General features: G+C 45.9%; 4 protein-coding genes, 2 long non-coding RNA genes and 3 pseudogenes across 9 annotated transcripts; 3 read left to right on the forward strand and 6 right to left on the reverse strand.

Moving 5' to 3' along the window:
* Positions 1-2625: 2625 nt before the first annotated feature.
* Positions 2626-7728, reverse strand: LOC114507478 (GTPase IMAP family member 7-like). Of its 2 annotated transcripts, none has more exons than XM_028525275.2 (2): positions 7616-7728; positions 2626-3808 (listed from the first exon to the last, which is right to left on the reverse strand). In XM_028525275.2, the coding sequence occupies exon 2, from the start codon at positions 3766-3768 to the stop codon at positions 3115-3117; it is 654 nt and encodes a 217-aa protein (XP_028381076.1). In that variant the 5' UTR covers positions 3769-3808; positions 7616-7728; the 3' UTR covers positions 2626-3114. The 2 variants fall into 2 exon arrangements, with proteins under 2 accessions (XP_028381076.1, XP_035866930.1); XM_036011037.1 differs by lacking the exon at positions 7616-7728 and adding an exon at positions 4829-4894.
* A 10341-nt stretch (positions 7729-18069) lies between these two features.
* On the forward strand, positions 18070-20213 carry LOC114507479 (annotated as a pseudogene).
* Positions 20214-30971: 10758 nt separating this feature from the next.
* Positions 30972-31660, reverse strand: LOC114507480 (annotated as a pseudogene).
* A 1288-nt stretch (positions 31661-32948) lies between these two features.
* Positions 32949-34038, reverse strand: GIMAP2 (GTPase, IMAP family member 2). The gene is given in 7 exon segments (XM_028525276.1): positions 32949-33122; positions 33124-33183; positions 33185-33345; positions 33348-33464; positions 33467-33622; positions 33625-33957; positions 33960-34038. Coding segments are annotated over 7 exon segments (1080 nt in total).
* A 14691-nt stretch (positions 34039-48729) lies between these two features.
* GIMAP6 (GTPase, IMAP family member 6) lies at positions 48730-53667 on the forward strand. Of its 3 annotated transcripts, none has more exons than XM_036011028.1 (3): positions 48730-48937; positions 50661-50762; positions 52998-53667. In XM_036011028.1, exons 1-3 carry the CDS (start codon positions 48767-48769, stop codon positions 53619-53621), a joined length of 897 nt encoding a protein of 298 aa, XP_035866921.1. In that variant the 5' UTR covers positions 48730-48766; the 3' UTR covers positions 53622-53667. The 3 variants fall into 3 exon arrangements, with proteins under 3 accessions (XP_035866921.1, XP_028381554.1, XP_035866920.1); XM_028525753.2 differs by having other exon boundaries at positions 50661-50745; positions 52999-53667; XM_036011027.1 differs by having other exon boundaries at positions 48733-48955.
* A 7033-nt stretch (positions 53668-60700) lies between these two features.
* Positions 60701-85947, reverse strand: LOC118497229. The gene is made up of 3 exons (XR_004899761.1): positions 85883-85947; positions 70729-70733; positions 60701-61454 (listed from the first exon to the last, which is right to left on the reverse strand). It is a non-coding gene; the product is annotated as an uncharacterized LOC118497229 (long non-coding RNA).
* On the reverse strand, positions 60703-67650 carry LOC114507482 (GTPase IMAP family member 4-like). The gene is made up of 3 exons (XM_028525277.2): positions 67574-67650; positions 65680-65751; positions 60703-62462 (listed from the first exon to the last, which is right to left on the reverse strand). Exons 2-3 carry the CDS (start codon positions 65735-65737, stop codon positions 61537-61539), a joined length of 984 nt encoding a protein of 327 aa, XP_028381078.1. The 5' UTR covers positions 65738-65751; positions 67574-67650; the 3' UTR covers positions 60703-61536.
* Positions 74441-85798, forward strand: LOC118497228. Its single transcript, XR_004899760.1, has 3 exons — positions 74441-74453; positions 83120-83125; positions 85576-85798. It is a non-coding gene; the product is annotated as an uncharacterized LOC118497228 (long non-coding RNA).
* A 140-nt stretch (positions 85948-86087) lies between the features above and the next one.
* Positions 86088-91989, reverse strand: LOC114507483 (annotated as a pseudogene).
* Positions 91990-118538: the final 26549 nt, after the last annotated feature.

Here is a 118538-nt window from a genome sequence, read left to right on the forward strand (position 1 = left end):
ACCCTCTCCAGGCCGAGTCCCTGAGGCAGCTCCTCGGTAGTGACAGTGTGAGCTGAACACACATTCTGAGGACAAGGACAGGCTGGCGTTTGGGGGGATGGGGAGCTGGGTCCAGCTCTCAGGTCAACTGGAGGTCACATCTTCCCCATGACCTCCCCAGAGTAACAGAACACAGTGGGTTCACCACTCCTAGTGTGGGAGCCAAAAGGACACCAGCCTTGGTGTAAGAAACAGGTCTCCTTTCACATGAGACAGTGGGGGATACAGGGGAATGTTTCCAAGCTCCGCCTCTCCCAGGGGAGGCTCCGCCTTCACCAACACCCACCGTCCTGGCAGTTCCCGGCTGAGCCCCTCTTTGTAGCTGGCTCACCCATCCGTCACGTCCCAGGTCATGTTCACCCCGTTTGCGCTCCTCTACTCAACACTGTGCAACAATTAAGCAGTTAGGAAGAAGTGCCCAGCCTGAGACCCTTGTCCCATCTGTAACCTGTGCTCCACCCCTGCTGACCCCCCTCACAAATTCACATGCCCCCCTTCTTATGCAGTGGGCCCCGAGAGGGCAGCAAGGGGCTTCACGAGCTCGGAGGTGGCTTTTTTGGTGGCTGCTCTCTCAGATGCCACAGCGACACTGTAGTCCCGTGAGAGAGAAAACACAGGCGAGGACAACAGGTCCCAAAATCAGGGACGTCATTTTACACCCAGAACCCCATGACTAGAACCACTGACTTAGCAAGTCCCCCAGGCAGGGCATTGGATCCCTCAGGGTGTTGACTTATATCCTCATGTGATTTAGTAAAGATGGTAAAGTAGCAGACTCATCAGGTATGAACACAACGTTTTCTGCTTGGACAATGACAGAGAGTTCAGCTCTCAGGAGGAATGTTTCTGGTGTCAGCACAAGAGGGGATGTTTTACAAATACAACAATAAAGATCAGGGTGTGTCTGAAAGAGAACCGACTGTGGGTATGGCTCAGATGGACCAATCGCTCTAATGAGGTACTTGGGGGAGAGTCAAGTACAGGGGTTTCCTACAGGTGGTGGGCACTGGGTATGCAAGTGACAAGGGACACTGCTGGTAACAGTGAGGAAATAACACCCTAACCCTAAGGGGGTGAAGGAGAGCTGGAATCCAGAAGGTCAGGTGGTAGAAGAGGTGTGACCTTTGTCTTACTCTTGCAGCAGGTCAGAGATGACCTTGCAGGGACAGAGGCATGATAGGAAATACCCCAGCCTCACTTTCCTATGCCGAAGAGGCCTCCTGCTCGGACTTCCCACTGGCAGGAGCCCAGCACGACTCAGAGAGCCAGGGACCTCACTGATGTGGACAGACAGGACAGGGGCCTCCAGGTCGGGGCCCCTCTCACTCAGCACTGTTCTTCCCACAAGTTCACATGCAGCGCAGTGTCTGCAGACCAGCTGTAAGCAGGACGCACTTGGCAGGAGCCCCCCCAGGTAAGTGCAGCCAGATGCAAAGAGGAAGCCGATGTGCCACTGACCAGTGAGCGCACATGAGCACTGGCTCCACCTCCATCTCAGACAGAGAGAGAACTTAGGATGTGAAATCCCCGTCTCCTTCATGGGCTGCAGATAAATAAATCTACCCTGTGAGAGCCACTTCTCATTTTTTTTATTATTTTACTTATTTATTTTTAGAGAGAGGGGAATGGAGGGAGGAAGAGGGGGAGAGAAACATCAGTGTGAGAGAAACACTTTGACCATGGCCTCTCATACACACCCTGACCAGGGACAGAACCCACAACCCAGTCCTGTGCCCTGACCAGGAGTCAAACTTGTGAGATGACGACCACCCAGCTGAGCCACGTGTGTGAGGGCCACCACGTCTCGTCCTTGAACAGAACACGCCAAATGGCACAATCCTGAGATCAGTAACAATGTGATCCATGTGGGTCCACCTCCTGGGGCACAGAGTTGGGTTGAGGGAGGCAGAGTGTGGATCTGCAAAGGCAAAGGAAAAGATTTGGCACAGAATCTATTTTAAAGTTACAGTCAGGGACATTTCATGTTAGGATGGTCCCTTAAAGAGAAAAGAGAGAAAAACACTATGAGGATTTTTAGCCCCTCCCAGACCTCCGTGGACCACAGAACCGTCTTGCTGGAGAGGCCTGCTCTTCACTGCCCGTGGGGTCGTTCACGTGGATGGAGAAAATGAGCACCACCAGACAGGGCTGACATGTGGCGTACACAGGCTTTTCATTTGATTTTCCTAAATTCAGTTTTTGAACTCTGCACAGTGTATTCTGGCCTGACTGTGCCCATTCAGTCACTCCATGCCTGCGTTGGCACTGTGGGGGTGGGGGAACGAGCTGGGAGGATGCTCTGGGGAGCTGTCGCTGCATAACAGACCAGCCCAAAGCTCAGTGGTTTGAAACAGCATCATTTATTTTTCTCATGAATCTACAGACTGGGCGGGACGTGGTGGGGATGGTCCAGCTTTGCTCTCTGCAGCTTCCCCTGAGGAGACTCTGCTGGCAGCTGGAGAGCCCACTGCCCTGTGGCCACACCTGCACAGTGGCACATGGTTCTACTGGCTGATGGAAGAGCAGGCAGGGGACAGGGCCAGGATTCCAGGCCTCTTCCTGGGGCCTCTCGATGGGCAACGTGGGCTTCCTCACAGCACGGGGGCCATGTTCTGAGGGCAGGTACCGCAGAGAGCAAGGCAGCACTGTCCCCATCTAACTTCAGAAGTCAGACCAGCCACTACTCATCAAAGCAGTCACAGAGTCCATGGAATTTTAAGGAGGGGGCAGAGTCCCCATCACTCAACAGAAGGAGCAACAGGTCAGAGTACAAGAAAAACAGGTGGGACAGAAGAAATCGCTAGAACCATCTTTGGAACATACTTTCTGCCATGCTGATGAATATTAGTCAATTTAGAAGAAAAAAATAAAATTTGCATGATTTCCACAACCTATGCCATACATTTGAAAGCACACTCCAAAGGTCATTAAAAACACCTGCAAATATGTTTCTTTTGGCTTCTGTGTCTGTGTTTTCAACTTATCATATTTTTCCTTTAGGGATTTTACTTATTCTCCATATGTTGTTTTCACATTTTTTGCTACACATAAGCTCTTCTACCAGTTTTTTCCTTTCTAAAGGATAACACAGTCTTCCTTTTCCTGAAGTTTCTCCTTGCAGATGGTATCAGAAAGGTAAGCCCCTCCGTTCTCCTGCACCATTGCCTCGATCAGCTCCACCAGCTCCTTCACTTGAGCTTCCTTCTCAGCCTCGTCTGCACTTCTGTTGTTGAAGGCACAGCAGCGTAACCCACACTCCTTGATGATGGCTTTTAGGTGGTTGTTTGCCCTCGCTATAAAGTAACTCAGCATCTGACCACGCAATTCCTCTTTGCGAGTGAACAAGACGATCATGTGCTCCGTGACGTGCTCCCCAAAGATGGTCTTGATCAAATCAACTGTATTCTCCTCCTCTGTGATGTGATCCAGCCGTACGACCAGAACTATGGCATGAGGCCTGGGGCTGTTGCAGCAGAGATACTTCCTGATTTCCTCACAGGTGGTCCTCAATGTCTCCTTGGTGTCAGAGAGCCCTGGGGTGTCCACAACAAGAAGCTTCCTCCCTTTCCAGGCCCTCTCTCCTTTCTGACATTTCTTGGTAGCAAACACGGCAGCAATTCTAGAATCAAATGCTATTTTCCCAAGGATGGTGTTTCCTGTCGCACTTTTCCCACATCCAGTTTTTCCCACCAGAACGATCCTCAGAGTGTTGTCCTGAAGGCCGGCCATGCTGGTTCAAGAGGCTCTGGGTGCAGGTTCCTGCAATACCCTGAGGAGGGGAAGGAGATGGGGAGGGGTCAACTTAGGCAAGTGAGAACCACTCCAACCCTCTCCTCCTTCCTGAAACTTTGTACTAGACAGTAATTCATACTGATCCCAGTGACAACAGAGAGATGGCACAGGTCAACTACTGGGGAAAAAACAACAGTTTCCCCACAGAAGAGCACCAGGTCCAGGCCCCTCCCAGGGGAGAGCACCTGCACCTCACAGCTCTGCTCTCTCAGTGCTCCCTGAGCTGTCCCTGATCACACACAAAGGAAGGGAAAGTTTCAGTCCTTTCTGCAAATAAAATATAATATCGATCCCAAAGGCTAACCAAGATTTCACCAATCAATAAAGCTACAGGTGTGTCTCATTTGGAAGCAGGCATGCAAAAATACTTACTAAACCATTAAACTTAAAGAAAAGTATACACCATGATTAACTGGGATTTATTTCAGAAATACTAGGATGGTTCATATGAAAAATTGGTTGTGACAACACCTCCCATTAATAGCTGGAGAAGAAAACGACCAAGACGCAGAAAAGACATTTGATCCAATTTCAGTTATGCTCCAGGTTTACATGGAAAATCGAACCCATGGAAATACTAGAAACAACATGGACAGGTTCTTTGTAACCTGGGGGTAGGGGAAATATTTCTAAGATTTGACACAGACTAAGAAAAAGGACTAATAAGTTTGATTGCATACAAATCTCACAGATAATGTGAGACAAGAAACACCAGAGACAAATGAAAGCAAAAATGTCAAACTAGGGAAAAAACAGTTTCCAACTTATATCAAAGGGGGTGAAATTCCCTGTTATACAAAGAACATTCAAATGCACAGAAACAAAAATTCAACAACTTGATGGAAAATGGATCAAAAGATGGAAATAAATATTCTGAGAAAAAGAAATTTAAATGTGCCTTGCATATATCCAAAGACATTAACGTACACTCATTATAAAGAAAAATAAATCAAAACACAAAAATAATATAACTAAATAAAATAATTTAAAATCACACCTCTATTTCCAAGGTGAGATGCTGTCTGTCCCCTCCAGGTCTGGCAGAACTGCAGGCTGTGCTGAGAGTCAGCCGGAGGGGGTGGGGGCTGCAGGTCCTCCCCTGCACGGCTGGGGAGCAGGGAAACACAGTCCAACCCCAAGGAGGAGAAGCCAGCAATACTGTGCAAAGTCCACATGCATCTTCCCTGTGATTATCAATCCCAAGTTTCAGCTTTCATCCACAAACTACACTGACAAAAGTGCAGAAGAATCATAATGAGGATCTTGATTGCATCATTATTTGTAACAGCACAGAACAGGAAGTTATCAAAAGGCCAGCAGTAGACGACGGGTTGAATAAACTAAGGTGTATTCACACTGAGAAGGACTAACCAGCTGTGCAAAGAACTGAGAAGTGTCTCTCTACCCAAGTGTGGAAAATGGTCTTCAGAGGCCATTTCCCACCAAAGGTCAGGGCTCTGAGGAGAAAGCACGGGTTCCAGGGCCGGGCAGGACACCTGTGTGGGGGGCCCACATGCCCTCGTCAGCCAGAGAGCCCGGGTGTGCTCACCACTCACTAGCATCTCATCACAGGGACTGGGGGCCACTGCAGCAGAATCCAGCTGGACCCAGATGGGACAATTTGAGCACCGATAATAATTCCAGTGAAATGACATGCATCAAATATGTTGAAATCCGTGGGGTCATAGCAATGCCTTCTTCAAAGTGGCCCATTGCTCCCTTGGGCATCTGCTGGAAAGCATCTCCCTGCTCTGCACATGGACACACAAAGGGGAAGAGTCAGACATTCATCTGTGTCTCTCACACACCTGCTCCTCGTGGAGATGAGAGAGAGCTTGAGGGGAGCTTTCTTTTCACAGGATTATTCCACCCAATACAAGAGGAAGGGGTGATAGCATTTGAGTGTCATCACTTGTGACCCTTAACGAGACTAAGGCAGCCATTAGTGTCGGTTAATGTCACAGACAGACTGACAACCAGACGTCATGGGCCTTCTGACAGGAGTTTACTGCTGCACCTGTGGAGTGTTCCCCCCAAAATCAGACCAACTAGAATCTGATCACGTTTCCCCTTAGGAGTAAATTCACATGGATGCTGGAACATGAGGAGCAGGTGAGCTGGCACCTTTGATGGAACTGACAGGACACACACTGCCCGACTCTACTGGACAAGACACCCCTTTCTTGCTCAGAGACATCTCCCAGAAAGCAACAGGGAAAGTGGAAACCGACATATTAATTTAAACTTAAGACACATCAAATAATTACAATTTATGGATTTTATTTGAATCCAACTCAAACACTTTTTTTAAATTATGAGACAATCAGGAAAATTCAATTGTAACTGGTATTTTTATTCTATTTGTTTTTTGAAGTCTGAGGATGACAGTATTTCTCAATGGTTTCAAATATTTACTGAAAAGCTGAAACAATGTCCAATATCCGCCTCAAAACCCATGGGGCGAGGGGGAGTAGCGAGTCTGTGGATGAAACCAGATCGGCATCACCTGGTGATTGGTGAAGCTTGCTCTAGGTCTGTGGAAGTTCCTGGTATTACTGCCTTTACCTTTGAATAACGTAAAATATTTCCACAGTAAAAAATTTACCCTGGGTGTAGCATAACCACTCCTGAATACTATATACCTAGCACCCTGATAAATTATTTCACATGATCTCATTTACTCCCCAAAACTGGCCTGCAAGGAAGCTCACTTTAGTATTCTAACCTCTTTTTCAGCCTCACCTGAGGATACATTTACTGATTTTAGAAAGGAAAGAAGGGAGCAAGAGAGAGGGAGACGTCGATATGAATGGGAAACATGGATGGATGAGTTGCCTCCTTTTGTACCCCAACCAGGGATGCGCCCTGACCGGGTATCAAACCCACAGACTTTGGGTGTGGGGGACAACACACCAAACAACTGAGCCACCTGGTCAGGGCTTCATTCTACCTTACACAATAAGGACATGATGTGGCTCAACTATGCTGAGACACTCGCCCAAGGTCACGGTGCTCTCAGGTGCTGGGCAGAGCAGGGGCCCAGTTGGAGTCTGTGTGACTGCAGCCTTCCCCCCACCATGGGCCACAGCGGCCTCTGCCCTGCTCCTTCTTGGGCTGCAGACTCTAAAACCCCACAGGTCAGAGCTCGATGGGGAGCAGGTGGGGACGGGTGCCCCCACTCTCCCAGAACTGAAAACTGTGGAGACGCTGGCTGTGGGTGGGAACAGGGGGTATCTCTGGGCTGCTTCTGCACAAGAGCCCTTCGTACCCGTCTTGCCCCTCCTCACCCCCACCCCCTCACCATACATGTCACACAGTGGGCCCCCCCTTTCCCTCTGCTGAGTGACTGACCCTGAGTCCCAGATTCCTCTGCTACCTTGGACCTAACTTACCCCTGCAGGGTCACCACACAGCCTGAGATGATGATCTTGGCAGTGAACAGAAGCACTTGGATGGCCTGGTCTCTACATGGCCATCAGCTTTGACCACCTGCCCTGGGGACACCAGTTTCCCATCAAGGGACGAGGAAGGCTCAGCAGTAGCATCAGTGTCTGCTGCACCAGCAAACACAGGAAGACACCCGTGTCGACACACGTGTCCTATCAGTATGAGACCCATGACATTGTGCCAATTACCCAGCTCCTCACTCCCCTCCCCACCCCCACCACTACCCTGTGACAGCACCCACCTGCACTGTGGGGCGGGCACCGTCCCTGCTCCCTCCTTGGACAACAGCCACCCCCTGCCCACGCCCTGGCCCCACTGCCCTCCCAGCCAGGCTCACCTTATGCTCAACCTGCTGACCAGTTCCCGGGTTTTCCCCGAGGAAGCTCTTTGAGCTGCTGCTTCTGCTTTAACTGTAAGGACACAGTGTTCACCCCTCCCACCCCCAGCCACTGAGCCAGGAAGCTGAGATTGGGTGGAGCCAGTGGAGGAACTGTTTGCCTTTAAAGAGGCAGAAACAGTGTCCCTTTAGTTGGTGGGGGTTTCAGTTTTCCCAAGTTCAGACCTTGGGCTCCATGTGACCGCTACCCCCTGAACATAGCTCCAAAGCTACGTTCAGTATTTGGGTGACAGTAGTGGATCCCAAAGGCCCTTATCAAATGACCCAAGCCTTGCCCAGAAAGCCAGGTGCAGCATCTGGTCATCGTCCTTGTGCAGTGGGCAGTGATGGCGGGCTGATTCTGGAAGAGGCAGTTGGGCAGGTGACTTGGGGTGCCCTGAAGAACTGCTAGTGATTGTCTGCTGTGGGCTTTGAGTCCAGGCTTTCAGGAGGGTCTCAGTTCCCCATTCAGGAATTACAGGACTCAGGTGAGGAGCAAAGGGTCTATACCACTGGAAGCCACGGGGAATAGAGGAAGGAGGGTTTGGGGAAAAGTCTCTGTGACCACACAGCCCCTCTGGGTTTTTTCATATGGTCCTTGCCAGCTTGAACGTGCCCAGGGTCTGACAGGTACAGATGATCCCAGGGAACAGACAGAATTCCCCTCCCAACCTTTCTGCCTCCCCCACCCCAGGCCAGAAGGAGGCACCTGTGTGAGATTCACCCAGCGGACAGATACCACAGGCTCTGGAACCAGTTTCTGGTGAGAGGCAGGCTGTCAAAGCTCTCATGGTGGACATGATGTTCCAGTCGTCTGTTGCATCACCATTAAAATATTGATTTATATTATATATTTTGGTTCATTAGATTGAGAAATTTGATCAGTCAATTCTTAAGCTTTTGGGTAGGTACTAAGAGGACCATTTGTGGCAGGAAGTAGGGGACAATAGGATGGCTGCCCATGGAAGAAAGCAGCAAGGTCTGGAAATGAGGGTGTTCATGACATGTCATTGGTCCTGAGCATTGGACCAATTTATTGGTGCTAAAGACTCGGGTCACCGTGAAGGGCCATGTAGCAGTTTCCTGATTCCAGTAGTGACACAGAGCAGGACCAGCTTTGGAATTCACAGGGTCTGGCTCACACACAGCAAATGCCATGCCTACTGTTTAAATATCACAAGATTTCAGGATGTCATTGACAGAGCCCTGACCCACGTGAGGGGCCCCTCTCAGCACAGGGCCCTGAGCAGCCTCACAGGTCACTCTCCAGGGGGCTGTTGCTAACCCTGCTACATGGGTGTGACTCGACAGCACAGTCAGGACCTCATCTCCTGCTCAAACTATCCCCCATGGCCCAGTCTCTGGTTACTCTCCACAGCCCTTGAATGAACCATATCCTGCCAGAAGCTGCCTTGCATGTTTTCCTGGTGAGCTCCTTGTTCTGCAGGAATGATGCTCAGGTGCACAGTTCAGTTCCCCAAAGGGAAGAGGGAAGAGGTTGAGAGAATCCACAGATGCCACAGAGATGGGATGCAGGTCTTGGATGGGAACAGCATCCAGGCCATGGGTTGTGGAGGAGCCCTTAGAACACTGCAATCCCACCATAACCCCGACACAGGGGGGATGGTGTCTAGGAGACTGTGACAGAAGCAGGGTCGTCTCACCTCCCTCCTGACTGTTCATGCAGCCAGGCTCCTCATCAGGAGGGGCTCCTGTCCACTTCCAGCTCTGCTGTGAGCCGCCTGTCCCATCTGCTCCTTGTCCCCACCTGCGACTCCTGAAGCTGCTCCTCCCACTCCCCAGATGCTGCTCCATCTACACCGTCAGAAGGAAGGACATGAATTTTGGAGAAAGCCACAGCTTCCTATTGCAAATTTCCCTTTATTCTTTTTTGTTTGTTTGTTTATTCTTCATATCATATGCACACACAAGAGAATGCATATGAATTTTCCAAGGGTTGGGGTCATGAAAAAACATCTCCTCATGTTTTATCAGGGTCCGCCTTGTGGAGGAGCTCAGGACATTTTCCGCTGCTGTTATCTAGATACATTCAAAGTTCAAACTTACTTCAGCATCGCATAAATAACAACAGGGGGTGAAAGGACCAGTCCCTCAGGCTGTCCTGACTCCTCCATGAATGAACAGTCAGCCTTGGTGTGTGGGTGCCCTGTTGCTGCATCATGAAGTACCGACAACCCAGAGGCCTAGGAGAACACAAATTTATTCTCTTACAGCCCTGGAGACCAGGACCCTCAAGTTAGTCTCACAGAGACAAAATGAAGGTGTCATCAGGGCTGGTCTCTCTGGAGGCTCCAGGGGACAATCCCTCTCACCTCTCCCCCTTCTAGAAGCTGCCAGAGTTCCTTGACTTCTGACCATGTCACTCCAGTCTGGGCTGCCATTACCACATGGCTTCTTCCTCCTTAGATCGTCCTGCCTCCTCCTCTCAGGGCCTTTGTGGTTCTGTGAGGGACCCACTCAGAGAGCCCAGGACAATCTCCCCATCGCCCCATCATGAATGATCCTCATCTGCAAAGACCCTTTAGCAATGAGGTGACATTCACAGGCTCTGGGGATCGGGCAGGGCTTTCACAGGGGTGGGTAAGTGAACCTCTCTGCAGCTCCCACTGCTGATGGGAAAATGAGGTACTTACTAGAGAGCACACTGACAGAGGTGGGAGGTCATGGGAGAGCTGGGTGGGGGGTTGGGTGGAGAGATTGAATAAAAAAGAAAGGAAAAACTCATGAACACAGACAACAGTGTGGTGATTACCCACGGGAGGGATGGGGGGGCGGTGGAGGAGAGCATAGGGAGTTAAAGATGGTGGGCAGACACCTGGCGTGGGTGGTGACTCCACAATACACAGTACAGGTGATGAGATGTGGAAGTATACACCTGATACCTGCATCATTGTGTTTCCCCAGGTCACCGCCAATAAAGTCAATAAAGGGGACGGGGATAATAATGAAATACATAAAATGGAGTATTTCCTTTATTGGGTTGGGGTTGGAACCAAGAAGTGGGTGCTGCTATAAAAACCTACGTGCCCTGTGGCAGTGGCTGTGGACTTGGTGATGGACAGGCTGGGGAGAACATGAAAGAACAAAGGAACAAAGGTGGAGGTGGCCTTGGAGCAACTGTGCTGGGCTTTTGAATGTTAAACACCAGATCTCAGATCAAAGTAAGGACCCTGTCATTGGACTGAGGAGGAAAGAGGGTGGTGTTCCAGAGTCAGGGAGAGTCAGGGAGTCATGTCTGCTCTGGGTGGAAGGAAGAGCTTGTAAGCGATGAACTAGATATTTGGCTGAGGGGTGTCCAAGCTCAGTGTGGGGCTGCAGCCTGGTTCCTCCTTGTGAAGCGCAAAAGGCAAGAGGTCCAGTCCTTGCAGCCTCCAGCCAAGCATCTCCAAGGACTTCCAGCTGCCCTGAGAAGCTGGGCACCAGCCAGGAAGGACCCTCTGAGGAGCCTTCAGAGTGAGTAGGGCTCAGCTGATCTTTTCGTGCTGCACTCCTAGGCCTGTGGGACCAGAAGTTTCTGCAGCTTTCAGGGACACAGCGTGTGGGAGTGTTTCACCCTCCCTCAGAATCTCATAGAACAATTTCCTCCTTTCCTCCCATCTCTCCTGCCTCCTCCTGTTCCTTCCTCAGCACAAAGGGACCCCTCTCTGTGTGAGTGCACAGTGACTAGAGAGTGTCCCTCCCAGTGGCACCCACACACCTGGACCAGTAGGACCTGGGGGCCTGGCAACCAAGAACTGCTGGCTTTCTCAGAAAGACCTTGAACTCTGCCTGTCCCTGTGCTCACTGCCCAAGCTTCTCCCACCACATCCTCTTTACTGTTTTCCTTTCTGATCTCAGGCCCCTTGCAGAGGAAGGTCACAGTTGTCCTCAGTTTATACAACATGAAAACAAAACCAAAACCTTTTGTTTTGAGAGACACAGAGGAAGTGAGTGGTTCTTGAACTCTTACATGGATGAGCCACCAGACAGGCTGCTGTGGGACAGAAGGAGGAGTTGGACAAAATCCCACAGACACGGACCACAGTGGGGTGCTCTCAGGGGGAAGGAAGGGAGTGGTAAAGGGTACAGGGGTCAAATGTGTGGTGACAGAAGGAGACTTGACTGTGAGTGGTGGGCACACAGTGCAATACACAGATGATGTGTCAGGGAATCATACACTTGCAATCTATATAAAGTTATTAGGCAATATCACTTCAGTAAATTTAATTTCATAAAAAGAATAAATCATTTTATCTAAAACATAGAGGAGGGCACTATCCCTTACAAAACAAGTCAACACAAGCTTTCATGCATTGAAACATGCAGGAGACACCAGCCTCACCTGACAGCACAGGATGACCAAAGTGTCTGATAATGTGTCCCCTTCCCTTAGCCCAGTGACACTGCTTTGTTCCCTGGGCTTCAGAGCCACCTGTCCTATGAGCACATCAGTGCAGGTGTCTGCCATTAACCCGTGAACTGCAGTCAGGAGGGGTAAGTGGCTCTGACCAGACACTCTCAGGACCACTCCCCTCTGAGCCCAGGTGTCTTTGCAGAAGGAAGACAGGAGGTGTCAGATCACTAAGTCCCATGCCTCCCAGGGAGTGACATCACATGACAATGTCTGGGCCCTGCCCCGTGAGGACAAGGGCCCAGATCCTCCCAGGGGTAGGAATCCTGAGCCCTGGCCCCACACCCTCACTTCTTCTCAGATGTCGGATGGTTGTAGTGATAAACCTGAGACAACAAACAGGGTCCTCCAAGGATCCCACATGGTGGGACCCATCTTGGGACTCTTGGGTCTCAGGGCTCTGGTGTGAGGGAGCAGTATTACTATGGGCCCCCTTCTCCCATGTTTTGAGTCCCCAAGGTCATCAGAGGGAGGAAGAGTCACAGACAGTGACAGGTGTCAGTCACTGTCCATTCACCACCTGGCACCAGCTGCCAACAAAGCAAGAAGCAGGGACACAGGTGAGCTTCCCCTGGTTCCTGCCACTCTAAGCCCGGGTTCAGGTCCCTTCCTCTCTCATCAGCCAAGGCTGGTCTGTACCCTCCTGCCAGAACTCACACGTCTGTGTGCACCTGGCCTGAATCTTCGCATCCTGTGATACGAGGGGCAGAGGGAGAGGCTGCTGAGAAGAGGCACCGGGGGAGAATTCAGAGGCAGCCCGATCCATCTGGTAGCATCATACACTAGCCCTCTTTCTGGGATTTTCAGTTTGGTTTGCACAATTTCTGACATTATCTGAGATTGTTTCTTTCGGTCCATTATGACATCTTTCATTGCTTTAGTCCAATACTACCATAAACAGATTTTACATTTCTAAATTTTTATTTACTGGTTTGAGAGAGCGGGTTAGAGAAATAAACATCCATTTGTTGCTCCACGTATCCAAGCATTCGCTGGGTGACTTGTGTGTGCCCGGCCATCGGGTCGAACCCTCAACCTTGGCATGTAAGGCTGAGGCTGTAAACAACTGAGCTACTTGGCCTGAGTGAAACCAATGTTCTAAAGTGCTTTATTACTAATGACAAATGCTATAAATACAACTGTAACAAGGAATAAAGGGACACTTTAAATGTATATTGCAGCATACACAGCAGAAAAAAGTTTTATTGTTTCTCATAATCCCTTCATTTCAGAGAAACGAGCTACAGGGTGGTTTCTCGTGAATTCACCTGCACAGAGGAAAGCGTCCGTCCTGCCTCAGCTGCAGCCCTTTCCTGTCTCACCTCCTCCCGATGCTGTTTGACTCGTCACTTCGAGTTGTGGTCACAGCACAGGCCAGAGAGGTCACAGCACAGGTGACAGAGCTCATGTCCTATACTTGTATTTGCTGTGGTGTGTTCACAGGGGTGAGAGGAGACAGGCTGGGCCAGGAAGAGCCCTCCCTGTGGACACCACACTGACCTGTGCTTGGGACCCACCAAGAGCCTCCCAGGCTGCAGCTGCCTGAGGATGGGGTGTGAGAGTTTTCCCGGGGGGTCTCCCACCCACACCGGGTTCTCATGCGGAGCAGGCAGGACCCTGGGCATGACCCCAAGCACATGGACTCTGACGGGAGCCTGAAAGCATGCCCTCTGCCCACGTTGGTTGCTCCTGGACGTTGCTGACATTCAAGCTTCAACAACGAAGCTCTCAGAGCTGAGTGGTGAGTGAGCAGCTGAGCAGCCTCACAGTTTTCTAATGTTGATGGTCGTGAAGCAGCATCACTTGAAAATCAGAACAGAGGACTCATGTCGGAGCTGTGCACGACCACAAAGGACTCTGTGGAAACACAAGGAGACACCAGCATGTCTCCGATCCTCTGTAGGTCCAACTGCAGGAGTGATGAGTCAAACAGCATCTGCATCAGGTGGAAAGCCAAGCACTCTAGATGAGGATGGCAATCTGGAGGACAATGGCAGTTGTCCCCAAGGTCCCCACTTCCCAGTATTTCATTCAACACCATGATAGCACGACTGGAAGAGGAAGGCAAGCGACACCCAATCCCTGCACTCAGCGGGAAGGACGGGGAGGGAGCCTGCTCGCTGCCACATTAAGTCTGAAACCGCTGACGGGGCTTCCTCTGCAGGACAGCACATGAGGCACCCTGCAGACTCCTTACCAGTGGGACAACCACAGCTGGGGAACCTTTTCAGTTAAAGTCTCTACAAGTAGACCTAAGTTCATATAGTAGATGAAGAAACGTTAATTCTTAAAAGTCTACTGAACCTTATGAAGAGGAGTGGGAGTCTGCGTGGTACCTGAGCCATGACTTCCTTGCCCCTCCCCAAGCACCTTCAGCTCTGCTGGAAGGAAACCCCATTCTGGGCAGATGTGGCTGAGCACACAGGCCCCTCTCCCCTGAGTTCCCATAGAGCTCAGTCCCTCACAAACAGGTGCTTGGGGTCATCATATCTCACCCTTCCAACCTGCTTCTCACTGCAGTCTCGCTGGCTATTGTGTAAGATAAAGTCATGGCATATCGTGAATAGAACTTAAATGAAAACATAAACTTTGATGCCCCCTGACTTGTTACCATGACTCTGTTCCCTGCTGTTGTTTTGTTCCCGGGAGCTGGCCAGTGGCCTTGGGAACACACACACCCCCTGGGTCCCCCTCAGGCTACCTGGCATCGAAGGCCCCCTCCCTGAACCTCCGCAAGGGCACAGGGATCAGAAGTTCCCTACCTGTGGGAGGTGAGCTTTTGGGGCCCTGTGCTGATGGAGGGGAGACTTCTCCCTCTTTACCTGCAGGAGGAATGCTCCTGAGGGTGCTGCCCTCTGAGCCCGTGGGCACTAGAGCTCACCGTTTATAATGCAGTCAAATATAAAATATTTTCTTCTGAAATGCCTACATTTTTTCTTTAAGTATTCTCAGCAACAGACATTAAAATAAGAGTATTTCCTGCTAAATGTAACCATACAAGATTATTCTACAAAATGTTATTTAATGAGACTGAGGAGTTTTTTTAGAAAGATTTTTTCCAGCCAATATGTAAAGACTTGAATTTTATTCAGACTGAACAATGACCCTGCCTGAACCTCTGCACAAGACAGAGGGGAGCTCCTGGAGACCGGCCCCTGGGTGGGTGTGATGGACGCCCCTGCTCAGCGCTGTGGAATGTGCGGGCGCTAGTGCAGCTGAAGTCACGTGCCAGATGAGCCGTGGGTGTGGTGCACCTTCAAGAGCTCACACAGTTGGTCTCCTCTCAGAGGGTTAGAAATCCCATTAGTACCAATGGTGGACAGTCTATGAAACACGCACCCTGAGGGCAGGTGCTCTGCTCACACGGCTGTAAATGATCAGCACAGAGTAAAATGGAGAAAAATCGGGTAAAAATTACTGACACATTATAAATGCTGCTACTGAGCTGGGTGGACATAAGCTACATGTGGTTGGATATTATTTTAATTTGTGAGGTTTTCTTCCCTCATAAGCTGGTGGGCTGAGCTGATCCCACCTCATCACCACTGCAAAGGGCAGGAGACCATCTCATGCAAGCCTTTGGGTGAGTCCAAGCCCTCCCCTAAACTATGGGAAGAAGCACCATCACAGCTGGTGGGAAAGGGTTTTTCATTGTGAAGGAGAAGGCAGCAACCTGCAGCATCTCTGTGGGAGTGAAACATCATCCAATGAAAATCTCAACTAGCCCAGCAGGACCCACCTTGCCGGAGGTGGGCGCCCTGCTTGGAGGAGCCAGCCTCATTCACATACCTGGCAGTGCCCCACAGTGCTGATATTTGCAAAAGCCACTAAGAGGAACACGGGGATTATTTCTTTGGGGTTGTCACATAACTGGTGAAAAAGAGTTGAACTAAGTGACCACTTCATGCCCAAACTTATGAGTCCCCAGAGAGATGGAAAGACAAGGGCCCAGCCTAGGGATTCTTTAGTGTCATGGTTTTGTGGGAAGAGGTAGCCAGGGTCTCCTCCAAATCGCACAATGAAAAGCCTTCTTTTCCTCCAAGGCTGTGCTGTGGAGCCTGCGGAGCCTCTGGGAGCCTTCCGGGGCCTGCCAGGCTTGGGGAGCCGGGGGAGCCCACAGAGCTGTCCCCTGAGGTTAGTGAGGGTGGTTGCTGTGACCACGCCAGACCCGCAGTGGGCTCCATGAGTGGTCACTTCAAAGAGGCTCCCTAGCAGCCTGCGGCATCCAGAGTTGAATCATTCCTCTGGTGGATTTCATGGCCTCCTTTTTAATTAAACAAAGGTGATATGCAAAATAGCTGTATAATGTCCCAAAAACCACCTTTTTGACACTACCCTTGACATTGCCCACTCACAGAAGAGTGGGAGTTGGCACAGCAGGGAGCTGGGGTGCAGGTGGCACCGTCACACACCATCGGCACTACATGTCTTCTCTGCATTGGGAATAGAAAGGAACTCTTTGTTTTCCACAGCAGTATTCTGAGGTGTGGACTCCGAGACACAGCAAACACAAATGACGTTTTAACTTGCACGGTTGCATGATGACACTTTGGAAATGTAAGAATCCAGACCCATTTCTCCAATGAGAATTTCAAGTGTTGCAGTTGCTCCTTGAAGTGTTTGGGTCATGATGTTTGTGACCAGGCCCTCCACAGTCTCAGCCCAGCTGTCACTGCTGCAGTCAGGAGTGCGACAGGTCACCACTGTCACTAGGTCAGCAGGTGAGGAGGGCCTGTGCTGTCAGGAGGGGCCACACAGAAAGCAGCAGAGGACCCAGGACTGACTGAGAGCCACCAGGGACCAGCTGCCAGAACAGGAATGTGATGTGGGAGCTTTCTTGAGGGATTTTGTTCTCCTTCAATTCTTTTTACTAACACTGGACCCAAGCTTCTGTGTGACTGTTGTAACTAAAGTTTCCATTTGTGTCATTCAGTGTAAGAGTGTTTAACATGAAAAAAGGTAGGTCACAAAAAATAAAGAGTTAGGCAGTGTCCAAAAAATTATATCAAGATGGATTGTCACCTGAATGTAAGAGCTGACACAATTCTACTTCCAGAGGAGTATATACAGAGGAAACTCTTGGTGACACTGAGTTAAACAAAGATTCCTTAAGCAGGACAAAAGAGTGTAATACATAAAGAAAAAGCTGAAAACATGGACATCAAATTTAACACTTTTGCTCTGCTAAAGACACACTGAAGAAAATCAAAATGCAAACCACAGGCTGGGAGAAACTACTTGCCAAACATATCTGACATACACATGTATCCAGAACATAGACAGAATTTACACACAATAATACATAATAGTGATAATAATACAACAAAGCAACTCAATAATAAAATGGGCAAAAGACGTTAATGAAAAGAAGAATCACAAGTGACCAACAAGCACACAAGTAAACGTTCAACGAGACCAGACTTCGGGGACGTGCACGGTAAATCCCTAACAAGCTCCCGCTGCAGACCCGCCAGCCAGACTGAAGGTCCAGACACTGCCGATGCTGAGTACTGTGGGGTGCATGTACCAGACTGAGACCTGGCACAGAAATGAATTTGGGGGAATCAACAGGGTCTCTTCCAGGGAAGCAGACAAACCAGCTCTCCCACCACGAGGGATTGTCTCAAGAGAAATAACAAACACAGACGTGTGTGTGAATGCCTCCTTATTAAAATATTTATAATGGCCCACACCAGAAACACCCAAATGTTCTTCATTGGTGAAGGAACAATCAACTTCTGGCATATCCAAACTGTTGTGGGTTAAACTCTTCCCCCAAAACGTCTGTAGAAGCTTTAACACCTGAACCTTCAGCATGTGTTCTTCCCCCTTTTATTGAATGTACTGGGGTGTCAGATGTGCCCTCATTTTAAAATAGGCCCTTTGGAGAAGTCAGTAGTTAAGATGAGGTCATACTGGAGCTGGCTGGTCCCTTATCTGATATGTCTGGTGTCCCACAAGAAGAGGAGAATGCCACGTGACAATGGAGGCAGAGACCTGAGTGATGGGTGTGGAGCCAGTGAGCCCCGAGGGTTCCTGGAAACACCAGGAGTCACGACAAAGAAACAAGCTGAGAATAAACTATCTCCCAGAGCCACAATGAGAACATGGGCCTGAGGACACCTCGGTTCAGGACTTGTAGCCTCCAGAACTGTGAGACAATAGGGTTCTGTCGCTTTAAGTCACCCAGCTGGTGGTCTACTGTTACAGCAGCCCTAGGAATCTGACACCCACAGTGTGGAATCTAGTCACCAATGACAAAGAACAAAACACCTTACATGCCACAGCATGGATGAGCCTTACAGGGGATGCTAGGTGAAAGGCATCAACCACAAGTGACTGTGTCTGGTAGACTACAATAATTCAAAATTCTAGGAAAGACAAAACTAGAGTCACAGAAGTATTTTTTCCCAGAAATAGAACAAAGAACCTCACCCTGGTATGGAGCCACCAAAGCCCCCATGTAGCCAAAGCAATCTGGAGAAAGACCAGAGCTGGAGGTATCATCCCTTCTGATTCCAAACTGCATTAAAAAACTATGATAACTAAAGCAGTGTGGCATTGGTATAGAAACAGGTACATAGATCATTGGAAGAAAGGATCCCAGAAATAAATCCACTCATATATGGTTAATTAATTTACAACAAAAAAGCTGGAATAAACCATGGGAAAAGAACAGACTCTTCAATAAAAGGTGTTGGGAGAACCGGACGGTCACAGGCAAAAGAATAGAAGCCGACCACTGTCCTACACCACACACAAAACTGAACTCGAAATGGACCTAAGACTTGAAGAACATAAGACCTGAGTCTGAAACCCCTGGATGAAAACTTGGACTATAAGCTCCTAGGCCCAGGTTTGGTGATGATTTTTTGAATCTGACACCAAAAGCAAAAGCAAATAAACAAGTGGGACCACACCTAACTACAACACTTCTGCAGAGCAAAGGAAACCACCAATAAAATGAAATCACAACCGTCTGAATGGGAGAACACACTTACAAAATCACTGAGCTGATCAGAGGCTAATATCCCGACTATGTAAAGAACTCACAGAACTCATTTCCACAAAATTCAGTTTGAGTTTGCGAACGGCTAGCAGCCGAGACAGTCTGGTTAGGACAGCAAAGGTTTCCCTGGTTTCGCTCCCCAGCAGCGGGATGGGGAATCCTCCCTGCAGCGGATCCGCAGCAGTCACTGCTTCCCCCAGAGAAAAGGCGGGAAATCAGCCCGGTGCCCCCGCCCACGCCAGCCACACCGCGCTGCTCCTCAGCCTGCACAGCCCTGGTGGATGCAGCAGTGAGTTTCAGGGCCTCTGTCATCTGCTGTGGAGCCCTGGGCCCAGGGCCTCAGTGGTGCTCCAATTGTCCGTTATCCGGCCCTGAAGATCCCAGGAGGCTGAAGGAAGAGTCAGAAGGACCACAGACTTTTGGCCAATTAATTTTACTCTGATAACAGCCTGAATGTAACAGAGGAACTCACGTCTAATAATAAGACGAAAACTCGCAACGTCCAGACCAGGCCCCAGACGCCAAACACGTGAACTGGAGAGCAGGGCCGAGCTGCAGCTGCTCTGCACCGAGGTCCCAGGCGGTGCTCTGCCGCAGGGCTGCAAGGGCGGTTTTGCAGTCCTTCCCGAGTTTGCTGTGGAGCGGCTGCAGGTCAGCCTCCTCCTCATCTGCTTCCACAAGAACCGAGGTGACAGAGCGGCTCTGCTCCGTCCCTTCAGCCTTGTGGGCCTCCAGATGGGAGACCGTGCATCCCCTTGTCCCCAGGAGACCCGACACTTGCTTTATGGATCTCTCTCAGGTCAATGTTTCTATCTGCCCCTTCTTCTCTCCTTCCCTTTCTGTCTGAAAGCAATGAAAATATGTCCTTGGCCGAGAGTTTTTAAAAAATTAAAGAAAGAAGTACCATATGACCCAGTGATCCCACCACTGGATCCTTAGCTGCATGAAACAAAAACATGAACTTGGAAAGATACCTGCACTTCCGTGTTCATTGCAGCCTTATTTATAATGGCCAACGTGGAAACCACCTTCGTGTCCATGCAGGAAGAATGGGTAAAGAAACTCTGATATCCACGGAACCGTGTTCAGCCATAAATCTTGCCATTTGCAACAAGGATGGCCTCAAGGGCAACTTCTGAGAAAAAGGCAGGACAGAGAAACACAAATTTTGTGTGATCTCTCTTATATGTGGAATCTAAAACAAACAAAAAACCAAGCTGTTAGATTCAAGGAAAGGACTGGCGATTCCCAGAGTGTGGGCAGAAAGAAAAGGCTGAAGGGGATCAAAGGTAAAAATTAAAATAAAACATAAAATAAAATGGATACACAGCGCAACATGTATACATGTATGCACGGTAATGGGAAATACAAAACCTTGCTAGACATATGTCTACAAAACTGACCATTGAATCTGTGAAAGAGAGTACTGAGTTTTATGTAAATTAACATACAAGAGGGCTGGGAAGTGGCAGGTATCCTGGCACCACTGGCTGTACCCGGGAGACTCGGTTGTGGTGGCCTGACTGTAAGAAAGGCAGCAAGCTGTCACACAGGCTCGTGTTCGCTTCCCTTTTACAATGTGAATTTGTGTCTGTTCCTGTCCACAGATGGGGTCTTTCTTTTGCACATATTTTATTTAAGCCTCACCAAGGGATGTACTTATTGGTATTAGAGAGAGAGCAAGGGGGAGAGAGAGAAAGAGAAACCTCAACATGAGAGAGAAACATCCATCACTCACCACCCACAACCCCCTGGTGCTCAGGCCACCGCTCCGACCCACTGAGCTACCGGCCCGGCTATTTCTGCACCTCTTCCAGCTCAAAACCTCAAAGGCTTTGCAGTTGTGGTCTCAACAGTTTTCAATCTCATCAACATTTCCTGTTTTTCACAATTTGACACTTCTGACACAGGTCTCACCTTCTCACGCACACAAACAGGTCTGCACCACTGCAGTGGAAATGACATGGTGAAGAGACCACACAACTATCTTCACACCATCACACCCCAGTCCCAGGGTGTCTGGGGTCGACCACCGCTGTCAGCCCCTCTGTCGGGGTCTTCTCCCAGACTTAGGAGTCTGACCCTTGGTGATGAGAGGTCTCAACCCATCTCTGGAAGGCAGACAGAGATGAGGATGAACCGGGGTGACAGTCCAGTCATCCCATCCCAGAGAGGCTGAGGTGACTGCAGGGGCTGACCTGAGCACCCCAGCGAGGTCGGCTCCAGAAATGTCGCTGCAGTGCTTTGAGGAGTCTGGGCTGGGGGTGGGAGTGAGGTGAAGGTGGGAAATGAGACAGCAGATCCCCAGCCCCCTCTCCTCCCCCTCAGTCAGATCCCTGCACAGGAAGAGGGTCCTCCCTAAAGCTGAGACCGGCTCCAAAGGATCACCTCTGCTTTCTGTCCTACCAGCCTGTCCCGCTCTGTCCCCTCGGGGACAGCCTGCAGGCCAACCCCACCCCTGATGCCCAGGTCGCCTCTCTGAGGATTTGTTCTCAAACAGGAAAAGGCAAACAGGGAGAGTGGACACCTGAAAGAGATGTGGAGGAGACACGGACCACAGAACGCATACTCCAAAGGGAGCCATTAATTCACGAAACAGAAACAAACTCTGCAGAAATACTAACCAAACAAATAAACAATAACTTCCCTTTCAGGTATCTAGGTTATTAACCATCCCAATGAAGTCAACTAAAAATATTGAAAACTATTACATACGCTTTCTTTTTTAAGTATATTTTATTGATGATTCAGTTACAGTTGTCCCATTCATTTTTCTCCCTTTATACCCCTCTCCCTGGTGCTCCCATCCCTCCAGGATTACCCTGCCTTAGTTCATGTGCATGAGTAAGATATATAAGTTCTTTGGCTTCTCCATTGCCTATACTATTCTTAACCTCCCCCTGGTTATTTTTTTAAGATTTTATTTATTTTCAGAGAGTGGGGATGGCGGGGGGGGGGGGGGAGACCAAGAGAGAAACATTGCTCTTGTGCACACACCAGCTGGGGACCTGGCCCGCAACCTAGCCACGTGCCCCGACCAGGAATCACTGGCCACCTTTTGGTTGACAGGCCAGTGTTTAATCCACTGAGCCACACCAGCCAGGGCTCCCCCTGTCTGCCTTGTGCCTACCATTCATGTTTTCTTTTCTTTGTACCTTTTCCTCCATTCTCTCCCTTCCCCCTCCCTACTGATAACCCTCCATGTCATCTCCATTTCTGTGATACTGTTCCTTTTCCAGTTGTTAGCTTAGCCTGTTTTTGTTTTTGTTTTCATTTCTTTGGGTTCAGTTGTTGATAATTGTGAGTTTGTCGTCATTTTACTGTTCATGGCTTTGATCTTCTTTTTCTTAGATAAGTCCCTTTAACATTTCATATAACAAGGGCTTGGTGACCATGAACTCCTTTACCTTGAACTTATCTGGGGAGCCTTCACTTGAGAGGCTGAAAGGTTCTCTTTTTACCCAATATATCTAAAACATTTTAAAAAATGAAATATTGTAAAATTTGATCAATCTTTGATAATATGTTTTGAAAGCCTTTTAAAAAAGACTTTACTTAATTATTTTAGAGAAGGAAAGCGAGGGAGAAAGAGAGGGAGAGAACCATCAATATGTGGTTGCCTCTTGCACTCCACTTACTGGGGACCTGGTCTGCAACCCAGGCATGTGTCCTGACTGGGAACTGAACTGACAACCCATTGGTTTGCAGGCCAGCACTCAATCCACTGAGCCACACCAGCCAGGCTCCCCAAGACTTTCTTGGGTCCAATTTGTGCTTGGTCCCCTTACCAGGAGGGAGAATGAGGTCACCCATTGTGTACTGGAGGACTGGATACCATGTCTCTGAGGGCGCCAGAGCCGGTGCATACTCATCCCAGTCCTCACCCTCCTCTGCCCCAGTCTGCCCTTCCTCTGAGGACACAGGGCAGTGAAGAGAGCCACATGTCGCAGGGTGGCCCAGCGTAGAAACCTGGTTCCCTCCCCAGAATTGCCATCACCAACCATGTTTTGTTGATTTCACTGCCCCCCTCCCTCGACCCCCCCCCCACCGCGCCCCCAGTGTCTCCTGTTTACGTCCCCATTCACTTTGCTAGGGCGCAGACCCTGACCCCAAGATGGTATTCTTTCCTTCTAAACGTTCTCCCCTCCCCGAGGTTTACACGTTTACAGTTCGGCCACCACATCTCTGCTGCAGCGTGCTCTTCCAAAAACTGCTCACCTGCTGGAAGCCTCCGCGGACTTCCTGCCCCCCAGTCCTGAAGGTGACGCACAGACCCTGGCCCACCGCCCTCCCCCTCTGCACCCCTCCCCGTGTGTGACCCTCATTCCTGCCCTTGACCGTGGTCTCCTTCCGCCTGGAGTAGAGTGAGTCCCGGAGAGGCCCGCGGGTTCTGAGCAGTTCCAGCGCCGCCCATCTGGGGGGGTCGCTCCTGAGCCCACGTGCCATCCTTTGGGCCAAGGACGCCCGACCTCCAAAACTTTCCTCCTACACCCCATTTTCCTGAGCCTTCATCCGTCTATACACAGTCGTCCTGGGGAGCAGGGACCTTGCCTTCTTTCTCTTACACACGTGGTGCTGGTGCCGAGTGCAGAACCGGACACTCCGTCGTGTTTGTGTGAACATTCCTGCACAGCTGGGCTGCGGGAAGTCCCCGAGGGGAGAGACCTAGCCAGGTCGGACAGTCTGGGAGCGCTGCATGGAGGAGGTGGTCCTTGGTCAGAGAACTCGGAGACCTCAGGGTGGCCTCAGGGTTGGAGGAGCTGGTATGTCAGTCACCCTCCTTGTGGTGTTTGGGATCAGTCATGTGCTACATCCGGGCGAAACCTCTGTTGCCAATAGAGGTTTGGAGAATGACACCTGGGTGGCCCAAGTGAGGTCCTAAGACTCACCCGAGATGTAATCATTTGCCCACTTGGTGGCAGGCTGCCTGGGATGGCTGCAGGTCTCCTGCAGAGGGTACACAGGAGTACAGGAGGGGGCGGGGCAGCCACCAAAAGGAGGCGTGGTTGGGGGAGGGGCCACGCAGGGGCTTCATCTGACTTCTCATTGTCAGTGACTTTGGGACTTCTGCTCAGATGTCATCCCGGCGTCTGCCCTCTTCCCTTTGCTACCATGAAAATGGGGAACATCCCTCCTTCCCCAGGGTCCCAACATCACATAGGGTGGAGCCCCCTTTGGGGCTAGAGGTTGCCTTAGAGCACGGCTGGAGCGACCATGGGATGTTTACTAAATCCTCCCCGTCCCCTCCCCACCACCTGCCAACCCTTCCCAAGTGTTTTTCTTCAGAGTAAGAGGGGAAGTGAGAGAGTTACCCTGAGGAAAGAGGAGGAAGAGGAAAATGATGGAGACTGGCCCAGGCAGGGCTGAACCACCAGATTCACCCCGAGTTCTCCCTGTGAGCAGGGTCACTGCTCCTGGGAGTCTGGAGGGGACAACATCAGAGGGAGGAAGTGAAAAAAGTGAACAATGGGAGATGAGGAGTCTGAAATGGAACAACCCTCTGGCATAATCAGTTTGGGAGGGGAGGAGGAGGTCGATTGTGGTGGTACCCCCCTAGGGTCTCCAGGACGCGCACCCTGTCCAGCTGCACCCTGGGGCACTGGGGCTCCTTAGAGCACTGAGACAGAAAGTACTTTAAAATCTAATCTACTTAGTCCTGTTGTTTGCTTTGTGTCCCTCCTTTCAGAGATGAAAGGACATTATTTACCTCTGCCTTCTGTTTGTTTGCTTGTTTGTTTGTTTGTTTGTTTGTTTTTCTGACCCAAGGCAGCCATGCTTGCATTCTCAGCAGGGAGGGGAAATGTACACAGAATTTATTTTTCAACAATCTGGGGCTTAATGATACAGAGCTTCTTTTTTTTGAAATCCTCACCTGAGGATATGTTTATTGATTTTAGAGAGAGCAGAAGTTAGAGAGAGAAAGAGAGTGATAAAGCATCCATCTGTTGCTCTCCTGTGTGCCCACTGAGGACCAAACCCAAAATTTTCTGGTGTACAGGATGATGCTCCAACCAATGAAGCCACCAGGGAAATCCAGAGCTTGTATTTCATTTTTCTCTGTGGTTGGAGAGAACCAGGTGCTCTGGAGCCACCATCATGGGGAAGCTGACGTTCTGCTGGGTGTTGCCAGTGGATGCTGGCCGCTGAGGTCCTCCCTCTTTGTTGGGCCTTTCAGAGTTTACGGTTGGAACTTTATATGTAGCATTCCAATACATATCGTAATTTGAAAAAAAATACTTGAAATTTTCCAAATGTTAAATCAGTTAATCCTTGATATTATTAAAAAGGTCTTGCCTTCTATGGGCAATTGTTTGATGCCTTTATGGGAGATGTCTCAAGTTCAATATACTGTGAAAATATTTTGGCCTTTTCTTAAAATTTTCCCACAAAACTGTCCATGACCAAAGTAATAATTTCTTTTACCACTGCTTCATTTTAAAGTATTTTTATTTTTGCTGTAATTTTATCCAAGGCATTTTGTAGTTGGTCCAAGTTACAAGCTCTGATCCTTTTAAATACTGTTTACAATGTTTATTTGTTTGTTTGTTTTTATGAACCAACTGTGAAGTTTATTTTATTTTTTCAGTATGTTTTTATTGTTTTTCAAGTACAATTTTCTCCATTTTCCTCCCATTACTCCCACCACCACAGCCATCCCCGCCTCCCACTCTCCATCCTACACCTCTCTGGCTTTGTCCACGTGTCCTTCATACGTGTTCCTTGACAACCCTTCCCCACTTGCCCCCCATTATCCCCTCTCACCTTCCCTCTGATTACTGTCAGTTTGTTCTTCATTTCAGTGTCTCTGGTTATATCTTGCTTCCTTGTTTGTTTTGTTGATTAGGTTTCACTTATAGGTGAGACATATGATATTTGTCTTTCACCTCCTGCCTTATTTCATTTAGCATAATGCTCTCCAGTTCCATCCATGCTGTCACAAAGGCTAGGAGCTCCTTCTTTCTTTCTGCTTCATAGAATTCCACTGTGTAAATGTACCATAGTTTCTGATCCATTCATTTACTGATGGGCATCTAGGCTGCTTCCAGCACTTGGCTATTGTAAATTCTGCTGCTATGAACATTGGGATGCATAGGTTCTTTTGGATTGGTGTTTCAGAGTTCTTAGGGTATAGTCCCAGCAGTGGAATTGCTGGGTCAAAAGGCAGATCCATTTTTAGTTTTTTGAGTAAATCCCATATTGTTTTCCACAGTGGCCACACCAGTTTTGCATCCCCACAAACAGCACACTGGGGTCCCCTTTTCTCCACATCCTCACCAGCACTTGTTGTTTGTTGATTTGTTTATGATGGCCATTCTGACTGGTGTGAGGTGGTATCTCATTGTGGTTTTAATTTGCATCTCTCTCATGGCTAGTGATGCTGAGTATCCTTTCATATGTCTCTGGGCCCTCTGTATGTCCTCCTTGGAGAAGTGTCTCTTCAGGTGCCCATTCTGTGCCCATTTTGTAATTGCACTGTTTATCTTCCTGCAGTGGAACTGTGTGTGTTCTTTATATATTTTGGAGATCAAGCACTTGTCCAAGGTACCATTTGCAATTACGTTTTCCCATACAATTGGTTCCCTTTTCGTTTTGCTCATATTTCCTTTAGCCATGCAGAAGCTTTTTATTTTGACAAAATCTCATTTTATTCTTTCCTTTATATCCCTTGCTCTAGGGGACATACAGGTGAAAATATTGCTGTGTGGAATATCTGAGATTTCCTGCCTATGTTCTCCACTAGGAATTTTATGGTGTTGTGGCTTATATTTAAGTCTTTATCCATCTTGAGGTTATTTTTGTGTATGGTCTAATTTGGTGGTGAGGTTTCTTCTTTTTTTTTTCCTTGTAGCTGTCCAGATCTCCCAACACCATTTGTTGAAGAGACTATTTTTACTCCATTTTATGCTTCTACTCATGTTGTTGAAATTAATTGGCCACAGAGACTTGGGGTTATTTCTGGGCTCCCTATTCTATTCCATTGATCAATGTGTCTGATCTTATGCCAGTTTGATTATTGTGGCCTTGGAATATAGTTTGATATCAGGTATTGTGATACCTCCTACTTTATTCTTCTTTCCCAAAATTGCTGCTGCTATTATGGTCACTTATGGTTCCATATACATTTTTGAAATGTTTGTTCTATATCTATGAAATATGTCATTGGTATTTTAATAAGGATTGCACTGAATCTATAAATTGCTTTGGGTAATGTGGACGTTTTGATGATGTTAATTCTTCTAATCCATGAACATGGTACACATTTCCATTTGTTTGTGTCTTCCTTAATTTCTTTCTTCAGTGTTGTGTAGTTTTCTGAGTACAGGTCTTTTACCTCCTTGGTTAGGTTTATTCCTAAATACTTCATTTTTCTTGTTGCTATCAGATGGGATTTTTCCCCTGATTTCTGTTTCTGATATTTTATTGTTGGTGTGCAAAAATGTCTTTGGTTTCTGAATATTTATTTTGTGTTTCATTGTTTTGCCTAATTCACTTATTAGATTGAGTAGTTTTTGGTGGATTCTATAGGCTTTTCTATGTATACTATTATGTCATCTGCAAACAATAACAGTTTTGCTTCCTTCTTTCCAACTTGGATGTCTTTTCTTTCTTTTTCCTGTCTGATTGCTGTGGCTGGGACTTACAATAGTATGTTGAATAGAAGTGGTGAAAGCATTGCAAATCAACAAATGTAATACAGAATTTTAATATGCAGAATTTTAATTTTAATATGCAGAATTTCTAAAGCCCCACCCCTCTGTGGCTCTGTTGTTTTGGTGGGCCTCCCCATCAACTTCTGCCTGCTCTGGCTGCCTCCAGATGCCACCAGCCTTCCCTCTAGTTTCTGTGAATTTCTGTCTGAAGGCTGTTGCTGGGTCACTAGGACCTGGTGTGCTGTGGTGGGGAAACCCCATCAGTGTGGAAGTGGTGTGGCCCCTTATCTTGACCAGAGGGTCCTGACTAAGTGTCAAGTCCCCTAGAGTGCTGGTCTGTGTTTGGTGACTTCTGGTGCCTTCAGACAGATGTTTTAAAGTCATTATTTTGTATTTTCTCCATAATTCATCAAGGGTGTTTTAGGGGAGCTGGGATCTGGATTCCTCCTTGAGGTTTTGAGCCCCTGGGTTGATCCACACAGGGGAAACAATCACATACTAACTGGGCCCTTCACATGGCACAGACCCTGATTTTTCTGCATTCCTCCAGAGTTGAGATACTTGTTGAAAATAACTAACATTGACTATTTTCACAGCCTTGACCAAGACAGCTTCTCTCTCCCTGCCCCACCCCCACCCCACCAGGTCTTTCTGCATGATGCACAGACAGTGAAGGGTCCAGGACTGTGGTGATCCCCACTGGACTTTCTTTGCCCTGTGGAACCCCAGGGTATGACAGTAGTGTCTGTCCCTACTCCTGAAATATTGTGGGTGGCATCATCCCTGATTTTTAGTAAGAAAGGAGAGAGCACATCCTATTTGCCATACTTAAACACCATTCTTTTAGAATTTTTCATAAAGGCCATGGTTTGAGTGGCTTGCCAATGGGAATCACTGAATAGATGTCATTTCTGAAATGCTTGTACTTACTATTGTGAAATGAAAGAAGCTAACAGATAAAACAGCACACTTTAGTCAATTTATCTTGTTGTACTAATGGAAATGCAAATGGTTTGAACTTTGCCTCAGTAGCTCTGAGGCAGCAAGTCTGTTCCCTTAGAAACATGATGACCTTGACCCTCCAACCTTGAGTACTGACCATTTGCCCAACCCTTGTGCGGGGGTGGGAGCCAATCCACCAGAATGCCAATAAGGTCCCATTCTGAATGTAACACCAGGGATTTTAATTTTCATTTAGAAGAATAACAAAGGAAATAACAATAATGAGGAAATCAAAGCCATTGTGATCAAATCAATACTTTATGCAAAAGGAGGAGAAAAGTAGAAGATGGAACAGAACTGAAGTCCTGACATGGGTCTTTGGCACCATGCACATGTCACAGGGAATATGGCTGGGTTCTGTCCACGAACTGTGGATGGCTGATTGTGTAAATGCATCTGTCTCAGGTGCCCACTAAACTGGGTCCTTGTTCTGTCCTGAGACACTTCTCTGAATCTTTCAGCCAATGAAACATACTGGCTTTCTTGGTGTTCCCCGTGTCTGGGGACAGTGGGAGTCCATGGCCTCTGCACTGGTACAGCATGGGTCCTGATGGGGTCCCTTAAAGCAGAGGAGCTCTGACAGGTGAGCGAGCACCCAGACAGACCTGTGGATGCCTCTTTGATTTCTGACTGTCCCCAAATGCTATCACCCCACCTTATTCCCCACCCCTCCCTGAAGAAGGCAGCTAGAGACCCTCTGTCACATGGTGTGAAGAAGGGACAGAGGGGTCTCTCAGGAGGCAGTTCCCTCATTCCCACCTGTCCTGTTTCCATCCCTTGGTCAGACTCCCCAGGGAGCATCCTGAGCCTCAGAGAAGCTGAGGGGCATCTGAGGAGTGTCAGTCTCTTTGTGAGGTCACACAGCACTTACCAGTCACAGGCCAGGGCTGACCGCCATCCTGATGTCTTCTGGCCCTAGTCCACTTCATCTCCGATGGCCTTGTCCCCAGGAGCTGCCCTTCAGGAAGAGCCTGTAAGGTATAGAGTCCTCCCCACCCATCAGGCAGGTGCTTCCTACTGTGCTCACAGCCTTAGGTGCTCCCTTTGCAACTTCCTTTTCTTTCCTGCACCCCTCTATCTGACACCACAGGTACCTCACAGAGGACCCCACTACACACCCATGTAACATCCCCTTGCCCACTATCTCCCCACTGTCCATTGAGAATAGAAGGGCTGCAGGTAAGGCTGAGACAGAATGGAGAACCACCTTTAATTTCTAACATCAGGAGGCAGATATGATGAGAGGGGACCCTAATCATAGCATCCCTAATCTAGTCTGCTTTAGGGAAGGCTCCTCCTGTGCCCAAGCTTCCTTGGCACCTCCTGGGGCCTCATGTCCCGTAGGAGGTCTCGGGCCACCATCCTGACCAGGCCCTGCTCCTTGGACACCCCAGCCCCACTTGGCTCATCATTCCCACCAGCAGTCCCCACAAGGCCCGTTTGCTGGCCACCTTTGGTGGTTCAATGGCCACCTTCAGGGGTGAGTGAAAGAGCTGCCCCTTAGACCAGGTCTCTCCCCTCGCTCCTCCTGCCCCACCCAGCAGCTGCCCCTCCCCAACTGCTGCAGAGCCAGGGGTCTGTCCTGACCCACCACACACTCAGGTGCCTTAGAGTCGTTATGCTGCCCCCTCTCTGTGGGTGAGGACACAGCCCAAGACTGGACAGTCACCTGGTCAATGGCACACACTGATTTATGTCATTGGTAAGAAGTGACTCCAGTGACCAGAATGCAGTGGGGGTGACATGGAAGAGTGAGGAGGCCCTGCCCTCAGGGAGCTTTGGTTCACTCTAGGAGAGAGAACTTCAACAAAAGTGATGCTGTCATGCTATGAGGTCCGTGTGAGACAGCGGGCTGCAGGGGAGCAGGGAGGGCACACACGTGCTCTGAGAGCCAGATGAAGGACAGGATGTGAGCTGGGATTCTGGGAACCACACTCTCTGGCTCACCAGGCTCTGCCCTGTAGACTCGAGTGGTCCCTGAGCCAGGGATGCAGAGGGAGGTGATAGGCTGCAAGGTGGACCCAGGGCTGGTGAGGCTCCTAGGAAATGGCTGTCCCCACTGGAGTCGGGCACACGGTCAGATGGTGCCCTTTCAGGAGACATCTGTGGGTTTTCTCAGGTGCCCTGGATTTGGCACAGCCCCTCCGGCCAGGATTTCTCACTGGCCACTTCCTCAGAGCCTTGCCCTGGACCATCTGCCCTCCCTGTCCTTCTGTGCATAGGATGTGTGGCTGGCAACACTGGTTAACCTTCCTTGCTTTAAGGACAGCCTTCGTGTCCCCACAAGATCACCTCAATGGTCTTTATGAGCTCCATGACCTGGGCCTCCTGCCCCATGCCATCTGCCCTGTTGTTGAAGCCACAGTGGCCCCATGCACAAACCACGTCCAGCCATGGGAACTCTTGGTTGTCAGTGTCCGGCAGATACTCGCCCAGGGAGCCGCCCTCCAGGTCCTCCTTCCAGGTAAATGCCAGGATGGTGCAGGCCAGGATGACCAGCCCAAATACCTCCTGGAGGTGCCTGACTACCTCCTAGTCCTCTGTGAAGTGGCGCAGGTGGGTCACCAGCAGCACTGCATGCAGCCCTGGGGTGCAGCAGGTGACAGCAGCCCAGGTGCCCTTAGCTGCCCCTTCTCTTGAAGCCTAAAAAGACAGAATATCGGGGGTGTCGGTCACCTCAAGCTCCTTCCCAGCCCAGTCTCGGCAGCCATGCCGGAAGGTCATGGTCACAGGTGTGACACTGAGCTTGGATTCAAAGGCTTCCCTGCCCAAGATACTGTTTCCTGTGATACTTTGACCACTTCCACTTTTCCCCACCAGCAGGAACCTTGGCCTCTTTGGGGTCTTTTCCTTCTCCCACAGATCTAGAAGCATCCAGACAAATCAGGGGAACAGAAGTTATAGCCCATGTACCCAGGGACATCAAAGCAAAAGGCAGAAGGGTGATTGTGACAGTTACATCAGTGAGGAAGCTTCAGGTACTAATCTCTCCCAGGTGGTGTCTAAATGGGATCAGTATCCTGGATATCCTGGGCTACTCCCTCACTGACATCCTCTGACTCCTGACATCCTCTGACTCCTGACTCCTGACTCCTGACACCTGACATCCTGCCCCTAAAACCGTGGCTTCTCCAAGTCAGGTGGTTCCAGCCACTCAGGCATCATTAACGCAACGGAACGTTCTGTGATCACTGAGTCCCCGAGCACAGTACACCCTCTGTCTTCAGTCTCCTCTCTAGCCTCAGGACAGTGACCCCCTCACTGGGCTGCCCCCCAAGAGAGCAGATGTCAGGCCTTTCCCAGCCAACTTTCAGCATCCTCCACACCCTGTCTCAGCCCTGTCCTTGCTTCACAGTCCCTGTCTAATTCCACTTGGTGACCTCAGGTGACTGCGTTCTCTCCTGGTGGCACCACGTAAGGAAAGGCCAAGCGGAGAAGCAGGCGGGTTGAATACCTTATCTCTGGCCAGAGGACTTCAGTGATGGGCTGGTCTGGTCCTCAGTCCAGAGGCGTTGGCGTTTCTACCGGAACAGCCTCACTCAAGCCATCAGTGAGGAATTCACCTGATGGCCTTGTGTTGCAGAAATCAGGATGCTCCCACGACAGACACCAGGTGTGTGAATGTGTCTGTATGTGCTGAGTGGACACAATTAGTTTTATTGTTCAAATGAGCCATGTGTCTACTTACCATCTTCTGAGGAAAAGACCACTGAACAGAATGAAAGACACGGGATCTCAGGGCATTTACATGTTTTTTTATTGTTATTTCATTATATTCAGTAGAAATTATATACTTTAAAGATTATTTATTGATTTATTTTAGAGAAGGGAAGGAAGAGAGAAAGAGAGGGAGAGAAACATGAATGTGTGGTTGCCTCTTGCATTCCCCTTTCTGGGGACCTGGCCCACAACCCAGTCACGTGCCCTGACTGGGAATCAATCTGGGGACCTCCCAGCTCATGGCACTCACTCCACTGAGCCACACCAGCTGGAGGCAAGTTTATCATTATCTTTATTACATTCAGTGGAAATCATAGTGTTTCCAAGAAAAGGGAGTTCCTAGCAACATGAAACTGGCTTTAGACATTTGCAAACAGGGAATTTTATGCTTAAGCTTTCAGAAGGTTTTGGAATTATATTTCAAAACAAACGGTCATTTTTAAAATAACTTGGTTCATTGATAAATTGAGTGATGGTAAGATTTAAAAACTTTGCCAAATCTCAACCATTCACTGATGTCTGGCACTGCATTCTATAGAGGAGGCACTGGGCTTCCCTCACTCTGTGACAGTGATAATAATCACTGATCAATAACTGTCCCCTGGGAGTCTTGCATTCCAAACCAATGGTCTTCCCAGGAATTGTCACTAATTTTCTGAGTATAATTAACAATAATTAACAATAATCTACAGAACAAATGGCACATACTACAGAGTAAGTAGTAAGAAAAGTTTTCATATACTGAGCAATACACAAACTAACCGAGGTAGCAATTGGACAGACAACTGAATACAAACTACAACACACACTTGCATTTGGATTGAGGCTCTTTTTAGGCAATTGCTTTTGGCCTGGGTTGTGCCTCATCTCTGCTTTTCCATGTACTTTAGGAGATTCCCTCCTCTGACCACTCACGTCCACATTCCAGCCCTGTCACTAGGCCGTACAGCTCACTGGTACAGGGCTCCCCACTTCTCTTCACCACCAGGCCCTCCCTCAAGTCCATCAGCTTCCTCACTGGTCTTCCATATCACTCCCTTTGGCTCCCTTATTAAAGGCGTATGGTTGCCCCCCACACGCAGCCACCAGCCTGCCTAGAGCTTTATTTCCTGAGTGGTGGATGTATTCCATCCAGGAGCCTCCCTCGAGGTCCTCCTTGTGGCTGAAGAGGACAATGTGTGTCTCATGGCACCCTCTCCAAAGACCGCCTTCACCCTCCATGCAGGCTGCTGGTCCTGGGCAGTGAAGCCGTGCAGCTGCATCACCAGGAGGAGCACATGGGGGCCTGGGGCTGGGAGCAGGTAGCACTTCTGCACCTCTCTGTGCAGGGGATCGGAGTGGTCCTTCCCTGAACACAGGTCCGGTGTGCCCATGACGACCAGCACCCTCTCTCCCTAGCATCCTGCACTCTCCCTGCAGGTCTGAGTAAAGGTCTGGGAGGGCAGCTGGGGCTCAAACGCTTGCTCCCCCAGGGTGCTGTCCCCTGTGGCACTTCTGCCCGTCCCTGTTTGCCCACCAGCAAGATTCTCAGCTCCAATCCTCTGCTGTGTTGGCTCTTCATGTGTGGTCCTGCTAAGAGCCAATTTACCATGTTATTACTACGCTGGTCATGCCAATGGGATGTTTTTAGGGATAAGGAGTTATTCTCACATATGCAAAAGACACTCTCAATATATTACATTTATGAAAGAGAGGCTAACTCCATTATCAAATAAAATAAATTAGTCATTTAAAAATAATTTTATTGTTGTTCAATCACAGTTGTCTGTACTTTCCCCCAGCTACTCCCCCTCTCACCCCAGCCAAACCCATCTTTCCCTCTTGCTTCCAGCCTCCCCCCACCTCCAGTGGTTTTTAAATATCTGGATTTCTGTAGGACTCCAGCATATGGCCATGTTGGATCCTGAAAAAACCTACTTGGGGTGGGGACGAGATGGATTTAGAAACAGATTCGTCATGCAAAACTCTGCCTGAATCTCCATTCTGGCCCTCTGAAAGATCAGTGTCCTGAGGATCAGCGACATGGAGCCAAACTGTGGGTCCTACCTCTGGGGGGGCTAACTACCCCAACTCTGCTCCAAGGCCAGGGAGGGGGCTCCACCAATGAGATGACTGGACCGGGGAAATGAGGGATGAGCAGTGTAAAACGATTCTCCACAATGATTAAACAGCTGGTAGCTTACATTCTGCTTAGAGAGGACAGGATGATTTCTGTAGAACATGGGCACAGGAGGTGGCGAGACAGGTGTGTGCACCTGAAGTTGCTTTCTTACCTGACTGACTGCGTTCATGGGTTCCATTGCGGCTCCCGAGGGACAGGGAGACCAGACACCAATGGAGCAGCAACAGCAGCCTGTTACTACGTTCTAGCACCGAATCCGGAAAGACCCTCGCAATCCTGGAGCACGCTCACAGCCGTGCCTCCTTTCTTCACACACAGCTGACAAGATACGTGGAGAGTTACTCTCTGTGTGTTACAGAGAAATCAAGTCACTTGCCTCAAGTCACGCAGTGAGTCTCTTGTTTAAATCTGGCAGCATATCTGAAGCAACGAGGCACAAAAGACGCAGACCACACGTTAACGTCCAAGGTCTTCCTGGTGAGAGCTATTATTTGCTTCATGCTAAGGACCCTCTCTTTGCCAGCAATGTGTAAACTAAATTGTATACAGTTTGCAGTTCCTGTAAAGTGGCTTCACTTAAGCCGAAGGCCTTAAATCGTTTCCCTTAAAATAGGATGAATTTGTTCTAAAACTGTTTAGAGCATAACTGGGAACCAGCAATCACCACTGCAGAACTTTTGTGCATGTGTGGGCTCACCTGATTTCCTGAGCAGGGGCGTCACTGGGGAGCCGTCCCGGGGCAGCGCGGGAAGGAGCCCAGGGCACTGCAGGGGGCAGTCTGACTGCGATGCAGCCACAGCAGACCCCGCTCCTCCTTGAACACTCAAGTTTGAGTGGACACTCAGTGGGAAGGGGGGGGGCTTCATATTCCCAGGGACCAATGTGCAGATGTCAGTCTCCCCCAGGAAGGACACTTGACCTGCATGAGCCTCCTTCCTCGGCAGAAGCCAATGGCCAGACACGGCTGAGAGCTGGTGGCACCCCCAGCAGCTGGAGGAGAAGGTCCTTTTGTTTCATAACATTCCTCTGGGTTTGGAGACACAAACATTACTTTTTTGCTTCATCCTTGGGCCACCTGAAGAGAAGTCCCAGCAGAGGTTTAAAGATCTCTCTGATGGCCCTGGCTGGTGTGGCTCAGTTGGTTGGAGCATCACCCAGTAAATCAAAAGGTCCCAGGGTCACCACAGTCACCGGTTTGATTCCCAGTTGGGGTTAGGGCGTGAGCCTAGGATGCAGGTTCCATCCCGATCGGGGCATGCATGAGAGGCAACCGATATTTCCCTCTCCCTCTCTCCCTCCCTTCTCCTGTCTCTAATCAGTGAGGATAAAAATGAATAACTAAGTCACAACTAAACAAACAAAGATCTCCTGGATGAAATTTCTTCTTGCCCAAGTCTCTCCACTCCTGTCCCTTCTGAACACTGGCCCCTGACCATTACAGGGAGCATTTCTCTGTGTCTTAGCTCTTCTAGTGAGTGAGGTGACTGCAGTCTTAGGTGAAGGCTAAGACAGAAGTGAGGAGGAAGGGAGGAAGGAACGCCATGGCTGGGTGACGGGGAGTGGTTTAAGTGCCCCTATGGTGTTTACTAGTCATTGTATCTCGTGGTTCAAAGCTGTGCTGGAAGATGGGTCAGGACTTCCGTCCCCAATGAAAAATTACCACAGATTTCTTGAGAATACACCTTAAGATGCATTTGACAATGGTTTTGTATAAAAGGTTTATTTATAAAGCAGTAATGTTGAACAGAATACTGTGTGATGACAGAATTTTGAATATCTGCATTGTCCAGCATGGTGTGAGCCACTGACCAGACGTCACTCCTGAGCCCTTGAAATGTGGCTGGTGTGATGGAGACAATACATTTCAGATTTTATTAGGCTTTAACTAACATTATTAAATGGCTTCATGTGGCTAGTGGCTGCCATATTGGACAGTGAAGTTATCAAGTATATGATTTTTAATAAGTTGGCACAAAACATCATGTTTGTTTAAGGAGAGAGTGCACAGGCTAAAACAAACATGAGAAAATGCAAAGGAAAAGATTGACTTAACACAGAAATATCCTAGCCCCTGGGACGGGGAGATTTTCACTGGTGGGTTGACACGGCAGTGGCCTCCTTTGGGCCCGAGCAGACTTTCGCCCTGTGAAGCAGTTTTCACCACACCATTGTATTTCGGAATCACTAAAAATTCAGAGGACGTTTGAGCTAAGGTAGCCCTCCATGTTCCAGCTCCCAGGATTTTAACATCTGTCACAGACAACTTTACCCAGGACACACTGTCTGAATGGAAAATATGCTCTAGCAAATGTGCCCACACAGACTGTAAAAACCAGCGCGTCGCCTGTGAGCCTGGGACACAGGACAGAGCAGGGTCTGTGTCCTTGTTTCTGCTGCTTCCTGACAGCATCCTGTCCGTGCCCCTTTCTTGGGGTCCTCCTCGGTGACCTTCCTCCCCACCTCCACCCCCACCCCCACCACCCCCTTGGTGCAGGGAAACCAAACAACTGCGGCTGTGGCCACAGTGAGCTGCAGAGGGCCTGGGCCGTGCACTTGAAGGTGGTTTTTGCTTCTCATTTTCTCAGGGTTCAGCTGTGTCTTAAAAAGAGCTGGGTTTGGGTGTTCTGGCCAAGGCTGAGGAACAAGGGTTTCTGGTTCAGCCTGTGACAGGAAACCACAAGACTGGGGGCTGCTGTGAAGGCAACTCTGTCCCCTGAGGGGGCAGGGACTGTCTCATCTGGTGTGATCTGAAGGGACCCAAAGCCCCTCTGCCCAAACAGGGCCCTGCAGCCCGTTGCGCCTGAGATGCCATTCCCCTCTTGGGAGTAAAGGTTTTCCGCCAGGACAGAGGGTGGACGAGGAACACACCCACAGGAAGACGGAGAAGGAGGGCAGGGGGCCCAGACACACACCTGAGCAGTTCGAGCAAACAGTTAGACACTCAGGTCCTCAAACACCAGGTACTGGCTGGAAGGTTCCTCTGGTGGAATCATGGCCCCTGCTCTCAGACAGACAGCATCTCATAAAAGACACAAGCTCTAACCCTGGCCGGTGTGGCTCATGGGGTTGGAGTGTCATCCTGTAGCAGAAGGGTTGTGGGTTCGAGCCGGGTCAGGGCACATGCCAAGGTTATGATCCCCACACACAGGAGAGATCTGATCAATGCTTCTCTCTCACTCCATGTTTCTCTCTCTCCCTGCCTCTACCTTCTTCTCTCTCTGGAAGCAATGAAGGAGTGTACTCAGGTGAGGATAATGAAAATAAATTAATTAAGTAAAATGAAAGAAAAAAAGAGATGCATTCTGCAGGTCTTACTTGCTACCAGTTACCAGTTGCCAGGCTTGAAAAATCATCTGTTGAAAGTGCAGATTGATCAGTTGCTGTCTTGCTAACTTGTCCCCTTCCTCCCACCCCCAGACCCTCCCTGCTTTGAGAACCACTGGTCTAGTGCACATTCGGTCTGCCAAGTAGCTGTGGTTACTGGTTTCCATGACTCAGGGGACCATTGCAGGGCCGAAGCCCCAGGTCTCCCGGCTGACTGGGGTGCTGATGGCTGACGGCTCACCACCAACCCTCCTTTCAATGGTAGGCTGAGAGTGAGAGTAGTCCCCCCAGGATTACTCTCAGCTGAAGAGAGTCGCCTCCCCCAGGCTGCCCCCCACTCCCAGGGCAGCTCACAATTATGACCACTCTTAGGACCGACCAAGGCCTGACCTCTGGCCCCACATGGGGACAGCGGAGCTTTGGCTCCTGTGAGCGTGGCTAAAGCCCTTTGTGAGTCCTCACAGCTCGGGTCTCCTCCTGTCCAGCCCTGCTTCCTTCACTGTCCCTCCCACAGCTTTGGGTCCCAACTGCATGCCCAAGTAGATTTCACGCACATACATATTCGTCTCGGGACCATCACACCCATGGCACGCAGAATCTTGTCTTCCTCCCTGGGCTCAGTGGGGGCCCCAAGGGGCACTGGGGAGCAGGGGCTCTGGCTCAGCATCATGCTTAGTAGACCTTGAGGGAATTTCTTAGTGCTATTGTATGCGATTGTTTTAGTCTTTCTGGAAGCTGGCTATACTTACGGGTGTACTTACACCTGTGTTTTAGAACCCCCTTTCCTCTCTAGCATACAAGAAAAACATCACAGGGGTTTTTAAAGTAATCTCCATTGAACTAGAGCTCTCAGTACAGGGAGAAAGAACTTTCTGACATGTTTACGATAGAGTTTTTCTCTCCACGTGCTTTTGTTTCTGTTTCTGTGCTGCTGCATTCCCTCCTTTTTTTTTTCAGTTTTAAGTCTTTGCTGAAATATAATTTACATGGAAGAAAGGGTATGTTTGACTTTGCAGCTCTCAGAATTGTCACAGCCTGAGCACAGCTGAGTGTCAGCATGCAGAGGAAGGAGCAGAGCACCACTAGCATCCCGGCATCCCCCCGGCCCTCCCGGGCAACCTCGGGCTGGACATCTAGCAGAATAGGTTCATCCTGGCTCTCCTCATCCTTCACGTAAATGGACTCATGCACTGTGTATTCTTGTGAATCTGGCTTTTTTTGGTTTATCATGATGTTTCTAGTTGTGTCCATATGATAATATGTAGGAATAAACTGGGCATTCTCACTGCTATATACTGTCCATGTGTGACTATAACCCAGCTTTTATACATAATTTAGGATATGGACCTATATGTATATCATTATCCTAATGACTTTGGCTATATTATTTTCATTTTCATATATTTTCATCTATTTTATCTTCTGGCTTTGTTGGGGTATAGTTGACAAATAACAACTGTGTATATTGATATACACAGTGGAATTCTACTCAGCCATAAAAACACCGGACAACATGGAAGAACCTAAACAGTATCATGCTAAGTGAAATGAGTCAGACAGAGAAAGACAAATACCATATCATTTTACTCCTATGTTGAATCTAAGGAGCAAAATAAGGAAATAAAATGCAAACAGACTCACAAAAACAGAGAACACACTGAGGGCCGCCAGCAGGGAGGAGGGCTGGGAGTTGGGCGAGGAAGGGGAGGGATGGAGAAGCACAGGCTGGCGGTCACAGAGCAGCCACGGGGGTGTAAAGTGCAGCCCAGAGAACAGAGTCAGTAACACGTAATAACTTCGGAGGGGCCCGCTGGGGGACTTGAAGCAGCACGGTAAGTACTTTAGTATCAGAACACGGAAGAGGCACAGTGAAAACCCGGTGTGTAGGATGTTTATGTGCAGTGCAGTAAGTGTGCTCACACAGGCACCGCCAGAGACCTGTGAGTAATGCGTTCCATTCTTTACAAAAGTTCCAGAGGAAAAGGATGGGACGAAGCATTCAAGTAACTGAAGGGGGGTCGCCAAGACCTGAGCACGCGGAGGAAAGACACTGTGATAACATGAGGAAGAAACGCTGAGAAGTGACTGTGTTTGGCCTGTGTCAGCTAAAGGGGGCATGAGGATGGGAAAGTTAAAAAAATAATGGGGAGCTAAGATGGCGTTGGAGTAGGAAGGAGCAGATTCAGCTTCCCTCTGCTAAGGGGAGAAAATCCTGACCGATCTATGGAGTAGAGAAGCAAGCAACCAACATACTTCAGCATATGTGAAAATAAGGGACCAAGGATCATGGTGGAACCGAAAAACCAGACCCTAAGAAGAGTGCTGCAACAAGGTAGGGTCCCAGGGACCAGCATGTGGTCTGGGGGCTGCAGCCCCAGGCCCAGCGCCCGCTGCTGGGTTTGCCACTGAGTCCTTGGGAGAGAGCCGGGACAACTGCTCCCTCCCCAGCCAAACAAGGTCTGAGAGGCACTGGGAGGAATCCCGGTGCTAGCAAACACACAAGGGCTGTGACCACCTTTGGAGGCTGTGGACACTGGAGGGGCTGGGTCGCTCAGCAGACCCTGATCCCCACAGTCACTGGTCTGGCTGGAGAGCTGGGTTGTGGGAGAAGCCAGTCCACTGTGTGTAGCGGCAGGCTTGAACAGGAGGAATTTCTCAAGAGGAAGGAGTGAATAGACAGACACTGTTTGGGGAATTCTCCTAAAGTGATCAATCACTCCAGCCTCCCTGCCACCCAGCCGAGGGCGTGCATGCAGGGAGAGCATCCCTGCACCCCAGTCCACAGCAGTAACCCTGGGGAAAGACCTGATTCCCACACCCAGGGCACAAGGCTGAGGAGCCACGTTAGCTTCCCAGACAGTGCGGGAGCCAGTGCGAGCTCCACTGACCAAGGAGGAAAAGCCATACCAATCACCCCTCAGCCTGCAGCAGCCAGCAAGAGTAGAAAAACTGGTTTGGCCACTTTGAAACCAAGAGACTTTTTAATATGATTCTATTTTTTTAACAATTCTTAATTTTTTAATTTTTATTGTTGTTATTCTCTTTTGACTTCTTTTTCCTCTTGTTCCTGATTTCTTGTTTTATTCCTTCCTCCTTCCTTTCCTCCAATTTTATCTCTTCTTCCTTCATTCATCTGCCTTTTCTATTTTTATTTTTCAAAATTTTTTCTAAATACCTACAAGTGAGACAAAATCATGGATCTGTGAAAAGACCAAAGTTGAACCCAAAGAAAGGGCATCACAACAGATGGGACAGTGAGACAAATTTCACTCTGTTATTACAGAGAACCTGCAGGTTATTGCATATTTGTATTATTACTATTTTTTCCAGTATTCTTACATCTTTTTTTAATAGTATTTTTGTATCCCTCTTCTTTTTGTATAGTCTGCTTTGCTAGGCTGGATATATTGTATGACCTGCCACTTTCCCCTAATATCTCTTTCCATAGTGTATTGCTAATCTACTGTCCTTTAACTCACCTGTGTCCCATCAGCACACTACGTGAGGTTCTGTACTCCCTATTCTTGTTACCTAAACCTCATAGATTCTGTCATATGACTGGTGCCCTAATATTATTGTAAATAATTGCTGTTCCATGCAATTGTAATTACTTCACAACACACCTCCCAGATCTTAGTCCATTTCAAAGTTTCCTGAGCTCTATTACTGTAGTGTTAACTCTATTCTCTCACACACTACACCTCTTAACTGTCCTTTTCTCTCACCTTACCTCAGAATCTGACCTCCCACAACCTCCCTGCTTTATAGATCCAACTCACAATCCTTCCTTCCCCAACAAGAGTCTTATCTTCTTTCCATCCTTTCTAAAAATCAGCTAGCTGGGTGGAAGATCACGGTTAACACTATACATAGTCAAAGGATCTCCTATCTCTTCTCTACTTGTTGCTACTGTAAATACCATAGAATACTCTCTTGCTGTCTTAAACCATTTTGCCTCCCCCCCCAAAACTGATGACAAAAAAGAATAGGTAGAGGTGGTGAACACCAGGATACCCACTGGAAGAGGAAACCCAACAACAAAGGAACCACCAACAGATAACAGATGAAGGTGAAGAAGGGAGTGGTAACCACACAAACCTCAATCCAGGACCTATCAGGAAATACAACTAAACAATAGAGACAGTACCCAATACAAACAACTGAACAAGAGCAAGAGAGAATTCTTTAAACCTCATACACATGGAAGAACCAGCTTCAACACAACCTGCCCTCACCAGCACAATAAAATACAAGAGGTGGTGGACAGAGTGACCCTCATTTAAACAGCTGGTGGGAAGGAACCACCAAAGAAAGACCCAACAACAATCAAAACCCAAAGGGAAACACAAAGCTAACTTAAATGACAGCCCAAGACCAGTGAGCTTGGGAGATCAAGGAAACTGCCCTACCGAAACTCACTGCTATTCTACTAAAGAAGTTCACACCACAAACCCAGGGAGCCATAACAGATCAATTTAAGAAGCTGAGGGTAACAAGAAGAGTCTCACAAACAATGGGAAGACAAAGAAACAATCTCCAAATGAAATAAAAGGAGGAAGCCTCAGAAAGAATGCTAAATGAAACAGAGGCAATTCAACTATCAGATATTGAGTTCAAAGCAATGGTCGTCAGGAAGCTCAATGAGCTCACAATGAGCTACCAGAAACTACAGGGAAGCTACAATGAACTCACTGAAAACTACATCAACATGAAAAAGGAAATAGAAACTCTCAATAGGGCCAAGAGGAAATGAAGAATACAATTTCTGAACTGAGGAACACAGTAGAAGGAATGAAAAGCAGGATCGATGAAGCAGAAGATCGGATCAGCGAATTGGAGGACAAAGTAGAAAAAAAAACACCCACCCAGAAAGATCAAGAAAAGGAAAAGAGGCTCAGAAAGAATGAAGAGGGATTAAGAGAAATGCAAGACAATATGAAACATAATAATATCCATATAATAGGGATACCAGAGGAGAAGAAGAAGAGCAAGGGATAGAAAACCTATTTGAAAAAGTAATAATGGAAAACTTCCCTAAATTGATGAGAGAAAAAGTCACACAAATCCAGGAAACACAAAGAGTCCCAATCAAGAGGAACCCAAAGAGGCTCACCTCAAGACACATTACAATTAAAATGGCAAAATTTCAAGACAAAGAGAGAATCTTAAAGGCAGCAAGGGAAAAACAGGAAGTAACATACAAGGGAGCCCCAATAAGGCTAACAGCTGACTTCTCAATGGAAACACTACAAGGCAGAAGAGAACGGCAAGAAATATTCCAAGTAATGAGAACCAGAGGTCTGCAACCAAGGCTACTTTATCCAGCAAGGTTCTCAATCAATAGAAGGCCAAATAAAAAGCTTCTCAGACAAAAGAAGTTTAAAAGAATACACCTCCACTAAACCAGATCTGTAAGAGATGCTAAAGGGACAGCTTTAAGAAAAGAAAGGAAAAAGGAGAGAGAGAGGAAGGAACACACGTACACAAAAGGCAATGAATAAGTACCTATCAATAGTAACCTTAGATGTAAATGGATTAAATGCTCCAATCAAAAGACATAGATTAGCTGAATGGATAAGAAAACATGACCCACACATATGCTGCCTACAAGACACCCACCTCAGGATAAAAGACCTACAAAGGCTGAAAGTGAAGGGCTGGAAACAAATCTTCCAAGTAAATGGACAGGAAAAAAAAAACAGGGTAGCAATACTCATATCTGACAAAATAGACTTCCAAAAAAGGGCCATAAAGAGAGACCCAGAAGGTCATTTCATAATACTCAAAGGAAGAATCCACCAAGAAGACATAAATATTGTAAATATATGTACACCCAACATAGGAACACCCAAATACATAAAGAAAATTTTAGGGGACTTCAAGAAAGATATTGACAGCAACACAATTATTGTGGGGGATTTTAACACCCCACTGTCAAAAATGGACAGATCTTCCAAACAAAATATCAACAAAGATATTGTGGCATTGAAAGATACCCTAGATGAAATAGGCTTTACTGATATATACAGAGTCCTCCATCCCAAAGAAGCTAAATACACATTCTTTTCAAATGTACACGGAACATTTTCAAAGATAGACTACATGATAGGACACAAAGCAAGCCTCAACAATTTCAAAAAAATTGAAATCATACCAAGCATTTTCTCGGATCACAAGGGACTGAAGCTCAAAACCTACCCCAAGGAAAAAAACCCAAAACACTCAAAATCACGGAGATAAATAGCATGCTATTAAACAATGAATGGGTCAAAAATGATATTAGGGAAGAAATCAAAAGGTTTCTGGAAACAAATGAAAACGAACTCACAACAACCCAAAACTTATGGGACACAGCCAAGGCAGTCCTGAGAGGGAAGTTCATAGTTATACAGGCCCACCTAAAAAAGTTAGAAAAATTTCAAACAAACAACCTAACACTACATCTACAAGAACTCGAGGAACAACAACAAAGACAGCCCAGAGCAACCAGAAGGAAGGAAATAACCAAGATCAGAGCAGAATTAAATGACATAGAGACTAAAAGCACAATTCTAAGGATCAACAAATCCAAGAGCTGGTTCTTCGAAAAGATAAACAAAACTGACAAGCTTTAAGCAGACTCATCAAGAAAAAAAGAGAGAGAGCCCAAATAAACACAATCAGAAATGAAAGAGGACACATTACAACAGACACCACAAAAATACAAAGCATTGTAAGAAATTACTACGAAGAACCGTATGTCAAGAAATTTGAAAACCTAGATGAAATGGACAAATTTCTAGAAAAATATAATCTTCCAAAACTCAATGAAAAAGAAGCAGAAAGCCTGAACAAACCAATGACAGCAAAAGAAATTGAAGCAGTAATCAAAACACTCCCAACACACAAAAGCCCTGGACCAGATGGTTTCACAGGAGAATTCTACAAAGCATTTAAGGAAGAGCTAACACCTGTCCTTCACAGACTATTTTAAAAAATCCAAAAAGATGGAAGACTCCCAAACTCTTTTTATGAGGCCAACATCATCCTAATTCCAAAACCAGATAAAGACACAACAAAGAAAGAAAACTTCAGGCCAATATCACTGATGAACATTGACGCTAAAATCCTCAACAAAATACTGGAAAACCGCATCCAACAGTACATTAAAAAGATCATACACCAGGACCAAGTGGGATTCATTCCAGGGATGCAAGGATGGTACAATATTCACAAATCAGTAAATGTAATACATCACATAAACAAAAGCAAAGACAAAAATGACATGATTATATCAATAGATGCAGAAAAAGCATTTGATAAGGTACAGCACCCATTTATGATAAAAACACTCGGCAAAGTGGGAATAGAGGGAGCATTCCTCAACATAATAAAGGCCATATATGAGAGACCTACAGCCAACATCATACTCAGTGGGCAAAAATTAAAATCTTTTCCACTAAGATCAGGAACAAGACAAGGCTGTCCACTTTCACCACTTCTATTCAATGTAGTACTGGAACTTTTAGCCACAGCAATCAGACAAGAAAAAGAAATAAAAGGCATCCAAATGGGAAAGGAAGAAACAAAACTGTCACTGTTTGCAGATGACATGATAGTATACATAGAAAATCCTATAGACTCCACCAAAAACTGCTTGACCTAATAAATGAATTTGGCAAAACAGCGGGATACAAAGTCAATATCCAGAAATCAAAGGCATTTCTGTACACCAACAATGAAACAGCAGAAGCAGAAATCAAGAAAAAAATCCCATTTGAAATAGCAAAAAGAAAAATAAAATACCTAGGAATAAACCTAACCAAAGAGGTAAAAGACCTGTATTCAGAAAACTACATAACACTGAGGAGAGAAATCAAGGGAGACACAAACAAATGGAAACATATACTGTATTCATGGATTTGAAGAATTAATATCATCAAAATATCCATACTACCCAAAGCAATTTACACATTCAATGCAATACCGATTAAAGTACCAAGGGCTTATTTCACAGACATAGAACAAACACTTCAACAATTTATATGGAACCATAAATGACCCCAAATAGCTGCTGCAATTTTGAGAAAGAAGAGTAAAGTAGGAGGGATCACAATACCCGACACTAAACTATACTACAAGGCCACTGTAATCAAAACAGCCTGGTACTGGCATAAAAACAGGTACATGGACCAATGGAACAGAACAGAGAGCCCAGAAATAAACCCAAGTCTCTACAGTCAATTAATATTTGGCAAAGGAAGCAGCAACATAAAATGGAGTAAAAATAGCCTCTTCAACAAATGGTGTTGGGAGAACTGGACAGCTACATGCAAAAAAATGAAACTTGAGCACCAACTTACACCTCATACAAAAATAAATTCAAGGTGGATAAAAGACTTAAATATAAACCATGTCACCATTAAAGTCCTAGAGGAGAACGTAGGTAGGAAAATCTCCGATATTTCACGAAGAAACTTTTTTACTGACATGTCTCTTATAGCAAGGGACATAAAGGAAAGAATAAACAAATGGGACCTCATCAAAATAAGAAGCTTTTGCACAGCTAAAGAAAACAGTATCAAAATTAAAAGAGAACGAACTGTATGGGAAAACATATTTGCTAATGATACCTCAGACAAGGGTTTAATCTCCAAAATATATAAAGAACTTACACAATTCCACTCTAAGAAGACAAGCAACCCAATTAAAAAATGGGCAAAGGACTTGAACAGACACTTCTCCAAGGAGGACATACAGAAAATCCAAAGACACATGAAACGATGTTCAATATCGCTAGCTATCAGAGAGATGCAAATTAAAACCACAATGAGATACCACTTGACACCAGTCAGAATGGCCATCATAAACAAAGCAACAAACAACAAGTGTTGGAAAAATTGTGGAGAAAAGGGGACCCTAGTGCATTGTTGGTGGAAATGCAGACTGGTACAACCACTATGGAAAGCAGTATGGAACTTCCTCAGAAAACTAAAAATGGATCTGCCTTTGGACCCAGCAATTCCACTCCTGGGACTATATACTAAGAACACTGAAACACCAATCCAAAAGAACCTATGCACCCAAATGTTCATAGCAGCACAATTTACAATAGCTAGATGCTGGAAGCAACCAAGATGCCCATCAGTAAATGAATGGATCAAAAAACTATGGTACATTTACACAATGGAATGCTATGCAGCAGAAAGAAAGAAGGAGCTCCTACCCTTTGCAACAACATGGATGGACCTGGAGAGCATTATGCTAAATGAAACAAGCCAGGCAGTGAAAGACAAATACCATATGGTCTCACCTTTAACAGAACCTAAATAACAAAACAAAGAAACAAGCAAAAAAAAACCAAAGACATGAAATAGAGGACAGACTGACAGTGACCAGAGGGGAGAGAAGAGGGAATTTCAGGGGAGAATGGGAAGGGTTTTCAGGAACAAATTTAAAGGACACGTGGGCAAAAATTAGAGGGAGGGTAGTAATGGGAGGGAAGTGGGGAGGGTTGGGTGGGTGGGCTGGAATGGGAGTAAAAGAGAGAAAACTGTACTTGAACAATGATTAAAATTAAAAAAATAGAAAACAACAACAACAACCGTGACACCCCCTGGAGCACAGGCCTGCTGAGAGTGTGATTTGACCCCAGGGTCATGCTCACACTCCCTCACGCCTGACCGCCACATGGACTGGACTCCAGGGTAACTACAGTAAAGTGAAGCTGAGAGAAGTCTCAGGTTCAAACTCTATTTAAGAAGGCGTCCCTTAGGAAGTACAGATTGACTGTCACAGAACAGTCACAGGGACGTAAGTTGCAGCCCAGGGAATGTAGTCCATGATATTGTAGTAACTATGGGTGGGGCCTGCTGGGTGCCAGGTTTATCAGGGGACCGCTTATCACTCACTTTGTCCGGTACGTCAGTGCCTCGCCACTGTGCTGCTCGCCTGCAACAAATACAATGTTGGATGCAAACTGTCATTTAAATAAATCAAGAAAGAAAGTTTCAAAGCTCAACAAAAGTGGGTCCTCACGGATACCGAGACACAGGTGAGACAACACACTGCAGACACAGTCTCTTTCACTCCTCCTTCCTGTCACGTCCAGCTTTCAACATCACAAGGCACGCTAACGGGCAGGAAAAGACACAGTCCGAAAACAAGAAGCCAGCATTAGGGCCGCTCAGCTATGACACAGATTGGAATTGTCAGACACAGAATGCGTGTGAGTGTGCGCATGCACATATGTGTGTGCAGAAAGATGCATGTATTATAAAGAACACTTATTTATGACAGTGAGTGTGCTCGCATGGTTCATCGTAAGCAGCTGGCTCGTGTGATCCTGGAGTGAACGTCCTGAGATCTGCAGTCAGCGAGCTGGAGACCCAGGAGACGGTGCTGTAGCTCCCACCTGAAGACATCTGGCTCAAGACTCAGAGAGTCGATGTTCCAGTTCAAGTCCAAGGCCTTGTTCTGAGAGAAAACATTCAAAGGAAGGATGAGTCAGGGGAAGAAAAGGGACAAGGAATTTCTGTCATGATAGGGAAGGCATAGATAGCTGTGAGAATCCTGTTCTTAAAAAGAGAAATCAGTAAAAAGCCATTCCCCTAGCATACAGTTTTCAGAAGGGCCTGCTGCCTTTAAGCTTCTGAGTTCTGCTTAAGCTAGTTCAGAATGAAAGTAATAATGTTCTTCTGCCCTTGTTTTTCCTGTTCACATCACTGAGGCTGCCGACCAAAAACACACGGTACTGCACGCATCCGACTCAGGCAGGCCTGGCCCCGGGCGCTCCGCCCCCTTCTTGTTCCCCCTCACAGCACACAGCGGCTCCTTCCAGCGCAGCTCTGCAGCTCAGCGAGCGTTCCGTCACATTTTCCTAAAAATATAAGCAATGTTCCAATTTCGCTCAAATGCCAGTGAGGCTGCTTTAAATTCCTCCGGCCATGGCCCCCAGGAGCCTACAGAGTTGGCCCCAAACGGAGAAAGGGACAACTGGCCAGAGCATTTGGTCCCAGGGGTCAGGAGTCCAGGCTCTTCCTCTGCTCTGGCGTCCAGCGGGATGGTAAGTCCAAACGTGTGGGTGAGTGTGTCTGTGTGTGTTGTGATTGTGTGTATATGTTGTGTACATGTTGTATTTGTGAGTGTGTGGTGTGGTTCTGCATGTGTTATGTTTGTATGTTTGAGGGTGTAGGTGTGAATGTTGTGTGTGTTTGTGTGTGTTATGTCTGCATATGAGTTGTTCATAGATGTTTGTGTGTGTGCTGTGTGAGTGTATGTGTGTGTTGTGCATGAGTGTGTATGTGTGGACATTGTGGATGTTTGTGTGTGTGCTGCATTTGTGAGTGTATGTGTGTTGTGCATGAGTGTATATGTGTGGACACTGTGCATTGTGTTTGTGTGTTACATTTGTGTGTGCATGTGTGGTATGAATGTGTGTGTTTGTGTGTTGGTATGTTTGTGAGTAGATGGATGTTCCATGAGGAGTGCATTGTGGGAGTGGTCTGTGTCGTGTTTATGAGAGTGTGTTGCTTTTGGTGTGTGTGTGTCGAGTCTGTGTGTGTCTTTGAGGAACGTTACAAGGGGCTGTGACTAAGAGAAGAGGATTCTGTGCGTTCCATGTCCTGCCTCAAACCCTGGTTAGTCTAGTTGAGGGGAAGAGGTTTCCCTGAGGTCCACTTTCTTCCTGAGAAGCAGCAGGGTGACCCGCCTGCTCCGTGTTCTCCGAGGGAGACAAAGTGGCAGGGGGCACAGGTGCCGGGCACCGTTCGGGGCAGGATCTGTGGAGGCTCCGAGAGACAGGTGTCCCCATACTTGGGGCCTTCACCTGGAGACACTCCCTGACTGTGAGTGTCTCCCAGTGTCCCGCGTGTCCTGGCAGACAAGTCCTGGGCTGCGTACTTCCCATCCCCAGACCACAGGGGAGAGGGAGCAGATGCAGTGGGATGGGCTGCTGAGACAGGGAACCGTGTGGGTCTTTGTGGCAGTGTGGGAGGTGGCAGACATACTGCTCTTGTCCCAGAAGGGTGACGGTAGGTCCTGGTAGGGTGACAGGGCCCTCTCTGCAAAGACTGGGACGTGCTCTAGAAAATGTTGTAAAGTGGGTTGGGATGCTATAGGGACCACAGGGATGTCTAGTTGAGGCCCAGATTTCACACTGTGGGGACTCTGAGGTCCAGGCAGTGTGACCACACTAACAGATGGCCATGAACTTGAGCACTGAGGTCCCCTGGCTCCCAGCAGGACTGTCCCCACACCGTCAAATTACTGTGCCAGGGATATGGACCTCCTCACCACAGCACCTGGCCACCCACCTCTGAGCCCTTGGCCACCCTCTCTGACAGGCCATCCTCAGGGATCATCCAGGCACCAGGACCTGCCCCCAGCCCACCCCGTACCACAGCTTCCTGCTCATGGCCCCAGTCTGGCCGCTCATCTTCCCAACACTCCTGGAACTAACCATCAGACCTGCTTCTGCATCTCTGCTCTTTCCTTTCCTCACAGAGAGTCCCAGGACACTGTGCCTACCCCAACGCCATTGTGCCTTAGGCCACAGGCCAATGGCTCCTTCTCCATGAAATCACCTAGACAGACGATGGGGACCGAGGAGCAAAGAGAGAGAAACAGGGTCCCCGAAGGAAGTAGAGAGTGTCTCAGACCTTCCTCCCCCTCCTCTCTCAGTCCATCCCCCTAGGGCAATGCAAACACTTCCTTCTGGCAGGAGAGAGGCAAAGCCAGCTGCCTTGTGAGGCACAGTGGAAACTAAGACAGACATGATGTTTCTCCAGGTGGAGGATGAAGAATACAAGCTGATTCTCCAGGACAGCCCCGCAGGAGCGCCGTCCCAGCATCCTACCCAAGACATGTCGGCAGGTACCACAGCTTTGCAGCATAGGTGGCCCTGAGGGAGGAGTACACAGGGACGTGGGTGTGCAGGGGTGCACTTGAGGAGGCAGCGGAGTGCAACCAGCCGGGCTTCACCCTGCACAGGGCCCTTGGGTGGGGCCTTGCCTACCCCACCAAATAAGAAGGAAAGACCCCGAATAGCACAGTGGCAGAGAGGGGGAGAACTGATGGCTCCAGCCATGTCCTCAGGAGGGTGAGTGACAAGACTACTCCCCCTGGCAGAGGCTTGTAAGCCAACTGAGCCCAGGAGGGCAATGGGCTGACTCTAGTGGGGGGCGCTGAGGGTCAACAGGGCTGCCCAGCACCACTGAAGGAGTGAGTGAGTGGCTGCCTCAGGCCTCGGCTGGCCCTTCTCCAGGGCTCTTTCCCTAAAGCTTTTGCGTTGGGGTCAGGGGCTTGAGAGTCATTGGTTCCAACACATCATCTAACTGGGGGAGACAGAATTAGGGAGTGCTGGCAATGTGTCCATGTTCCTGGCCAGAAGAATTTATCTGTGATTCATTGTGCATTTGACACTAATGATTTATTTAGTGTATGAACTTCAATGGCCTGACTCATTGGGAGAAAACCCTATTTATATACTGCATGGGAAAATTACTGATATAAGAACTGATACCTGATTTAGCCATTCTCATGGCAATCGAGGTTCAATGTTACTTTTAGAATCCTCTCTGCAGCCTGAGTGGTGAGCTAAGCGTGGACTGGCTCCTACCTGCCCAGGTGGGAGTTCCTGTCTTGGTCTGGCTCTAGACAGGCGTGGATGGCAAGGATGAGCACTCTGCATTCCCTGCTTCTTTGACACCCCCCACACCCCTGATTCACTCACATTGCTCTCAAAGCCACATGGGAGAAGCTGGAGGAATCAGAGTCCTCAACCAGAGTTGGTTGCTGGGTCCACCAGCCAAGGATACCAGGCACGCCTGAGGTGTCTGGGCTCTGTCACTGAGACACACCAATGTCTTCACTGTGGAGCAGATGTGGAGACCAGAGGGGCCATCAGGCACCTGTCTGTTGCTCCAGGGATGAGCTGAAAGACCAGGGGAAGAAATGCTCTTCCCAGCCTCAGACCCCAGACACTTCTGAAACCCTCAAATCAGGTTTTCAATATCAGGCTGGCATGTCCATGTCTCCTCTTTGCCCGTCGTCCTGTATGCAGCTGGGCAGGAACATCCAGCCCAGATGTCCAGGATGGAGCCTAGGAATGCGCCCCCGGGGAGCCTCTGTGCAGTGGAGCCCAGTGTCTGGCTGAAAGGCGCCACCCTCTACACCGTCAATGTGGAAAAGTGGAGGGAAGTGATGGGGTCAGGCACTCGGGGACAAGACAGAGACACAGAGGCCACACCTCTGCCCTCATCATCAGGGACACCCAGGAAAGCTCAGGGTCCCCCATTCATCCTGGGCTGATTCTATCTGGGTGAGAAGATGTGACCCTGAGAAGATATTTTAAACCTAAACACAAAAATGTGGTATTCTGCCACATTATCCAGCAACTGCATTCTGGGTATGTGCCCCGTAGAACCCAATCAGGAACTCGAACCGGCATTGGTCCACTAAGGTGTGCAGCAGCATCATTCACAGCAGGAAAAAGTGGAAATGGCTCATGCCCACATGTGAGAGTAAACACAGTGTGGTCCATCCGTGCCATGTGATAGCATCCGGCCTTGCACGAACAGAGAATTCTGACCAGGCTGCAGGGTCAGTGATCCTTGACACCACTGTGATGCCGAGTGAAGGGAACCCAACACAGAAGGTCAAAGTGCAGGGACCCAGGTCTCTGAGGCCCCTAGGAGAGCAGAAGAGCACAGGTCACAGAGACAGGAAGGAGGCTGGCAGTGAGCCGGGGCTCAGGGGGAGGGAGGAATGAGGAGTTGCCATTTCATGGGGACAGAGTTTCAGTTGGGGTGACAAAAAATTCAAGAGATGCATAAGAGTGACAATCACACAGCAATGTGAAGGTGCACAGTGCCACTGAATTGCACACCAAAACCCAGTGACAACAGGGATTTCAAATATTTGTGTGTATTTTCCACCATAAAACAATTTTTTTAAAAAGGAGCATGGGCCCAGAGCAGGTCTCCTGCACAGATGTCCCTCCTGTCCCTCCTTCCCACAGAGCCAGCCCCTGGGGTCATGAGCATCCAGGGCTGAAGACTCTGAGGAGGCTAAATGGGGTTCATGGGCTATAACTCCCACACCCCTGCTTTGTCTGGATGCTTCTAGATCTGCAGGAGAAGGAAAAAACACCAAAGAGGCTGAGGCTCCTGCTGGTGGGGAAAAGTGGAAGTGGGAAAAGCGCCACAGGAAACAGCATCCTGGGCAGTGAAGCCTTCGAATCCAAGTTCAGCGCCAGACCCGTGACCATGACCTTCCAGCGTGGGTGCCGAGACTGGGCCGGGAAAAAGCTTGAGGTGACCGACACCCCCGATATTCTGTCTTCTCGGGTTTCACGGGAAGGGGCAACTCAGGGTCCCTGGGCAGCCGTCGCCTGCTGCACCCCAGGGCCACATGCAGTGCTGCTGGTGACGAAGCTGGGCCACTTCACAAAGGAGGACCAGGAGGTGGTCAGGCGCCTCCAGGAGGTCTTTGGGGTGGGCATCCTGGCCCACACTGTCCTGGTTTTCACTTGTAAGGAGGACCTGGAGGGCGGCTCCCTGGACGAGTATCTGCGGGACACTAACAACCAGGAGCTTGCAGACCTGGACATGGTTTGTGGGCAGCGCCACTGTGGCTTCAACAACAGGGCAGATGGCACAGCGCAGGAGGCCCAGCTGATGGAGCTCATGGAGACCATCAAGGTGATCCTGTGGGAACACGACGGCCGTCCTTACAGCAAGGAGGCTTAACCCTTGCTGCCAGCTGCACCTCCTGCACACAGAAGGGCAGGGAGGGTGGAGGGTACAGGGCAAGGCTCTGAGGAAGCAAGACTACTGCAGAGTCCTGGCTGGACTGACTGTACAGAATCCAGGACACCTGAGAAAACCTGCAGATATCTCCTAAAGGGGCACCGCCTGACCGTGTGCCCAACTCCAGTGGGAACAGCCATTTCCTGGGATCCTCGCCAGCCCTGGGTCCACCTCACAGCCTATCACCTCCCTCTGTATCCCTGGCTCAGGGACCACTGGGGTCTCCAGGGTGGGGCCTGCTGAATCAGAGTGTGTGGGTCCCAGAGTCCCAGTTCCCATCCCAGTCCTTCATCTCACTCCTGGAGCCTGTGTGCACCCTCCCTGCTCCTCTGAAGCCCATTTTCTCACACGGACCGCATAGCAGTGTAGCATCGCTTTTGTTGAAGTTTCCTCTCTCCTCCAGTGAACCTAAGCTCCCTGAGGGCAGGGCCTCCTCACCCTTCCATGTCACCCCCACTGCATTCTGGTCACTGGAGTGACTCCTTACCAATGACAGCAATCAGTGTGTGCCATTGACCAGGTGACTGTCCAGTCTTGGGCTGTGTCCTCACCCACAGAGGGGGCAAAATAATGATCCTAAGGCACCTGAGTGTGTGGAGGGTCAAGACAGAACTGTGGCTCTGCAGCAGGTGCATTGACCATGCAAAATGGTCAAACCATTTGCATTTCCATTAGGACAACAAGATAAATTCACTTAAGTGTGCTGTTTTATCTGTTAGCTTCTTTCATTTCACAATAGTAAGTACAAGCATTTCAGAAATGACATCCTTTCAGTGATTCCCATTGGCAAGCCACTCAAACCATGGCCTTTATGAAATATTCTAAGAGAATGGTGTTTAAGTATGGCAAATAGGATGTGCTCTCTCCTTTCTTACTAAAAATCAGGGATGATGCCACCCACAATATTTCAGGAGTAGGGACAGACACTGCTGTCACTCCCTGGGGCTCCACAGGGCAAAGTAAGTCCAGTGGGGATCACCACAGTCCTGGACCCTTCACTGTCTGTGCATCATGAAGAAAGACCTGGTGGGGTGGGGGTGGGGCAGGGAGAGAGAAGCTGTCTTGGTCAAGGCTGTGAAAATAGTCAATGTTAGTTATTTTCAACAAGTATCTCAACTCTGGAGGAATGCAGGAAAACCAGGGTCTGTGCCATGTGAAGGGCCCAGTGAGTATGTGATTGTTTCCTCTGTGTTGATGAATTCAGGGGGTCAAAACCTCAAGGAAGGATCCATCGCCCAGCTCCCCTAAAACACCTTTGATGAATTATGGAGAAAGTACAAAATAATGACTTTAAAACATCTGTCTGAAGGCACCAGAAGTCACCAAACACAGACTGGCACTCTAGGGGACTTGACCCTTAGTCAGGACCCTCTGGTCAAAATAAGGGGCCACACCACTTCCACACTGATGGGGTTTCCCCACCACAGCACACCAGGTCCTGGTGACCCAGCAACAGTCTTCAGACAGAAATTCACAGAAACTAGAGGGAAGGCTGGTGGCATCTGGAGGCAGCCAGAGCAGGCAGAAGTTGATGGGGAGGCCCACCAAAACAACAGAGCCACAGAGGGGTGGGGCTTTAGAAATTCTGCATATTAAAATTAAAATTCTGCATATTAAAATTCTGTATTACATTTGTTGATTTGCAATGCTTTCACCACTTCTATTCAACATACTATTGTAAGTCCCAGCCACCGCAATCAGACAGGAAAAAGAAAGAAAAGACATCCAAGTTGGAAAGAAGGAAGCAAAACTGTCATTGTTTGCAGATAGTGTACATAGAAAATCTTATAGACTCCACCAAAAAACTATTTGACCTAATAAGTGAATTTAGCTAAACAGCAGGATACAAAATCAATATTCAGAAATGGAAGGCATTTTTGCACACCAGCAATGAAACATGAGAAACAGAAATCAGAGAAAAAAAATCCCATCTGATATAGCAACAAGAAAAATAAAGTACTTAGGAATAAACCTAACCAAGGAGGTAAAAGACCTGTACTCAGAAAACTACACAACACTGAAGAAAGAAATTAAGGAAGACACAAATAAATGGAAACGTGTACCATGTTCATGGATTAGAAGAATTAACATCATCAAAATGTCCACATTACCCAAAGCAATTTATAGATTCAGTGCAATCCCTATTAAAATACCAATGACATATTTCACAGATATAGAACAAACATTTAAAAAATGTATATGGAACCATAAGTGACCCCAAATAGCAGCAGCAATTTTGGGAAAGAAGAACAAAGTAGGAGGTATCACAATACCTGGTATCAAACTATATTCCAAGGCCACAATAATCAAAACAATCTGGTACTGGCATAAGATCAGACACATAGATCAGTGGAATAGAATAGGGAGCCCAGAAATAAACTATGGTCTCTATGGTCAATTAATGTTCAACAACATGAGTAGAAGCATAAAATGGAGTAAAAATAGTCTCTTCAACAAATGGTGTTGGGAGATCTGGACAGCTACATGCAAAAAAAATAATGAAACTCGACCACCAACTTAGACCATACACAAAAATAACCTCAAGATGGATAAAGACTTAAATATAAGCCACAACACTATAAAATTTCTAGAGGAGAACATAGGCAGGAAAATCTCAGATATTCCACACAGCAATATTTTCACCTGTATGTCCCCTAGAGCAAGGGATATAAAGGAAAGAATAAAATGAGATTTTGTCAAAATAAAAAGCTTCTGCATGGCTAAAGAAAATATCAGCAAAACAAAAAGGGATCCAACTGTAAGGGAAAACATAATTGCAAATGGTACCTTGGACAAGGGTTTGATATCCAAAATATATAAAGAACTCACATGGCTGCAGTGCAGGAAGATAAACAGCCCAATTAAAAAATGGGCACAGGACCTGAACAGACACTTCTTTGAGGAAGACATACAGAGGGCCCAGAGACATATGAAAGGATGCTCAGCATCACTAGCCATCAGAGAGATACAAATTATAACCACAATGAGATACTGTTACAGAGCATCAAGGGGGGCCTCAAGGGCAATATACTATTACCAAAAGGTACCCCCCATGTTCGTTATGTCCGCCGCCAAAGGAAAGATATCTCTCAATGCCCGAGATTCATGAAAAGGAAAGGAATTTATTATTCAATTGAAATAACACAAACTAAAGTCTCTCTACAAATGCACACAATCCTCCCAGCACCTGCCACGTGGCAAAAGAGAACACTTCCAAAGCCTGGCGGTCCTGACTCTCACCCATGCTTCATGGTCCCATTCAAGACACCAAAGCCACGTGGTTCTAAACAGATGCGTGGTCCAAAAAGAGAGACATGGTCCCAAAAGAGAGACATCCGGTCCCAAAAAGAGACGAGTTCCAAAAAAGAGATGTCAAGTGGCTGCCTCCCTGGGTTTAAATCCCAGCACCAATCTTGTGCAGCCCCATTTCCAGCTCCTCCCACAATTGGCTACAACTGCCAGCATTCTGGGCAGGTGTACCCTGTGGTGTGGAGCCAATTATCTCCAAGCTCTTCTGGATCTTATCACAACTCCCTATTTGGGGCTTCCCTCTTGGCTGCACCCTCTTACAATACCTCTTCCCACCAGTTAGAATGGCCATCATGAACAAATCAATAAACAACAAGTGCTGGTGAGGATGTGGATAAAAGGGGACCCCAGTGTGCCTTGGGTGGGAATGCAGACTGGTGCAGCCACTGTGGAAAACAATATGGAATTTCCTCAAAAAACTAAAAATGGGATTGCCATTTGACCCAGAAATTCCACTGCTGGAACTATACCCTAAGAACTCTGAAACACCAATCCAAAATAACCTATGCACCTCATATTCACAGCAGCACAATTTACAATAGCCAAGTGCTAGAAGCAACCTACGTGTCCATCAGGAAATGAGTGGATCAGAAACTATGGTACATTGACACAATGGAACACTATGCAGCTGAAAGAAAGAAGGAGCTCCTACCCTTTGCAACATCATGGATGGAACTGGAGAGCATTATGCTAAATGAAATAAGGCAAGCGGTGAAAGATAAATATCATATGATCTCACCTATAAGTGAAACCTAATCAACAAAACAAACAAGCAAGCAAGATATAACCAGAGACACTGAAATGAAGAACAAACTGACAGTAATCAGAGGGAAGGTGAGAGGGGATAATGGGGGGCAAATGGGGAAGGGTTGTCAAGGAACATGTATGAAGGACACGTGGACAAAGCCAAAGAGGTGTAGGATGGAGGGTGGGAGGCGGGGATGGCTGTGGTGGCGGGAAGTAATGGGAGGAAAATGGAGAAAATTGTACTTGAGCAACAATAAAAACATACTGAAAAAATAAAATAAACTTCACAGTTGGTTAATAAAAACAAACAAACAAATAAACATTGTAAACAGTATTTAAAAGGATCAGAGCTTATAACTTGGACCAGCTACAAAACGCTTTGGATAAAATTACACCAAAAATAAAAATACTTTAAAATGGAACAGTAGTAAAACAAGTTATTACTTTGGTCATGGACAGTTTTGTGGGAAAATTTTAAGAAAAGGCCAAAATATTTTCACAGTATATTGAACTTGAGACATCTCCCATAGAGGCATCAAACAATTGTGCATAGAAAGCAAGACCTTTTAAATAATATCAAGGATTGATTTAAAATTTGGAAAATTTCAAGTATTTTTTTCAAATTACAATATATATTGGAATGCTACATATAAAGTTTCAACCATAAACACTGAAAGGCCCAACAAAGAGAGAGGACTGCACCAGCCAGCATCCACTGGCAACGTCCAGCAGAACGCCAGCTTCCCCATGATACTGACTCCAGACCACCTGGTTCTCTCCAATCTTTTTATTTATTAAAAAGAAATACAAGCTCTGGATCTGCCCGGTGGCTTCATTGGTTTGAGCATCATCCTGTACACCAGAAGATTTGGGGTTTGGTCCTCAGTGGGCACACAGGGGAGCAACAGATAGATGCTTTCCAACTCCCCTTCTCTCTCTAACTTCTGCTCTCTCTAAAATCAATAAACATATCCTCAGGTGAGGATTTAAAAAAAAAAGGTCTGTATCATTAAGTCCCAGAGAGGTGATTGCTGAAAAATAAATTCTGTGTACGTTTCCCCTTCCTGCTGAGAACCCAAGCATGGCTGCCTTGGGTCAGAAAAAAAAAAACAAAAAACACAAAAAACAGAAGGCAGAAGTAAATAATGTCCCTTCATTCTCTGAAAGGAGGGACACAGACAAAGCAAACAACAGACTAAGTAGATTAGATTTTAAAATACTTTCTGACTCAGTGCTCTAAGGACCCCCAGTGCCCCAGGGTGCAGCTGGACAGGGTGCGTGTCTGGGGGACCTTATGGGGTACCACCTCGACTGACCTTCTTCCCTTCCCCTCCCAACCTGATTATGCCAGGGGGTTGTTCTATTTCAGATTTCTCATCTCTCATTGTTCACTTTTTTCACTTCCTCCTTCTGATGTTGTCCCATCTAGACTGCCAGGAGCAGTGACGCTGCTCACAGGGAGGACTTGGGGTGAATCTGGTGGTCCAGCCCTGCCTGCACCAGTCTCCATCGTATTCCTCCTTTTCCTCCTTTTTCCTCAGGGCGACCCTCTTTCTCCCCTCCCCACCACCTGCCAACCCTTCCCAACTGTTTTTCTTCAGAGAAGAGGGGAAGTGAGATATAAGATATTTGGCCAAATAATATCATGTCTTAAAGAATTCCCAAATCTATGAAGAATGGGGTAAACTCGGGGGGCGGGGGATTCAAAATGGTGGTGCAGATATTTTCAAATCTTTTGAATCTCTCAGATGAGAAGTTGAATTGTTATTTGGCACCAGTCCTTCCTGCTGAAAGCATGTGCTTCAGACTGCAGGGGCAGACCCTAACGGTGACCTATCAGTGGCAAAACAATGAGGAATGTCCCCTGCCCCTTCCCTGTGATGCAGAGAACGCAGCAGGACAGCCCATGGTGCCAAGTGTCGGACAGAAGATTGAGCACAGTTGGATAGTCCATGTGCGAATTTACTTTCTACCTGACCTTCCTATGGAAAGGTTTCCATCTCATCCAAGATACCACAGGGCTCACACCGATTTGATGCTGGTGTGCCAGGGACAAAGTATTGGTTTCTTTACTCATCACTGTCTACCAAGTGCCTGGTGTGCATGAGGGTCTCCCAAAATATTTCTTACCTCACCCTTTGAAGAGTTGGTGAACCTTGGCTCAAGGAACACATCCGCAGCACAGACAGTCCCAAGTGCTTGTTGCTCTTAGAGGAACATTCTGAGCTGCCCCCTCCTGTGGCCCTCTGTGCTCTCAGTCATGTGCCTACTGTCCTCTGTCCATCGTGTCCAGGCCCTGCAAACCTGCAATTCAGTTCTCTACCTGGTTCCTCAGTAACAACACATACAGAACTTTCTGTAGCCTTTGGCTTTGTCACTGCAGACTTTGGAAGTCACAGGGATGGGACCCCCAGGTAACACTGGGCATTATAGGACCAAGCTGATGGTTTTCCTTTTGGAACAGGGAAGGGCTTATCCTACAACCCAGGAGGGAGAGACACATCATAAATCCCCTCTCACAAAGGCAAAGTGGTTGGTCTCTTTCAGGATGTGAAACCATTTCTTAATGTTATGTTTACTTTTTAAAAAAGGAACCACACTGTCCTCTCTCCTTTTTGGCTACTGGTGACTGGACCTGACCTGCACTGTGGTCCCTTGGTTCATTCCTCAGGCAGATCACCAAAGTTCCCTCTGGGCGTGTGACCACCAGAACCTGTGGCTAGAACATGGAAATGTGCTTTGGGAGCTCCTAGAAATTACTCATGTAGGAGTCCCCAGGAGAGAAGGGATAGATTTGCACTACTGTTATCCATACAATAAAGGGATCTCATTTGTAATCAGGAAACCTGCAAAGGTCTCAGAAACCATCTTGAAATTTTACCAAAAAGTGAAATTCTTCCCTGTGTTCTTAGAAGTATCAGTGTTTTTTCCTAAGGTAAAAGATTTTGAGTTTTGCACAGATATGAAAGAATAGAAAAGGTTTATTATAGTAACACTAAGGAAACAATTCAGGGCATGGGGAGCAGTGTGGGGACCACCCTCCCAGCAGGGAGTCATCAAGGTGTGGGGTGATGGTGGTGCAGTGGCATCATTTCGTTTCCCAAGGAACAGAGAGAACTAGTCTTTTAGCAACGTGCTCACATTGAGGCTGGTCAAAGCACTTCTATATGAACATCTGAATATTTTGAACGTTCTTGAATCCGTGTCCTTTGCCTTTTCCGTCATTTCACTTTGTTGAGTTCTGAGCGATCCATTTTTCAAACAGTTCTTTGTCCCTCAGGGGGCTGATGATAAGGAACAATTTCAGTCCTTGTGTTAGGATGTAATGCAACAAATTTATGTTAATGAAGAAAGAATTCTATAAGCATCTCTATCTATAGATTACCTAACCACATGGGTAAAATAATCACAGAGGTCTTAAAGGCAAAAATAAAAAGTAGAAGCCACAGGTAGAGATTCTCTGCCAATCTGGAAAGAATCTGGAAGAGAAATGGTTACTAAGTATAAGTAGAGCAGGCCCGGACTCACCGACTTTTGGTCTCCTGCATTCCTTTTCCCGTGTATCTGAGACAAAGTTCAGAAGGTAGGGAGCATCCATACTTTCCCCTGAACTTTTACAAATTGAGACTGTGTTCCTGGTTAACTCAATCAACTGTCAACAGTGAACTTTCCCACACTCCCTAGTCCTGAGAGCCTGAGGGACAGAAACAGAGAGCTCTGACTTTGGGGGATGACTAATATAGGGAAGGGGCGGCCAAAATTCACGGGAAAAACACATAGATTTTAAATGAGCTTAATTTTACTTGAAGAAGAAATGTAACAAAGGACTGACAAGCTTGAATATTTGCACGATGCACTGAAGTATACCACTATTACCCTCAACTTCACCCCTGGCATTTCGTTGCCTGCAAACATACTGCTTTTCCCTCTCTGCCAACACCCGCTCCATTTCTGCCTTTCTCCTTTCCTGCTCCAGTTTATCCTCCAGGTTTCTGATTTTCTTCTCATACTCCTCTATTATCTGCTTCTTCTCCCTCTCCAGCTCAGCTCTGCACTGCTCCTCTACCACTCGTATGTGTTTCTGAATCTCCTCCTCAGCCCTTTGGTACATCTCGTTAGTGTAGAATCCCCCATCGTTCTCCATCACCATGTGCTGGACCAGGTGCAGCAGCTGTGCCCTCTGGGCCTCCTGCTCAGCCCCTGTTGCCTTATTGTTGAACAAACAGTGGCGATCCTTGAAATCCTTCCTCAGATCCTGAATGAATTTTGGGGCTTCCTTTATGTAATCACAGAACTCCACGCCGTCCAAGTCATCCTTTCGGGTGAATAAGAGAATCATGTATCTCCTAGCTGTTGGACCAAACATTGTCAGCACCTTCTGTGCGGCCTCTTGCTCTTCCCTTGTGTACCGGCCCAGTGGGACCACCAGGAGCAGTGCATGAGGCCCTGGGGATGTCAGGAGGATGCAACGAGCAATCTCCTTCTGTGTGTCAGCATCTGGCACCTCGGTGTCAAAAAGGCCAGGTGTGTCCACGACCACTATTTCTCTCCCACTCCACATGCAGCTCCCTTTCTCACAGACCTTGGTGATGGATTTTGCTGCGATGGTGGAATGAAACGCTTTCTTCCCAAGGATGCTGTTCCCTGTGGCACTTTTTCCGGCTCCGGTCTTACCCACTAAGACTAGTCTTAGTTGTGACTCTCTGGAGTCTTGGTTTCCAAGCCCTGGGACATCAGGAAAGAAAAGCCACAGTGTGAGGATTGACCTCCAGCATTTCCCCTGCAGGACCCACACCCACCTGTGCCCATGTCTGTTGCCTGATCAGGTTCTATTCCGTGAGTGACCCCTGCACTCACAGGAGCTCTGAGGAAGCCCTGGGCCCCGTGTTCCTCCTGTGGGACTCAGAGAGCTCCAGGTACGTCTCCAGAGTCCCTTGGGCTGCTCACTCTGACCTTTGGCAGATAGGGCCCCAGAGGAGGGCACCCATGGGTGTGAGAGCTCTGAGCCACTGTAGGTGCTGTCCCTCCTAAGCCAAGGCAGCAAGTGACACAAAAGGTGATGGTGGAATGTCACAGCAGAAGATCCCCTCAACCCCACATCATAGTCACAAGGGAATTTTTCTTCTTCCCATGAAGAAGCCAGAGAGGGGGTGATTCAGGCCCTCCCTTCTTACAGGGGTGAGCAGGGCACCTGGACAAAAAGGAGTGTCCTCTTATATATCACATATGCAGCCCTATTGTCAGGGACTGTGAACCACACAAACACAAAACACCTTACTTAAAATTATGACCGTGTGTAGAAATGTAATGACATTTTCCTATTTTAAATTAACATGTTGAATACTTACAACTAGAAAGTATAGACAGTTCTCTGGAGTTACTGTAAAATCCCTTCACACTTAAATAATAATAATAAAACAACAACAACAACAACAACTCATGCAGATTAGCACCAGTAGAATTACACTTTCTTAGTCTCCCTTGGTTAGGCCTATGTGCTTCCTGGGAAAGTTGCAGGTTAATGAGAGAAACCATAGCCTACCAACTGGAGGATGTTTTCAAAGTAACTGTGCCTTCCGTTAAACACCAAATCATATGTTTAGCTCTTTCCCCATTTCCCTTCAGTAAATCTCTGTTTCTCTTTAATGTGCCTTATGGAAGAATGCTTCAGGATTTGGTGAACACAGCCCAGGGCCAGGCAAGACAGGAAACAACTGCACCCGAGCACCTGTCTCTCTGACAAAGAAGACCCTCCAGCATGGCCCTTGAGTGAGACAGTGGCCTCTGGCAGGACCCTGTATCACACACAGCCATCGTCTCTGCTCAGAGTCCATGCCCACAAGGTCACACCGATGACATTACAGACAGGAGTGATAACTGCATTTCCCTTTCAAAGAAATCATCACCAACACCCAGGTCCTCAGACCAAAAATCTACAAATCTCCCTTGATTCCTCTCTTCCCTTTACTTTCCAGATCCCACCCACTGGAATGTTCCCTTGCTTCCATACACAATCTGACTGCTTCTCTCCATGTTGAAGACCATCATAGTAGCCCAATGTACACCACAATCCATGCCTCAGCTGTCTCCTCACTGGCCTCTTTATTTCCAGTATGCCCCTTTTTGTCTATTCTGTAACGAGAATGATTTTTTTAAATATCCATCAAACAGAAGAGAGATTTGGCAGAAACCCCATCTCTGGCTTCCACAAGATCACTAGTGATTCTCCATCTTCCACACACTCTGTGAGGAAGCTGTTGCTAATCCAGGGAGTAGCCAAACCACCCCTGAGGGTGAGTTTCCCACATTTGATAACCAGCATCCTGGGAAGAGAGAAGTAAGTTTCCAGAAGCTGACACACAGGGCACAGGATGGCTACCAACAAGGAGAATGTGGATGGGGGTTCAGGTCACTGTGTCATTAGCATCACTGTGAAAGACTCCACCTAGGGACACCCTGAGGGCATCAGCTGTCACCACACAGGGAGAAGGGAAATCCTGGTAGGTGAGACAAAAGACCAGCTCCACCCCGAAGCAGGTTGCCAATGCTGAGGGTACATAGTGATCTATGTGACAGAGTGCTACTGTGGCCATGGACTCATCCCATCTGGGACATGAGCCTCCTGGGATGTGGATCTGCAGCTCCGCTCACGAATGCTGGGTCTGTTTCCCCACCCCTTGAATCCAGGTGACTCCTTCTGGACAAGAGAGCAACAGAAGTGTGATGCCAGCATGGGTCCTGAATGTGCGGTTGTGTAAAGCTGGTGTGTCATTCTGCCCTGCAGAGCCCTGCAGCTGCCTTGGGAAGATGCTGGACTTGCCACTTATCCCTGTCACGCTGGCCTGCCAAAGGGCCTGCTGACTAGCAGACACATCCATGAAGATTGGGATTGAGGATTGGGATTGAGACATGTCCAATCCCAAATTATCCAGTTGCTGGATCTTGAGAGCACCATGTTAGATGAAATAAGTTGCATGAAAAAAGGACAAGAGCCATATGATTTCATTCCTGTGTGGGATATAAAATAGGATGTCTCAAGTAAAAAAACAAAACAAAACAAACTCATGGACACAGAAAACAATATGGTGTTTACCAGAAGGAAAGGGAGGAGGGGAAAGTGGAACAGAGTAAAGGGGTCAAATCCCTGGTGATGGAAAGAGACAAGGCTTTGGGTTGTGAGTACACAATGCAGTACACTGATGATGGATGATAGGATTGTACACCTCAACCTTATATAGTGTTATTAACCACTCTCACCTTAATACATTTCATCTAAAAAATTTATCCAGTTATGCACTGAACTACCACTTACCACCAAATGCATGAGCCAGTCTGCCTGAGAGAGGCCTAGCTGGCTCAGACCCAAGAACTGCCAACAAAATGACTAATGTTTCCAGGCCACTACATTGTGCTGTGGTTTGAAAACCACCACGAATTCAACTGATGCAGTTACTTTCTGTAGACAAGGGAGTAAAAGGGGGTTTATGTGGGAAACTGAGTGAACCAGTCTGGGAATTCGTTGGTTACAGTGAGGCCACCTGGAGCAGTGACCACAGGGGCTTGAGTTAAATCTCCTTTACTCTCACGTTCCTCCTTCCCACCCTCACGGGGACTGAAGAGAGGGGCAGAGAAACAGGCAAAGAGGCTAGAGCGAGCCCTCCTGATGTGTGCACATGTTGGGAAGTAGGAGACAAGAACCTTCATCAATCCTGGATCACTCAGGACACTGTAACCTCTCTTGCTCTGAGCAGTGATGCCACATCAGGAGGGGCCAGGGTGAAGAGTCAAAGAAAAAGAAAGAGCAGAGTCGATGAAGACAAAATGAGAAATGGAGTTGAGGGTATTTGGGTCTTGCTCAGTTAGGGACTAGGTGACAGGACAGGAGAGTTCCCACCAGGTCCCCTCCTTCAGCCTGGCCTGGGGAGCCCGAGCCTCCTCTCACCATGGCTGGTCCCGGGTTCACTGATGCTGAAACTCGAGCTGTGCAATGGAGCTGCCATTGTCGTGTGAGTTCCTGTGGGTAAGAAACACAACTCATTTCAGGGAAATGGAGAGTAACTGCAAACCGAACCTCCTGCAGTCAGCAGTCCCTTCTTCCCCTAGACTGGCTACTTGATTTCTCCCCTTCCCAGCACTTCTCCACTCCCCTGGTCAGTCTCCTGCTCTTCCTCTGCACAAACATACAGGTTTCAGGTGCTTCCTCAGCTCGGCTTCCGGGCACTCTCTACCCCCATCCCCTCAGTAACTTGTTGTTCCAACCTCCATTTGAACTTTATCTGTAGCTTAGACCCTCCCCAGAGCTCTGAACTTTAATATCCCACTCAGTTTCTCCACTAGTCAAGTTCATGGGCATCTCACATAAAACTGTCCACAGGAAACCCTTGACCTCTCTACACTGTAGCCAGTACTGCCTTCAGGTCACAGGATCATCCTGTTCCTCACCAACCCCACCCAACTCCTCCTCTGTTCAGCCGATGGCCTCAGCCTTTCAGCCTGGGGCTCCTGCAGAGTGGTGGGGTCACCTACAGCTCATCTCTCCTCACTTTTGCTCATCTGTCCCACCAACTCGACCTCCAAAACATGCAGAAGTGTCCCTACTCCCTCCTTCAGGCTGATCCAGGCCACTGGGACTGGTTTCCTTGTCACAGCCCCTAAGGGATCATCTCATTCTCAGTCCCTCTTCACCTCCACAACTTTTCAAAAACTCAACACAGTTTTTAATTAAAACCTGGTTAATTTTCTCCAACACCTCTTCTTGCAACACCATCACCACCCACAGTACAGCTGCACTGGGGTCCCCTCGCCACTGGCTCTCCCAGTGTTTCCAGGGGTTCCCTTGGAGCACAGATCTCAGTCGGGGGTTCTGCATCTGCTCTGTCTACTCTGCCCTGGTCAGTTGTGAGCTTCATGACTATGGAACCTCCAGGGGGGCATCCTGTCCAGTACTCCCTTATTATCTGGGACAAGCACATTACTGGACACAGAGTTCTTCACAACACATGTTGTTAAATAAATAAATTGACCAAAACTCCCTCTGCTTATTGATTCCCTCTGACCTTGATGTTCAGCCTACATCTGAGAAAAGGTGGCCCTTTCCTTATTCATCCATGCTCACTGTCATTGGACCACAGTATTTCATTGTAAATATTTCATTTCCTCTCTGCCTACACAGGTTTGGCAGTGGGCAGAGCCATTAGAAGAACTGGGAGTGGAGGGGACATTGCCTGGGACAGGCTGAAAACGCCAGTTGGGAAGGGCAGGCTCCTCTGACAGGAGCTATCGAAGACTCACTTGAAACAAAGTTAGATGGTCCTTTGGAAAGAAGACTTATGTCTTCATGCCTTAAGGATAGGGAATAGAAAAGCCCTTCTTGTAACTTGAGAAGAGGAATCCCAGTATTTTGCAAATCAGCTTTGGCCACAGAGTGGCTGTTGGTCCTGGGTGTGGGAGCCCCGCTTCTGACACCTCCCAGCGCTTCCCACCCACCAGCTGCCCTCAGAGCCGACTCTGCCCACTCACTTGGCTCTGTCCTGAAAAGCTTCAAGTTTATATATAATTTCCATTAAGTGGTGAAGTGCATCACTTATTTGTACAAATATCCTCTGAGCAGCAAACCAGTAAGAGTGGCTAATTTGCAAGGCTCAGCCTTTACAGCAGATCACAGCCCAGAGTCAGTCAGCAGAGACAGGAAACAGAAAGCAAGGAGAAACCTGCACTGAGAGCAAGTCTGATAGGAGGTTTAACTCAGATCCCAGGGGAGGGGACTCCGATGCTCCACATCCCACATTTCCCTGACACTCCCCCCTACACATACACAATCACTCATGTTTCTTTACCTGCAAAATCTGTGTCCTGCTCCTGTCTGTGACTTCAAAGTCTGAGCTGAGTGAGGACAGGGAGGACAAGGAGGAGGAGGAGGAGGAAGTGAGGGGAGGAGCTGTCCAAACTGGCTCCTGTAAGAGGGCTCTGCACAGAAAGGCTCTCATTTCAAATTGGAGGAGAGTCTTGGCTGTTTCCGCTCAGTTCCTTGCAGCATTTTCTGGGACACCAAAAGTTGGCAGGTTCAGTTGTTTGTCGGGGCACATCCCTAGACTGCAGGTTCTATTCCTGACTATGGGGGCAATAAATTGATGCTTCTCTCACATGGATATTTATCTCTACCTAGCTTTCTCTCTTCCTTTCTCTCCCTCTCTCTAAAAAAAATCAATGAAAACATAACCTTGAGTGATGATTTAAATAAATAGGTAAATAAATAAATTGAAGGAGTGATAAAGATCTTCTCAGACAAGAAAAAGCTAAAGGAGTTCATCACCACCAAACCACAGTTACAAGAAATCTAAAGGGACTTATTTAAGAAGAAACAATAAAAAATTCAATCTCTTACAAATACTCAAATGGTGATAAGCATGTACTCATCTATAATCACTATAAATGTAAATGGATTAAGTGCCCCAAGCTAAAGACATGGGGCAGCTAAATGGACAAGAAAACAAGACCCATACACACTCTGTCCACAAGAGACCCACCTGAGGATGGAAGGCACACAGAGACAGAAAGTGGAGGGTAGAGGAAGATATTTCATGCAAATGAAAGGGAGCAAAAGAATCATCAACAAAATGAAAAGGCCACCTCCTGAATGGGAGAATAGAGTTACAAATCACAGAGCTGATAAGAGGCTAATGTCCAAATTTCATAAAGAATTCATACAATTCACTTGCAAAAGAAATCAACAATTCAATTTGAATACATGGGCAGAAGTTCTAAATAGACTTTTTAAAAAAAACGACATATGGATAACCAAGAGATCCAAAAAAGATGCTCAACATTGCTAATCATCAGGAAAATGCAAATCAACACCACAATGAGATATCACTTTACAACCATTAGAATGGCTGCTACCAAAAAGACAAAAGTAATGAGTGTTGGTAGGACATGGAGAAAAGAGAACTGTTATGCACTGGTAGTGGGAATGCAAGCTGGTGCAGTTACTGTGTATGGAGGCTCCTGAAAAGTTAAAAATAACTGGGCTGGTCAGCAGGGCTCGGCTGGATGGAGCATCTCCTGTAGCAGAGGATTGTGGGTTCCACCTGTAGTCGGGGCGCATGCTGATAGGGATGGATCAACGCTTCTCTCTTTTCTTAATGTTCCCCTTCTTCTTTCCCTAAAAACAATAGACACAAATGTCCTCAGGTGATGATTTAAAAAATTAAAGATAGAACTACCATATGATCCAGCATTTCCACTACTGGGTATGTAGCTACAGAAAACAAATATCTCTGCAGCATGACTTACAATAGCCAAGAAATGGAAGGAACCAAAGCATCCATATATGGATGAATGGATGAGGAAATGGTGATTTGCATGGAAGAGTGCTCAGCCATAAAATGACCCAAATATTTCCATTTGCAGTGACATAGATGGATCTCAAGGGCATTATTTAAGTGAAATTAAGTCAGACCGAGAAACCCAGATATTGTATGATCTCCTATGTGGGATATAAAAGAAACAAACAAATGAAAAACCCAAGCTCAAAGATCCAGAGAGTGGATTGGTTGTTCCCAGAGGTGAGAGGTGATACAAATGGTTGCAGGGGATCAAAAGGTAAAAAATAAAATCAAATAAAATATAAAATAAACCAAACACACAGTGTAACAGGAGAACATGTATACAAGGTAATGGGAAATACCCAAATTGTTAGAAAAATGTTTACAAAACTGATTATTAAATCTACTAAAGAAGTAATTAATTTTATTTTACATAAACTAGAATTTAATAAAGCTGGGGAATTGCAGGTCCTTAAGTATGTTGGACGTGACCAGGAGACTCAGTGGTGGGAAAGCAATGGTAAAACAGGCCAAGGGTGGTCACACAGTCTCATGTCGGTGCCTTTTACATGTGAATTCGTACCTGTTCTTGTCCAAAGACAGCATCCATGTATGCACGGTTGTTCATAATTCCCACTCAAGGACATTTCATTGATTTTAGACAGAGAGGAAGGGGTATGGTGGAGAGAGAGAGAGAGAGAGAGATAAAGAGAGAGAGAGAAAAATCACTGTAAGAGAGAGATTCTGCTGGTCACCTCCCACACTCTGCAGAACCAGAAATGGACCCACAACCCCCTGGGGCATGGGATGGCCCTCCAACCAACTGAGAAACCCAGCCAGGGTTGTTGTTCTTTTGTCTCAATTTATTGATTGAGGGAGAGAGGAAGACAGGCAGAGACAAAGACAGAGAAACATCGATTGGGTGTTCCATTTACTCATATATCTCCTATGTTACCCGACCAGAGGTAGAAAGTGCAAGTCAGCACACAGGGAACGGGCTCCAGCCAGCTGAGCTCCCTGGGGCTATTTCTGCACCTCTCCAAGCTCAAAGCCTCAAAGGCTTTGCAATTGTGGTCTCAGCAAGTTTCAATCTTGTACACATTTCCTGTTTTTTTTTTCACAGTTTGACATCTTCTCCAATACGAGTCTCACCTTCTCATGCACATAAACAGGTCTGCACCACTGCGGTGGAAATTACATGGTGAAGGCACCACAAAACTATCTTCACACCCATCACACCCCAGTCCCAGGAAGCCTGGGGTCAACCACCGCTGTCAGCCTCAGGGTCTTCTCCCAGACTTAGGAGTCTGAGCCTCGATGATAAGAGGTCTCAACCCATCTCTGGAAGGCAGACAGAGATGAGGATGAACTGGGGTGACCACTCAGTCACCCCATCCCAGAGAGGCTGAGGCTGAGGCTTAGGTGGCCACAGGGGCTGACCTGAGAGCCCCAGCTGAAGTCAGGGACAGCCTACGGGACATCCCCCATTCCTGACACTCACTAAGCTGCTCTAAGGATTTGTTCTCAAACAGGAAAAACAATCAAGAAAAGCAGACAACTGAAAGAGACACTGAAGGGACACAGATAACAGAGCAATTAACCCTAAGAGAGCCATGAACTCAGGAAACCTATGGGAAGACACCTAACCAAACAAACGAAAAATAAACTTTCCCTCAGGTATCAAGGTTATTAACCATTCCTCTGAAGTCAACGAAAAATAGTGGAAAATATTACCTATATTTTCTTAAAAGGATGTAAGAACTGTCAAGGAAAGGAGGTTGCTCAGGTGTGGAGCCCCATGAAGGGGGAAACCCAGACCTGTAAGCTACGGACAGCAGCCCATGCCCACTCTGAGGAGATTTACCAACTGGGAGAACTTCGACTGCGCATCTCCAGCCCCACTGACATGGGAGCCAAAGGCAAGGGTGGATTCAACAGGTTTCTACAGGGAACTCTGACCATAACCCCCAAAGGGCTAACCCCTCAAAAATGTCAGTGAGCAGTACCTGGTGAGTGCAGGGAGGGTTGAGAAAGAAAAGGCCAGGGTGCACTGCAAACAGGCAGAAGATGCTTGTGGAGAGAAAACAGAAGGGAAGACCACAGAGGAAATCTTTAAAGCTGCGATGGTGGAGCTGAGGAAACACACCAACCCAAAATTCGGACCACCCAACAGATCCCAAAAACGATCATGAAGAAGGAATTCGCACTTTGACACATAAGACGAAGCTGTAGGACATGAAAGCAAAGAGAATTCCTCAAAGGAGCCAGGAAGACAGACCCATGACCTTCCAGGAGGAGATGCTGGAACTGCACTGACCCCTGCCCAGTAACAGAGCAGCCGGAAACAGTGCCAGCAGACCTGCAATGAGCTCAGAGAAGATGACAGCTGACTCAGAACTGCACACTCAGGGGACAGCTGTCAGGAGTCAGGGCAACACACGTGCATTTCAGACAAGGAAGGGGAGCGCTCCTGCCCCCAGCACTTCCTCACTGGAGGGATTTCTACAGAGTGTGCTGGACACGAGTGGAAAGCAATCCCACCAGTGACTCAGAGGGGAAAACAAAAACTAAGTTAAACTAACGGGAACAGTACAAAATAATAGAAACAGCCTCTAGATTCTAAAAGGAAAAAATTAAACAAAATACAGAGTAATATTTAGATTGGGATGGAGAGTGGGAATGGAATTATAATGTCCAAGGTATTTTGTTGTATAAAAGGAAGATAAAAGGATAGATTAACTTCAGACTTTGATCTGTTAGCAGTATGTGTTATATTCACTGGGTAGGTACTAAAAAGTGAGGAAAAGTGTGTATAACTTCCAAACTAGTAGAGAAAAGTGCAGACTGTGAAAAAAATCCAAAATAATTAATATTCAACAAGAGCAAATAAAAATGAATCATGGAACAGGTTGGACAAGTAAAAGTCAAGAAATAAAAATTTTATATGTGTCATAATAGATTGGAAATTATAATTATGAGACATGAACCAAAGGTTTCAGTTACACACACACACACATTTTTCAGTGGATTGCAAAAGTAATTTTAATCTAAAGCATATAACCAGACAAAGGTTGAGAACAGAAGTTTAGGAAAATACAACAATCAAATTCTAAACCAATAAGAACAAACTACCCAACAAACCTGGCTTTCCATTCAATTTGTATGACAGCATGTTATGTGCCAGGCACTGTTCTAAGGACTTGGATATATCAGCAAATAATCACGGGTAAAGATTCTTGGTTTGGATCTTCCAGTGTTCCTGGAAGGGACAGAAAATAAACAATAAGGAATAAATGTGTAGAGTATAAAATATATAACACATTCATCTGTGTTAGAAGAACAACAACAAGTATAGTAAGACGGGTGAGGAGTGCAGGCGGCAGGTGAGACCTCAGCAGTGTGGTGGGGGCACAGCCAGAGCCCTGCGCACCAGCTCAGACACAGCTTTGCATTTCCACCTGCCGCACTTGGAGTCCTCACTTTGTAAGGGGAGTGATTCAGTCACACTAAAATATGGGCAAACCTGCACTTAGGGTGACAGGTGCAACACACATTTCTCAGTCCTCACCAGAGCAGGCAAGTGAAGATGCAAAAAGGACACAGAAGATTGAAGCAACCAGTTTCATGACCTTGACCTCATGCACATGTGTAGACACTTCCTCAAATTCAGTCCCTTGTTTTCAAACAGATGGGGAACACTGACCAACACTGGTCTCAAAGAGTGCTTTGAAACTGTATAGTATTGAAATAACATAGGGCATATTTCCTGACCACAACATAATTAAAAGATAAGTAATAAAATACCATATGTTCATCAATTGGAGAACATAGTTTTATTTTTATGCGTTTATTTGTGGCCTCTGCCATCACAGTTGTCCCAGTTTTCCCCCCAGACATTCCCACACTCCCTCAGGCAATGCCTGGGTCAAATAACCCATGGATCAAATCAGACCAAGTAATCAAAATTGAGAAATGTTTAGAACAAGAACATAATTGAATGCTGTATTTTCAAGTTTATGAGATGCAGCTACACAGTGATCACACACTCAATTCTAGCTTTAAGTGTGCTATTTTAGGAAAACATACAGTAAGTTGCAGGACACAAAGTCAGTGTACAAAACTTTACTGTGTTCCTACAAGCCAACAATGAAATTTCAGGAAAAATTTTAAAAAAACAATTATTTTTGTAATTGAAGAAAAAAATAAAATACCTAGGAATAAACACCAGAAAGCATGTGAAGGACGTATACAGTAGTTCCTCCCTATATTGTGGTTCACTTACTGCGGCTTCAGGGTATCATGGGTTTTTTTTTTTAATCTAAGTCTGTTCCACAGAGTTTTCACTATATTACAGGATTTTGCACTATATAGGTATTTATATAATATTTATGATTTTAATTATTTGCCTAAAAATTATAAAACAATATAAAAAATATAAAAAATGTTAATTCAAACATATTAAAAGAATATTAAATCAAAATAAAATACAGTATGTATTCATCAGCAGATGAATACTGTACTGTATACAGTGGAAATGCAGTGCACCACTATCACTTGCTCAAGTTTTCAACGTGAGATTGTACACGGCACGCTATTGGCTAATGGAATGGAAGGCAACCAACCACGCGCTGATTGGCTCAGTGACAGTAGATTTGGTCTGTTTGCTCTCCCACACTGTGCCCATATGTTCAGCATCTCTCCCTGTCCACTTCACATCAAGGTCTGATCACTGAATATAGTGTTGCTCTGTGGTGTTGTGTTTTTGTGAAATTTTTGTAAAAGTTTTAATTTATTTCAAGTCCTACAATGCCACTCAGACATTCTGCACTTTCTAAGGCTTCTGGCAATAAACCCAAGTGCCAAAGGAATATGCTTACCATGCGGAACTTCTCAGCATGTTAAAGGAAGGCAAAAGCTACATGGCAGTAGGCCACCCTTATGGGATCAATGAATCCACTGTTGCTACATAAAGAAAGATGAGAAGAATATTAGGTCTACAGCAACAATGACTTTTAAAAATAATTTTATTTTAATTATTGCTCACGTACAATTTTCTATCTTTTACTCCCATCCCAGCCCACCCACCCAGCCCTCCCCACCTTCCTCCCATTTCTACCCGCCCCTAGTTTTTCTCCATGTGTCCTTTATATTTGTTCCTAAAAACCCTTCCCCTTTTCCCCTGAAATTCCCCTAAAATTCCCTCCCCCTCCCCTGAACACTGTCAGCCTGTTCTCTATTTCAGTGTCTTTGGTTATATTTTGCTTGTTTCTTTGTTTTGTTGATTAGGTTCCTGTTACAGGTGAGATCATATGGTATTTGTCTTTCACCACCTGGCTTATTTCGTTTAGCATAATTTTTTCAAGTTCCATCTATGCTGTCACAAAGAGTAGGAGTTCCTTCTTTCTTTCTGCTGCATAGAATTCCATTGTGTAAATGTACCATCGTTTTTTGATCCATTCATTTACTAATGGGCACCTAAGTTGCTTCAACACTTGGATATTGTAAATTGTGCTGCTATGAACATTTGGGTGCATAGGTTCTTTTGGATTGGTGTTTCAGGGTTCTTAGGATATAGTCCCAGCAGTGGAATTGCAGGGTCAAAAGGCAGATCCATTTTTAGTTTTCTGAAGAAGTTCCATATTGTTTTCCATAGTGGTTGTAACAGTCTGCAGTCCCACCAACAGTACACTAGGGACCCCTTTTCTCCACAACCTCTCCAACACTTGTTGTTTGTTGCTTTGTTTATGATGGCCATTCTGACTGGTGTGAAGTGGTGTCTCATTGTGGTTTTAATTTGCATCTCTCTGATAGCTAGTGATATTGAACATCGTTTCATGTGTCTTTGGATCTTCTGTATGTCCTCCTTGGAGAAGTGTCTGTTCAAGTCCTTTGCCCATTTTTTAATTAGATTCCTTGTCTTCTTAGAGTGGAGTCGTGTAAGTTCTTTATATATTTTGGAGATTAAACCCTTGTCTGAGATATCATTGGCAAATATGTTTTCCCATACAGTTGGTTCTCTTTTAATTTTGATACTGTTATCTTTAGCTGTGCAGAAGCTTTTAATTTTGATGAGATCCCATTTGTTTGTTCTTTCCTTTGTGTCCCTTGCTCTAGAGGACAAGTCAGTAAAAAAGTTTCTGCGTGAAATATCTGAGATTTTCCTACCTATGTTCTCCTCTAGGACTTTAACGATGTCACAGTTTATATTTAAGTCTTTTATCCACCTTGAATCTATTTTTGTATAAAGTGTAAGTTGGTGCTCGAGTTTCATTTTTTTGCACGTGGCTGTCCAGTTCTCCCAACACCATTTGTTGAAGAGGCTATTTTTATTCCATTTAGTGTTGCTGCCTCCTTTGTCAAATATTAATTGACCATAGAGACTTGGGTTTATTTCTGGGCTCTCTGTTCTGTTCCATTGGTCCATGTGCCTGTTTTTATGCCAGTACCAGGCTGTTTTGATTACAGTGGCCTTGTAGTACAGTTTAGTGTCGGGTATTGTGATCCCTCCTACTTTACTCTTCTTTCTCAAAATTGCAGCAGCTATTCGGGGTTCTTTATGATTCCATATAAATTTTTGAAGTGTTTGTTCTGTCTGTGAAATATGCCATTGGTACTTTAATAGGAATTGCATTGAATGTGTAAATTGCTTTGGGTAGTATGGACATTTTGATGATATTAATTCTTCAAATCCATGAACACGGTATATGTTTCCTTTTGTTTGTGTCTTCCTTGACTTATTTCCTGAGTGTTATGTAGTTTTCTGAATACAGGTCTTTTACCTCTTTGGTTAGATTTATTCCTAGATATTTTATTTTTCTTTTTGCTATTTCAAATGGGATTTTTTCTTTGATCTCTGCTTCTGCTGTTTCATTGTTGGTGTACAGAAATGCCTTTGATTTCTGGATATTGACTCTGTATCTCGCTGTTTTGCCAAATTCATTTATTAGGTCAAGCAGTTTTTTGGCAGAGTCTATAGGGTTTTCTATGTACACTATCATGTCATCTGCAAACAGTGACAGTTTTGTTTCCTCCTTTCCGATTTGGATGCCTTTTATTTCCCTGTCTTGTCTGATCACTATGGCTAAAACTTCCAGTACTATATTGAATAGAAGTGGTGAAAGTGGACAACCTTGTCTTGTTCTTGATCTTAGTGGAACAGAGACTTTTAACAAGACTGCAAAGAGGGTGGTCACTTCCCACAATAAGACCATTGTGAGGATGGAGTCTGCATTGACCCTGCAGATAAATGACTGCAGGAAGAAGAATATCTCACTGGATGCCAACATCATCTGGACGAAGACCAAGAAACTTTATGATACTTTTGCAGAAAGCAAGGATGTTCACAATGGTGATGAGGATGAAAACGAGGACAACGATGCAGAAGCAGGACCATCGAGTGCTTCTCCCACCAGAGCAACCCCATTCAATGCCAGCAAGGGCTGATTTGACAAATTTCAGACATGCTTTGGACTCAAAAGCATTTCTCTACATGGAGAAGCTGCCTCTGCAGATAAAAAGAAGCTCCAGCCCTGGCTGGCGTAGCTCAGTGGATTGAGCACGGGCTGGGAACCAAAGTGTCCCAGGTTCGATTCCCAGCCAGGGTACATTCCTGGGTTGCGGGCCATAACCCCCAGCAACCTCACATTGATGTTTCTTTCTCTCTCTCTCTCTATCTCCCTCCCTCCCTCCCTTCCCTCTCTAAAAATAAATAAATAAAATCTTTAAAAAAAAAAAAAAAAAGAAGCTCTAGCAACTCTCCATAACTATGTTCATTACTCAGATGAAGAGATCAGTTACACCTACGCATTTAGTGGAAATAGAAGTTACAGCCCAGGGTGAAGATACTGCACCACCTGATGAAGCACCTTATGAAGTGGTGCCTTCAGAAGAGCTGTAATACTCTTCTTAGCTGTGCAGTACATTCATCTCATTGTCATCACCTTCATTGACATCAGTACTGCACAGCTACGGAATTCATGATCTTCACCATTAAAGTTGTAGTATACTTCACTGGTGAGTACCATATAGAATTTTATATGTTGTTAAAGTTATGTAGATTTAGGAGTGTAGAAAGTGTTTAAGAGCATATGAAGTGTTTATAAGAGTGTGGGAAAGGTTTATAGGAGTGTGGGAAGGGTTTATAAAGTCTTAAAATATATATATAAAAATAATAAAGTAAATATAATGCTGCTACTTTGCAGATTTTCACCTCTTATGGGGGTCTCTGGAAGGTAACTCCCAGGATAGGTGAGGGATCACTGTACACTGAAAACTACAAGTCATTATTAACAGAAAAATGAAGAAGACACAAAGAAATGAAAAACATTGCGTATTCATGGATTGGAAGGATCCAGCTGGTTAAAATGGCCACAGTACCCAAAGGAACATACACATGAATGCAATCCCTATAGGAATCCCAATGACATTTTATAAAGGAGTAGAACAAAAAATGATCAGATTTGAATGCAACCACAAGACCCCAAATGGCTAAAGCAATCCCAGAAAAAAGAACAAAGAGAGAGGTATCACACCCCCTGACTTCATATTGTACTACACAGTGACAATCAAAACAGCATCTGTATTGGCAGAAATACAGACACACTGACCCATGGAACAGACTGAGGGCCTGAAAATAAACCCACATATTATATGGAAAAATAATTTTCAACAAAAGAGCCAAAACATACAATGTGAAAAGAAAGCCTCTTCAATAAATGGTACTGGGAGAAATGGAAAACCCCATGCAAAAGAATGAAACTGGACTACACTGCTATTTGTCACCCTTTACAAAAATTACCTCAAAATGGACCAAAACCCTACATGCAAAGCCTTAAACAATAAATTAATACAAGAAAACCTATGTGCCAAGCTTATTGCTTAGTCTAGAAAGGTTTTATGAATTTGGCCCCAAAGGCAAGAGAAGTGAAAGCAAAAATAAAAGAAAGGCACTATGTCAAACTAAAAAGCTTCTGCACTGCCAAAGAGACAACCACCAACAAAGAAAGAAATCCAACAAATGGGAGATGTGTTTGCAAACAACAACTCTGACAAGGGATCAATATCCCAAAATATATAAAGAATATATACAAGTCAACAACAAAAAGCAAACATTCCAATAAACAAAATGGGCAAAGCAACTTCTGGTCAAGATGGAGCCCTAAGCAGACATGCTTACAGGATAATGTCCTCCTCTATGTTTTAGATAAAGTTCTTTATTCTTTTTATTTAAAAAGTATTTATTGGGATGACATTGTTAATAACATTACACAGATTTCCAGTGTACGATTCTTTGACACATCATCTGTATATTGCACTGTGTGCCCACCACCCACAGTCAGCTCTCCTTCTGTCTCCACACATTTGACCCCCTTTACCCTTTACCACCCCCCTCCTTCCCCCTGGTGAGCACCCCACTGTGGTCTGTGTCTGTGGGATTTGGTCTGACTCCTCCTTCTGGCCAGTGGGCCTGGAGCTGGTCTCATGTAGAGCGGGGCTCAGGATCTGCTGAACCAACTGCAGCCTGGCTGATGGCCCATCCACTTAAGAGTTAAAGAGCCCCTTATTTCCTCTTTCTCTCTCAAAACAAAACTGTTTTTGGTTTTGTTTTCATGTTCCATAAACTGAGGATAACCACGAACTTCTTTGTAAGGGACCTGAGATCAGAAATTGAAACAGTAAAGAGGAAGTAGGTGGGCACCTCTAGGGTCTTGGCAGCCTGGGCTGGGAGACAGGGCCAAGCACAGGGTCAGGCAGAGTTCATGGCCTTTCTGAGAAAGTCAGGAGTTCCCGGACCCCAGGCTCCCCTGGAAGCAGGCCTGCAGGTGCTGCTGGATGCCCTGGAGTCACAGTGCACTCATACAGAGAGGGGGTCCCTGGTTGTGCCAAGGAAGGAACAAGAGAACGAAAGAGAAATGGAGGAAAGAGGAAGATATTGTATGAGATTCCGAGAGTGGCTAAAACACTGTCCCACACACTGTGTCCCTGAAAGCTGCAGAAACTTCTGGTCCCACAAGCCCAGGAATCCCACATCAAAAGGTCAGCCAAGCTAGGTTCCCTCTGAAGGATCTGCAAAGGGTCCTTCCTGGCTGGTTCCCAGCACTTCATGGCAGCTGACAGTCCTTGGAGGACCTTGGCTTCTGGCAGCATTGATCAGGTGTCTTGTCTTCCATCTCTGACAAGGACAAACCAGGCTGTACCCTCCATACTGAGCTTGGACACCCCTCAGCTGAGCTGAACACTCCAGTCCATCCCTTACAAGCCCTTCCTTCCACCCAGCAGCAGACAGGACGCCATGACTCTCCCTCACTCTGGAACACCTCCTCCCTTTCCTCTGGGGTCCAATGACAGGGTTCTCACCTTGATCTGAGGTCTCGCCTTTAACATTCAAATTCTTAGCAAAGTCCCTCCAAGGCCACCTTCACCTTTGCTCCCATGTGCCTCAGAGTTCCTGCAGCTCTTGTCCATCCCCAAGTCCACAGCCACTGCCACAGGGTAGGTATTGTTTACAGCAGCACCCACTTCCAGATACTGACCCCAACCCAGTGAATTAAATACCCCATGTTATATATTTCGGTATTATTATTGTCCTCATTATTGAATATATTGGCGGTGACCTTGGGGAACACAATGACACAGGTACCAGGTGCACAATTCCACAACACATTACCTGTATCCTGTGTTCACCACCCAAGTCACATCTATGTCCATCACTTTTTAATCTCTTATGTACTCCTCCACCTCCTCTTCCCTCTCCCTTGGGGAATCAACACACTGTTGTCTGTGTCCCTAAGGTTTTCCTGTTTCTTCTTTTTTTTTTCAATCCCTCCACGCCAACCCCATGAAGCCCTACCACGACCCCGCATGGCTGTCAGACTGCTCTGTAGTTAATACCTCATTTTACCATTAGGAATGGGAGCTGCAGAAAGGTTAAGTTATCCACCCTGGAGAAAGCCATGTCTGAATCCTGAGAGACAGATTACAAACAGGACTTTGACCAGTCAGCTGACCATCACACTCATCCTTGCTATCTGCCTCCAGGATCCAAAGGCTTTCCTTGTGTCGATCACCTGGCAACAATCTACCAATGACAAAGTCCTGCCAGGGCCTACTACCACGTACCCCCTCCCCAAACCCTGCTCCTGTGACCTGGCCTCTCTGGGTTCCTTTCCTACTTCAGCCAAATAACTGTTGTTGCTTTTCCTGGTTTCCACTGACCTCAGGCTGTGTCTCCTGTCACTGAATCAACCCCAGTGTCCCTGCCAGACCAAGTATGGGAACCCACACAGACCCTCAGCCCATTCCCATTTGTTTCAGTTGACCATGAATTGAGTGAATAAATGCACTGGACGTTCACCTCATGTTGTCTGACATCAGTATTTGTAGGTGTCAATTCATCCGCCTGACACTCACATTGAACAAAGACACTGCTCTGTCATCCCCCCCCACCTGCAAAACCACACTCACACCCAAGTGCAGAAAGACACACACACCCACTAGGGTGTGTGCCCACAGGAAGAGAAGACCCTGAAGAACTGTCCTTCTCTCACTGGAGGGGACATCTCCCCTGGGGAGTCTGTGTCACTATCAGACCCCTTAGCAGCCTGAATGCAGAGGCTGCTGAATCCCAAGGAAACTTGAACTACAGACTCAAGTCCCTGGGAGCCACAGAGACTCTGTAGAAAGTCTGCTTCCCCAGAGGACTGTCCTCAATGCCTGGCACACTCATAGGGTGGGGGTGTGCTTTTCCATTCCGGGGTGAAGCCGAAAGAATTAAGAGGGTTGGAGATTTTTATTTCAACCTCCTAATAAAGGGAAGACAGGCCTAGTTGGGCTGAGCATTGGTGACACCATTGTGGGCAAAGTGTCAGCCCCCCTGTGCCATGCAGATCCGGGAGGGTCAGCTCCAGGCCCAAGTAAATGAGCCAGGTTAGCCAGCTCATCTCTGCACCCATGCTTGCTCTGCCCCCAGGGTCTCCACCCTCACACACAAACTGAAGCTCACCCCAGATCCTGCTGGGTCCCTATGGCGTCCCCTTCCCGGTGCTTCACAGACAGGAAGTCCCAGGTCACTCATGCCCTCACATCACTGAAGAGACACGTCAAAGGGGAAATAATCGGCAACAGCTGAGCACGCAGTGGAGCCAGAGGCCCCCATGCCCCACCTGGAACCACAGCAAACACGAATGGGAACCCAACACCAAGGCCGAGACTTGGCACTTCCTCTGCTGCCACCATCACTCTGCTTCCAGGGTCCTGCACAGATCCCCGCGGGGGCCCTGACAGGGAATCTGGATTCTGGATTCTTTGTCCATTTTCCAATATCTTTTCAAAGGAACCAACAGGAAAAGGCTACCATTATCCCTTTGCTGAGATGGGAGATGGTCAGTGGTAAACAAATGAGAAAGAAAGAAAAGCAAAGTGTCCAGTGGGAGCAACAAAACACGTGATTCTTGCCCTTTGGTTGGGGAGGGATGGAGCCCAGAGGTCCCCCAGGGACAGCGATAGAACTGCTGGGATTCGGGGAAGAGCCCCCAGGGGTTTCCTTACACAGAATACAGTCTGGTCTTGCCTTAAACCAAACCTGACTCTCTTATAGCTAGTGGATTTGATAATTTACATCTAACACAACTACTGATATGGTTGGGTTTCAACTCATCCTTTTGCTACTTGTTTCTGTTGTCCCATCTGTCCTTTGTTTTCCTTTTTCAGCCTTTTTGGTGAATTTTAAAATTTCACTTTATTTCAACTACTGCTTTATGAGCTGCACCTCATATTATTTTCCCAGTGGTTGCTCCGTGATTGACAGCAGGCACTTTTCACCTACATTCTACCTCCAGTGAACAGTCCATCACAGCATAAGTCCTGTGAGATCTCTGCAACATTCTACCATTGCTTCCTCCCTCCCCATTTATGCATTATTGTTGTCATACCTTTTACAGTTACATAAAATATAACCTCAACCAGCCCTTGAGTGCTGGCCTGAGATGCAAAGGGTTGCTGGTTCAGTTCCCAGTCAGGGCACATGCTGGGTTTCTGGTCAGGTCCCCAGATGGAGGCTTGTGAGAGGCAGCCACACATACATGTTTCTCTCCCGCTCCTCACCTTACCTTCCCCTTACTCTAAAAGTAAATAAATAAAATCGTTTTTAAAAACACTTTTAAATGGAGAGATGGTAAAAGAAATTGTTACTTTGGTCATGGAAGGTTTTGTTGTCAATTTTTTTTAAATTTTATTTATTTATTTTTAGAGAGGGAAGGGAGGGAGATAGAGAGAGAAACATCAATGTGCTGGGGGTCATGGCCTGCAACCCATGTATGTACCCTGACTGGAAATCGAACCTGTGACACTTTGGTTCGCAGCCCGAGCTCAATCCACTGAGCTACGCCAGCCAGAGTTTCTGTTGTCAATTTTTAATAAAAGACCAAAATAGTTTTACAACACACTAAACATGAAAGGTTTTGAATGAAGGCATCAAACAGTTTCCCATTCAAGAAAGACAGTTTTAATAATACGAAACAGCAACTGATTTAAAATTTGCAAAATTGCAAGTTTTTTTCCGTTGATAATATGTAGTTGAATGCTACGTATAAAGTTTCAACCATAAACACTGAAAGGCCCAACAAAGAGGGAGGACCACACTGACCGGTGTCCACTGGCAATGTCCAGCAGAACATCAGCTTCCCAACGATGCTGACTCCAGAGCACCTGGTTCTCTCCAGTCACAGAGAAAAGAAATAAAATCTGTGGATCTGCCTGGTGGTTTCATTGGTTGGAGCATCGTCCTGTACACCAGAAGATTTTGGGTTTGGTCCCAAGTCGACACATAGGGGAGGCAACAGATGGATGCTTTCTCTGTCTCCCTCTCTCTCTCTCTCCCCCATAGCCTCCACTCTCTCTAAAACCAATAAACACATAATCAGGTGAGGAATTTTTTTTAAAATGCTCCAAATACTTAAGTCACAGAGAGGTAATGGCTGAAACATCCATATAGATTTCCCCTCCCTGCTGAGAACCCAAAATTGCCGCCTTGGGTGGGGGTGGGGGGGCTGGAAACAGAAGGAAGAAGTAAACAAAGTCCCTTCATTGGCTGAAATGAAGGACACAGACAAAGCAAGCAACAGCACTGAGGAAGTTACATTTTCCCTCTCAGTGCTCTAAGGAGCCCCAGTGCCCCAGGATGCAGCTGGACAGGGTGCGTGTCCTGAGGTCTCTATGGGGGTCGCATCTCGCTTGATTGACCTTCTTCTCTTCCTTTGCCCTTCCAAACAGATTCCAGCAGGGATTTGTCTCATTGTAGATTCCTCTTCTCCCAATGTTGTCACTTTTCACCTCCTCCCTCTGATGTTGTCCCCTCCGGACTTCCGCAAGCAGTGACGCTGCTCCCAGGGAGGACTTGGGGTGAATCTGGTGGTCCAGCCTTGCTCCAGCAAGTCTCCATCACATTCGTCCTCTTCTCCTTTTTCCCCAGAGCAATCCTCTCCCTCCCCACCTGCCACCTGCCAGCCCTTCCCAAGTGTTCTTCTTTAGAGCTGTAGGGGAAGTGAGGTATAAGACATCTGCCCAAATAATATTGTATGTCTTAAAGAATTCCCAAAATCTATGAAGAATGCTGTAAACTCGGGGAGGAAAATTCAATTGGTTCTATAGGTTTGTTCAACTCTTGAACCTGTCAGATGAGAGGCACCAGTCCCTCACGGTGGAAGCACTTGCTTCAGACTGCAGGGGCAGACCCTGATGGGGACCGATCACCATCTGGCCAATGAAGAACATTCCCTGGCCCCTTCCCTGTGATGCAGAGAACACAGCAGGACCAACTGTGGTGCCACATGTAGGACAGAGGATTCAACACAGCTGGATAGTCCACGTGAGAATTCACTTTCTAGCTGACCTTCCTATGGAAACGTCTCCTTCTCATCCAAGACACCAGTAGGACTCGCCTGTCAGATGCTGGTGTGCTTGGAACAAAGTGTTCATTTTCTTTCCTCCCCATTTTGTACCAAGCCCCTGGTGTCTACCAGAGCCTCACAAAATATTTCTCCCCTCACCCTTTGGAGAGTTGGTGAACCAATTTGGCTCAAGGAATACTTCCCCAGCACCAAGTCCTTGCTGCTCTTAGAAGAACTTTCTGAGCTCCTCCCCCCTGGTGCTTCCCTCTGGGATCTCAGTCATGTGCCACTGTCCTCTGTCCGTCGTGTCCAGGTCACCCAGAACTGCAATTCAGTTCTGTGTCTGGTCCCACAGTAACAGCACGTATGGAACTTTCTATAGCCTTTAGCTTCGTCACTGAGATTTGGGAAGTCATGGGGATGGATCCCCCAGGCAGCACCAGGCATTACTGTACCAAGGTGATGGCTTTCCATCTGGAAGGAGGAAGGGCTTATCCTACAACCCAAGAGGGAGAGACACTTCATAAATTATCCCCTTCTGCCAAAGCCAAAGCAGTTGATATCTTTCAGGATGTGAAATCATTTCTTACTATTATGTTTACTTTTCACAAAAAAGAATGAGACTATCCTCTCCCCATTTTGGCCAGTGGTGACTGGACCTGACCTGCACTGTGGTCCCTTGGTTCATTCTCTGGGCAGACCACGGAAGTTCCTTTTGGGCATGTGACCACCAGGATGTGATGGTTGAACACGGAAATGTGCTTTCAGAAATCCTAGAAGTTACTTGGATAGGTGTCCACAGGAGAGAAGGGATAGATTTCAACTACTGTTATCCATATATTAAAGGGATCTCATTTGTAACCAAGAAATGTGCACAGGTCTCAGAAACCTTGATTACACATAATTTCTCCAGGCACCTTATGAGAGAATCCAAGAAGAATGTGGTTGTTGATGGGCAGAGGGGTTAAGAACAAGGAGAGACCTCTTAGGGGGTAGACACGCCAAGCTCCAAAGTCATCCTGAGCTTTTAGCAAAAAGTGAAATTCATCCCTGTGCTCCTAGAGGAAGTATTAGTGGTCTTTTCTGAGATAAAAGATTTCCAGTTTTGCACACATATGAGAAAAGAGAAAAGTTTTATTATAGTAACAGCAAGCAAACAATTCAGGGGGTGGGGCAGCAGTGTAAGGACCACCCTCCCAGCAGGGAGTCATCAGGGTGCAGGGAGATGGAGGTGCAGTGGCAACAGCTGGCTTCCCAAGAAAAGGAGAGAACTAGTCATTCAGCAACATGCTCAAGTTGAGGCTGGTCACAGAGTTTCTACATGAACATCTGAATACTCCAAACGATGCTCTCTAGCCTGTTCAATTTGTCATTTGTCCTTTCTGGCATTTCACTTCATTGAGTTCTCGGGGATCTATCTTCAGACAGGTCTTGGTTCTTCAGTGGGCCACGCATAAGGAAGAATTTGAGTCCTTCCGTAAAAATGTATTTTCAACAAATTTATGCTCATCAAGAAAGGATTCTATAAGCATCTCTATCTATAGATTACTTAACACAAAGAATTCATTTCACTAACCACATAAGTAAAATAGCTCTTGAGGTCGTAGAGGCAAGAATAAGGAGTAGAAGCCACAGACAGAGATTATCTGCCAATCTAGAAAGAATCTGGAGGAGAAAGAGTTACTAGGGATAAATAGAGCAAGCTTGATGTCACCAACTTTTGGTCTCCTGCATTCCTTTTCTCTGTGTGTCTGAGAAAGAGTTCAGGTCAGTTCAGGTCACAGGGGGCCTCTGTATATTCTGCTGTCGAGTTTTACAGATTGGACAGGTGTCCCTCCCCTGTAAAATCAACCAAACGTCCACCAATGGCCAACAGTGAACTTTCCTGCCCTCCCTCATCCTGAGAGGCTGAAGGGCAGAAACAGGGAGGTCTGACTTTGGGGAATGAGTTCTGTGGGGAAGGGGCCCCTGAAAATATGCAGGAAATATAGGCAGATTTTCTTTTTTTCTTCAAGGGGCTTGAACACATATTCAAGAATCAAGCCAGCAACCCTCAGTGCTCCCATGATGATGTCAATGCTCTCATGCTCCACTTCACCCCTGGCATTTTCCTGCCTGGAAACATAGTACTTTTTCCTTTCTGCCAAATCCCTCTCCATTTCTGCCTTTCTCTTTTCCCACTCCAGGCTATCCTTCAGGTTTCTGATTTTCTCCTCACATTCCTTTCTTACCTACCTATTCTCTTGCTCCAGCTCAGCTCTGCATTGCTCTTGTATCACTCGGATCTGTGTCTGAATCTCCTTCTCTGCCCTTTGGTACATCTTAATGTAGAATCCTCACTTGTTCTCCATTACCATGTGCTGGACCAGGTCCAGCAGCTGTGCCCTCTGGGCCTCCTGCTCAGCCCCTCTGGCCTTTTTGTTAAATATACAGTGATGATCCTTGAACTTCTTCATCAGATCCTGATTGAATTTTGGAGCTTCCTCTAAGTAATCACAGAACACTATGTTATCCAAGTCATCCTTCTGGGTAAATATGAGAATCATGTATCTCCTAGCCCTGGGACCTAACATCATCAGCACCTCTCCACAGCCTGTTGCTCCTCTCTTGTGTATTGGCCCAGTGGGACCACCAGGAGCAGTGCATGAGGCCCCAGGGACATCAGGAGGATGCAACAAGCAATCTCCTTTCGTGTGTCAGTATTTGGCACCTTGGTGTGGAAAAGACCAGGTGTGTCCACAACCACAATTTCTCTCCCAGTCCAGGTGTTACTCCCTTTCTCACAGACCTTGGTGACATATTTTGTTGCAATGCTGAAGTGAAACACTCTCTTCCCAAGGATGCTGTTCCCTGTGGCACTTTTTCTGGCTCCAGTCTTACCCACTAAGACTAGTCTCAGTTGTGACTCTCTGGGGTCTTGGTTTCCAAGCCCTGGAACATCAGGAAATAAAGCCACAGCATTAGGATTGACCTGCAGCATTCCCCCTGCAGTACTCACACCCACCTGTGCCCATCTCTGTTGCTTCATCAGGTCCTGTCCGTGTGTGACCCTTGCACCCACAGGAACTCTGAGGAAGCTCTTCTGCAGGAATCAGAGAACTCCCAGCCCATCTCAGGAGACCCTTGGGCTGCTCACTCTGACTTTTGGCAGCTGAGAGCCCATAGAGGAAGGTGCCCAAGGGTGTAAGTGAGAACTCTGAACCACTGTAGGTGCTATCCCTCCTAAGCCAAGGCAGCAAGTGACAGAAAAGCGGACTGTGGGACATCATAGCAGAAGATCCTCTAACCCCCACATCATAGTCACAAGGGAACTTTTCTTCTTCCCATGAAGAATCCGGGGGGAGGCACTCAGGCCCTCCATCCTTATAGGGTGAGAAGGGAACCTGAGCAGAAAGAAGGAGAGACCCTTTATATGTCACATACACAGCCCTCCTGTCAGGGACTGTGACCCACAGAGCACAAAACACCTTACTTAAAACTACAGCTTTGTGTAGAAATCTAATGAAGTTTTCTTATTTTAAATTAATATGTTGAAGATGTATAACCAGAAAGTATTAACAATTCCCTGGAGTTACTATAAATAAAAATCCTTGACACCTAAATAACAACAACAACAACAACAACAACAACAACAACTCATGTAGATTAGCATCAGTAGAATTACACTTTCTTAGCCTCACTTGGTTAGGTGCACCTACCTCCTAGGAAACTTGCAGGTTAATTAATAACAGAGCAGCATAGCCTACCAACCGAACCATGTTTTCAAAATAACTGTGAAGGTAAACACCAGACCATCTGCATAGCACCTCCCCTACTTCTGTTTAGTAGATCTCTGCTTCTCTCTTTAGTGGGTCTCACAGTGGAAGCTTCCGGATTTGGTGGGCACAGCCCAGGACCAGGCAAGTCAACTGATGACCACATCTGAGGGCCTGTTTTCCTGAGAAAGAACACCCTCCAGTGCAGCCCTTGTGTGAGACAGAGGCCTGCAGGGGGGACCCTGTACCACAGCCACTGTCTCTGCTCAGAGTTCATGCCCATGTGGTCACACTGATGACATTAGGGACATGAGTGATACCTGCATTTCCCTTTCACAGAAATCATCACCATCACCCAAGCCCTCAGACCAAAAGTCTAGGAATCTCCCTTGATTCCTCTCTTCTCTTGGCTTTCCAGATCCAACCCACCAGCAAGTTCTCTTGCCTCCATCCACAATCTGACTGCTTCTCTCCATGTAGAAGACCATCATACCATCCCAACCTACATCACCATCCATGCCTCAGCTGTTCCCCGAGTGGCCTCTTTATTTCCAGTATGCCCCCTTCTGCCTATTCTGTAACTGGAATGATTTTCTAAAATATCCATCAAACGGAGGAAAGATTTGGCAGAAACCCCATCTCTGACTTCCACAAGATCAGTAATAATTCCCCATCTTCCACACACTCTGTGGGGAAGCTGTAGCTAATCCAGGGAGTAGCCAAACCACCCCTGAGGGCAAGTTTCCCACATTTGATAACCAGCATCCTGGGATGAGAGGGTAAGTTTCCAGAAACTGAGAACACGGGACACAGGATAGTTACCAACAAGGAGAATGTGGGTGGGATTTCAGATCACTGTGCCATTAGCATCACAGTGGAAGGCACCACCTAGGGACACCCTGAGGGCGTCAGCTGTCACCACACAGGGAGTGGGAAAATCCTGGGAGATGAGACAAAAGGCCACCACAGGCCAGCTCCACCCTGGAGGAGTTTGCCAATGCTGAGGGCACGTGGTGATCTATGTGACAGAGTGCTGCTGTGGCCATGGACTGTTCCCATCTGGGATATGTGCCTCTTTGGGATGTGGATATGTAGCTACATCCAGGAATGCTGAGTCCATTTCCCACTCTTCAATCTGGGTGGGCCATGTGACTCATTCTGGACAAGAGGGCAGCAGAAGCATGATCCCAGCATGGGTCCTAAAAGTGTGGATGGGCTGGCTGTCTCCGTCTCCCCTCAGAGCCCTGTAGCTGCCTGAGGAAGAGACTAGACTTGCCTGCTCAGTGGTAAGGGACACAGGTCCACCTATGCCTGTCACTCTGGCCTGGCCAAGAGCATGCTGACTAGCAGACACATCCATGGGGCTACCCAATTCCAAATTATCCAGTTGCTGGATCTTGAGAGAATCATGCTAGATGAAATAAGTCACATGAAAAAAGGACAAGAACCATATGATTTCATTCATGTGTGGGATATAAAATAGGAAGCCACAGGTGAAAAAAAACAAAACAAACTCATGGACACAGACAACAACATGGTGTTTACCAGGAGGAAAGAAAGGAGGGGCAAAGTGGAACAGGGTAAACAGAGTGAAATGTGTGGTGATAGGAGGAGACAAGATTTTGGGTTGTGAATACATGATGTAATACACGGATGATGAATGATAGGATTGTACACCTGAACCTTATATAGTGTTATTAATCTTCTCACCCCAACACATTTCATCTAAAAAAAAAAAGATTATCAAGTTATACACTGAACTACCACTTACCACCAGGTACATGAGGGAGTCCGGGTGTGATGAGTTCAGCTGGCCCAGAACCAAGAACTGCCAACAAAATTACTGATATTTCCAGGCCAACACATTGTGGTGTGGTTTGCAAACCACCATGAAATCAACTGATGCAGTTACTTTCTGTACACAAGGGAGTAAAAGGGGGTTTATGTGAGAAATGGAGTGAGCCAGTCTGTGGAATTTGTTGGTTACAGTGAGGCCACCTGGAGCTAGGACATAGGGACTTTAAAAACTCATTTACTCTCACATTTCTCCTTCCCAACTTTCTCTAAGACTGAAGAGAGGGGCAGAGAAACACGCAGAAAGGCTATGGCTGACCCTCCTGATGTGTGCACATGTTTGGAAGTAGGAGACAAGAGCCCTCATCAAGCCTGGATCTCTCAGGACACTGTAACCTCTCTTCCTCTGACTGGTGATGCCACATTAGGAGGGGCCAAGGTGGAGGGTCCAGGAAAAAGAAAGAGCAGAGTCGATGAAGACAAAATGAGAAATGGGGTTGGGGGTATTTGGGTCTTGCTCAGTTGGGGACTAGGAGACAGGACAGGAGAGCTCCTGCCAGGTCCCCTCCTTCAGCCTGGCCTGGGGAGCCCAAGTCCCCTCTCACCATGGCTGGTCCCAGGTTCACTGATGCTGAAACTCGAGCTGTGCAATGGAGCTGCCATTGTTCTGTGAGTTCCTGTGGGTAAGAAACACAACTCATTTCAGGGAAATGGAGTAACTGCAAACTGAACCTCCTGCAGCCAAGAGCCCCTACTTCCCCTAGACTGGCTACTTGACTTCTCCTTCCTAGAACTTCTGTTCCACTCCCCTGGTCAGTCTCCTTTTTGCTTCCTGCTCTTCCTCTGCACAAACATACAGGCTTCAGGTGCCTCCTCAGCTCGGGTTCTGGGCACTGCACGCGCTTCCCCCGTCCCCTCAGTAACTTCTTCCTCTGAACTACATTGGAACGTACTCTGTAGCCTGGACCCACCCCAGAGCTCTGAACTTTCATATCCCACTCAACCTTTCCACTGGGCAAGTTCATGGGCATCTCACACAGAAATGGCCACAGGAAACCTTTGACCTCCATGGTCTCCAGCCTGTCTTGCCTTCAGGTCACAGGGATGATCCCATTCCCCCCCACTCCCTTTCAGTGAATGGCCTCAGCCCAGGGTGCTTGCGGAGTCATGGGGTTGCCTACCGCACATCACTCCTCAGTTTTGCTCATCCATCCTGTGGAATCGACCTCCAAAACATGCAGGAGTGTCCCTGCTCCCACCTTCAGGCTGATCCAGGCCACTGGGACTGGTTTCCCTGCCACAGCCCCTAGCTGATCCTCTTTTCCTTAGTCCCTCTTCACCTCTACAATCAGACAGTTTGTTAAAACTCAAATTTCATTATTTTCTCCAAAGCCTCTGCCCCCAACACTGTCACCACCCACAGGATAGCTGCGCTGAGGTCCCCTCGCCACTGGCTCTCCCAGTGCCCTCAGGGGTTCCCATGGAGCTCAGATCTCAGTCGGGAGTTCTGCATCTGCTCTCTCTACTCTGCCCTGGTCAGTTGTAAGGTTCGTGACGATGGACCCTTTTGGGCAGTGTCCAGTCTTGTATTCCCTTATTATCTGGGACAAGCACATAACTGAACACAGAGTTCTTCACAACACATTGTTAAATAAATAAATTGATCAAAACTCCCTCTGCTTGTTGATTCCTTCTGACCTTGATGTTGAGCCTACATTGTGAAAAAGGTGGCCCTTTCCTTATTCATCAATGGTCAGTATCACAGGAGCATGGTATTTCATTGTAAATACTTTGTCTCCTCACTGGCTACACACATTTGGCAGCAGGGAGAGCCATTAGAAGAACTGGGAGTGGAGAGGACCTTGCCTGGGACAGGCTGAAAATGCTAGCTGGGAAGGGCAGGCTCCTCTGATAGGAGCCATCAAATACACACCTGAAACACTGTCAGAAAGACAGACGCTCCTTTGGAAAGAAGACTTATGTTTTCATGCCTTAAAGATAGTGAATAGAAAACCCCTTCTCATAAACTGAGAAGAGGAATCCAGGAATTTTCCAAATCAGCTTGGCCACAATGCATGGCAGTCAGAGCCCTGCTTCTGACCCTTCCTAGTGCTTTCCGCCCACCAGCTGCCCTCAGAACCAATTTTGCCGACTCACCCAGCTCTGCCCCAGAAAGCTTCAAGTTTATTTATAGTGTCTGTTAAGTGGTGAAAGGAATCATGTATCTGTACAAATATCCTCTGAGCAGCAAACCTGTACAATGTGCGAATTTGCAGGGCTCAGACTTAACATCAGATAGCAGCCCAAATTCAGTCAGCAGAAAACAGGAAACAGGAAGCAAGGAGAAATCTACACTGAGAGCAAGTTTGCAGAAAGGTTTCACAGGGATCCCTGGCGAGAGGACTCTGATGCTCCACATCCCACATTTCCCTGCCGCTCCCCCCAGCACACACAGGATCACCCATGTTGCTCTACCTGGAAAATCTGCATCCTGCTCTGGTCTCCGACTTTAAAGCAGTGCTAAGTGAGGACACTGAGGACCAAGAGGAGGAGAGAGCCTGTGAGGGGAGGAGCTGTCCACACTGGCTGAGTTAAGAGGCCTCTGCCCAGACAGACTGTCATATTGGGTTTCTGGCCAGGCCTTCAATGGGGGACACAGGAGAGGCAACCACTCATTGATGTTTCTCTCCCTTTCTTCCTCCCTTCCCCTCTAAAAATGAATGAATATAATCTTTTTTAAAAAAAATTGTTTAAACTGGAGAAATGCCCTGGCTGGTGCAGCCCAGTTAGTTGGAAGGTTGCACCATACACCAAAAGTTTGCAGGGTCAATTCCCGGTCGGGACACCTTCCTAGATTGCCGGTTCCATTCCTGGTCAGGGAAGCAACCAATGGATGTTTCTGTCACATAGATGTTTCCCTCTATCTTGCTTTCTCTCTCTCTTCCTCTCCCTCTAAAAAAATCAATAAAAACGTAACTTTGGGTGAGGGTTTAATAAATAAATAAATAAATAAATAAATAAATAAATGCAAGGACTGATAAAGAGTACCGGTTCCAGGAGGATGGCGGCGTGGTAGGAGAGAGCAGATTCCACTCCCCTTACACACAGAAGAAAAACCTAGCCAATCAGCAGAGGAACAGAGCAAACAGCCAACAATATCACAACATACATGAAAATTGGAGATCAAAAATTGTAGTGGACACTGAAAAACCAGACGGTAAGGAGAGTGCTTCAGAATAATAAGGGCCCAGGGAGCAGCGCCCGGACTAGGTTGCAGCCCCAGGCCCTGTGCTCCTGGGTCTGCCTCAGGCCACTTGGGAGAGAGCGAGGTCAACAGCTCCCACCCCAGCCAAACAAGGATTGAGCAGCACCAGGGGAGGCCTGGTTGCTTGAAGACAGAGAGAGGGGAGTGAGAACTGAAAGACAATCACACACGGGCTGTGAGCACCCACGCATAGCCCTGAGAAGAGTGTGCACTGGAGACTGTGGGACAAAGGGCGGCCTGGCCATGCGCTGTGCCCACGCCCGCAACCCAGAGAGTGTGGTTCTGTGGAAGACCAGGAGCCCAAAGCTGTGAACAAGGAAAAGGCACAGGTGCTCTGCAGGATCCCCAGAGCACACAGCCGTGAACACGGGGAAGGTGAGCGCACTCCACACTCCACACTCCACAGGATCCAGGAGACAACAGCCGTAAGCTCAGGAGAGTGTCCTTAGGAAGACCCAGGTCCCATACCCAGGGCCCTGTGGAGAGGCACCAGACTGGCTCTGGGGAGAACGTGCGGCTAGCCCTGGGGACTGTACTCGAGAGGCTGACTGAGTGCTGAATTGGAAGTAGGAAAAGAGATACCAGTTGCCCCTCAGCCTACTGAAGCCAGCAAGACCAGAAAAAATGGTGTGGCCAGTTGGAAACCAACAAGAGGTTTTTTTGTTATTTTGTCTTTTTTTAAGTAACTTTTTATTTTTTAATTCTTATTATTTTTATACCTCTCAATTCTTTTTTTATGTATTTTTATTTATTTTATTTTATTTTAATCATTATTCAATTACAGTTTTCTCCTTTTTACTCCCAATCCAGCCCCCCTCCCACCCCTCCCCACTTCCCTCCCATTACCACCCTCCCCTTAGTTTATGACCATGTGTCCTTTAAGTTTGTTCCTGTGAACCCTTCCCACTGTCCCCTGAAATTCCCTCTACTCTATTCTGTGGGCACTGTCAGCCTGTCCTCTATTTCAGTGTCTTTGGTTATATTTTGCTTGTTTCTTTGTTTTGTTGTTTAGGTTCCTGTTAAAGGTGAGATCATACGGTATTTGTCTCTCACTGACTGGCTTGTTTCACTTAGCATAATGTTTTCCAGCTCCATCCAAGCTGTTGCAAAGGGTAGGAGCTCCTTCTTTCTTTCTGCTGCATAGAATTCCATTGTGTCAATGTACCATAGTTTTTTGATCCATTCATTCACTGATGGGCAACTTGGTTGCTTCCAGCATCTAGCTATTGTAAATTGTGCTGCTGTGAATATTGGGATCCACAGGTTCTTTTGAATTGGTGTTTTAGTATTCTTAGGATAGAGTCCCAGCAGTGGAATTGCTGGGTCCAAAGGCAGATCCATTTTTAGTTTTCTGAAGAAGTTCCATACTGCTTTCCATAGTGGCTGCACCACTCTGCAGTCCCACCAACAGTGCACTAGGGTTCCCTTTTCTCCACAACCTCTCCAACACTTGTTGTTTGTTGCTTTGTTTATGATGGCCATTCTGACTGGTGTGAAGTGGTATCTCATTGTGGTTATAATTTGCATCTCTCTGATAGCTACCAATATTGAACATCGTTTCATGTGTCTTTGGATTTTCTGTATGTCCTCCTTGGAGAAGTGTCTGTTTAAGTCCTTTGCCCACTTTTTAATTGGATTCCTTGTCTTCTTAGAGTGCAGTCTTGTAAGTTCTTTATATATTTTGGAGATTAAACCCTTGCCTGAGGTATCATTGGCAAATATGTTTTCCCATACAGTTGGATCTCTTTTTATTTTGATACTGTTTTCTTTAGCTGTGCAGAAGCTTTTAATTTTGATGAGGTCCCACTTGTTTATTCTTTCCTTTATGTCCCTTGCTATAAGAGACATGTCAGTAAAAAAGTGTCTTCGTGAAATATCTGAGATTTTCCTACCTACGTTCTCCTCTAGGACTTTAATGGTGTCACGTTTTATATTTAAGTCTTTTATCCACCTTGAATTTATTTTTGTATATGGTGTAAGTTGGTGCTCAAGTTTTATTTTTTTGCACGTGGCTGTCCAGTTCTTCCCACACCATTTGTTGAAGAGGCTATTTTTACTCCATTTTATGTTGCTTCCTCCTTTGTCAAATATTAATTGACCATAGAGACTTGGGTTTATTTCTGGGCTCTCTGTTCTGTTCCATTGGTCCATGTGCCTGTTTTTATGCCAACACCAGGCTGTTTTGATTACAGTGGACTTGTGGTATACTTTAGTGTCGGGTATTGTGATCCCTCCTACTTTACTCTTCTTTCTCAAAATTGCAGCAGCTATTCAGGGTCGTTTATAATTCCATATAAATTTTTGAAGTGTTTGTTCTATGTCTGTGAAATATGCCATGGGTACTTTAATGGGAATTGGATTGAATGTGTAGATTGCTTTGGGTAGTATGGACATTTTGATGGTATTAATTCTTCCAATCCATGAACATGGTATATGTTTCCATTTGTTTGTGTCTTCCTTGATTTCTTTCCTGCGTGTTATATAGTTTTCTGAATACAGGTCTTTTACCTCTTTGGTTAAGTTTATTCCTAGATATTTTATTTTTCTTTTTGCTATTTCAAATGGGATTTTTTCCTTGATCTCTGCTTCTGCTGTTTCATTGTTGGTGTGCAGAAATCCCTTTGATTTCTGGATATTGACTTTGTATCCCACTGTTTTGCCAAATTCATTAATTCAAGCAATTTTTTGGTAGAGTCTATAGGATTTTCTATGTATACTATCATGTCATCTGCAAATAGTGACAGTTTGGTTTCCTCCTTTCCGATTTGGATGCCTTTTATTTCTTTTTCTTGTCTGATTGCTGTGGCTAAATCTTCCAGTACTACATTGAATAGAAGTGGTGAAAGTGGACATGCTTGTCTTGTTCCTGATCTTAGTGGAAAAGATTTTAATTTTTGCCCAATGAGTATGATGTTGGCTGTAGGTCTCTCATAAATGGTCTTTATTATGTTGAGGAATGCTCCCTCAACATAATACTCCCTCAACACCCACTTTGCCGAGTGTTTTTATCATGAATGGGTGCTGTACCTTATCAAGTGCTTTTTCTGCACCAATGGAATTAATCATGTGGTTTTTGTCTTTCTTTTGTTTATGTGATGTATTACATTTACTGACTTGCGAATATTGAACCATCCTTGCATCCCTGGAATGAATCCTACTTGGTCATGGTGTATGATCTTTTTAATGTACTGTTGGATGCGGTTTGCCAGTATTTTGTTGAGGATTTTAGCGTCAATGTTCCTCAGCGATATTGGCCTGAAGTTTTCTTTCTTTGTTGTGTCTTTATCTGGTTTTGGAATTAGGATGATGTTGGCCTCATAAAAAGAGTTTGGGAGACTCCCATCTTTTGGAATTTTTGGAATAGTCTGTGAAGGATAGGGGTTAGCTCCTCCTTAAATGCTTTGTAGAATTCTCCTATGAAACCATCTGGTCCCGGGCTTTTGTGTGTTGGGAGTTTTTTGATTACTGCTTCAATTTCTTTTGTTGTTATTGGTCTGTTCAGGCTTTCTACTTCTTTTTCATTGAGTTTTGGAAGATTATATTTTTCTAGAAATTTGTCCATTTCACCTAGGTTTTCAAATTTCTTGGCATACAGTTCTTTGTAGTAATTTCTTACAATCCTTTGTATTTCTGTGGTATCTGTTGTAATCTCTCCTCTTTTATTTCTGATTGTGTTTATTTGGGTGTTCTCTCTTTTTTTCTTGATGAGTCTGCTTAAAGGCTTGTCAAATTTGTTTATCTTTTCGAAGAACAAGCTCTTGGATGCATTGATCCTTAGAACTGTGCTTTTAGTCTCTATGTCATTTAATTCTGATCTGATCTTGGTTATTTCCTTCCTTCTGCTTGCTCTGGGCTGCCTTTGTTGTTGTTCCTCGAGTTCTTGTAGACGTAGGGTTAGGTTGTTTGTTTGGAATGTTTCTAACCTTTTTAGGTGGGCCTTTATTGCTATAAACTTCCCTCTCAGTACTGCCTTGGCTGTGTCCCATAAGTTTTGGGTTGTTGTGAGTTCATTTTCATTTGTTTCCAGAAACCTTTTGATTTCTTCCCTAATATCATTCTTGACCCAATCATTGTTTAATAGCGTGCTATTTAATCTCCATGATTTTGAGTGCTGTTGGTTTTTTTCCTTGGGGTTGGTTTCTAGCTTCAGTCCCTTGTGGTCTGAGAAAATGCTTGGTATGATTTCAATTTTCTTGAATTTGTTGAGGCTTGTTTTGTGTCCTATCATGTAGTCTATCTTTGAGAATGTTCCATGTACATTTGAAAAGAATGTATATTTAGCTTCTTTTGGATGGAGGGCTCTGTATATATCAGTAAATTCCATTTCATTGAGGGTATTGCTCAATGCCAAAATATCTTTGTTGATATTTTGTTTAGAAGATCTGTCCATTTTTGACAGTGGGGTGTTAAAATCTCCCACTATAATTGTGTTGCTGTCCATATCTTTCTTGAAGTCCTCTAAGATTTTCTTTATGTATTTGGGAGTTCCTATGTTGGGTTCATATATATTTACAATATTTATGTCTTCTGATGGATTCTTCCCTTGAGTATTATGAAGTGACCTTCTGGGTCTCTCTTCATGGACCTCTTTTGGAAGTCTATTTTGTCTGATATGAGTATTGCTACCCCAGCTTTTTTTTTCTGTCCATTTGCTTGGAAGATTTGTTTCCAGCCCTTCACTTTCAGCCTGTGTAGGTCTTTTATCCTGAGGTGGGTCTCTTGTAGACAGCCGATATGTGGGTCATTTTTTCTTATCCAATCAGCTATTCTATGTCTTTTGATTGGAGCATTTCATCCATTTACGTTTAAGGTTATTTTTGATAGGTACTTATTCATTGTCTTTTATGAATGTGTGTTTCTCTCTCTCTCTCTCTCTCTCTCTCTCTCTCTCTCTCTCTCTCTCTCTCTTCCTTCCCTTCCTTAAAGCAGGCCCTTTAGGATCTCTTGCAGAGCTGGTTTGGTCGAGGTGTATTCTTTTGGACTGCTTTTGTCTCGGAAGCTTCGTATTTGGCGTTCTATCTTGATTGAGAGCCTTGCTGGATATAGTAGCCTTGGTTGCAGACCTCTGGTTCTCATTACCTGGAGTATTTCTTGCCATTCTCTTCTGGCTTGAAGTGTTTCCATTGAGAAGTCAGCTGTTAGCCTTATTGGGGCTCCCTTGTATGTTACTTCCTTTTTCTCCCTTACTGCCTTTAAGATTCTCTCTTTGTCTTGAAATTTTGCCATTTTAATTGTAATGTGTCTTGAGGTGAGCCTCTTTGGGTTCCTCTTGATTGGGACTCTTTGTGTTTCCTGGATTTGTGTGACTTTTTCTCTCATCAATTTAGGGAAGTTTTCCATTATTACTTTTTCAAATAGGTTTTCTATCCCTTGCTCTTCTTCTTCTCCTCTGGTATCCCTATTATATGGATATTATTATGTTTCATATTGTCTTGCATTTCTCTTAATCCCTCTTCATTCTTTCTGAGCCTCTTTTCCTTTTCTTGCTCTTTCTGGGTGTTTTTTTTCTACTTTGTCCTCCAGCTCGCTATTCTGATCTTCTGCTTCATTGATCCTGCTTTTCATTCTTTCTATTGTGTTCTTCAGTTCAGAAATTGTATTCTTCATTTCCTCTTGACCTTTGTTGATAGTTTCTATTTCCTTTTTCATGTTTATATAGTTTTCAGTGAGGTTGATGTAGTTTCCCTCTAATTTCTGATAGCTCATTGTGAGTTCATTGAACTTCCTGGTAATCACTGTTTTGAACTCCATATCTGATAGTTGAGTTGCCTCTATTTCATTTAGCATTTTTCCTGAGGCTTCCTCGTTTCCCTTCAATTGGGGGTTGTTTCTTTGTTTTCTCATTGTTTGTGGGTTTCTTCTTTTTTCTTCTTGTTTGTTAATTTGATCTGTTCTGATTCCCTGAAATTATGGTGTGAACTTCTGTGATAGAATATTTGTGAGATTCAGTGGTGCAATCTCCTTCGTGTATCCTGGTGTTCACAGCTTCCCCCTACTCTTTTTTTGTGATCAGTTGGAGGGTTAAGGCAAAATGGTTTAAGACAGCAATACAATCTACTATGATATTTACATTAGCAGCCAGTAGAGAAGAGATGGGTTATCCTTTTGCTCCTTATAGTGTTAACTGTGATTCTGCACCCCACTATCCACGTTTTAGAAAGGATGGAAAGAAGGTAAGACTCTTATTGGGGACAAGAGGATTGTTAGTTGTATCTAGAAAGTGTGAGGCTGTGGGAGGTCAGATTCTAAGGTAGGATTGGATTAAAGATTAGTATATAGGAGTAGTGTGTAAAAGAATAGAGACAACCCCCACAATAGTATAGTTCAGAAAATTGCAAGGTGGGCTGAGATCAGGTAGGGGTATTGAGTAGTATTTACAATCGTATGAACTAGGTCTTATTAACAGTAATAGTAAAGTGACAGTCTCGTGGCAGAATTGATGAGATCTAGATAACAAGAATAAAGAGTATAGAACATTGAGAGGTCTATTAATGGAACACAGATGAAGAATAGTAAATTATCAACACATTGTGACTGAGATACCAGTGGGAACCTATCAAATGACAGTATAACCAGCCAAGCAAAGAAGATTATACAGAAAGAAAAAGAATACCAAAATACTATTAAAATAAAAATATTGGAAAAGTGAGAAAAAGATAATACAAATTTACAGTAACTTGCAGGATTGAAAAAAAGAAAGGAAAGAAAAGAAGATGAAGTGTAGGAGAGATAAATTTGGAGCAGAAAGAATAATATTAGGATGAATGGAAAGAAACAAGGGATTGCGAGGTATAAAAATAATAAGAATTGAAAAATAAAATGTCACACAAAACACAAGATAAAATCAATCAACCAACAACAGCCACAAAAACAAAACAAAACAAAACAAAATAAGAAAAATCTCTTGTTGGTTTCTAACTGGCCAGACCAGTTTTTCTGATCTTGCTGGCTTCAGCTGGCTGAGGGACCTTTGAAATGTTTCTTTCTCTTCCCAGTCAGATCTTAGCAAGACTGTCAGGTACCCTGGGTGCTCCCAAGCATACTCGCTCTCTAGAGCTCACTGCCGCGTTCTTCCGGACTCCGGGGTCCTGCAGGGTTCCAGCTCTATGATCTCAGAAGGCACCCAGAGGCGTTTTGGGATTCACTGCGCCCTCCCTGGGAAGCGTAAAAGTGTGCACCCCTCCACCGAACTTTTGAGATTCAGGCTCTAGGATCACCCTAAGTGCCACGCTGCGACCCCTCCGCCAAGTTCACAGCGAGCGCGGGTCAGGCTTCCCAATGGGGCGCGAGCGGAGTTCTTCCCAGCTCTTTGTTTTCCACCGATCCGCACCCCAACTGGGCCAGGGGTGTTGGCGCCTTTCCCAACCAGTGACGGTCATGTTGGCTGGGGGCCCTCACTTCTCCCAGGTCTCTGGGTAGGTGTTCGAGTCCCTGGGCGATTTTTTCCAAGACCAACTGGCCAATCTGTTCCTTCAAGCAACACGTTCTCCCCTGGAGTTGCTCAACCCCGTATTGGGTGGAGAGAACAGTGACTCCCTTCTCCTGGGAGCCCTGAGGCAGACCCTGGAGCACCGGGCATGGGGACTGCACACCCCCAGACCCTGCACTGATCCCTGGGTCCCTTTTGTTCCGAAGCAGTCTCCCTACCGTCTGGTTTTCCAGTGATCGCAATAATGCCCGATGTCCTGCTTTCAAAAGTGATTCGGTAACCCAGTCCACTTGCTCTGCCTCTCCACCGATCCGCGAGTTTCGCTCCTCTTCACAGAAACCGAGAAAAACGATGCCTAGAGCAAAGACGCCATCTTCCTTACCTATACCTCTCAATTCCTTATGCTTCTCTTTCTGTCTTTCTAGTGTTATTCCTTCTTCCTTTCCAAATTTATCTCTTCTTCCTTCCATCTTCTGCTCTTTTTCCTTCTTTTTTTTTCTCTTTTATTTTTGAACCGCAAGTTACTGCATATTTGTATTATCATTTTTCATTATTCTTACATTTTTTATTTTAATAGTATTTTGGTATTCCTCTTCTTTATGTATAGTCTTCTTTGCTTGGATGGTTATATTGTATCATTTGTCAGGTTTCCCCTGTTATGTCATTCATAGTGTATTCCTAATTTACTGTCCTTCATTTGTGTTCCATTAGTACACTACTCAAGGTTCTATACTCCCTATTCTTGTTATCTAGATCTCATAGATTCTGTCATATCGCTGTTGCTCTAATACTACCATAAATAATAGCTATTCCATACAATTGTAAACACTACACAACAGCCCTCCCAGATCTTAGCCCACTTCACGGTTTCCCGAACTCTATTACTGTAGTGGTTAACTCTATTCTCTCACACACTACACCTATTTACTATTCTTTACTCTCACCCTACATCAGAATCTCGCCTCCCACAGCCTCACAGATTTCTAGATCCAACTCACAACCCTTTCCTCCCCAATAAGAGTTTTATCTACTTTCCATCCTTTCTAAAGAGTGGCTAGTGGGGAGGAAGATCACGGTTAACACTATATGTAGCCAAAGGATCTCCTATCTCTTCTCTACTGGCTGCTACTGTAAATATCATAGAATACTGTCTTGCTGTCTTAAACCATTTTGCCTTAACCCTCCAACTGATCACAAAAAAAGAGTATGGGGAAGCTGTGAACACCGGGATACCCGAAGGAGACTTCACCACTGAATCTCACAGGTATTCTATGACAGAAGTTCACACCATAAACCCAGGGAGCCAGAACAGATCAATTTAAGAAACAGAGGCTAATAAGAAGAGTCCCACAAACAATGAGAAAACAAAGAAACAATCCCCAAATGAAGGGAAAGGAGGAAGCCTCAGAAAGAATGATAAATGAAGTAAACGCAACTCAACTATCAGATATTGAGTTCAAAGCAATGATTGTCAGGAAGCTCAATGAGCTCACAATGAGCTACCAGAAACTATAGGGAAACTACAACGAACTCACTGCAAACTATATCAACATGAAAAAGGAAATAGAAACTGTCAACAAGGGCCAAGAGGAAATGAAGAATACAATTTCTGAACTGAAGAACACAGTAGAAGGAATGAAAAGCAGGATCAGTGAAGCAGAAGATCAGATCAGCAAGCTGGAGGACAAAGTAGAAAAAAACACCCAGAAAGAGCAAGAAAAGGAAAAGAGGCTCAGAAAGAATGAAGAGGGATTAAGAGAAATGCAAGACAATATGAAATGTAATAATATCCATATAATAGGGATACTGGAAGAAGAAGGAGAAAAGCAAGGGATAGAAAACCTATTTGAAAAAGTAATATTAAAAAACTTTACTAATTTGATGAGAGAAAAAGTCACACAAATCCAGGAAACACAGAGGGTCCCAATCAAGAGGAACCTAAAGAGGCCCACCTCAAGACACATCATAATTAAAATGGCAAAAATTCAAGACAAAGAGAGAATCTTAAAGGCAGAAAGGGAGAAACAGTAAATAACATAAAAGGGAGCCCCAATAAGGCTAACAGCTGACTTCTCAATGGAACACTACAAGCCAGAAGAAAATAGCAAGAAATATCCCAAGTAATGAGAACCAGAGGTCTGCAACCAAGGCTACTTTACCCAACAAGGCTCTCAATCAAGATAGAAGGCCAAATACGAAGCTTCCCAGACAAAAGAAGTCTAAAAGAATACATCTCCACGAAACCAGCTCTGCAAGAGATTCTAAAGGGACTGCTTTAAGGAAAGGAAGGAAAAGAGAGAGAGAGGAACACAGATACATAAATGGCAATGAATAAGTACCTATCAAGAATAACCTTAAACGTAAATGGATTAAATGTTCCAGTCAAAAGACATAGAATAGCTGAATGCATAAGAAAGCATGACCCACACATATGCTGCCTACAAGAGACCCACCTCAGGATAAAAGACCTACACAGGCTGAAAGTGAAGGGCTGGAAACAAATCTTCCAAGCAAATGGACAGGAAAAAAGCTGGGGTAGCAGTACTCATATCAGACAAAATAGACTTCCAAAAAGGTCCATGAAGAGAGACCCAGAAGGTCACTTCATAATACTCAAGGGAAGAATCCACCAAGAAGACATAAGCATTGTAAATAAATATGCACCCAACATAGGAACACCCAAATACATAAAGAAAATCTTAGAGGACTTCAAGAAAGATATTGACAGCAACACAATTATAGTGGGGGATTTTAACACCCCACTGTCAAAAATGGACAGATCTTCTAAACAAAATATCAACAAAGATATTGTGGCATTGAGCAATGCTCTAGATGAAATGGACTTAACTGATATATACAGAGCCCTCCATCCCAAAGAAACTAAATACACATTCTTTTCAAATGTACATGGAACATTTTCAAGATGGACCACATGATAGGACACAAAACAAGCCTCAACCAGTTCAAGAAAATTGAAATCATACCAAGCATTTTCTCAGACCACAAGGGACTGAAACTAGAAACAAATCCTAAGGGAAAAATCCCAAAACACTCAAAATCATGGAGATTAAATAGCACGCTATTAAACAATGAATGGGTCAAGAATGAAAATAAGGAAGAAATCAGAAAGTTTCTGAAAACAAATGAAAATGAACTCACAACAACCCAAAACTTATGGGACACAGCCAAGGCAGTCCTGAGAGGGAAGTTCATAGCGATACAGGCCCACCTAAAAAAGTTAGAAACATTTCAAACAAACAACCTAACTCTACATCTACAAGAACTCGAGGAACAACAACAAAGACAGCCCAGAGCAAGCAGAAGGAAGGAAATAACCAAGATCAGATCAGAATTAAATGACATAGAGACTAAAAGCACAGTTCTAAGGATCAATGAATCCAGAAGCTGGTTCTTGAGAAGATAAACAAAATTAACAAACCTTTGAGCAGACTCATCAAGACAAAAAAGAGAGAAGATCCAGATAAACACAGTCAGAAATACAAGAGGAGAGATAATAACTGACATCACAGAAATGCAAAGGATTGTAGGAAATTACTACAAAGAACTGTATGCCAGGAAATTTGAAAGCCTAGGTGAAATGGACAAATTTCTAGAAAAATATGATTTTCCAAAGCTCAATGAAGAAGAAGCAGAAAGCCTGAACAGACCAATAACAGCAAATGAAATTGAAGCAGTAATCAAAAAACTCCCAGCAAGCCCTGAACCAAATGGTTTCACAGGAGAATTCTACAAAGCATTTAAGGAAGAGCTAACACCTATCCTTCACAGACTATTCCAAAAAATCCAAAATGATGGAAGACTCCCAAACTCTTTTTATGAGGCCAGCACCATCCCAATCCCAAAACCAGACAAAGACGCAACAAAGAAAGAAAACTTCAGGCAAACATTTAGCAATGTTCATTTAGCTGATGAACATTGACGCTAAAATCCTCAACAAAATATTGGCAAACCGCATGCGACAATACATTAAAAAGATCATACATTATGACCAAGTGGGATTCATCCCAGGGATGCGAGGATGGTACAATATTTGCATATCAGTAAATGTAATACAACACCTAAACAAAATCAAAGACAAAAATCACATGATCATATCAATAGATGCAGAAAAGGCATTTGATAAAATACAGCACCCATTTATGATAAAAACACTCAGCAAAATGGGAATAGAGGGAGCGTTCCTCAACATAATAAAAGCTATATATGACAGACCTATAGCCAACATCATAGTCAATGGGAAAAAAATAAAATCTTTTCCACTAAGATCAGGAACAAAACAAGGCTGTCCATTCTCACCACTTCTATTCAATATAGTATTGGAAGATTTAGCTACAGTAATCAGATAAGAAAAGGAAATAAAAGGTATCCAAATCGGAAAGAAGAAAACCAAACTGTCACTGTTTGCAAATGACATGATAGTGTACATAGAAAATCCTATAGACTCAGCCAAAAAACTGCTTGACCTAATAAATGAATATGGAAAAACAGCAGGATACAAAGTCAATATCCAGAAATCAAAGGCATTTCTATACGCCAACAATGAAACAGCAGAAGCTGAAATCAAGAAAAAAAATCCCATTCAATATAGCAAAAATAAAGATAAAATACCTAGGAATAAACCTAACCAAAGAGGTAAAAGACCTGTATTCAGAAAACTGCATAACACTGAAGAAAGAAATCAAGGAAGACACAAATGGAAACATATACCGTGTTCATGGATTGGAAGAATTAATATCATCAAAATGTCCATACTACCCAAAGCAATTTACACATTCAATGCAATACCTATTAAAGTACCAATGACATATTTCACAGACATAGGACAAACACTTCAAAAATTTATATGGAACCATAAATGACCCTGGATAGCTGCTGCAATTTTTAGAAAGAAGAGTAAAGTAGGAGGGAATCACAATACCTGATACTAAACTGTTTACAGGCCACTGTAATCAAAACAGCCTGGTATTGGCATAAAAACAGGCACATAGACCAATGGAACAGAACAGAGAGCCCAGAAATAAACCCAAGTCTCTATGGTCAATTAATATTTGACAAAGGAGGCAGCAACATAAAATGGAGTAAAAATAGCCTCTTCAACAAATGCTGTGGGGAGAACTGGACAGCCACGTGCAAAAAAATGAAACTCGAGCACCAACTTACACCTTATACAAAAATAAATTCAAGATGGATAAAAGACTTAAATATAAAACATGACACCATTAAAGTCCTACAGGAGAACATAGGCAAGAAAATCTCAGATATTTCACACAGAAACATTTTACTGACATGTTCTCTAGAGCAAGGGACACAAAGGAAAGAATAAACAAATGGGACCTCATCAAAATAAGAAGCTTTTGCACAGCTAAAGAAAACAGTATCAAAATTAAAAGAGAACCAACTGTATGGGAAAACATATTTGCCAATGATACCTCAGACAAGGGTTTAATCTCCAAAATATATAAAGAACTTACACGACTCCACTCTAAGAAGACAAGTAACCCAATTAAAAAATGGGCAAAGGACTTGAACAGACACTTCTCCAAAGAGGACATACAGAGGATCCAGAGACACATGAAAAGATGCTCAATATCACTAGCTATCAGAGAGATGCAAATTAAAACCACAATGAGACACCACTTCACACCAGTCAGAATGCCCATCATAAACAAAGCAACAAACAACAAGTGTTGGAGAGGTTGTGGAGAAAAGGGGACCCTAGTGCACTGTTGGTGGGACTGCAGACTGGTGCAACCACTGTGAAAAACAATATGGAACTTCCTCAGAAAACTAAAAATGGATCTGCCTTTGGACCCAGCAATTCCACTGCTGGGACTATATCCTAAGAACCCTGAAACACCAATCCAAAAAAACCTATACACCCCAATGTTCATAGCAGCACAATTCACAATAGCCAAGTACTGGAAGCAACCTAGGTGTCCATCAGTAAATGAATGGATCAGAAACGATGGTACATTTACACAATGGAATTCTATGCAGCCGAAAGAAAGAAGGAGCTCCTACCCTTTGAACAGCTTGGATGGAGCTGGAAAGCATTATGCTAAGCGAAATAAGCCAGGTGGTGAAAAACAAATACCATATGATCTCACCTTTAAAAGGAACCTAAATAACAAAACAAACAAACAAAATGTAGCCAAAGACACTGACAGTGACCAGACGGGACAGGGGAGGGAATTTCAGGGAAATTTCAGGGGAGAATGGGAAGGGTTTACAGGAACAAATATAAAGGACACATGGACAAAAACTAAGGAGGGGTGGAAATGGGAGGGAGGTGGAGAGGGAGGGGTGGGTGGGCTAGGATGGGAGTAAAGGACAGAAAACTGTACTTGAACGATGATTAAAATAAAATTAGAAAAAGAAAAAAAGAGTTTACCAGACAAGAAAAAGCTAAAGGAGTTCTTTGTCACGAACCCAGAGTTACAAGATATCTTAAAGGGACTTACGTAAGAAAAAAACAATCAAAGGAAGGAAGAGTTACAAATATTGAAATGGCAATAAACAAGTAATCATCAATAACCAATTTAAATGTAAATGGATTAACTGCTCCAATCTAAAGACATGGGGCAGCTGAATGGACAAGAAAACCTGACCCATATACACTCTGTCTACAGGAGACCCACCTCAGGACGGAAGGCACACAGAGACTGAAAGTGAGGGGATGAAAGAAGACATTACATGCAAATGAAAGAAAGAAATAGAACCATCAACAACATGCAAAGGCATCTATCTGAATTTCAGAACATTTGCAAATCACAGAGTTGAAAGATGCAAATATCCAAACTATATTAAGCATCCATACAACACAACTGCAAAAAATCAAGCAATTCAATTTGAATGAATTTGCCGAAGTTTTCAATAGATATTTTTAAAAAGACATAGGGACAACTAAGAGGTACATGAAAAGATGTTCAGCTTCACTACCCAGCAGGGAAATGGAAATCAACACCACAGAGAGATGTCACTTCACACCTGTTAGAATGGCTGTTATCAAAAAGACAGAAATAACATTGGTGAGGATGTGGAGAAAAGGGAACCCTCGTGCACTGTTAGTGGGAATGTAAACTGCTGAGCCTTTTTGGAAAAGAGCGTGGAGGTGCCTCAAACATTACAAACAGCTGCCCTGGCCAGCGAGGCTGGTTTGGATGGAGCGACGTCCTGCAGAGGAAGGACTGTGGGTTCCACCCGTAGTCGGGGCACCTGTGGTAGGCGGGTGATCAATGCTTCTCTCTTTTATTCATGTTTCTCTCTCTCCCTTGTTCTAACAGCAATGAAAACAAACGTCTACAGGTGAGGATCAAAAAAGAATTTTAAAGATAGAACTACCACGTGATCCAGCATTTCTACTACTGGATCTTAGCTGCATAAAGCAAAAAACACTTTGCAGCATTATTCACAATAGATAAGACAGGGAGCAATCGAAGAGTCTGTATGTGGACAAACGGAAAGGGAAATGGTGATGTATGCAGAACAGTGTTCAGCCATAAAACACCCCAAATCTTGCCATTTGCAATGACACACATGGATGCAAGGGCATTTGCTAAGTGACACTAAATCAGACAGAGAAACACAAATATTGTATGATCTCCTGTGTGGGATCAAAACCAAATGAACAAATGAAATAACAAGCTCAAGATCCGGAGAGTGGATTGCTGGTTCCCAGAGGCGAGGGGTGAGAGGCGTGGTTGCGGGGGATCAAAGGTAAAAGTAAAAATGAATTACAAATAAAACAAACTGAGTGCACCCTGTCACATGATAACATGTATACAAGGTAATGGGAAGTACTAGAACTTGTTAGAAATGAGTTTACAGAATTGGTTATTAAACCTCCTATAAAGAAGAAATTAATTTTATTTTACGTAAACTAAAATGCAATAAAGATGGGAATGGCAGGTATTTAGGTATCACTGGGTATGACCAGGAGACTCAGTGGTGGAAGACTGATGATAAAACAGGCCATGGGTTGTCACATGGGTTTGTGTCGGTGCCTTTTACATGTGAGTTTGTACCTGCTCCTACCTAGGGACAGAGTCCATGTATGCACAGTTATTCATAATTTTCACCCAAGGACATTTCATTGATTTTAGAGAGAGAGGAAGGGATGTGGTGGAGAGAGAGAGAGAAATCACTATGAGAGAGACATTCCGCTGGTAACCTCCCGCACACTGCAGAACCAGAAGTGCACCCACAACCTTCTGGGGCATGGGATGGGCCTCCAACCAACTGAGCTACCCAGCCTGGGTTATTGCTCTTTTTTCTCAATTTATTGATTGAGGGAGAGAGGAAGACAGGCAGAGACAAAGACAGAGAAATATCGATTGGGTGTTCCATTTACTCATATATCTCCTATGTTACCTGACCAGAGGTAGAAAGTGCAAGTCAGCACACAGGGAATGTGCTCCAGCCAGCTGAGCTCCCTGGGGCTATTTCTGCACCTCTCCAAGCTCAAAGCCTCAAAGGCTTTGCAATTGTGGTCTCAGCAAGTTTCGATCTTGTACACATTTCCTGTTTTTTTTTTTTCACAGTTTGACATCTTCTCCAATATGAGTCTCACCTTCTCATGCACATAAACAGGTCTGCACCACTGCAGTGGAAATTACATGGTGAAGAGACCACAAACCTGTCTTCACACCCATCACACCCCAGTCCCAGGAAGCCTGGGGTCAACCACTGCTGTCAGCCCATCTCTCGGGGTCTTCTCCCAGACTTAGGAGTCTGAGCCTCAACGATGAGAGGTCTCAACCCATCTCTGGAAGGCAGGCAGAGATGAGGATGAACTGAGGTGACCACTCAGTCACCCCATCCCAGAGAGACTGAGGCTAAGGTGGCCACAGGGGCTGACCTGAGAGCCCCAGGTGAAGTCAGGGACAGCCTACAGGACATCCCCTATTCCTGACACCCACAAAGCTGCTCTAAGAATTTGTTCTCAAACAGGAAAAACAATCAAGAAAACCACACAACTGAAAGAGACACTGAAGGGGCACAGATAACACAACAATTAACCCTAAGAGAGCCATCAACTCAGGAAACCTATGGGAAGAAACCTAACCAAACAAATGAAAAATAAACTTTCCCATCAGGTATTGAGGTTATTAACCATTCCTCTGAAGACAACTAAAAATAGTGGAAAATATTACCTATATTTTCTTAAAAGGATGTAAGAATCATCAAGGAGAGGAGCTTGCTCAGACATGGAGCCAGGGAAGGGGAAACCCAGACCTGTAAGTGAAGGACAACAGCCTACTGGCTCTCTGAGGAGATTCACCAACTGGGAGAACTTTGACTGCGCATCTCTAACACCACTGACCTGGGAGCCAAAGGCAAGGGCAGATTCCACAGGGTCTCACAGGGAACTCTGACCATAACCCCCAAAGGTCTAACCCCTCAAGAATGTCAGTGAGCAGTACCTGGTGAGTGCAGGGAGGCTTGAGAAAGAAAAGGCCAGGGTGCACTGCAAACAGGCAGAAGATGCTTGTGGAGAGAAAACAGAAGGGAAGACCACAGAGGAAATCTTTAAAGCTGCGATGGTGGAGCTGAGGAAGCACACCAACCCAAAATTCGGACCACCCAACAGATCCCAAAAACGATCATGAAGAAGGAATTCGCACTTTGACACATAAGACGAAGCTGTAGGACATCAAAGCAAAGAGAATTCCTCAAAGGAGCCAGAAAGACAGACCCATGACCTTCCAGGAGGAGATGCTGGAACTGCACTGACCCCTGCCCAGTAACAGAGCAGCCGGAAACAGTGCCAGCAGACCTGCAATGAGCTCAGAGAAGATGACAGCTGACTCAGAACTGCACACTCAGGGGACAGCTGTCAGGAGTCAGGGCAACACACGTGCATTTCAGACAAGGAAGGGGAGCGCTCCTGCCCCCAGCACTTCCTCACTGGAGGGATTTCTACAGAGTGTGCTGGACACGAGTGGAAAGCAATCCCATCAGTGACTCAGAGGGGAAAACAAAACTAAGTTAAAATGGCAGGAACAGTGCAAAATAATAGAAACAGCCTCTAGATTCTAAAAGGAAAAAATTAAACAAAATACACAGTAATATTTAGACAGGGATGGAGGTGGGAATGTAATTAAAATGTCCAAGGTATTTTGTTGTATAAAAGGAAGATAAAAGGATAGATTAACTTCAGACTTTGATCCGTTAGCAGTATGTATTATATTCACGGGGTAGGTACTAAAAAGTGAGGAAAAGTGTGTATAACTTCCAAACTAGTAGAGAAGAGTGCAGGCTGTGAAAAAAATCTGAAATAATTAAAATTCAACAAGAGCAAATAAAAATTAATTATGGGTCAGGTTGTACAAGTAGAAGGCAAAAAATAAAAATTTTATATGCAGCATTATAGATTGAAAATTGTAATTATGAGACATGAACCAAAGGTTTCAGTGAAAACACACACACACTCATTTTTCAGTGGATTGCAAAAGTAATTTGAATCTAAAGCATATAACCAGACATAGGTTGAGAACAGAAGTTTACGTGAGTATAACATTCAAATTCTAAACCAACAAGAACAAACTACCCAACAAAACTGGCTTTCCATTTAATTTGTATGACAGCATGTTATGTGCCAGGCACCATTCTAGGAACCTGGATGTATCAGCAAATAATTGCAGGTAACAATTCTTGGTTTGGATCTTCCAGTGTTCCTAGAAGAGATAGAAAATAAACAATAAGGAATAAATGTGTAGAGTATAAAATATATAACACATTCATCTGTGTTAGAAGAACAACAGCAAGTATAGTAAGATGGGTGAGGAGTGCAGGAGGCAGGTGGGACCTCAGCAGTGTGGTGGGGGCACAGCCACAGAGCCCTGCGCACCAGCTCAGACACGGCTTTGCATTTCCACCTGCCGCACTCAGAGTCCTCACTTTGTAAAGGGAGTGATTCAGTCACACTAGAATATGGGCAAACCTATACTTATGGTGACAGGTGTAACACACATTTCTCAGTCCTCACCAGAGCAGGCAAATAAAGATGCAAAAAGAACACAGAAGATTGAAGCAACCAGTTTCATGACCTTGACCTCATGCACATGTGTAGACACTTCCTCAAATTCAGTCCATTGTTTTCAAATACATAGGGAACACTGACCAACACTGGTCTCAAAGAGTGCTTTGAAACTGTATAGTATTAAAAATAACATAAACCATATTTCCTGACTGCAACATAATTAAAAGATAAGTAATAAAATACCATATGTTCATCAATTGGAGGACATAGTTTTATTTTTATGTGTTTATTTGTGGCCTCTGCCATCACAGTTGTCCCAGTTTTCCCTTCTTCCTATCCTCACACTCCCTCAGGCAATGCCTGGGTCAAATAACCCATGGATCAAATCAGATCAAGTGACCGAAATTGAGAAATGTTTAGAACAAGAACATAATTGAATGCTGTATTTTCAAGTTTATGCGATGCAGCTACACATTGATCACATACTCAATTCTAGTTTTAAGTGTAATTTTTTAGGAAAACATACAGTAAGTTGCAAGACACAAAGTCCTGTAGAAAACATTTACTGTGTTCCTACAAACCAACAATGAAATGTCAGGAAGAAATTTAAAATAACAATTCCCTTTGTAATTGAAGAAAAAAATAAAATACCTAGGAATAAACACCAAAAAGCATGTGAAGGACATATACACTGAAAACTACAAGTCATTATTAACAGAAAAATGAAGAAGACACAAAGAAATGAAAAACATTGCGTATTCATGGATTGGAAGGATCCAGCTGGTTAAAATGGCCATAGTACCCAAAGGAACATACACATGAATGCAATCCCTATAGGAATCCCAATGACATTTTATAAAGGAGTAGAACAAAAAATGATCAGATTTGAATGTAATCACAGTAAGATCCCAAATTGCTAAAGCAATCCTCAGAAAAAAGAACAAAGACAGAGGTATCACACCCCCTGACTTCATATTGTACTACACAGTGACAATCAAAACAGCATCTGTATTGGCAGAAATACAGACACACTGATCAATGGAACAGACTGAGGGCCTGAAAATAAACCCACATATTATATGGAAAAATAATTTTCAACAAAAGAGCCAAAAACATACAATGTGAAAAGAAAGCCTCTTCAATAAATGGTGCTGGGAGAAATGGAAAACCCCATGCAAAAGAATGAAACTGGACTACACTGCTATTTGTCACCCTTTACAAAAATTACCTCAAAATGGACCAAAACCCTACATGCAAGGCCTTAAACAATAAACTAACAGAAGAAAACATATGCCAAGCTTATGACCTTCGTCTACAGAGGTTTTATGAATTTGGCCCCAAAGGCAAGAGAAGAAAAAGCAAAAATAAAGGAAAGGCACTATGTCAAACTAAAAAGCTTCTGCACTGCCAAAGAGACAACCACCAAAAAAGAAAGAAATTCAACAAATGGGAGATGTATTTGCAAACAACAACTCTGACAAGGGATCAATATCCCAAAACATATAAAGAATATATGCAAGTCAACAACAAAAAGAAAACAATCCAATGAACAAAATGGGCAAAGTGACTTCTGGTCAAGATGGAGGCCAAAGTAGACATGCTTACAAGATAATGCCTTCCTCTATGTTTTAGACAAAGCTCTTTATTCTTTTTATTTAAAAAACTTTATTGGGATGACATTGTTAATAACATTACACAGATTTCCAGTGTACAATTCCCTGACACATCATCTGTGTACTGCACTGTGTGCTCACCATCCACAGTCAGCTCTCCTTCTGTCACCACACATTTGACTCCCTTTACCCTTTACCACCCCCTCCTTCCCCCGGTGAGCACCCCACTGTGGTCTGTGTCTGTGGGATTTGGTCTGACTCCTCCTTCTGGCCAGGGGGCCTGGAGCTGGTCTCATGTAGAGACCAGCTCAGGACCTGCTGAGCCCACTGCAGCCTGGCTAACGGCCCATCCACTTAAGTGTTCAGGAGCCCCTCACTTCCTCTGTCTCTCTCAAAACAAAACTGTTTTTGGTTTTGTTTTCATGTTCTATAAACTGAAGACAACCACAAACTTCTTTGTAAGGGGCCTGAGATCAGAAATCGAAACAGTAAAGAGGAAGTAGTCAGGTGCCTCTAGAGTCCTGGCAGCCTGGGCTGGGAGACAGGGCCAAGCACAGGGTCAGGCAGAGTTCATGGCCTTTCTGAGAAAGTCAGGAGTTCCTGGACCCCAGGCTTCCCTGGCCCAGGCCTGCAGGTGTAGCTGGAAAAGATGCCCTGGAGTCACAGAGCACTCACACAGAGACGGGGTCCCTGGTTGTGCCAAGGAAAGAGCAGGAGGAGGCCGGAGAGATGGGGAGGAAAGGAGGAAGGTTTATGAGATTCCGAGAGTGGCTAAAACACTGTCCCACACACTGTGTCCCTGAAAGCTGCAGAAACTTCTGGTCCCACAAGCCCAGGAATCCCACATCAAAAGGTCGGCCAAGCTAGGTTCCCTCTGAAGGATCTGCAAAGGGTCCTTCCTGGCTGGTTCCCAGCACTTCATGGCAGCTAGCAGTCCTTGGGGGACCTTGGCTTCTGGCAGCATTGATCAGGTGTCTTGTCTTCATCTCTGACAAGGACAAACCAGGTTGTACCCTCCATGCTGAGCTTGGACACCCCTCCACGCTGAGCTGAACACTCCAGTCCATCCTTTACAAGTTCTTCCTTCCACCCAGCAGCAGACAGGACGCCACGACTCTCCCTCACTCTGGAACACCTCCTCCCTTTCCTCTGGGGTCCAATGACAGGGTTCTCACCTCGATCTGAGGTCTCGCCTTTAACATTCAAATTCTTAGCAAAGTCCCTCCAAGGCCACCTTCACCTTTGCTCCCATGTGCCTCAGAGTTCCTCCAGCTCCTGTCCATCCTCAAGTCCACAGCCACTGCCACAGGGTAGGTATTGTTTACAGCAGCACCCACTTCCAGATACTGACCCCAACCCAGTGAATTAAATACCCCATGTTATATATTTTGGTATTATTATTGTCCTCATTATTGAATATATTGGTGGTGACCTTGGGGAACACAATGATATGAGTACCACATGCACAATTCCACAGCATATCATCTGTACCCTGTGTTCACCACCCAAGTCATGTCTATGTCCATCACTTTTTAACCTCTTATGCTGTCCTCCACCTCCTCTTCCCTCTCCCTTGGGGAATCACCACACTGTTGTCTGTGTCCCTAAGGTTTTCCTGTTTCTTCTTTTTTTTTTCAATCCCTCCACCCCAACCCCATGCAGCTCTACCATGACCCCCCATGGCTGTCAGACTGCTCTGTAGTTAATACCTCATTTTACCATTAGGAATGGGAGCTGCAGAAAGGTTAAGTTACCCACCCTGAAGAAAATCATGTCTGAATCCTGAGTGACAGATTGTAAACAGGACTTTGACCAGTCAGCTGACCATCACACTCATCCTTGCTATCTGCCTCCAGGATCCACAGGCTTTCCTTGTGTCGATCACTTGACAGTAATCTACCAATAACAAAGTCCTGCCAGGGCCCACCACCATGCACCCCCTCCCCAAACCCTGCTCCTGTGACCTGGCCTCTCTGGGCTCCTTTCCTACTTAAGCCAAATAACTGTTCTTGCTTTTCCTGGTTTCCACTGACCTCAGACTGTGTCTCCTGTCATTGAATGAACCCCAGTGTCCCCACCAGACCAAGTATGGGAACCCACACAAACCCTCAGCCCATTCCCATTTGTTTCAGTTGACCATGAATTGAATGAATAAATGCACTGGACGTTCACATCGTGTTGTCCGACATCAGTATTTGTAGGTGTCAGTTCATCCTCCTGACACTCACATTGAACAAAGGCACTGCTCTGTCATCCCCGCCCCAACCTGCAAAACCACGCTCACTCCCAAGTGCAGAAAGACACACACACCCACTAGGGTGTGTGCCCACAGGAAGAGAAGACCCTGAAGAACTGTCCCTCTGTCACTGCAGGGGACATCTCCCTGGGGGAGTCTGGGTTGCTATCAGACCCCTTAGCAGCCTGAATGCAGAGGCTGCTGAAGCCCAAGGGAACTTGAACTACAGACTCAAGTCTCTGGGAGCCACAGAGACCCTGAGGAGAGTCTGCTTCCCCAGAGGGCTTTTCTCACTGACTGGCACACTCATAGGGTGGGGTATGCTTTCTAATTCCAGGGTAAAGCCAGAAGAATTAAGAGGGTTGGAGACTTTCATTTGAATCTCATAATAAAGGACAAACAGGTCTTAGTGGGCTAAGCACTGGTGACGCCATGGCAGGCAAAGCGTCTTCCATGCTGTGCCGTGCAGATCCAGGAGGGTCAGCTCTGGGCCCAGGTAAAATGAACCAGGTTAGCCAGCTCATCTCTGCACCCATGCTTGCTCTGTCCCCGGGGTCTCCACCCTCACACACAAACTCAAGCTCACCTCGGATCCTCCTGGATCCCTATGGTGTCCTCTGCCCGGTGCTTCACAGACAGTAGGTCCCAGGTCACTGATGCCCTCACATCACTGAAGAAATAGGTCAAAGGGGAAAAAACTCTGTAACAGCTGAGCATGCAGTGAAAATGAAAGATCTCTGATGAAGGCATCAAACAGTTGCCCATACAAGAAAGACAGTTTTAATAATACAAAACAATAACTGATTTAAAATTTGCAATTTTGCAAGGTTTTTTTACAATTGACAGTATGTATTTGAATGCTATGTATAAAGTTTCAACCATAAATGCTGAAAGGCCCAACAAAGAGGGAGGACCGCACTGATCAGCATCCACTGGTGACGTCCAGTGGAAAGTCAGCTTCCCAACGATGCTGACTCCAGAGCACCTGGTTCTCTCCAGCCACAGAGAAAAAAAAAACACAAACCTCTGGATCTGCCAGGTGGCTTCATTGGTTGGAGCATTGTCCTGTACACCAGAAGATTTTGGGATTGGTCCCCAGTGGGCACACAAGGGAGGCAACAGGTAGATGCTTTCTCTCTCTCTCTCTCTCTCTCTCTCTCTCTCTCTCTCTCTCTCTCTCCCCCCCATAACCTCCACTCTCTCTAAAATCAATAAGCACATCATCAGGTAAGGAATTTTTTAAAAAATGCTCTGAATCCTACATCACAGAGAGGTAATGGCTGAAATGTGCATACAGATTTCCCCTCCCTGCTGAGAACCCAACATTGCTGCCTTGGGTCGTGCGGGGGTGTGGGGGGCGGGGGGACCCAGAAGGAAGAAGTAAACAATGTCCCTTCATTGACTGAAATGAGGGACACAGTCAAAGCAAACAACAGCACTGAGGAAATTACATTTTTCCTCTCAGTGCTCTAAGGAGCCCCAGTGCCCCAGGAGGCATCTGGACAGTGTGCGCGTCCTGGGGACCCTATAGGGGTTGCATTTTGATCAACCTTCCTCTCATCCTTTCCACTCCCCAACCAATTACACCAGGGGTTTGTTCCATTGCAGATTCCTCTTCTCCCATTGTTTACTTTTTCCACCTCCTCCCTCTGATGCTGTCCCCTCCAGACCCCCACAAGCAGTGACGCCTCTCCTGGGGAGGACTTGGGGTGAGTCTGGTGGTCCAGCCCTGCCCCAGCAAGTCTCCATCACATTCCTCCTCTTCCTCTTCTTTCCTCAGAGCAACCGTCTCCCTCCCCTCCCCACCACCTGCCACCTTTTTCAAGTCCTTTTCTTTACAGCTGTAGGGGAAGTGAGATATAAGACATCTGCCCAAATAATATTGTATGTCCTAAAGAATTCCCAAAATCTACGAAGAATGTTGTAAACTCAGGGAGGAAAATTCAACATGTGCTATAGGTTAGTTCAACTCTTTTGAACCTGTCAGATGAGAAATTGAATCACCATTTGGCACCAGTCCTTCACGGTGGGAGCATCTGCTTCAGACTGCGGGGGCAGACCCTGATGGGGACCAATCACCAATGGGCTGATGAAGAACATTCCCTGGCCCCTTCCCTGTGATGTAGAAAACACAGCAGGACCAACTGTGGTGCCATGTGTAGGACAAAGGAGTCAGCACAGCTGGATAGTCCATGTGAGAATTCACTTTCTAGCTGACCTTCCTATGGAAACGTCTCCATCTCATCCAAGACACCAATAGGACTCCCCTGTTTGATGCTGGTGTGCTTGGAACAAAGTATTAATTTTCTTTACTCCATGCTTCGTACCAAGTCCCTGGTGTCCACGAGACCCTCACAGAATATTCCTCCCCTCACCCTTTGGAGAGTTGGTGAACCAATTTGGCTCAAGGAATACTTCCCCAGCACCAAGTCCTTGCTGCTCTTAGAAGAACTTTCTGAGCTCCTCCCCCTGGTGCTTCCCTCTGGGCTCTCAGTCATGTGCCACTGTCCTCTGTCCGTCGTGTCCAGGTCACCCAGACCTGCAATTCAGTTCTGTGTCTGGTCCCACAGTAACAGCACGTATGGAACTTTCTGTAGCCTTTAGCTTCATCACTGAGATTTGGGAAGTCACGGGGATGGATCCCCCAGGCAGCACCAAGCATTACTGTACCAAGCTGATGGCTTTCCATCTGGAAGGAGGAAGGGCTTATCCTACAACCCAAGAGGGAGAGGCACTTCATAAATTATCCCCTTCTGCCAAAGCCAAAGCAGTTGGTGTCTTTCAGGATATGAAATCACTTCTTACCATTATGTTTACTCTTCAAAAAAAGGAATGAGACCATCCTCCCTCCATTTTGGCCAATGGTGACTGGACCTGGCCTGCACTGTGGTCCCTTGGTTCATTCTCTGGGCAGACCACCGACGTTCCCTTTGGGTGTGTGACCACCAGGACGTTCAGGTTGAACACGGAAATGTGCTTTGGGAAATCCTAGAAATTACTTGGGTAGGTGTCCACAGGAGAGAAGGGATAGATTTGTACTACTGTTATCCATATGTTGAAGGGATCTCATTTGTAACCAGGAAATCTGCAAAGGTCTCAGAAACCTTGGTTACATGTAATTTCTACAGGCAGCTAATGAAGCAATATCCGAGAAGAATGTGGTTGCTGATGGGCAGAGGGGTTAAAAACAGGGAGAGGCCTCTTAGAGGGTTGACAGGTCAAGCTCCAGAGTCATCTTGAACTTTTATCAAAAGTGAAATTCATCCCTGTGCTCTTTGAAATAGTAGTGACCTCTTCTAAGGTAACAGATTTCCAGTTTTGCACACATATGAGAGAAGAAGGAAGTTTTATTATAGTAACAGCAAGCAAACAATTCAGGGGGTGGGGCAGCAGTGTGAAGACCACCCTCCCAGCAGGGAGTCATCAGGGTGTGGGGAGATGGAGGTGCAGTGGCAACAGTTGGCTTCCCAAGAAAAGGAGAGGAATAGTCATTCAGCA

This window comes from Phyllostomus discolor, chromosome 10, assembly GCF_004126475.2.
Source record: "Phyllostomus discolor isolate MPI-MPIP mPhyDis1 chromosome 10, mPhyDis1.pri.v3, whole genome shotgun sequence".
Taxonomy (NCBI): Eukaryota; Metazoa; Chordata; class Mammalia; order Chiroptera; family Phyllostomidae; genus Phyllostomus; species Phyllostomus discolor.

Coding starts and splice junctions, on each gene's coding strand:
- LOC114507482 (XM_028525277.2), bottom strand. CDS start 65,737: ATGGCAGCTCCATTGCACAGCTCGAGTTTCAGCATCAGTGAACCCGGG. Junction 62,463..65,679: donor TGAACCCGGGACCAGCCATG/GTGAGAGGAGGC, acceptor CTGATGTCCCAG/GGCTTGGAAACCAAGACTCC.
- LOC114507478 (XM_028525275.2), bottom strand. CDS start 3,768: ATGGCCGGCCTTCAGGACAACACTCTGAGGATCGTTCTGGTGGGAAAA.
- GIMAP6 (XM_036011027.1), top strand. CDS start 48,767: ATGTTCCAATTTCGCTCAAATGCCAGTGAGGCTGCTTTAAATTCCTCC. Junction 48,956..50,660: donor TGGTAAGTCCAAACGTGTGG/GTGAGTGTGTCT, acceptor ATGTTTCTCCAG/GTGGAGGATGAAGAATACAA. Junction 50,763..52,997: donor CAGGTACCACAGCTTTGCAG/CATAGGTGGCCC, acceptor TGGATGCTTCTA/GATCTGCAGGAGAAGGAAAA.